Source organism: Etheostoma spectabile, unplaced genomic scaffold (genome assembly GCF_008692095.1).
Source record: "Etheostoma spectabile isolate EspeVRDwgs_2016 unplaced genomic scaffold, UIUC_Espe_1.0 scaffold00002862, whole genome shotgun sequence".
In the NCBI taxonomy this organism is placed as follows: Eukaryota; Metazoa; Chordata; class Actinopteri; order Perciformes; family Percidae; genus Etheostoma; species Etheostoma spectabile.
The window spans coordinates 4638-148816 of NW_022602959.1; the positions used below are offsets into that span (position 1 = coordinate 4638).

Here is a 144179-nt window from a genome sequence, read left to right on the forward strand (position 1 = left end):
ATATGACAGTGTCCGAAGTGTTCAGGCATGTCAAATCTATCAAATTTGATAGAAACTCATCTAGCAGAATGTGAAACTCTACGCCTGAACAGGGACTTGAACCCTGGACCTAAGAGTTCACAGTGACATAGCTTTGTCTGTAGATGCTGGGGATCCTACTGTGCTAGTGATGTTGGACTTGACCGCAGCTTTTGATACGGTGGACCATGTAGTCCTTCTTGCACGCCTTGAGCATTTTGTAGGCATTCAAGGAACTGCACTTAAATGGTTTAGCTCTTATTTGACAAGTAGGACTTTCTCTGTCACAATGGGTGATTTCTCCTCCTCATCTGCTCCTCTCTATTGTGGGGTGCCCCAGGGTTCAATTCTTGGCCCTATCTTGTTCTCTTATATATGTTGCCATTAGGAGCTATAATCGAAAAGCACAACCTGTCATTTCATTGTATGCAGATGACCTGCAAATTTATCTGCCTATACAACCCAATGACAGTGTTGCACTAAACTGCCTCCTAAATGGCATTAATGATATCAAGTTGTGGCTATCTCGCAATTTCCTGACCCTGAATGAGGACAAGACCGAATGTATTATCTTCAGTACTAAATACATGTCAAACAATCAAACTTTAAGTCTGGGAGCTCTGACTTCATGCGCCAAGCAAACTGTAAAAAATCTGGGTGTGACATTTGATTGTAGCATGAAATTTGACAAACAGATAAGCAATGTTGTCAAAACAAGCTTTTTCCAACTTCGTCTCCTGGCTAAAGTAAAGCCTTTTCTTAACAGGCACGATTTGGAAAAGGCTATTCATGCCTTTATTAGTTCACGTCTCGATTATTGCAACGCTCTTTATGGTGGCCTCAATCAAAAATCCATCGCACGTCTGCAGCTTGTGCAAAATGCCGCTGCTCGCTTTCTCACAAATACTTCTCGGAGTGCACACATCACTCCCGTTCTTTTACTCTACACTGGCTTCCGGTGCGTTTTAGAATTGATTTTAAAATTGCATTGTTTGTTTTTAAAGCCCTAAATGGCCTTGCCCCAAAGTATTTGTCCGAGCTTTTAACTTTGGGTGGGCAAAATCGGTTGTTGCGGTCTTCCAATCTGCGGACTCTAGAAGTCCCGAGGTCGAGGTACAAGCAGTGGGGCGATCGGGCTTTCGCTGTTGCTGGCCCAAAACTCTGGAACAAGCTCCCGCCAGACATTCGCATTATAACGGATGTTGTTCATTTTAAATCAAAACTTAAAACTTATTTATTTAGAATGGCTTTTAATACACAGTAGTGGTGTAACAATTCTTCTTCTGATGATTATAGGTTACTTAATCTGTCTGTTTTTATGCTTTGTCTGTTTGTTTGTTTGTTTGTTTTGTTTGTTTGTGTTTCACGTGGATGTTGTGTTTGTTTTCTTGATGATGTAAAGCACTTTGGACACCTGCTGGTGCTGTAAAGTGCTATATAAATAAATGTTGATTGATTGATTGATTGATTGATTGGACCCTCAGATTAAAAGTCTGATGCTCTACCGACTGAGCTACACAGGCTTCTAAAACTGAGGGCTGTGGAAAAAACAATCTCCTGAACTACAGATTGAAGCGCAATTAAATGAAAACCAAAAAGCTGTTGCCATGATCTCAGTCTTCTAGACCAGGGGTTCCCAAAACTTTCAGCCCGCGACCCCAAAGTAACGGTGCAAGTGACTCGCGACCCCCCCCCCCCCCTATAAACATTGCGCGCAACCGCGCACGCATTACAGGCGTATCCAAACATGAGCATATTGACAACACAAAAATAACACAACAGCCATGACATTATTCTACAGTAATTTACTCATTACTTTAATTTGAACTTAATCTCACCTAATGAGGTGGATGTGCAGTATGTTAGGAGCACAGCAAGTTAAAAACCTCTATATTTTAATTTAAAATAGTTTTTATATACATTACACTAGGCCAAAAAAAAGAAAATCCCTTTTACCTATTTCGGCCATACAGTATTCGGTATTTCGTGGTGTTGGGTTTAATCGGTCTGGAGTAACAACTGTGGCATCAGCGATGGGGCGAAGGTAAAGCCCGGGTTGGTAACGCTGCTACCACCATGAGTACGGCGTGGATGGACTCCGTTCTGGACCAGAAGGCAGCGCCGGCGCTCGCTCTGTGGAAGGAGCGGTACACGGAGCTAGATGGCCGGTGGCTGCCTGCGTGTTTATACAACTTTATACATCCTCAAACTGGCTGGAATCATCACATCCTCTCCAAGGAGGGCACCAGCAGGGACATTGTCTGGAGGAAGTTCAGGCAGCAACTGGCAGAGGAGCTGAGACACGAGTTTAGAAGAGGAAAGGGAGCGGGTGCGCGGTCCGAACCCCGGGGTGGGGGACGCGGTCCGAGGAGCAATGCGCACCACAGCAGACACCAACACGGAGGCAGTGACAGGTTAGGTTAGGTTATAAATGTTCAAAGAAAATACTTTTAGGTGTTTGCATGTTTACATACCATATTTTTCAGATGTGAATGGAATAATTACGTTTTACTACTACGCCATGATATGAGTTATTGAAGCACCTGGGCAACTCAAGTGTATAATTAAACACGTTAAATTGTACATTTTGGTGTTATTTCGTTTTTCTAAAGATATCATAACACAATACCTGCATTAAAATTGCAATTAGGTATTTATCATGACAGATAATAGAGTTTAGAATCTCGCGGTTCCAGTACTTTTGGAATCCCGGCAGTTGTAGTGTTAATGTTGGAGACCGCTACTCGGAAAGAAAGAAATCAAAACAGCTGTTCCCTTTTTATTTAGTTGCTTGGTTTTATTTTAAATTTAGCCACTAGTTTATCTTGTGTTAAAATCATGGCTAACATGCTATTTCTAATCGTTTTTAAATTTTTATTTTATTTCTGGAAATCAACTCGCGACCCCCCCTCTCTGGCTCGCGACCCCACTGGGGTCCCGACCCCCACTTTGGGAATCACTGGCCTATAGTTACTCCACATTTTACAAAGTTGTAGGCTACACTGTGTTTTAATTGCTTTAAATATGCTAGTTTCATGTTTCTGTTTTTATGTGATTAATGTTCTGGTTTTACTGTAAAGTGTCTTTGAGTAACCTACCATGTAAAGCAAAAATAAAATTGATTATTATTTAGCCTTTGCCTTAAAGTGAGCAGAGGGAATTAATGTAGCTCGGGAAATGTACCCTAATGACTCTAGGCTTAATTTCAAACCCTTATTCACAACATGAGAACATGTTTTACAATCATATGCACAAATCTCTATAAGCTATGTCCAATACTAAATATCTTTGTTCAATTAATGTTCATACAGAACTATCAGAAAGGGACAACAACTAGAAAAGGAAGTAAGTGACTTCAATACATGCTGTGAGCATATATGTGAAACAATATGTATGTTTTTTTTTATTCTTCTGACAAGTCACAGCATTAAATAAAAAGATTAAGAAGCATTGTGGTGTTCCGGTGTCATTAATGTAAACTACACTATATACAGTTTGTATACAGGCCACGTTATTGGTCCAGGGATGTGAGACTAATTGAGAAGGTTATGAAACCATAAGAAAGCTATATAAAAAAAACATTAAGCCTACAAACTCTGGAGTAACACAAACTGTCTTTTATTAGAGAAGGACAAGCAACAAGAAAATGAAATCATGAATGTATTGGTCTCTGACCAGTCTGCCATTAATATCATCTGAGAATATCACTACATTAATATCGTCACACTTAATCTCCGGAGCGCGTCCTGTAGAAACCTGAAGCTGAGACCACGGACGCTGCGCTGCTCATCTCTACTTTTACAGAGAGAGTGGACACTGACGCGACTCGCAGGTCTGCCGGCAGGCACCGGCCACCGGGCAGCCTTGAAACTGCCGTCCCACCGGCAAAAGTCCCACTCCCCGTCAGGGTGCCAGTGCAACCATTTCTAACATTAAACAGCTGTAGTAGGGTTTAAATCAAACTCGCGACAACAATAGTGATAAGTAGACTAATACATGTTAATAAAAATAAAGCAGAACACATGCAGAAGACAACGGAATAACTGCTAAACACGTTTATTTCGGATCAGACGGCAGCTGATTTGACACACGAGACTCCAGGATTAATCTTAGCCTGGCTGTTAGCCTGCTCTGGACCAGGCTAGCCACAAAGAATAAATCTCCATGGTTACTTGGCTGGGCTTAATTCAATCTAGTTTCGTGCAACCGAGTCCAAGCCAAATTCATTCAGGATAACTTGAATATCCGGCTTAATCCCTTATCCTAGTTTTGTGCAACAGGCCCCAGTTGTTTCTGGCCACAACAGTGTTTGATGGTTAGTGTTCGGGTGTAGTTGTGGTGTGCATGTTGTCTCATTTATAACTGGTCTTATGGTTGATTGTAGTATTTGTTAAACTTAAGTAAAAGTTACCATCTTACACTTAAAGTAATGTTACCAGCAGTAGTTCAGTAAGTTGAACATGAATATTTATTGTTCTGACATTCATTATAAAATGTAAGTGTCCTTCTGTGTAACAGTCTGTTTACAATGTTGCATATGTAGATTGTGATTTTGGACAGTAAAAACTAAAACAGGGACGCTACATAAAGGTAGTTATTACTTGCATTTAATCTTCAAATATGCGTCACATCGCCTGAAATCTTTGACCCTCAGGATTCAGATAAGACCACATTCAAAAAATACTATGATATAAGCAGGTAAATAACTGCAATCAAGTAATAATACTGAAAAGGAAAGCAGCAATCAAAGTGTGCTAACTTCCCTGCACATTCTTACATTTACCCGGTTCGGCGACATTGTGCCATTGAGTTTTTTTTTTTTTTTTTTTTTTTTTTATTCTGAAAGAAATTAAGTCTCTGGAAATATTATGACCTAAGCAATTAGACAAAATAGTGCAACGTAATTTTGAACCGTTCCTAGAAAGAAACCATAGGTAGCCATTGAATTTGAAACTTCTGAAGTTATTGTTGATCTCAGAAAGAATGATGAACGACACCATCCTATCACAACGCCCATGTTTGTGCCTTTGTTATGCAAATACTCTGGAAGTCTACTTATTAAGAGTATGCATTCCCATTTTTCCCAATTGATTGTAAAAAGCCTTCCTGAGATTGTTGATCTCAGAAATAACCATACAATCACAACTTCCATGTATGTGCTGTGTACCAGTGTTCAATCACCTGCCACTGTATTTCAGCATCAGATGTGTTTTTTTATTTTAAAACACCTGCCCCGTGTGAGGTCGAACTCACGACCTTTAGATTATGAGCCTGACGCGCTGCCTACTGCGCCAACGAGGCTACGAAAACAGTTGCAATGGTTGGGAAAGTTTCGTAAATACTAAGAATTTGGTCGTCAATCTTAATAAAAACAATGTATGTGGAGACCTACGTATTCACACAAAGGCTAAGATCATCCCTAGATGCTTTGTCATGACCAGAACATATTTGTCCACTTTCTCATCTTCTTTTCTCACCAATCAAACTGGTTGATATGTATGTGTAAGCACAGTGTGAGCAATGCTCCAAAGACAAATTCCTCGTATGTGTCCTCATACCTGGCGAATAAAGCTGATTCTGATTCTGATAAAGCTGATTCTGATTCAAAGCTCCCTTCCATTTTTTGCCAATTCTGAGAGACTTCATATCCATTTCTTGACAATCAAAAAGGCGCCTCCTCTTGGCAACGCCCATCTCCATTTCCTACCAATCCAAACGCATTTTCTGCTTAAGAGAGACTTTGCATTTATAATTTGGAACTAACGAAGGCAAGGAGGTCTTCTCTGATATTATCTCTGGAAACAATAATAATTCATGTGCTTTGTTTGCCACTGTCGATAGGTTAACAAACCCTCCAGTACCAGTAGCATCTGAACTTTTATCTACCAAGGCCTGCAATGACTTTGCCTCCTTCTTCATAGACAAAATCCAGAAGATTAGACAAACAATCAGTGCCTCCATATCCAGTACAGGATATGTGTTGTCACAGTGTTCAAGCAAAACTAGTTCCAATATGAAAGAATTTCATACAAATACCATAAAAACCTGTGAAGCATGCACGCTACCACTGAGCTACATCCCCTAAAGATTGTCAGATCCAGGGGGGCCCCGTGTTATCACATTCACATTCACAGAATGAGAAGTGCGTATGGCTATGGTAGCTCCCTTTGATAGCTCAGTTGGTAGAGCGGAGGACTGTAGAGATATAGAACTGAAATCCTTAGGTTGGGGTTCAAATCCGGCTTGAAGGAGCACTTTTTTTCCAGAGGCTACCTTCAAGGATCAATAAAGTGTTTTTGATTCTGATGTACAGATGGATGGTTGACCTAAAAGCACAATACTTCTTCCCGAGACATAACAAGAAACTAAAAAGAAATAGGTGTGGGAGACAGAGTTAAGCCCTGACAGAATAGAGAACTACAGACAAACCATGTGAAATAGTGCCAAGTGTGACCAGAAGAACTGAAAAAAAACTAGAACTATAAAGTACAAACCTTTCTTTAAGAAATCTTTATTGTGCTCACAAGGGCCCTTATTTATGAAATGTGCATACGACCTAAAACAGGCGTAGGACGGGGGTACGCCGATTCCTACGCAGAGTACGGCATTTATCAATTTGAACGTGAGCGTGGGCTGCGAAAAAAATCTCACGTCTGGTCCCACCTTCATGAGCTGTCTCTCTGCCTGCATATTTGAGTGGGATGCAGGAGACCTCTCTCTGTTACGAGCAACTGGGAGGGGCAAACGGAAGGGACCTCATGGTGGTGCCACTGCTGGACCAGGTGCGCATGGAGCACATCAAGAAGGGCCCTATCAAGAAGGGGGGTGTTGTCCTGACCAAGTATGGCTGTGCCAGAGGGTCCACGTCTCTGGGAATTCTTTCATTGCCACCTGACCAGGTTCATTCTGTCTAAGTAGTATGTGTTTCATGATTGTACTTTTGTTTTTGAATGGTAAATGAACCACTGTGCTGGAATTTGTAATCAAAAACATGACCTTTCCCATTTTGACAAACTGTTTTGAACACTTGAGGTATTTCAATGAAGTCTTTGGTCTTGGACAGTTACCTTCCAATCTAAAACTGTATATCCTATTGTCTCTGGAACAATAGTTGGTAGTTGGAGGAGTAATGGCTCTTTACAGTGAATATGCAAAAGAAGATGTTCATAAATTCAGCCCAGGTAAATGCTCAGCCCATATTAACACAGACCTAAACCTCCTCACTTAATGCTGGTTATAATATTCTAAACTCAACAATGCCAGAGAAAAATGACAAAGAGTGACAACATTTTCCAATAAAGTATTGGCTTTTTCCTTGCGAAAGTTTTATTCCAATGACATTGACAAATATACCGTTAGTTACGGTCCCTGTGTGTGTTACGATGTGGAGTACTGATACATGCCGGTAGTGTGGCCGAGCGGTCTAAGGTGCTGAATTTAGGCTCCAGTCTCTCTGGAGGTGTGGGTTCAAATCCCACCACTGTCATTTGCTGATGTTACATAGGTGGAAGACAAACCATATGTTGACTTGAATTTGTATCAGTTACATTATACTCTTATGGCATAGCTTGGTGAAGTGACTGAAGTCATTAGTGGCAACGTATTAGACTCCTTGCTGAATCTGTTGTTTTTATCTTTACTGGCAATTCCTGTTTTTAAATGAACACCCAATCTTAAGTGTTCAATGTGAAATACTCATTCATCAACAAAATTGTCGGTAACTATGACGGGGCGCATACGCTACCAATACCATCCAAAGACTGAGACTGCAGGTATATGTTATATGCCCGTATATGTTTAACGTGTTCATATGTTCTGTTAATTTTCACAATGTTTAAAATCTTCAGTTAACCTAGTCATTCTCCATTTCCCCACAGTAATCCCTCAGCTTTCTTGTGCGCACATTTTAACATCTAAAACTACGGCGCCATTCCTCGCCTAAAACAATCTGAGTCATTCCAGTAAGTGAAAAGGAAACTCACATCTACAAAGGCAAACTTGATATGTGTGACTCCCTGATGGTCTAGTGGCTAGGATTTGGCGCTCTCACCGCCGCGGCCCGGGTTCAATTCCCGGTCAGGGAATGGTCAGGACTTGACAGATACAGATGTAACATTTGAAAGAGAAACTTTTTGGTTAACTTAGATATGTCAAATTCTTCCTCATTAGTTTAACACTAGAACCCCAACACTTTTAAAGAGTATCATTTCCTTTAAATCAGACCCCCGACAACTGATGTATCCTTTTGTCGTCTTTGATGGCTCATAAATACTTCATCTGCAATTATGTCATAATTCATCTAACAATTATTTTCCTTTTTCAAACAGTAACTAAACCCCTGACCAACATTTTTTGCCTGATAATCAATGTATATGAGTGTCAAGTAAAGTTATTGTTGGATTCAGGTCCAAATGTGGACATTTTAGTGCAATGCAAAGGTGCATAACAGATTGCTTTCTACTTACCTGGAGCGATGCAAAGCAGGGGGGGCAACTAGTCAAGGAACAGCAAGAGACTTGGTATTTAAGACTACAAACTGACTACGTGACAGATGTGTAATCTGTCATGTCCTGCCTTCTGAAGCTCTAGCCAGGCGCCATTCCTCTTCACCATCTACACCACAGACTTCAACTACCACGCAGAGTCCTGCCATCTTCAGAAGTTTTCTGATGACTCTGCTGTGGTTGGATGTATCAGCGAGGGGGACGAGGCTGAGTACAGAGCTGTGGGGGGGGACTTTGTCACATGGAGTGAGCAGAACCATCTACAGCTCAACGTGGCAAAGACCAAGGAGCTGGTGGTGGATCTAAGGAGAGCCAAGGCAGCAGTGAGCCCTGTTTCCATCCAGGGGGTCAGTGTGGACATTGTGGAGGACTACAAATACCTGGGAGTGCACTTAGACAATAAACTGGACTGGGCCAAGAACACTCAAGCCCTCAACAGGAAGGGCCAAAGCCGTCTCTATTTTCTGAGAAGGCTGAGGTCCTTCAACATCTGCAGGACGATGCTGAGGATGTTTTATGAGTCTGTGGTGGCCAGTGCTATCCTGTTTGCAGTTGCATGCTGGGACAGCAGGCTGAGGTTAGCGGACGCCAACAGACTCAACAAACTGATCCGCAAGGCCAGTGACGTCGTGGGGGTGGATCTGGACTCTCTGTCGGGTGTGTCAGAGAGGAGGACGCTGTCCAAACTACATGCCATCTTGGACAATGTCTTGCACCCACTCCATGGCTTGCTGCTCATTCACAGGACACTTTCAGTGATAGACTCATTCTCCCACAATGCACCACAGAGCGCCACAAAGTCATTCCTGCCTGTGGCCATCAAACTTTATAACTCCTCGCTCTAAGACACTCAGAGAGGTTGAAACTGGACATATTATCTGTATTATCTGTTTTGTGCAATAACACTGGCTGACATGTGTGCAATACTCAACTGCTACAATTATTACTATTATTATTATTATTATTATTACTATTATATTTACTTTTTACCATTGCAATTCCTAAATAAATGCATCTAATTAATCTTCTTATTATATATATATATCTATCTTATATAAGCTTCTTATTAATACTTCAATAAAGTATTCTGAAATATTGTTAATTATGTAAATAATGTATAGTAACATTCTTTTAACTATGTAAATACCATACATGTCCACACTCTTATATTTCTTTGTTTGTATTTCTACTCTGATATTTATACTATTGTGCAACTGCAACACAGAGTTTCGCTTCGGGGATCCATAAAGTATTTCTGATTTTGAAGGCAATTAAAACTGTTAACATATGGTCTTCATTATCTTTGTAACGGCCTTTAAGCTCCCCCTGGCAAAATTGTATTGTATTATGTTTATTATGTTTGTATTATATACTTTTATATGTCATTAGTGTTCTGTTTCCTATTTTTGCAATAAAGATGACATGAAGAAAAAGAAAAAACTCACTGCTGAACAGCTTTGTTTTCATAAATCACATGTGTGAGGTTGCTGGCTCTGGGAGGCGGGGCTTAGGCTCCCATTGGATGTTCTTGTCACGGTATGAACTCTTGGAAAGGGAACGTGATTGGCTACAACTGGCATGATTGGCGTGTTGATAGCCAATGAGAGCTGTTTCTAAGATGGCCGCTCAGAGAGATGACGCAGCGTATTGGCGCTCCACGGTGGGAGCGCTTGCTGGACGTCGGGGGCTGTCCCGGGGTGAAAACTAAACCGGAAAAGGCGGGGATAGTTTGATTGTGTAGGCAGCAACATGAAGAATACAAACATACCCAGCAACACGGTGCAGGCAGAGGAGACGGAACGAGGTCGGCACGTGAAGTTAGCAGCTAGTTAGCACGGACTCTACAGGACAATACTCCCAACCTGGATGAATTCTCTACACCTGGGAACACTTCCGGACTACAGGAATATTAATAAGCCAGGAAAGGACGGGGGGGGGGGGGGTGAAGGTTTAGGAGCGCCTACAGGTAGGGAAGAGGCATCATTTTCTCATTTTCTCCTTCTTTTCTTCAGTATTATGAGCACTAAGATGATGAATAATGTTCCAGTAAAATGAATGGTTGAACTGAGAATGGACCAATCAGACTGGAGAGGCTGTTCCGTTTCATAATGATAGCCACTGGCCCAGCAGCACGAGGCTTTGAACGCACCTTTGTTCCTTTGATGTTGATCCGGTGTTATGTGCCTTCTGGTTTTTCCCCTCCAGGGGCCTGTTGCACGAAACCACGATAAGGGAATAAGCCGGGATATTCAAATTATCCTGGATGAATTTAGCTTTGACTCGGTTGCACGGAAACCAAATTGAATTAAGCCCAGCCAAGTAACCATGGAGATTTATTCTTTGCGGCTAGCCTGGTCCAGAGCCGGCCTACAGCCAGACTAGCTTCACCTCCTCCTTACTATCCGTATTATATATAGGGCTGCACGATTATGGCCAAAATTATTATCATGATTATTTTGATCAATATTGTGATCACGATTATTATCACGATTATTTGTTGATTTTAACTAAAACAAATTTTATTGTCACATTGGGTATTTATAACTCTTTTCACATCCATATTATGCTACACTGTTATGTTGAAGTTATATGTTGTACATATACAGCTGCAACACATGGAAATGAAAATCTGAAATAGCCTAAGATATATTAAAAAAAAAAAAAATGTATCAACTTCACTTGTTTTAAACAACTGATTAAAAGAGCTAGGAAAAGGGCGGGGTGCGATGGAAGCTACTCCCAGAGAGACGGCTGACTCATTAGGAATGAATGAATGGGGGGCGATGGACATACTCACAGAGAGATGGGGGCGAATGGGTCTCACACGCTGTTCCTCTACGAAGACAGGTTTGCCTCTCATGCTTAACAATATACAGCTGTGTTAATAACAATTAAAACTGTGGACAAATGTCAGAAGCGTGACACCGGTGCTGTCGCCGCTCTGTCTCTGTAGCTGGGGAGCCTGTGTTAGTGAATGGGGGGGCAGGGCTTTGCAGAGAGTAAGAGGAGAGAGCCAAACACAGGCACAGCTTTACAGAAGAAATGTTTCATGAAACGCAAAATTAAAATATATCAATATAAACAACATTGCTTCGTTAGTGGAGAGGCAGCGGATGCGACCTGGAGAAAAAATATTACTCACGCCCTAGAGCTCGGTACGCTAACAGACACTAACTAGCACCATAAAGTAGGGTGACCAGACGTCCTGGTTTCTGGGGACAGTCCCCAGTTTTGGTGACCTGTCCCCGGAAATGCCCCCGGTTTTCACTGTCACTGACAGACCCGAAATTGGATTGAAAGAAAGAAAGAAAACAGTGACCAAACGTAGCCGATAGTCGCACCCCCTCCCCTGCAGGCTCAAGACTAAAGATTACAACACTCTGAGGTAGGGCTGCACAATTAATCAAATTTTAATCGCGATCACGATTTTGACTTCCCACGATCAAATTTGCGTGATCGAGCGATTATTTTTTTTAAAGCGTCATTTCATAGAACGCTCCGGGTTTTGTGCAAAGCCAATCTCCCGCTCCATAAAGCCGTCTGCTCATGAGCCAGTCAGAGTAGTTTCCTGCACCGCGCAGCTTATTAACACAGCTGTATATTGTTAAGTATGAGGAGCAAACCTGTATTTGTAGCAGTGTTTCCATGGTAACTCTGCTATCGCGGCCGCCACGGCGAAGTACACAGAAGAAGTTATTGAATGCAACTAACTTCAGTTGGTAGAGTAACAGCGTGTTAGACGGAGCCGTGCTGGACCCGTTCATAATGAGTCAGCCGTCTCTCTGTGAGTAGCGTCATCACACTCCCTCTCGCAGTTATAAATAGCCTATGTGACAGTACAATTTGTTTTGGTTAAAATCAACAAATAATCATGAGAATAATCGCGATCAAAATTTTGATCAAAATAATCGTGATTATCATTTTGGCCATAATCGTGCAGCCCTACTCTGAGGTGTAAGAAGTAGCAGCAGGGCTGATTCTAGGATCAGACCTGACATGAAATGTTATCATGTTTACAGCTAGTCTCATTTTGTTTGAAAATACATTGAACGTCAACAAGAAGTAATGTCACCCAACATTGCTTGGAGCACCTTTTAAAATGGACAAAATGTTCTTACAGGGCGGCATGCCCATGGACCCTCCTGGGTGGGCTTGTGCCCCAATGCAGCTTTAGGTCTTGTGATGCCCCTGGGGCTGTGTCCCCGTTTAAACTTTTACAAAGATAAAAACATAACCTGTTTTGGAGGTATTTACGCTTCTGAGCTGAAAATGTCCCCGGATTTTGTCTCAGAAAATCTGGTCACCTTACCCTAGATCCCTGTGAGCTAACAGACACTAACTAGCACGACTGGCACTGGTCACTGCTGTTCTCTGAATAACAAAGACGGGACAAAATGTTGCGTTTACTGGTAAACTGGTAAACCTTGAGACCGACGTATGACCGACTAGTATCTGTGGAGTTTTCCTCCCGTTACTCTGTCCTCTGTGACTGTCTCCATCTAGAAACTAAGCTGCTCGGTGCAGGGAACAACTGACTGGCTCATGATCAGACAGTGGTTTACGGAGCGGTAGATGGGCTTTTGCCAAAAAACTCGGAGCGTTCTTTGAAAATGCCTTGTTGCACCATCAAAACGTCTTTCTGAACTTTCTATTTTTACACAGGAACATCTGGAGATGTTCTGCTAAATGAAGTGTGGTTGGTCCAGGCTACTGTGCATGTAGCTTGTAGCTCCAGTTAATGACTTTTGGGCCTTACATTTTAGTAGTTCTTCCAGTCTGAATGCAGGAGATACTTGACACTCTGGACTCCTATGGATTGGTCCCCTCATCAACCCTTGCATTTTCTCCATTCTAACAGAAGATTTTAATCTAGTAAAACATTAGACAACAACACTAGAATTAACTCACAACTCCCATTAGTTCTTCTAACCTTTGAATAATTTTCTCTGCATGTCCCCCCCCCCCCCCCCCCCTGAGCCTACCAAAAGCACCTTTAGCAGACGGCAAGATGGCAACCAGAGCAGGAAAGAAGTGCAAGAAAGAGGAGGAGGAGGAGGAGCAGCAGTCTGCAACAGCAGTGAAGGAGGAAGAGGAAGAGGAGGAGTATGTGGTGGAGAAGGTTTTGGACCGCAGAGTGGTGAAGGGAAGAGTAGAGTTTCTGCTGAAATGGAAGGGGTTCTCAGAGTAAGTATGAGTCTAGAATAATAATAGTTGGTGTTCTTGGTCCTGAGATATATAATATATTTACATATTGCAAATAAGTGTCAGCATGGTATCATGCCCTCAAAGTTGAAGGTTTGGTATTTTGACACTATGTTGCAGACCCACAAATAACCTTACAAGATGGCAATAGAAAAAAGGAATAATAGGAATGATAATTAGAGTGAGAATGGATTGTCTAAAAACAAAGTGTGAGGAGATGTTCTTCTGTCTGCACTCACCTTTCCAGTGAGGATAACACATGGGAGCCACAAGACAACCTGGACCTGGACCTTATCACCGAGTACCTGCAGAAACACAAGGAGATGGAGAGAGGAAGAAGGAGGGCAAGAGGAAAGGTGTCAGGGAGGAGGAGGTGAGTGAAGGAAAGAGGGTACTCCAGACTGAAAGTCACAAAAATCTAATCTCAATATTAATGAATGCACACAGAGGGCTTCACAATTGTCTTTTAGGATTTATATATTATACCGTAATTCCTCAAAGAAAAACTGGTAGTCAATTAAACTGCGGCCCTCTGATAGTGGCCGGGGGGCAACACGGATTAATAAAGGCCGGGAAAATCAGTGTGGATAATCTCCTCTGTGTCTTTCATATAATGTGCAATCATGTTTACCGTAACGTACATTTCTACCAATTTAACTCCACAGATTCCACAATATATACACACTTTGCTTTTCTGGATTATGGTTTTCATGTAAAGTATTTTTTGTGATCAAATTTTTATTTTTGATCTAATTAAGTAACAAAGAGTTCCAACCAATCCCCTGAGACGGAGAGGCTGATGACCCCTACAGAGACTAGATCAAGTTCAACTGGGAGTCAGACACTCCCACAAAGAAAAGTTTCCAGCACTACCAATCCCAGACCATCCCCCGGTTGTTACCGCCTGGCTCAAGGCCGGCAACAAAAAGGCCACGCAGATATTTCAACCCAAACTTTATTAACACACAAACACTCAGCGTAACCATGGCAATGCAGCAGTGGAACTAAGACACAGACATGCTGTGAACGATGCTTCTGGTTTTACTTAGCTTGCTCCACCATGGCGCCTTACTAGCTCACTCACTCACTCAGTCTGTTGATCTACAAACGCAGATCAATGGACATGCATGTATTGATGGGGGGTGTATGAGGCCACCCCCATTTCCACCAATCATTACACCTTTGTGTGCAAACCCTTTACATACAGTTGTGTTCAGAATAACCACAGTGTTTTTAAAGAAGTTTATAATGCTCCAAATCCTTAGAATAGCTTTTAATCCCATAATACCAATGCATTGGGAACACTGCCCATTCATTTCCAAATCAAAACATGACAAACATTGATCAAGTTTGTGTTCTACCTTTACAGGAAGTGAAGACAAAGGAATATTAGCAGTATTGGCATTTTTTTTTAAAAACTCAAATGTTTACTTTATAAACTGAAAATGGGTCAGGGTTTGAATCCCTGCACTGATATTTAGTTGCATAACCATTATTTCTGAGATCTGCTTCATATCTGTGTTGCATGGAGTCACCTGTGAACAGGTATTCCAGCCCAGGACCATTAAACTACATCCCATAATTCCTCTGCCTTACTGGGTTTGGCCTCAGAAACGGCATTTATGATGTCACCCTACAAGTGTTCTCTGGGATTGAGGTCCGGAGGTTGGGCTGGCCCCTCCATAACATCAATCTGGTTCTTCTGGAACCAAGACTTTGCACCTTCCTGTTGTCTTTGGGTTTTTGTCTTGTTGAAAGACCCGTTTCAAAGGCCTTTCCTCTTCAGCATAAGGCAACATGACCTCTTCAAGTATTCTGATGTATTGAAATTGATCCATGATCCCTGGTATGTGATAAACAGGCCCAACACCACAGTATGAGCAACATCCCATAACCACCGTGCTTTACTGTCTTCACAGTGGACTGGGGCTTGATTTCAGTGCAGGGGGATCGGAGGACAAACTGTCTGAGTTTTAGTGTGAAATGCACTATAACCAGCATGCACAACATATGCTTCCTTCCTTTCTTAAATATGTATATATACAGTATATAGATTAAATTTGGGCCATAACTGACACCTGTTTCTTCACAGAATCAATCAACTCACTAATTGAACACAACACTGCTATTATTTTGAACATGCCCCTTTCAATTACAGATTCAATTCCACAGAATGAGCAGCATGCATGTCATGACTATTGGTTTTCTAGGACTCTACAACACTTACTAGTAAATGACTTGCCATGTAGAAATATCACTTTTACCAAAAAATAATTTGAGTTTAGTGATGCTATTATTGTGAACACAACTGTACATCAAAGCTAGTTTTATTCCAGAGCACACAGAAAGCTCTGCTGAGCATCAGAAATGCTTGAGGAAATGTAGCTTGTGTGGACAATACCACATTACACTACCATATTACTTACTTACATAATACTGCTGGCTATACACGTTTGATTTAGCAAAACGACAACCTAAAACAAAAGGTCAAAGGTCAACTGGTGCCCCTCAATGGTTCCAATTTACTTTACTGGAGTAGAGCTGTTCCAGCAACATGAAGACAACACGGTAACACCTACAGATACCAGTGAGAGCTAAAAATCTGTGGGAAAATGTTACATTTACAACTTTCCCGGCACTAAAAATCCCAGATGATCCCCCAATTGTTACCGGCAGGCTAAAGGCTGGCAACAAAATGGAGGCCACACATAAATTGATTAAAAGTAGTTTATTTATCACAAACTAACCAACACTGGATGTTACATTTCCCATAATGCAACTCCATAATAGTGATGTAGGCAGATAATTAAGAAAGGTAATGTGTCAGTCAAATAATGTTCCATAGACATGCTCTAAATGTTGTTTCTAGTTTAAGATAGAGCTCTACAGCATGGCACCTCACTAACTCACTCTCTTGGTTTTTCTTTGTTGATAGAAACGGAGAGGAAGAGGAGTCAAACGTCACCGCTGTCAGCTCTGTGACAAATGTGGAGCAGCTTTTACATTACAGAGTGCCCTGAAAAGGCATCAACGCATTCACACTGGAGAGAAACTGTACAGCTGTGAACAGTGTGGGGAAACCTTTGCTCGTGGTGATGCCCTTAAATCTCACCAGCGCATTCACACTGGAGAGAAACCTCACAGCTGTGAACAATGTGGGGAAACTTTTGCTCGTGGTGATGCCCTTATATCTCACCAGCGTATTCACACTGGAGAGAAGCCGTACTGGTGTAAACAATGTGGGGAAACATTTTCTCATAGTGGTAACCTTAAATCTCACCAGCGCATTCACACTGGAGAGAAGCCGCACTGGTGTGAAGAATGTGGGAAAATGTTTTCTCGGCGTGATCACCTTAAAAAGCACCAGCTTATTCACACTGGAGAGAAGCCGCACTGGTGTGAACAATGTGGGAAAACGTTTTCTCGGTGTGATCACCTTAAGAAACACCAGCGGATTCACAACGGAGAGAAGCCGTACTGGTGTGAACAATGTGGGGAAACGTTTTCTCAGAGTAGTAACCTTAAAAGACACCAGCGCATTCACTCTGCCTTGTTGTGAACATGTTTCAGAGCCAAGCTGTTTCCTCCTCCTCATGCCCTGATAGCTGTGTTGTTATATTCTGATCTTCTCTCCACATTGAAGGCTGACCAGCAGTAACTTTCTCTTCTGAACAACATGCAGAGGTGGGTAGAGTAGCCAAAAATTGTACTCAAGTATAAGTACTGTTACTTCAGAATAATATGACTCAAGTAAAAGTAAAAGTAGTCATCCAAATAATTACTTGAGTAAGAGTAAAAAAGTGCTTAATGAAAAAACTACTCAAGTAGTGAGTAACTGTTGAGTAACGTCTGATTTATTTCTTAACACAAGCATCAATCAGACAAAGATTAAAAAATAATCATCTTTAGGCAAATTATAGTTCATCCAATCAATAAAATGAATTTAAATTAATTTATTAATTACAAAATAGCTTACTTGAGAGACTTGTCACATCAAATTTGGATGGATACTGCATGTGCAAAACATTCTGTATGTAACCTAAAAGACAAACATCCACCTCTCCACAGCAAAAACTAAAACTACCGCTACGTCTCCTCAGGTTAGATGTTGAGTTGTTGAACGCTAACATGTCCGTTTGTTTTGGTCGACACAGAAGACGCCGCATAACGTTTGATTCTGACGTCTTTGCTTTGCTACGAGTGTAAAGCTAACCTGTCCCGCTGCTGAAACGAGTACGGTCACGTGACTGCACAACGACGTGTGATTGGTTAAGCACAGTCACGTGGTAGCGCCTTCAGCGGAAGACTCTCTCTCTCTCTCTCTGTCAAAATAAAACATTAAAATGAGACGTACGCGGGGGTAAAAACAATGAAGCGTAGTAACGAGCTCATTGTAGCCTAATGTAGTGGAGTAAGAGTACAGTTTATTTTTCACTAATCTACTCAAGTAAAAGTATTGTGATTTAAAACTACTCCTAGAAGTACCATTTTTTTCAAAAACTTACTCAAGTAAATGTAACGGAGTAAATGTAACCGTTACTACCCACCTCTGACAACATTGTGTAGTTATTGTGGATCAGCTGGACTGTTTTCTGCCTGTCCTCAGAACCCTTTACCACTACTGGTACCCACCGTGGGAAGGAGAAGGCCCAAGGCGAATCATTAAGACGTTTAAAGATGTTTTGGTTGGAAAACGTAGACATGTCTGAAACTTTTTTTTTTTGTAAAAACTTTCTTCTCCTCTCTAGAAACATACACAACTTTTTTTGGCTGACAGGAAATCAGTATAATTTTCATTTTAGGAATACATTTTTGTCACCCTTGTACAATTCTAACCTCTCAAAAGTTGGCAAAAACTATAACCTTTGAGCATTGTCAGTTTAATAAGTGCAAATTTAATATTTGTGTAAACTGGTCCTCTTATTACCAACATATTGGTAATTGGACCTGTTTAATTGTACGCTCTCAAGTTATTGTTGTTTTGTAGTTTAACATCATGTTTTCCTACTTTGTGGAATTTCATTTAAAAATCTTTGTCTGACATTTCATATTTTCTGTGACTGAATGTGGTTTTAAATCTGTTGAGGTCTGTTCAGACTGAAAGTAAAGACACTGATGATGTCATACAAAATCAGAAAATAGAAAGCAAAAAGCTGATCTATTCATCTGACTTGTAAAATAACCAATGATTGAATTGTTTTAAATGTTTTGCAATGTGGAACAATAAAATACAAAATAAAAGAAATTAAACAAGGTCTATGGCTGACTTGATTTGGTGGATTTATCCTTCCTGCCGTTTCTGTGTTCTCCTTGATAAGAGAACGTTTCCATCCACTAAAAGTGCTGAAAGATTCAGATTATTATTCTAAGTGTGTGACATTATGGGATGGATCCCTACAGAGATAGAGCTTTTAGTTTAACCAGGCTTCCTGTTAATAATCACTACTTTTAGCGTGTATAGAGCACCATATCTCCATATCTCCATGATAATTAATCACTTCTAAATCACTCTTCTAAAACAAAAGACATTTACTAACTATTTGACATTGATATCTTTGGTCAATATATAATGCATCCCCCCACCCTTTGATTGTTTCCTATTGATGAGTGACAGTTCATATCCCTCATCTCCACCAACTCCTGTTGTTTATATAGGACAGCTGAAGACATGTAAGGGAAGAGAGATGGTGAATGACATGCAGCAAACGCCCTCTTCACCCACATATTCTGGGACTGCTCCGTGACACAGACACACTGGAAAGACATTAAAGAGGACATGGACAACATATTCCTCTGGACCGTTTATTTTCTTACTGGAGAAAACACCTGAAAACTTGCTGTTACATATTTTGTTAATGATTGCAAGAAACATGATCACAATAATGGGATAAAGTCTAGCCGCCCTATACATGAAATCAAACAGGTCCGTACAATGGAAAATGTTATTGCTTTTTACAGTTTAAAGTACCTTTGTACATAAGAAGATGGACCCCTGTCATTTGAGCCTTGATTTAGAATAATTTAAACATACTGTGATATGCAATGGTTTATTTACCCTGATTCCATGTAGTCAATACATATGTTGAATGACGTTCAACCACAAGATGACACTTATTTCTTTATTTTCTATTTTTTAATTAAAGGTCCTCTGAAATGCTGCTTTTTGATGCTTTTATATAGGCATTAGTGGTCCCCTGTCATTTGAGCCTTGATTTAGAATAATAATTAAACATACTGTGATATGCAATGGTTTATTTACCCTGCTTCTATGTAGTCAATATACACTCACCTAAAGGATTATTAGGAACACCTATTCAATTTCTCATTAATGCAATTATCTAATCAACCAATCACATGGCTGTTACTTCAATGCATTTTGGGGTGTGGTCCTGGTCAAGACAATCTCCTGAACTCCAAACTGAATGTCAGACTGGGAAGAAAGGTGATTTAAGCAATTTGGAGCGTGGCATGGTTGTTGGTGCCAGACGGGCCGGTCTGAGTATTTCACAATCTGCTCAGTTACTTGGGATTTTCACGCACAACCATTTCTAGGGTTTACAAAAATGGTGTAAAAAGGGAAAAACATCCAGTCTAAGGTAGTCCTGTGGGTGAAAATGCCTTGTTAATGCTAGAGGTCAGAGGAGAATGGGCCGACTGATTCCAGCTGATAGAAGAGCAACTTTGTCTAAAATAACCACTCCTTACAACCGAGGTATCCAGCAAAGTATTTGTGAAGCCACAACACGTACAACTTGATGCGGATGGGCTACAACAGCAGAAGACCCCACCGGGTACCACTCATCTCCACTACGAATAGGAAAAAGAGGCTACAATTTGCAAGAGCTCACCAAAATTGGACAGTTGAAGACTGGAAAAATGTTGCCTGGTCTTTCTGTTGAGACATTCAGATGGTAGAGTCAGATCCATCCTGCCTTGTTACCACTGTGCAGGCTGGTGGTGGTGGTGTAATGGTGTGGGGATGTTTTCTAGGCACACTTTAGGCCCCTTAGAGCCAATTTGGCATCGTTTAAATGCCGTGGCCTACCTGACCTGTTCAGGAGATTGTCTGACCAGGACCACACCCCTAAATGCATTGAAGCAACTGCCATGTGATTGATTGATTAGACAATTGCATTAATGAGAAATTGAACAGGTGTTCCTAATAATACTTTAGGTGAGCTGTGCATGTTGTGCATGGCTTTAAAACCTGTAAATGCAACTGCAGTGGCTGGAAATCAAACCTGGGCAAAATGATTGCACTGCTATGGTATAAATCATAGTCAAAAGTAACACACCTGTTGCCTTTCTGCTGGACAACACAACGTTCACTGCAAATCTTGTAACACAGACTGAAAGGAAATACATTGGTGGCTTCCAGTACCTGTGAGATATCACAATATTGTTCATGAAAGCACATCTGTAATTCGGTGAACTGTGATGTATCATTGGTTTGCTACCACTCTAAAAATGCCTCTCGTTGTCGGCAGGATTCGAACCTAGATTTCTAGTCCATCGCCTTAACCACTCGGCCACAACAACCTGAAAACCAAATATACCGGTTTGCACAAATGTTCATAAACTTTTCAATTGGGTACTAGCAGTAACCAGACATGGGCAAGTTGCAAATCGTAGTGCACTGCCTGTGTCTGTGGATCCTCATGGAGGCAGCTTGATTGATTGATATGCTCCCTTATTTGTACCATAACAGAGATCTAATATTTCATCAATCGGGTTGGGCGAGTAACCTTTCTGGTTACTTCTTGACAAATAAAGCAAGTAACCACACAATGAAAACTACTGCGATGGCTGGGAAATAAACCAGATCAACTGCTTGGAAGGCAGCCATGCTCACCACTATACCACCATCGCTGGACAGCGTAGTTGGTGTCCTTAAAGGTTGGATATTTCCTTCATGTTAAATTAAGGCATTAAGATCAATTTCCAAAAGAATTTTTTTGGTGTTGGTAGAGTGTTGCTGCTCACCAGTTACCAGTTCAATTTGTTAGTTTCGTTATTACAGCGGCTAACTGTCCGTTAAACACTTTTTCTTCAAGTATTTCTCCTAAGCACTCAGTTTTTTACATGTTCAGTGACTTGTTAAGAACACTTGGTAGCTAATGCTACCGTACTTTAGCGTCGCTGATAGCCATAAGCAACCTCTGACTAAATAATATTTAGTCATGTGTTTTAATCCCACAGAGTTGAAATTGAACCTTCCAACAGCAAAATATATACAAATGTGCATTTCTTGTGTGGGTAGTGGAATTTCTAAGATGCAGAGTCCCTAGAACTGTGGTTGCAGAGTGGAGGTGTAGTCTAGTCTCCATTTAGATTAGATTAGATTAGATTCAACTTTATTGTCATCACACATGTGCAGGTACAATGCAACGAAATACAGCTTAGAGAGTTTAGAGAGCCTCCGAGCCGCAGCTAGTGAAAGCGCCGCCACATGCACTCTGAAAAGGATATATGCAGACAGCAGGATAATACAGACATAACATAATGCACAAGACTACATACATGAAGGAATAATTGGTGTATGGTGTCTGTGGATGTGAGTGCGTGGGAGACACAAACTGTGTGGGTTGGCTCAGTTCAGTCCGGCCTTGACTATGAGTGTGTGTGCGTGTGTATGTGAAATGTGAGACAGACTTACTGCGCTGTGCAAAACAGCTCAGTTCAGCCCGGCCTTGACCATGGACGTGAGGTGAAACACAAGAAAGAAAGAGCGTGTGTGACACCAGCTGAGCTTTACAGTCCAGACAAGCTTCCTAATCACTCACTGGAATAATGTGAGACTCAACTCAGACGTGGCATATCTGTAAGCCAGTGACATGCCTGGTTTATAGTGGCCCATTTGAATAAATATTGGCACAGAAACCCAGTTCAATAAGTTTATTCACAACGTCAGTCAGAATCAGTGGTTGACTTTACATTCCTTTTGAAAAAGGACTCGTGAATCTTCCCAAGGGACTTCATTAACGATGAAGGTGCACTTAAGTTCCTGAAATATTAAAAACAATTGTGCATCTTGTTTAACATTTGACATTGATGCACTGGGGCAGACCAGTGTTAGGCTTTAAGGTGTGTTTTTCCCTGAGTTTCAAACACAATCTGAAGTCTGATTAGACCACACCCCAGGACTCTGTGGGTGTCTTTCTCTCTTTAGCTCAGATGCACCTGTTAGGTCAGGACTAATGAGACCTTTATCATTCTTATTGGTCAAAATATTCCTGACATAAGACATTCCCCTCAAAGCTCCGGCCCCTCTAAACCTTGATGCAAAACGGATACAATTTGTTTATAATTTATTTTTTTGATTGTAATTTAAATCACTGTTTAAATATGTGCTTGACCTACTGTTTAAAATGCCATATGATGTGAATTCTGCTGCACCATAATTTCCCCAAGGGGACAATAAACAAGAGCAAACAAACGAATGATGAAACAAGCAAGAATATTAAAAAAAAATAAAACTCACTGCAATAGAACTAAGGAAATTAAACCTGATATGCATTGAAAATAGGTTTTAAAATTCTTTTTCAGTGAGAAAGGTCAATATAAGGACTTTGTTACGGACTAAATTACTTGATGAGAAGGGGATGTTGTGCATTGAACAATGCTTCATATTTTGTGTGAAACATAACTTTAATTTTCAGATACAAAAAGTGTAATGAAATGTGTTTGAATACAGCAGATCAGTGGTTCTCAACCTGGGGGTCAGGAGTCCCAAGAGGGTCACAATTTCTAGGGGAATAGTCAAAGAGAAAAAAACTAAAACATTCTAGACTGGGTAAATGGTTTTTACATTACTAAGTGAGTTTGGTACCTCGAACACAAAAAGGGTTTGAAGGCGGGTCAGGGTAGAGACGTCAAACGGATAGAAAGGCCATGGAACTGAAGTTTTAAAATTAAGTATTAGCTGTCTGTACAAGCCTGCGTCAATGAAGAATCCTTCTGGGGACGGTGGTTGCAGTGTGGAGGTGTCTCGTCTCCATTTAGCGGCCATGTCTTTGACTCAAGCAGAGCTACAGCTCTGCTTGAGTCAAAGACATGGCCGCTAAATGGGGCGGCTGTGGCTCAGTGGTAGAGCGGTTGCCTGCCAATCGGAAGGTTGGTGGTTTGATCCCCGCCCCTGCAGTCATTGTCGAAGTGTCCTTGGGCAAGACACTGAACCCCGAGTTGCCCCCGGTGCTGCGCATCGGAGTGTGAATGTGTGTGAATGTTTATCTGATGAGCAGGTGGCACCTTGTACGGCAGCCCCGGCCACAGTGTATGAATGTGTGTGAATGGTGAATGTTTCCTGTAGATGTAAAAGCGCTTTGAGCAGTTGTTAAGACTGGAAAAGCGCTATATAAATACAGCACATTTACATTTACAGCAGACTTTCAAGTACCTGGCAGCAATTATAGCAGGAGCCACTGTTAGTGACAGCAAGACTCCAGCATGCACCTCTTGTTCCCCAATCATTAGGTGTGTTTGGATCACAGTATGCCCACCAGGTGGGGCAATAACAGCAAAATTAAAAAGTAAATGTAAAGTTGTTTATTTAAGCCCCTGGTTTGCAGGTTGTGCACTCTCCAGCAACCTAAAATGTGTAGTCATTTGTTTTAATTCCACTGTAAAAATTGAGTCTTACAACATGAAGTGGCTACAGCAAATTGTACACAAGTATGTAAAAAATATAGTATTTCTTGTCTGGGTCATTGAATCTTTCTGAATGCAGAGTCTTTAGGACTGTGGTTGCAGAGTGGAGAGGCGTAGTCTCGTCGCCATTTAGCAGCAATGTGTAACACAAGCAGAGCTTTACAGCAGACCTTCAGTTCAATTCCATATTATTTATATAGCGCTAAATCACAACAACAGTTATCTCATTGTGCTTTTCATTAAAGAGCAGGTCTAGACCGTACTCTGTTATGTTATTACAGAACATACTGCTTCCTGCTTCTTACAGTGCAGACGCTTTTGCTGCTTGCTCCTGCCTCTGCTTGCATATTTTTGCTGATAATCTTGCTTTTCCTCTGAGAGAAACTATGAGCAGCGGCTCTTGGATACTTATAAATAACTGGACTATACATTTTTTGTAGACACAGTAGGCTATTGCCATATTTTAACATTTTCCTGCGTGAGTGTGGCCTACCATAGCTCAAGCCTGTCCTACAGTGACTGTAGCTAAAGCTAATTAGCAGCAAGATGCCTCCTTTCTCCGTGGATGACTACTACAAACTCCTTCAGAAGATTGCACTTCTGGAAACCAAGGTTTACCTTCTAGAAGTGAACGTGGAAGTTAACGGATCTTGTGGAAATGACACCACTTTACCATGGACCCATAACAATGGACAAAAGCATGCTAACACACGCTAATTAGCACCAACAAAGCTACAAAGAAACAGGAGGGCTGTAGAACGGGTAACAAATCAACAAGTGGAAGTCCTCCCTGGAACTCTTGTGGTGCGAAGCCTAAGAGTAAATCATTCTCCTGGGAAATGGGAGGACGACTAACGGGCAGGGCACAGCGCCCTGAGATTTGTGATATGACCGGCTGGCCTGCATTATCTTCCGGGCAGAGCGCCTCTTCAACCCCTCTACCTAGTAGGACACAGCCGTGGACAGCTGCAAAAGGGAAAATAAGCAACAAAATGCCCCCCCAACAACCTGGTGTGCAACTGGATAACAGATTTGCTCCTCTGCTGCAAGACGCTGGACAGTCATCTGATGACCGGGACTGCGTTTCATCGCCACACAGCAGGGTAAGGACTGAGAGCAATTCAAAAGTAAAAAGCTAACAACTGGGCCTCAAACCCTGATTGTGGGTGACTCTGCTAAAAAAGATTTAAAAAACAGTAAAACACCAAAATACTCTGTTTTCCCAAAGACATGGTGTCTGACTTTACCCAAAAAATCCCAGCTATCATAGCAGAACCCCAACTGTGAAGAACATTATTCTGCATATAGGGTCAAATGATGTTGTAAAGCAACAGTCTGAATTGCTGAAACTGGACTTTAAGGAACTGCTGGACACCGTCAGCTCTCTAAACGCAAATGTGTTTATCAGTGGCCCTATACCGTCAGTCAGAAGAGGAGATGAGAGATTCAGCCGACTGTTGGCACTAAACAAATGGCTTTCAACTGAATGTACCGTCCACTCTCTGCAGTTCATTGACAATTTAAACATTTTCTGGGAGCGCAGACATCTTTTTAAAGCAGATAGACTTTCCCTTAACAAGCCAGGAGTAAAGCTGTTCACCTCTAATATGCTTTACTTTCTGCGCAACACATCTGCCAAGGACACGAGACAAGACGAATCAAAACAAAAGGAAGACACAACAAAGTGTGGCAGTGATCCACCACAGCCCCCACCTGAGCAAAGATTTGACCCTGGGACACCACAGAGCACAGATACAAAATCTCAACTCCTCTTTTCACCCATCCAGCACCCCTCTAACACTCTTACCAACCCCAAATCCTTTGAGGAGCCATCGCTGTCTCCACTCACCCTTTCCCCTCTTTCCCCTACCCCCATGTTGGAGTTCACTGACCACATGAATCACCTGGTAGATGCTGGAACCAAATTACACCCCTTCCTTCCCCCATCTCTCAACCCCTGGCAAAATAAAACGCCGGGTTCAACCCCGGTTAATAGTAAAACGCCGGGCTCCTCTGCCAGGAAGTAAACAAACTCTTTCCACTCAGACTGATAAGGACGCTTGTGTGCAAAATCCAGTAAGCATGACCTGATATGTGCCGGGCCTTGGCTCCAGGCCTAGAGACACTCATGACTTTTTCAAAGACAAGCCCGGGCCCTGTGGATTCAACTCTTCCTCAATTTATGTTGTGATAGGTAATAGGAAAAGAATGGTGAATAAGCACTTAACTGCAAACTTAGCAAATTTAGCATCCATTCCTCGTCAGCTACAGCCTGTCCCAAAAAATGAAAACACACTAACACTAGCCTTACTAAACGTCAGGTCTTTGGCAGGAAAGTCCTTTTTAATCAATGATTTTATTATCAAACACAATCTAGATTTTATGTTTTTAACTGAAACCTGGTTAGACCATAACAACAGCGCTGCTGTTCTCATCGAGTCAGCTCCCCCTAACTTCAGTTTTATGAGCGAGAATAGAGTGAATAAGAAAGGAGGTGGAGTCGCCATTTTGCTTAATGACTCATTCCACTGTACGCAAATATGTTATGGAAAGTTTGCTTCTTTTGAATATGTGGCTCTTCAATTAAGATCTTCCCCTCAAGCGATGTTTCTAAATATCTACAGGCCACCTAAATATTGTGCAACCTTCATTGATGACTTCACTGAACTGCTGTCTATAATCTGTATTAACTTTGATTGTGTAATCATTGCGGGTGATTTTAACATTCATGTTGACAACCCCCAGGACAGGGGGACCAAAGAGCTGTGTTGTGTTTTTGAGAACTATGGACTGACTCAGCATGTGACAAAGCCCACTCACAATAAGGGACACACTCTGGACTTGATTGTCTCAAAGGGTCTGAACATTTCCAAGGTTGTGGTGACTGACGTTGCTCTCTCAGATCATTCCTGTGTTTTCTTTAACGGCACTATCTCTGTGCCCAAAAGTGTCCAAACAAAGATAATCAGAAAACGGTATATCACTGAAAACACCAGTGAAACATTTATTCAGCTTTTCTCCTCCACACCCGCCCTCTCTGGGCTATCAGTCAGTGAGCTTGTAGACAATTTCAACTGTAAAATTACAAATGTTATTGATGCCATTGCTCCCACTAAGGTCAAAGTTGTCTCTGGTAAGAAAAGATCTCCATGGAGAAATGTCCTACTGGTGAGAACAGAAAAAAGAGAGTGTAGGAAAGCTGAACGAAGGTGGCGAAAAACAAATCTCCTGGTCCATTATAACACCTATAAAGAGAGACTTCGCATTTATAATTTGGAACTGAGGAATGCAAGAAGGTCCTTCTTCTCTGATATTATCTCTAGAAACAATAATAATTCACGTGCTTTGTTTGCTACTGTTGATAGGTTAACAAACCCTCCAGTACCAGTAGCATCTGAACTTTTATCTACCAAGGCCTGCAATGACTTTGCCTCCTTCTTCAAAGACAAAATTCAGAAGATTAGACAAACAGTCAGTGCCTCCATATCAAGTTCAGGACATGTGTTGTCACAGTGTTCAAGCAAAACTAGTTCCAATATGACAGAATTTCACACAATCAACCATACAAACCTGGAGGACATTATTCAACATCTGAAACCTCGACCTGTTGCCTTGATATTCTACCAACGGGACTTTTCAAAAATGTTTCCAATTGTTTGACTTCTGATCTTCTACAGATTGTGTACACATCTCTTCTTTCAGGTATCTTTCCACAGGCCCTGAAAACTGCAGTAATCAAGCCACTTTTAAAAAAGAACAACCTAGACAAGTCACTAATGAGCAACTATAGGCCAATATCAAACCTTCCGTTTTTAAGTAAATCATTGAAAAAGTAGTCTTTCAACAACTCAACCATTTCTTGTCACTAAGCAACAGTTTTGATACCTTTCAGTCGGGTTTCCGACCACACCACAGCACTGAAACGGCTCTTGTCAAAGTCTTTAATGACATCCACCTTAACACAGATAGTGGCAAAATTTCAATCTTAGTATACTTGATCTCAGTGCTGCATTTGACACGGTCGACCATGACATATTACTAGACCGATTGGAAAACTGGGTAGGACTTTCTGGCTTAGTACTAAACTGGTTTGAATCCTACCTAAAGAATAGGGATTACTTTGTGTCAATAGGTAATTATACATCTGAGCGTACAAATATGACGTGCGGAGTTCCGCAAGGCTCCATTCTGGGGCCTCTTCTGTTTAACATCTACATGCTTCCACTGGCTCAGATTATGGAGAAAAACAAAATAAGTTACCATAGTTATGCGGATGACACACAAATTTACATAACCTTATCGCCAGGGGACTATAGTCAAATACAAAAACTGACTAACTGCATCAAACAAATTAACGACTGGATGTGCCAGAACTTTCTGAAATTAAATGAAGGAAAAACTGAGGTAGTTGTTTTTGGAAAAAAAGAGGAACGATTAAAAGTCTGCGCTCAGCTTCAAACAACAATGTTAAAAACAACAGACAAAGCCAGAAATCTGGGTGTAGTCATGGACTCAGACCTGAACTTTAACAGCCACATTAAGACAATTACAAAGTCAGCCTAATATCACCTAAAGAACATATCAAGGGTTAAAGGACTTATGTGTCAACAGGACTTGGAAAAACTGGTCCATGCTTTCATCTTCAGTAGACTTGACTACTGTAACGGGGTCTTTACAGGTCTCCCTAAAAAATCAATCAGACAGCTGCAGCTGATTCAGAACGCTGCTGCTTGAGTCCTCACTAAGACCAAGAGACTGGATCACATCACTCCAGTTCTGAAGTCTTTACACTGGCTTCCTGTGTCTCAAAGAATTGATTTCAAAGTACTCTTGCTAGTTTATAAATCCCTTAACGGTTTAGGTCCAAAATACATTTCTGATCTGCTACTACACTATGACCCCCCCAGACCTCTCAGGTCATCTGGGACAGGTCTACTTTCTGTCCCCAGAGTCAGAACTAACAGGGTGAAGCAGCTTTCAGTTTCTATGCTCCTCATATCTGGAATAAACTCCCAGAAACCTGCAGATCCGCTGCTACTCTCAGTTCTTTTAAATCAAGGCTGAAGACCTTTCTTTTTGATGCTGCCTTTCTTTAAATTAATGCTCATTTCTTTCTTATGCTGCACTGTAACTTTTATTCTTGTGTTTTATGTGTCCTAATGTTTCTATTTTGTTTTTAACTGTCTATTCATGTGTCTTATTGATTTTTAATGCTTATGACTTTTAACTGTTTGTACTTGTGTTTTATCTGTTTTAATGATTTTGTGTAAAGCACTTTGAATTGCCCTGTTGCTGAAATGTGCTAGACAAATAAAGCTGCCTTGCCTTGCCTTGCCTTGCCAAGATTGGCAATAACTGTAGGTAACTAAATAGCTTAGCACATTTTGTCATGTTTATTCACGTTAATTTTCATCACATCTACTAATACCACTCTGATCATATTCCCTTCCTCAATATTCCATAAAGAAGCAAAGATCAATCATCAATGACAGAGAATAGATGAAGAGAATCATTACTTTCTGTCAGCTGCACGCTCAGAAAAGAATATCACGACTCATCATCGTGGTCAGCGAGACCAAACACTTTAGAAACACATTCCTCAAGTCAGAAACTCTAGAAATGATCCCTGAAAGTATAGTCTTGGTTAGACTGAGGGGGGGGGAAACTGCATCTCATTCACTGCAGAGTGATTGTCACTTAGGGTTCAGAGGGACAGAAGCTAATCGTTACGTGCTCCAGATGACTCTGAGGTGAGAAAATCTATTTAGATCTTTAAGAAGACCGATATGTAGATTGAATTAGATTTTCAGTCACTGTTGTCTCAATACTTCAGTGTCAGTCTACTTATTCTCTACAATAAATGCTCCAGTCCATTCTTTGCATTAATACTGGTTCTTAAAATGCTTCCACTGGCTCAGATTATGGAAAACAACAAAATAAGTTACCATAGTTATGCGGACGACACACAAATTTAGAGGAACGATTAAAAGTCTGCGCTCAGCTTCAAACAACAATGTTAAAAACAACAGACAAAGCCAGAAATCTTGGTGTAGTCATGGACTCAGACCTGAACTTTAACAGCCACATTAAGACAATTACAAAGTCAGCCTACTATCACCTTAAGAATATATCAAGGGTTAAAGGACTTATGTGTCAACAGGATTTGGAAAAACTTGTCCATGCTTTCATCTTCAGTAGACTTGACTACTGTAACGGGGTCTTTACAGGTCTCCCTAAAAAATCAACCAGACAGCTGCAGCTGATTCAGAACGCTGACCTTTCTTTTTGATGTTGCCTTTCTTTAGGAACTTTTGTTCTTGTGTTTTATCTAATTTTATTTTTTAACTGTTTATTCTTGTGTTTTATCTATTGTTATTTTATTATTTGTTTATTTTGTAACTGTTTTTGTTTAAAGCAATTTGAATTGCCCTGCCTTGAATAGGTTATAAATATTACTCCAAATCGGTAGCCTACTGCTTTACAGGTTGTTCTGGCCGAGTGGTTAAGGAGATGGACTTGAAATTTATTGGGGTCTCCCCTCGCAAGTCTGAATCCTGCTGACAATGAAAGCCATAATTTAATGGTGGTCACACATCCCTCTATGGCAGATGTACCTTCATGGACAATATTGTAATACCTCATAGGTACTGGAAGCCACTGTTGCATCTCTGAGCAATTATTTTCAGTCTCAATGACCAGATGTGTTGCAAGATTTGCAGTGAACGTTATATTGTCCAGCAATGGTGGTATAGTGGTGAGCACAGCTGCCTTCCAAGCAGTTGATATGGCTTTGATTCCAAGCAGGTATTATGGTAGAGTCTTTTAAAAGAGCTGCAAGAGATATTACCTCCTGTGGTAATCTGACTGGTAGGGTTATAGAACGTAGTGGTAGACTAAGACCTCCTGTCACACACTAAGCGGTATGCTCTCTCTTTTATACCTCAGACTATCAGATAGCACAACAAGCACTTTAAATGTACATATTTTACAGTATGTATGTAATTGTACTGTAGTATATTTATTTTTTTATGCTCCAGTATTTAGGTGGAAACACTTCCAGAAACTGTAAAGAGTAATGGATTGCAATTTGTAATCAGTTTTATTAGAAAATCATCCGAATTGTCATTTATTTAATGTTACATAGCAAAGAGATTTGTTGTAAAGTGGCATTTGATAATAAATATATATATTCAAAATGTAATATTGTGTCTTTTTATTGATTTTTCACACTGATGTGAAATGACAAGAGGCAATAATGACATGTTGAAAAGGGGGAAAAACACCCTAGTGTGATTCAGCCAAACTAAATGAGGCAGGTGTTAAAGCCTGAGTCCTTTTTTTGGTGGTCCACTTTTCAGTCCACTTGGATGACAGAAGCGTGCAGAAACCGACCTTATCATAGCAGCCTGTGCCACGCAACAATCATTGTTCAGCTACATCATCTGAAAACTTAAACTGCCCCAGTGATTACGCTCTGCTGACTCGCCAGAAGATGGAGCTGTTGACTTATTTTTCAGGATAGAAATGAAGTAAAGCAGTTGAGATGAGAAGATGAATCGTGGTGTAGTCAAGTCAACCTTTGTCAAGTCCAAGACCAGGACTAGTCAGGACCGAGTCCAAATGAAAGACCGAATAGAATCTTCTTCAAGACCACTTAGTTACCTGTTCATACTGTATGCGATGCAAGAGACGCTATGTCTTTTATTTTAAGATAATGACTTTGCATTATTTTTTGTAATGATCCACAAGCAAGTGCAACGTAACAACACTGTAGGATCAAATTAGGCCATAGAAAGGTGTCAAATGTGTCCCTAAAAAATACAAATGTTCCCATTCTGGAACTTTTCACGTGTCTTGAAGAATCCACAGGACAAAGTGCTCAGTGACATTGTGTCTGGGGCCAAAATCAAAAAAGCTTTGCTGCTCGGCTCCTAATTATCATCAAGGGATTTATTGGAAATTTCCTCGGGTACGTAGGGTATATCAAATGTGGCCAATCACTCATCCCAGAGCTGAGAAATATAGTACACCCAAAAGTAAATGAAAGAGCAAGACACTCTAATGGGGTTGGTTATTGACTGACAAAAACTACCATGGATACTTTTTTTTCACTTCATCAAAAGGACCAAAAATGTAGTCTATTTAGCAAAAGTTTGATAAGATATACAGCAATCTCTATTCCTCTCTTTCTGAGGAGGACTAGGTTCTTCTTCGAGTCACCTGCATGCCCCCAACTAACATTTGGTGTAGCTGTATTGTTGTCTAGATGGAAACAGTAGACGTTCAGTCGTAGGGCTTAAACTCGCTGTGAAGTGACAGAAACAGGTTGAGATGACAAAGAAAAAAAGGTGTGGCAATTTGAACTTTGATCAACTGGGAGAACTATTGGGGAGCTGGGACCCTGGGAGGAAACCGGGAGAGAGCAATGAAACTCAGGGGTCTCCTGGGAAAATGGGGAGGGTTGGAGAGTAGGAGTGCAGAAGTAGATGAAGTAGTGGGCACAAAAACTAGTGTTGTTATGATATGTATCAGCTTTGGAGCTCTCAATGTATCAGACTTTTAAGAAATCAATCCTGTGTTTATTTAACGTGACAATTGTGTTCTAAGGGTTCAAACCCTGAAGGGGGGTTGAGTTTGTCCCAGGTTAAAGATTGGGCATAAAAAACACTTCAGAACACTTTACAAAGGGCTTAGCAAGTAATTGTCCATAACTCTACCTCTTGCTGCTATACTTCCTCTTTCTTTATGCAGTAATTAAACAGAAATCTATCTTAAAAGAAATGGTAGTTCCAGTAGTCCAAGCCAAGTTCTCCATCCCAACTAAGGAAGTGTAGTCAGGTAGTGCCCCTCACCGTCCATTACGATCAGTGACGTGCAGTCAGGGTAGGCAGGGTAGGCAGTGCCTACCTTGCCAAAATTCAAGCATAAAAATGTTTATTAAATAAATGTATTATAAACTTGTATTTGTATTTTTACTGTTTATTCTTGTGATTTATATGTGTGTTGTTCCAATTATTTAGACGGTACAGTGACAAATGTAGCAGTTACGCATAATCAAATAGAAAAAATGGCAGAATAAGCAGTGCCTTTACTGCCCATTCAAGCGATTAGGCAATGTTGCGCACGCGCACTTCGATCCTGTATTCTTTAACATGTACGTCAAAAGGCACAACTCTGCCGTGCCTTTGTACGTAAATGTGTTATTCCAGTAATCGTCTCCGTTAGATATCAAACATGAACCAATTAAAATCCAGATATTACTGTCCCTTTGCGTAGCTGACGTCATTACACCAGCTACGTTTTAAGCGCAATCCCCGCGAAATTCAAAGTCAAAATGACAGCAGCGGTGTCCGCCGACATCACAGCGGTGAGGAACTTCTCTAAACTCGATTTTAATTCAAAAAAAGAACTAATAGCAAGATGGAGGTCTACGCCAGCCTTAAATGGACTACTGCAGCAAAAGGGACAAATACTCGTCGCATCGTTTCAAACTGACTGGTTTGGAAGAAGAGATGTGGCTATGTGGCCGTGCTAACAGTGAGCGGCGGGACCTCTACGGGGTCCTGGATCTGAACAGTCAGCGGCTGGACCTCTACGGGGTCCTGGATCTGAACAACCTGCCCGCAGCTTTAACCAAGCAGGAAAAACCGTCAGCTCATATAATACCGGCAACTACAGCTTCGCACATTTTCCACCCTGAAACGGATCAAAACATCCAGTCGGAACCGGACCGGGCCGGCACGTCTTCCAGCCCTCGCCGAGTCAGAGACGATGTAAACTAAAGCACGGTAAAGACGAGTTTTACAACGCTGGGATCGACGCCTTCACGAGAAAGCGTCGGATGGATTTTATGTACAAATCTACCGATTGGTGAGTCAGAAACTATTTTGGGTTTAGTGGGATTGAACTAATGCTGCTGCCATCTGCCTTCATATTCAGTTGAGCAGTGTCTGTTTTCATTGTTGCTGACTGGGACTGACAAACATGGCCGCTGTGCAATAATTAGAACTAAGATGGTTTCAGAACTTGCATTCTGATGCTGGACATTAACGTGTGTGTGTGTGTGTGTGAGTGTGTGAGTGTGTGAGTGTGTGAGTGAGTGAGTGAGTGAGAGAGAGAGAAAATATGTCACCCTGAGTATTTGTCTGAAATCTTAACTTTGCGGGAACACACTGTCATTGCGGTCTTCAAATCAGCTGGTTTTAGAAGTCCTAAGGTCCAGGTACAAACGGTGGAGGGGATCAGGCTTTTGCGGTTGCTCCCCCGAGACTCTGGAACAAGTTACCCCCCGATATTCGCACTGTTACAGATGTGGCTCTTTTTAGGTCCAAACTCAAGACATATCTGTTGAATCAGGCTTTTAATCCCTAGCAGTGGTGGGACAGTTTCATTCTTTTGTTTCTTTGAGACTTTTTCTGATTTTGCTGTTCGCTATGTGTTATAAGATATATTCAATGTACTATATTCAACTGCTTGGCTGTGTAGCGATATATGGGTGATTGTCACACTCTGCACTCATAAAAGCTTATGCAAGCATTTCACAGAATGTTCTTTTTGTTGAAACATGTATCTCACGTTCTCTTATTGAAACATGTATCTCACTAACCAAGGACGGAGGCCCAATCACACACACACACACACACACACACACACACACTATGCTGTTTGTATCAACCTATAACCCAACCACATGATGATTACACACTCACACACTATTATTGTTTGTATCAACCTATAAATAAAGAAGCAAGGAACTGCCTCGGCGCGACTCTCGTTTGGGTGTTAGCCTAGCAGGTTGCCCTTTGTACAAAGTAGCTTGGTTGTCCCGTGTCATCTCTTGAGCCATCTTAAAAGTGAAGAGAGAAATCTCTTCACACTATGTTCACTCTTTCTATTGGATGATGTCATTATACTCATTCTGTTAAGCACCGTAGCCTGCTGGTTGCTGTAAAGTGTTATATGATTACATTAGATTGATTTTGATTGATAGATTAATTGGAAATGTCTTGCTATCGACCGCACGTGTGTGCCGCGCTTGTGCGTAACGTTTTGATTTTTAGCCTAAACAATAAATTAGGTAATCTGGCTTTCATAACTCAGTGCCTACCCTCTTACTGACAACACCGCACGTCACTGCTGTTCCTGTATATCATCGTGGAAGTAGCCTGATTGATTGATATGCTCCCTTATTTGTACCATAACAGAGATCTAATGTTTAACAAATCAGGTTGGGCGAGTAACCTTTCTGGTTACTTCGTGACAAATAACTAAAGGTTGTGTTGTTTCTGCTGACAGACTCAGATTATTATTCTAAGTGTGTGACAACATTATGGGATGGATCCCTACAGAGATAGACCTTTAAGTTAAAGAAGAACATCCTTTTAGTTTAGATCCTTTAGTTTCCAACCAGACCAGAGTGGTGATTGTAGAAACAGTGGAAAGATGAACCAAGACAGCTTTTCATATATATATATATATTTCTTTTTCTATTGACTATAGTTGTTTGTTTTTAACAGAAATCAACCTGTCAACATTTCTATTCATCATAAAGTTCCAACGTTAAGTTTTTTACCGCCAGTTCAAAATGGAGCTGAACACGGAGGAGGATTCCTCCCTAACGGCCGCTCTGCTCTGCTCCGTGCCCCCGCTGTCCGGTAATAGTTAAAGCAGATAAAAACCTAAAGAACACTCAAAAGCTTCAAGATGAAACTTACTTAAGAAGCTTCTTCATTCACGTTCAAGAGAAGGCCAGTTTCCAGCCAGACTATGAATTGATTCATGAAATAATGTGGAAGCAGTCCCATATGGTCTAGCGGTTAGGATTCCTGGTTTTCACCCAGGTGGCCCGGGTTCAACTCCCGGTATGGGAATTGCTATATAGCAAATGAAGATCTGTAGTAAGATCTGGTTTAATGGTCCTGTATGCAACCTATGACCCTATATATATCTACATGATATATGTCTCTTAAATCAAATATTGGCCAATTATTTTTAATCTGCGTTGTGATTGTTGTTATTGATTGAAAGAAACTGCCTAGCAAACCCTTGCAACACTGTAAAAGGTTCCATGGTGTAATGGTTAGCACTCTGGACTCTGAATCCAGCAATCCGAGTTCAAATCTCAGTGAAACCTATTTTTAAGCCACAGCAAAGGGTAAAAAGATCATCCTATCAACTTTCCACATCTAGTTTAAAGTGAGGTTACAGGTTTAATGTCCTTGGCCATTTAGACTGCAAAGAGTACGTTGATGGGGGTATGTTGAGGAGTCACCTGGTAGTTCATGTAATTGGAAGGAGCTTCAAATTTGACAGTATTGACTGGAAGTGATAGGCTTTGAGTTACATGGGGGATACACACTTTGCATTCAGTCTCGTAATCACCATAAAAATTAGGTATCACAGAAATTTGAACTTGTGTTGCTGCAGTCAGAGTATACAGTGCTCATCCTGAATGGGTCAGTATAGTGCATCAGAATTGCTTGTTGAATGGTCTATTAGCTTTGGAACCCCCCTTTCCCCACAGCTCTCAATTGTCAGATATGGGTGGGGGAATGGGCACTGTGTCCAACCCTTTCTGTGTAAAAAAAAACAACTAAAGAGAGTCACAAAACTTCTGCGGAGGACCTTTTACCAAGTCCAGTTGCCCTTGGCCTAGTTTTGAACCTTTGGGGTAATAGAATGGATCAGGAACCAAAACGGACACATCTGGACTCAATGTGGGCATTGACACGTTTAGACCATGAAGACAGTTATCAGTTTATTTCCCATCTGGCAGGTGTATTTGTGGACTCAGTTGGACATTTTGAAGATAATTGCACAATGTTGACCCAATTGTCAGTCTATTTCCCATCTGGCACAGACATTTCTGAACGGACATTGTGGACAGAAACATTGGTGGATCTTGATTCCCAGCAAAGGATTTGGCCTGTATTGCACATTGCCTTCACATCCTACGTAATGTATTGCCATTGTCAAGCACATTTCTTCCTTTCTTCCATGTCTCCATGAACGCCCATATATTTGGGCTGACAGTTGAGAAACCTTCCCTTGTTAACTATGACATGGACGACAGAGAACCTACTATATCATGACATGTTTAATTCACTATATATTTTTTAAACAGGTCCTACTGAACATCTGTAGGATCAGTCAGGATGGCCGAGCGGTCCAAGGCGCTGCGTTCAGGTCGCAGTCTCCACTGGAGGCGTGGGTTCAAATCCCACTTCTGACAACTACTGTTTTCATCTGGAACTAATGTCTGAGATGTGATATTGGGAATAAAGAACTTAGCAGTTCTTTGTATTTAAGAGGACATGAATGTGTGCAAGAAATGCAAGTAAAGTGTTTTGTGAGCGTCTTTATTGTCAACAGATGTAAAGTTACCGTGTGTTAGAACCATAAAGTTCTGTCAAGAATAACCTTACCAGATGCCCGAACCACCTCAACTGGCTCCTTTCAACGCGAAGGAGCAGCAACTCTACTCCGAGCTCCTCTTGGATGACTGAGCTTCTCACCCTATCTCTAAGGGAGACGCCAGCCACCCTCCCGAGGAAACCCATTTCGGCCGCTTGTACCCTTGCCCAACCTGATTTGATAAAATATTAGATCTCTGTTATGGTAAGAATAAGGGAGCATATCAATCTATCAAGCTGCCACCATGAGGATATACAGGAACAGGCAGTGCACTACAATTTGCAATTTGCCAGTGTCCGGTAACTACTACTAACCATTGAAAAGTTTATGAACATTTGTGCAAACAGATATGAGTGTTGTTTTCAGGTTGCCGTGGCCAAGTGGTTAAGGCGATGGACTAGAAATCCATTGGGGTCTCCCCGCGCAGGTTCAAATCCTGCCCACAACGAGAGGCGTTCTTTTAGAGTGCTAGCAAACCAATGACACATCACAGTAACCCTAATTGCAGTTGTGCCTTTATGTACAGTGTTGTGTTACTTCATAGGTACTGGAAGCCAACTGTCTCCACCATTTATTATCTGTCTGTGTTACAAGATTTTCATTGAGCGTTGCATTGTCCAGCAGAAAGGCAACAAGTGTGTTACTTTTCCACTATGATTTATACCATAGCAGTGCAATCATTATGCCCAGGTTTGATTTCCAGCCACCGCAGTTGCATTTACAGGTTTTAAAGCCATACACAACATATTTCAATTTCCTTGCGAGAGTCATCCCAAAAGGATTAATAAAGATAAGTCTATCTCTTCAGGGGATGTAGCTCAGTGGTAGAGCGCATGCTTCGCATGTATGAGGACCTGGCATCTCCAGCAGGTATTATGGTAGAGTCTTTAAAAGAGCTGCAAAGATATTACCTCCTGTGGTAATCTGACTGGTAGGGTTATAGAACGTAGTGGTAGACTAAGACCTCCTGTTACACAAACTAAGCATTATGCTCTCTCGTTTATACCTCAGACTATCAGACAGCACAACAAGCACTTTAAATGTGCAAGTTTTACAGTTGTACGTACTTGTATTATATTTATTATGCTCCAGCTTTTTTCCATTTTCATGGGTGAATTGAATTTGACATGTCATTAAGTTTACTCTTCAGCAGGTGGAGACATTGCATTTCAGAAACAGAGGCTTTGAAACAGCCTTTCTGCTGATATAAAGCAAAGCAATTAGCAGAGGATGGTTTCGATCCATCGACCTCTGGGTTATGGGCCCAGCACGCTTCCGCTGCGCCACTCTGCTCTGCTACTTCTACCCAGGGGCTGGAGAATCGGTGATTCACATTTTGAGGGAAGGTTTGGGGAACCTGTGGCAACCAAGGTTCGAACATCTTACTTACGGGTTGTAAAGGGTTGTATCAGAAATGTGCTTGTGAAATTATTGTGTTTCAACATTTTCACCGTGTTAATCCAACGGGGGTGATTTCATGCCAAAGACCGTCTCTATTCAAAACATACTGACTAAACATATTGGCCCTCATTCATGAAAAGTGCCTACAACCTGAAATAGGCGTAGGACGCACGTACGCCAATTCCTCCGCAAAGCAAGGCATTTATCAATGTCCAACCCTTCTTACTCTCTGATTGGTGTCATACAAACGTTTCATTACTCCCACTTGAAGCCTGTATTAAGATGATTTCTGCGCTCATATCTGGCTGGTTTCTATGTTAGGTTGATAAATGAGGGCCAATGACTCAGTGCGAGAGTGGGGAAAACATTTATCCATGGTTCTGATTTCAAGACAGCAGTAAGACAATATGACGTAACGGAAAATAAAAGTGGGAAAGTAGTCTTCAGCATTTCTTCATTATTCTTTTTTAAATACAACAGAAAAAGATGACATAATAGAGAGGGATTGAAAAGGTGAACAATGTTTAAGATAACGTAGGTGTGAGTAATATGATAAGCTTTAGTCAATAACAGGCAAATATTGTTACAAATGAGACAGCTGCAAATGTTTTTGTTGCTGTTTTTATCATGAAAGAAATCTTAAAGCTAAGCTAGCTCCAGTGGTGGAATGTAACAAATTTACAAATACTTTGTTACTTTACACATATCTGTACTTTACTTTAGTCGAATCAGTAGTGTATACTTTTGATTTTTATATTGTTATATTTTGCAGCAATTGTGATACTTTCTACTCCACTACATTTCTACAACATTATATATATATACATATATATATATATATCTATGTAGACATTGAGAGAATAAATCGTTGTGCAAGTATTTGTAATACTTAATTTAAAATCAGGTAGCCTACTTTTTACTTTCTACTTAAGCAGGGTTGTCCTTGTTGTACTTATACTTTTACTGAAGTAAATATGTCTCTGGTTATTTGTACTTTTAAGAAGTTATTTTACTAAAGTTCAGTACTTCCTCCACCATTGGCTAGCTCCTACTTTCTTTATGGAATACAAATCTAAAAATGCTTTGCTTGTGTTTCATTTGGATTGAAAATGCACTCAATGTGTTGCAACATGTTTGTTTCCAGACTTTGGAATGCCCTTTCTGATCAGACATGTCGAAGCGGTGCTTCGTTTAAAATCACTCCTCAAAACACACTCATATTTCTTATACGTATGCACTCTCACCACGTCCTCGATCACTTTTCTTTTGAAGTAGCAAAGAAGCAGCACATCCTGCAGATCACTTTTCATGTATTATGTGAGTACCTTTCTGTTTAACACTATTTGGTGCTAGAATTAGTGTAATTTAAATTCTTATACAACAGCATACTTGGTGTTGCACTGAACACAGGCTGTAATAGAATTGTAATTTGCATTTTGGAAATTCAGTCTTTCTTCACCACATCTGTATATATTGCAATGAAAATCTCATCAGTTTTTCTGAAGTGTTACAACGAACAGAAGACTACTGGAGACACATCATTTGTGGTTGACATTATTTGCCAAAGATTGAGTTCTTAAATACCCACCTTTGATTTCATGTGACTGTTATAAGATATATTCAATGTACTATATTCAACTGCTTGGCTGTGTAGCGATATATGGGTGATTGTCACACTCTGCACTCATAAAAGCTTATGCAAGCATTTCACAGACTGTTCTTTTTGTTGAAACATGTATCTCACGTTCTCTTATTGAAACATGTATCTCACTAACCAAGGACGGAGGCCCAATCACACACACACACACACACACACACACTATGCTGTTTGTATCACCCTATAACCCAACCACATGATGATTACACACTCACACACTATTATTGTTTGTATCAACCTATAAATAAAGGAGCAAGGGACTGCCTCGGCGCAACTCTCTTTTGGGTGTTCAGCCTAGCAGGTTGCCCTTTGTACAAAGTAGCTTGGTTGTCCCGTGTCATCTCTTGAGCCATCTTAAAAGTGAAGAGAGAAATCTCTTCACATTTTTCTGGTCCTTCGAGCCGGATCTGGTAACTGTGTTGGCGGCGCCGGAAGAATCTACACCGAAGCCTGTCGACAGCCAGCCTCCAGTACAGAGGGGCTGAAAGCCCGGTGACGTAAATTCGTCCCGGCCGGTGAATAGAGGGTTCACCGGTGTCGCCACCACAGGACACCGGATCCGAAACCTGCGATTGGCAAGAAGGAGGTGAGATACGGAACACCATACGAATGAATGCGTAAGGTCACAAAAGTAAAACAGTCAGTCAGAACTGTTTTAGAGCAAAACAGTCAGTCAGAACTGTTTTAGAGCAATACAGTCAGTCAGAACTGTATTAGAGCAAAACAGTCAGTCAGAACTGTTTTAGAGCAAAACAGTCAGTCAGAACTGTTTTAGAGCAATACAGTCAGTCAGAACTGTATTAGAGCAAAACAGTCAGTCAGAACTGTTTTAGAGCAAAACAGTCAGTCAGAACTGTTTCATGAGGGTCAGTCAGAACCCAGATAAGAAATACAGTGACAAAGAAACGCATAACAGGCCTAGAAGGAACAGTGTATGAGTGTGAATGTGAATGTGAATGAATAATATCACTGAAGTCGATTTAAAGGGTCTATAGAGACTGACACAGTGATAGTTTGTTGTTTTGTCATTTACAAAAGAAGTACTGACGTCTAAAGACAAAAGGTCGGACACAGTCCATAAAAACAGCACCGCACCAGGTTAGATGGTGTAGAAGGGCGTGTTGTTGTCCTGTCTCAAGACTTGTGTGTCAGTGAATTTTGTGAATGATCCTTTTTGTACTAAAATACTTTTGTATTTTGTATTGGGGACGAAATAATTCAAGAGGTCCGATATAGTTTATCACCAGAACAATATACTGATGACACTCTTGATTGCATAGTAGATATCAGTATTTCACAAAGTCAAATACTGACTTATATAATACCTAGCAAACAGGATAGTCTCCAAGAAATATATCTCCTGTGTCAGGTAAATCACCCAGATAATGAATAATGGGTAAGACACAGAGCAAAGAAAATAAGTTAGAAGAAAGAGGAAAAGTCCTAGCAAGTTTGGAGGGAGATGAAAGGTATATGGAACAGCAATGTCCAGGAGCAGGCCAGATAACCAGAGACCGATGGAGAAAAAAGCATGGTTTTAAAGGGAAGTTACGGACCACAGATGTTCTAGAATTACAGATAGCCCTGAAGTTGGAAATTGTTAAATAAAAACCAAAAAAGAAGAATAAGAGACGTAAGGAATACAAGTTATCTGATAGATGGTTAACAGTAAGTCAAGAGAGGGAAAAAAGGAAAAGTGAAAAGGAAAAGGAGAAGCAACTCAGACAAGCAGTTATGGTGAGAGAGGAAGATGAGACACCAACAACATCTAAGGGTGTGGCCCCCAGGCCAGCTCCGAGAGGCGGAGCAGAAAGTTCAGGGACAGGGAGCATTAGCTCCACGACTGGAGGTGCAAAACCACCCAATCTCCAGCCTAGTGCACAAATAGTGTGGGTACGAAGTGCCTCAGGTCATAACACACAAAACCGTATGTCCAAACCCTTATGGGTGCAGGACCCGGAGACAAACAAAAGAGTAAAAATGTCCATTCTGGTAGACAGCTCCTGTCCAATAAACCTACTAGGACGAGACCTATTAAAAGCATTCAATTTGGCTATCGTTCCAACAAACAATGGTATGAAATGTGTGCCAATGGAAGATGAAAATGTAGTGTATGGGCCTGAAGAGCCTCACTACTATTGGACACTAGATTTGGGGAGCGGAGCTGCTATATAGCTATTAAAATTGATTACAGACAAAGGTGATAAATTACACCTTGAGGAACAAAAGCCAGACGGAGTCCATTGTACCCTCTGGTATAAGAGTTCGCCAGGATTAGATGTGCCATATCAGTTACAAATAAATAATCTAAAAGGCCGAGCATTACAAGTAACAAATTTGTACATGTCACCAGAAGGAGAGGTAGCAGCTGTAGTCATGCTGACAGAGGAACATAAAGAGCTGTTTAGAGGAAGATATGTACCACATATCTCACTGAGAAAGAGAACTGACCATACATGGTACAGCCTAGGGCGGATGGTAACAATAGCAGAGAGAGGGAGTTACACAGGAGGTGGTGACGATGGGTGGAGAACAGATACTAACACAGGATATAAGAAAAAGACAGTAGGATGGAGAGTTAGAGTGACGCCTACCACCCACTTGGACAGCCCCATGTGATTAAAAATCCTATCACTGCAGGCAGTGACTGAGGGCAAACAGAAAGACTTAGATGCACTCCCAGACTATTTATGGTCAACAGGGCCCACAGATGTGGGACTGGTCAAAGGTGTACAGCCTGTAGATGTAAAGGTCATATCAACCAGAACGCCAAAAGTACGCCAATATCCAATCTCAAAGGAAGCCACTGCTGGCATACAGCCAGTAATAGCTTCCATGTTAAAATCTGGAATATTACGAGAAACAACATTGTCAGAAGTCACGTGTTTAACTCCCATATTCCCAGTAAGGAAACAAGCAGCAGGAAAATGGCGAATGATTCAAGACCTGCGCTCTGTAAATGAAATAGTACAAAAAGAGGAAGTCACTGTGGCTAATCCACATACTATAATGAACAGCATATGACCAACTGCAAAATGGTTTTCAGTCATTGACCTATCTAACGCATTTTTCTCCATCCCACTAAGTAGAGAAGCACAGAGGCTATTTGGTTTTAGACTGAATGGAAAGGTCTATACATCCACCAGATTACCACAGAGATTTGTAAATAGTCCCATTATATACTCTAAAGTGCTAACTGACTCTATGTCTACCTGTCCTCAATTATAAAATGGACAATATCTCCTATACGTAGATTACATCTTAGTAACAGGAGATACTCAAGATTTATGCAGAAAGAACACTTTAACAGTTTTAAGGCACCTCGCACAGGAGGGGCACAAAGCATCAAAATCCAAGTTACAATTTGTGCAACAGAAAGTAGCATATCTAGGACACATGTTATCAGCGGAAGGGAAATAATTGTTACCCACTAGAAAGCAAGCAATTCAACAGACTCCAAAGCCTGAAACCAAACAACAAATGATGTCATTTTTAGGGCTATGTAACTTCTGCAGGGCATGGATCCCTGAATACTCCATAATGATCCAGCCCTTAATGAATTCTATACATGGGCTTAATATGGCCATGAGAGATAAAGTCACCTGGTCAACTGAGATGACCAATGTTTTTGAGAAACTAAAAGGGGAATTACAGACAAATGCTATTATGGCACTACCAGACTACCGTAAACCATTCAAGCTATTAGTGTCACACAAAGATATCTACATGACAGCAGTACTGACTCAAAAGTGGGGGGGAAAAGATAGACCCCTGGCATTCTACTCTAAACAACTTGATTCCATTGCAAGTGGGTTTCCAGATTGCGTACGTGGGTGTTGTGCAGCATATGAAGCAGTTTTGGCCTGTGCAGATGTAGTATTAGGACACAATGTTGCAGTATGTGTTCCACACACAATACAAGAAATTTTGCTGCACGCTCACTTACCGTTTGTTACACATGCCAGACATCTAAAACTAATAAGTGTACTGCTGTCACGAGATAACATCATTTGGCAGAAGTGTGTAGGCATAAATGTAGCAGAGGCCGTAGCTACATCCGCAGACGGGACACCACACAGCTGTGTCTCTGAGATAGAAAAGTACACTCGTCCACGTGCTGACATTTCACAACAGCCAATAATAGGAAACAAAGATATTTTTGTAGATGGTTCAGCATCCAAAGACGGCACTGGAACCAACCGTGTGGGTTACGCAGTAACCACACTGACAGAAGTATTAGAAGCAGGAACATTACCGCGCACAACCTCAGCACAAACAGCGGAGCTTGTGGCAGTAATACGTGCATGCCAAATGCATGAAGGACAGGACATTAATATTTACACAGACAGTCAGTACGTCTTTGGAGCAGTACACCATTTTGCAAAAATATGGAAACATAGAGGGTTTAAAACCTCTAGTAGAAAAATTTTAACACACGCAGGTGTCTTACAAGACCTATTAGATGCAGTGTGCCTCCCACACTCGTTAGCCCTATGCAAATGTGCGGCACACCAGACAGATGATTCATACATCACTAAAAGAAACAACTTTGCAGACAAAGCAGCGAAAGCCACTGCCATGCAGACACATGAAACCACAAGTATATACCACACAGATATAATCACCACAGACATATTGAAGGATCAGCAACTTGCAGCCCCAGCTAAAGAGATACAACAATGGATTCATAGGGGGCGCTACTTTAGTTAATGACGTCTATACCATCGACAACAAACCAGTTTTACCAAAATCCCTACACCAAACAGCAGCATTAGTGACCCATAGCTGATGTGTCAACAGGAGGGATATGGTAACATTAATAACTATTCCTATACAATAAATTTTGAAAGCTCAGCTAAAATGTTTGTAGCTCGATGTATGATATGCCTAAAAAACAACTCACAGGGCCAATTAAGACCAAAAAGAGGTCAATTCCCTACACCTCCTCATCCATTTCATACTGTACATATGGATTTTATTGAACTAAATCATGAGAAGGGTGTTAAATACGCTTTAGTAATTATTGATCAATTATCTAAATGGGTTGAGATATATCCAGCCAAGTCATTCCCATTACCTATTTATAATGGCTCTGTGGAAAAGGCAGATAAGGAGCACACTTTAGCTGACTGGATGAGACAAATGTTAGATCAGAAAGAAATAATTGAGAATAACCGTGTCCCAGATGGAGATGTGCCCTCTGTCCACAGGAAACCAGGAGTCGGAGATTGGGTCCTGATCAAGGTGATACACAGGTCCAACTGGAAAGCGCCCAGGTGGGAAGGCCCATACCAAGTTTTGCTGACAACACCAACAGCTATAAAAATAGCTGAACGGGCGACATGGATCCATGAGAGTCATTGTAAACTAGTACCAGTGGAAGCCCTCACTGATCCATCAAAAGACTAAGGTAACATATAGTGAGAAGACTAGATATTCCCTTGGACGGTCCACCTACCTGAAGAGACCACAAGGGTCTTCAGAGGGACGACGGGAGAAATCCTGGTAACAAGGCTAGCGAAGACAACCAACGTGGATAAGACCACCCTGTGTGTTACCTGCAGGTGAAATGATGGGGAGGGTAGTTCGGATATTATTGGTACTGTTAACAATTGCATGTGCTACATCAACTGATGCCACAATACAACAGGCGACTCCAACCGTTGGACACCACAGGGACCCCTGTCATGGCGGGTCCAAGGACACATGGGGACACACAGCTAACGTATTATGGTTCTGTTATAATGGCTCCATAGACGCCACATTTTTTGTACCTACTAGTGCCCTTACCAATAAACATGGTTCGTGGCCATATGCTGCCTCGACTTGGCAGGGGTATCCATGGTATATAGAAGCTAGACCCAGACCTGACTATGGGGGATCAACTTGGGGACATGTGGTGTCAACTACAGAAAAACACTGGTCAAAAGACTCATATGGTTTCTATAAAAGTAACGAGAAACAAATGTATTCCAATCTGACCTTAGCAAATGGTAAATTCTCTTTTCACATAAACACCACAGGAAAAATCCTCACCCCAAATCAGGGTCCAAATTGTACCATACACCAGCTCTGCGCTTTTGCAAATGGTTATGACCCATGTTGGCAATATGCACTTTGTTGCATAGCCCCTAAAACCATTGCATCCACCCCAATCCAGCCAGGGGTAGTCATTCCAGCTCCCGTGGACTCACAGGCAAAAGAAGTGCTGATCGTAGGAAAATTCCAGCCTATCTTCCACCATCCATTAGGATTAGATCCAGATGCAAATACATGGTATAAGTCGCTACTAGTTATACTTCAGGCAGGACAAATTAATGAATCTTGTTACGCGTGTACATTCTTTCCACAAAGTATAAGTGAATCAATGTTTGTCAGACCACAACCATTGTCAGAACGTGAAGTGCAATGTATGATGTGTAGCCTGAGAAACATTACTAAGCCACGAAGTAGCAATGACCAATTATATTCCAATTGGTGGAGAACAAACACCACACGGTGTGACAACTGCACTCAGTTTGACAACTTACCCATAAGGGCAAATTTGTCAACAGGGTATAAAAAAGATGAGGCCCTGACCAGGCCCCTTATGGTAATCCCTTCAGATCAAATTGAAACCACCTATCCCGTGTGTTTCACCCGAGCTAATGCCAGATCAGATAATCTGTATGTAGGGGAAACGTCAGGATGCACACTCAACATTAACGCTACTTGTGGTAAGGTCTTTAACATCTCAAAATGCAACGTGACAGGCACATCAGACGTTGTTACTTGGATTAGTGATGTATATGGCCCATCAGATGATGGTGGCTTATGCACCACCTCGGCTGTATGGTTGTGTGGAAGGAATATGTATCAGGCCCTTCCCCCACACTGGGCTGGCACCTGTACGTTAGTTTATTTGAGTCCCACTGTAACCATCCATGCTAGACTACACCATACAACACACCATTACGCACACTACAAGCCACGTAGCAGGCGTAGCGCCCTCCCTGCCCTAATGACATCTGAAGGAGAGAAACTCATGGCAGGAACATTCCCATGGTGGGGCACAGTAAAGAACGCACATAATATCGACAAGCTACATGTGCAATTGGAAAATCTAACATCCATAACGTCCTCGGGCTTCAGTGCATTAGGACCATTCGCTGCTGCAGTACGTAATACGTTAACACAACATCAATTGGCTCTTGATATCATTCTAGCATCTCAAGGAGGATTGTGTCATGTGATAGGAGACCAGTGCTGCACATACATCCCAGACGTAGCCGGCAACATTACTGAAACCGTCACACACCTTAACACCTCTTAGCCAAATGAAAAAAGATGATGTAGCTCCCTCTACAGGATGGAGTTTTTGGACTGGTTGATGTCAGGAAGCTGGAGAGAGAAGTTGTTAACCTTAGTAGGACCTGTGATTATGTTAGTAGTGTTATGTTGTCTATGCTCAACATGTATTATGCCATGTATATCAAGAATGATGAATAGAATGTTGGCTGCCCATGTGTACACCTACATGACACTCCAACAGAGAGACCCTGACAGCCCTGACGGAAATTACGATAGCACCAGAGAGATCCACAAGAGACCATGGGACGACAACAGCGACAGTGACGACACATCTGTGTAAAAGGGCAGAGTACTGAGAACTCTAGCCCCAGCTAGAGTCAAGTGCTGGTAACCTCTGACTCTACAACACTGTAAATAAGGAGTAAAAGCTCTCACATGATGACATAACTGAAAATCGAAAGAAGAGGTTATTGTCTGATGCCTACAGAGTATGACAAACAGGAGGGAATGTTATAAGATATATTCAATGTACTATATTCAACTGCTTGGCTGTGTAGCGATATATGGGTGATTGTCACACTCTGCACTCATAAAAGCTTATGCAAGCATTTCACAGACTGTTCTTTTTGTTGAAACATGTATCTCACGTTCTCTTATTGAAACATGTATCTCACTAACCAAGGACGGAGGCCCAATCACACACACACACACACACACACACACACTATGCTGTTTGTATCAACCTATAACCCAACCACATGATGATTACACACTCACACACTATTATTGTTTGTATCAACCTATAAATAAAGAAGCAAGGAACTGCCTCGGCGCAACTCTCTTTTGGGTGTTCAGCCTAGCAGGTTGCCCTTTGTACAAAGTAGCTTGGTTGTCCCGTGTCATCTCTTGAGCCATCTTAAAAGTGAAGAGAGAAATCTCTTCACAGTGACTGACTTTGAGCCATTGGTTGTAAACTATGATACAACAATATTCCTGATGTAGCCTGAAAAAGGGCAAAATCTTAACTATAATTCTAGTACTGTAGATTTCAAAGGACTTAAAGACATTTAGATTTCAGAATGTTTGATCCCAGTGACAAACAGGTTACCAGTAATGTTAAGGTAAAGTTTACCTCTTTGTACCAGAAATCTTGCCTGCTCTACTGATCTAATTTACTGAAAGAATAAAAAATTATTGCTCCAATAAATGTTATGATGCTCTGTATTCTGAAGATGAGGATGTTCCTACTGTTCTGCGTCCTCTGCCTGATGTCTTCTACTGGCTACAGTCAGCTTCCAGGACCTCCTGGTCCTAAAGGTGACCCAGGACATGTTGGGCCACCTGGGCCAGCTGGGCGATCTGGGCCACCTGGGCCACGTGGGCCACCTGGGTTACCTGGTGGGTAATATTGACTTCCACAATCACGCTCCTAAGAAAGAGATAAGATAAGATAATACTTTATTCATCCCACAGTGGGAAAATTCCCTTGTTACAGCCGCAGCATTTCCAGTAAAAGCAAAAAAACAAACAAGTAAACACACAAACAAACAGGCAAACAACAGACAATGAGCAGAAGGTATACAATCAATGTAAAGTGGCGTCAAATAAAAAGGTTTTGTAAAGTGCTAGGAACACTCGTTCTGACCAGACTCTAGTCATTATTAGTCTGAATTCTGGCACCCCTCTGTTGGCCAGGCAGATCAGTTTGTTTTTAACCACAAGCTTTATCCAATCTACCAAGAGCTTTATGAGGACACTTATATATTTTCTTCGTTTGACTTGCTGCGTCAGCTGCAACAAGTCCTCCGAACCATAATAAAAACATAGGTTGTTTATTCCTAACCGATAATACAACCCACACAAGCAATTTCTGTCCTCATATATGTAAACCAAAAAACCCAACTGTCACAGTTTTAAACACATTGTTTACACTGTGAAACACTTACAGTTTAGTTAGGTTTATGCACAAAAATGAACTTATTTGGTTATGTCTACGTAACCAAACTACTTAGTTAAGTTTAGAAAAAGATTGTGGTTTGGGTTACCGCACTGCTTGTAATGCGCTTGTTGCAGAAAGTGACATAGCTCCGTTTGTTCTGTAAAGTACAAAACAAATTCCCCAGTTACATTAATTTTCAAATGGGGACATGAACCCCAGTCTCCTGGGTGAAAAGCCTGTGTTTGTTTGACCAATCCATACCCCAACTTGTCTCCTTATGTAGTACTTGGCACTCTTGCATTGACTACTACAGCTACTATAAATGTAAATATGAGTTGTAATTGCTAAGTCACAAACGACTTATGTTGGCGTTTTCAGAAGACAGTCTGGTCAGCTGTCAGAAGCTTCATGAAACAATGACAGTGATGGGCCCAATGTATTTTAGCTGTAATGCTCACCAGAGAATGAACCTTGTGACTCAGACCTCTATGAGTAATTTAGCAAAAATCTGTCTGAACGTTCTATTCATGCAACATTTTGTTTTTCAAATAGACATCAAACATAACACACCACAAAGGTGGGGATGGCACAGTGGATATAACATATTTAATTTGATTCCCACTGTGTTACATCAACCAATGTGTCCTTGAGCAAGACACTTAAACCCCTAATTGCTCCAGAGGCGTGCTACCTCTGATATATAGCAATTTTAAGTTGCTTTGGATAAAATCATCAGCTAAATGGCATGTATTGTAATAACAGCCTCAATGAGCTTTAGATTGTTGATCATCTTGTATGTTTGTCTCTTTCCCTGCTCTTGTTCACATGATTTGTTGGACCAAAAGGAGCGTGGGGACCAGTTGGATCTGCTATATTCTGTGGACGAGGTTATATATTTTCTGGATTCTAAAGAGCATATTTCATGAAATTACTTTCACAGGTCGGAGTCCAACCAGCGGCAGCTGCTTTGAGTACCAAACCTCTATAAATGTGCGCCTGTTCTACCAACTGAGCTAACCCAGCCACATGCTGTTGCAATATTAACTGGCGTAATAAACATATATAGAAAGGCTGGGACATATCGCAAAAGATATTCAGAGAATTTGATTTGTTTTAATTCCAACAATAAATTTGTTGTATTTCTATAGAATACTGTAACCAGCAGAAATGCAGATCTGAGCACACTTCAGTATCTGTTTATCTATAGTAATATCGTAATATCGTTACCACGATAGTCAACAATGTTTTGAATACTGTATTGCATTTTTTCTCATATTATGCAACCCTACTTGAGACCCATCTTTTTGTTGGATGTATTCTGGTTTACTCATCATTCAGAGTGTTCAGAGATAGAAGAAGAGAAGATACACTTAACCAGTGTGGGCAAGTTACTTTTAAAAAGTTATTGGTTATAGTAACTAGTTCTTCCAAAAAGTAACTAAATTAGATTCTCAATTACAAAAACTAGTTACTTCAGAAGTAACTAATGCGTTAGTTTCAAGAACATTTTAAAATGCTCAAATATGACCACACCTCCCCCTTCTTTAATGGAACTTAAAATACATGTTATGCATGTTCAATTATTTATGGTAAATCTTAATATTATAATGAAATGGACCCTTAAAACAAACATACAACATATATACTCTATGTAGTGCAAATAACATGAGGGCCCTGATGTTTTTACTTGTGCAATTAGCTTCGGAACGAGCAGCCACTTTAGACTCCATGTTTCTGACCACGGTGGGAAATCTGTAGCAGGCAAAGTTACATTTTTTGAGAATGCATGTCTTACAAAATGTGGACTCAGGTCTAATTGGTAACTGAACTTGATCTGTTTGATCCAGGTGTCTCTGGTCAGGAACTTGAAACCTTAAAGAACAGCCTTGCTAAGTTAGAGCTGGGTAAGTATCCTGTAGGACCAAGATGACAATACATTTTGGAAGTTCTTGAACAGTCATTTTCACTTTATTCATTTCTGATTTGTTGCATGTTCTCTTTACATTTCAGTCGTGAACTATGACTTTGTCCGAAGAGTTGGCCAGAAATACTTTGTGTCCTACAAGAAGAGGGACTCTTTCTCCAGGGCCGTTGAGTTCTGCTCCCAACGAGGCTTAGAGCTGGCTTTGCCCCAGAACGAGGAGGAGAACAACATACTCTCTCAGGTGTTTGGGGATGATAACAAAACAGCCTGGATCAACGTCAACACCAACAAAGCTGAGGGGAATTTTGAGGCTGATATGAAAAACCGACCTCTGACCTTTACGAAATGGGGAGAAGGGCAGCCAGACAAATCCATCCAGGATACAGGCTGCACCATGCTGTCAGAAAACGCCTTCTGGAGAGTGACACACGACTGTTCTCTGAATGCTTACATCGTTTGTCAGATGTAGAAAGTTGTTGTTGCCTTGCAAGTCATGTTTTAAATGTTGCTTTAAACAAATGTACAGTCTCATAATATCCTGTGAATCAAAAATAATGAATTTATCTTTTTTCTCATTTTAATGAAGATATCATGGAAACTTCAAGGTCTGGGTTTAGGAATAACTCAATGTAATAGTTTCCCACCAACATCCTTGTGATATGTATCTTAATCCCTCAAAAAAAAACCATCTTGATTGCATTAGCAATGTGGCATTATTACTCTGTGCAAACATTCCTCTACTAAAAAGAATTTTAGCAAATTATTACACTAATACTTTTTATGGCTGTGTAAGAACTTTTCAAATGGGGTGTGTGACAAAAGGATACATCCGTTGTCGTGGGTCTGATTTAAAGGAAATGGTACTCTTTAAAAGTGTTGGGTTTCCAGTGTTAAACTAATGAGGAAGAATTTGACATATCTAAGTTTCTCTTTCAAACGTTATATCTGTATCTGTAAAGTCCTGACCATTCCCTGACCGGAAATGGAACCCGGACCGCAGCGGTGAGAGCGCCGAATCCTAGCCACTAGACCATCAGGGAGTCACATCTATCAAATTTATCTTTGTAGATGTGAGTTTCCTTTTCACTTACTGGAATGACTCATATTGTTTTAGGCGAGGAATGGCGCCTGGCTAGAGCTTCAGAAGGCAGGACATGACAGATTACACATCTGTCACATAGTCAGTTTGTAGTCTTAAAACAGAACGAGAAGACGCCGGTAAGACAAAGCTGATATGACTAATGTTAACCTGTGTTACACTTTGAAACTAAATACACAGACACATAGTTAACAGAGATCTGAGTGTTGCGTGGTTATTGTAAATAGGTTGTTTGTGAAGTATGGTAGGGTTTTACACAGAATGACGGATTGATGAATGCAGCAGTGGCATGTGGTGAAATGGAGAATGCTAGGTTAACTGAAGATTTTAAAACATTGTGAAAATGAACGAAACATATGAACACGTTAAACATATACGGGCATTTAACATATACCTACAGTCTCAGTCTTTGGATGGTATAGGTAGTGTATCGCTACCGTGCTAGCCAACATGCACCCCGTAACAGTTACCAACAATTTTGGCAATGAATGAGTATTCACATTGAACACCTATGATTGGGTGGTCATTATAGCCAGGGCCTTGCGAGTACAGATATAAACAATAGAGTCAGCAAGGAGTCTACCAAGTTGCCTCTTATGACTTTAGGTACTTCACCAAGCTAGTCATAAGATGACCTCATCTGATACAACTTCAGGTCATCACATTGGCTGTCCATGTAAAATTTGCAAATGGCAGTGGTGGGATTTGAACCCGCGCCTCCAGAGAGACTGGAGCCTAAATCCAGCACCTTAGAGCGCTCTGCCAGACTACCTCCATACATCTGTTCTCCACATCATGACACACCATGGACCTTAACTAACGGTATGCTTGTTTATGTTATTGGAAAAACACTTATTGCAAGGCAAAAGCCAATACTTTATTGAAAAATGCCAATACTTTATTAAATTTTTTATCACAATTTGTGAAAACCTCTTTGCATATTCACTGTAAAGAGCCATTACTCCTCCAACTGCCAACTATTGTTCCAGAGACAATAGGATATACAGTTTTAGATTGTAAGGTAATTGTCCAAAACCACAGACTTCATTGAAATACCACAAGTGATCAAAACAGTTTGTCAAATGGGAAAGGTCAGGTTTTTTATTGCAAATTACAGTTATAAAATATTCTTTAAAATATGTCAATTTAATATTAAAAAACAAAAGTACAATTATGAAACACATACTACTTAGACAGAACAAACCTGTTCAGGTAGCAATGAAATGATTCCAGAGACGTGGACCCTCGTCACAGCCAGGCCCTTGGTCAGGATAACACCCCCCTTCTTGATAGTGCCCATCTCTGTATGAAGCTGCACACCAGGCAGGTCCTGGATGCACTTGACGTGTTGTTGCTGCACACGCCAGATGTGCTCCATGCGCACCTGGTCCAGCAGTGGCACCCCCATGAGGTCCCTCCTGTTTGCCCCTCACACTTCCTGCAGATGGTGGCCTCCTCACCGCGTGTCCTCCTGAGACAGTACTAGCTCAGCTCCTTCTTTCTGATCTTTGCATCCACCGCGCTCGATCAGTCATGGCTTGCACACCCTCCTGCCTGAGCTGCTCTGTCTTTGCCTGCCGCAACAGAGAGAGGTCCCCTGCATCCCACTCAAATATGCAGCAGAGACAGCTCATGAAGGTGGGGTAGAGGGAATGAGCGTCAGTGGTACACCCGACCGCCAGCCTTCGCATGAAGTACCAGATGTCCAGCCGTATGTGGAGGTCTGGCCACTCCCCAAACCTTGTCTGCAGCTTGCTGGACCGCTCACTGATGCAGCAGCCACCGTACATACAGCAGCAGTCATTTTGCTGGTGGTTTCTTGGTCACAGCAACAAGCTGGATCATTGACATACAGTTAGACGCCATGTATCACAAAACTGTTGGGTGAGACCTTATGTATTTGCTTGTATTACATCAAGTGACCTGTATACCAATGACCGTAAAGATTAATATGTCCATGGTTTGCAGAACTGTACCTTCTGATAGACATAAAGCCACTTGGGTTATCTTTGGCTGCTCTATGGTCTTCTGCAGAAGGAAAAACCCAGAGTTGGCTCACTCCAGGTTATTTAAGCAAAAAACGTCCCTGGATGGACTTGAACCACCATCCTTTCGGTTAACAGCCGACTGCGCTGACCTATTGCACCACAGAGACTGCGCCCAACTGATGTTTCATGAGCAGCAACTCAATCTTTAAACCACAAGCATTTGCTTTTTAAGCTTCACATGTATGTTTATCAGGCTATTTTCCTTTTACTCAGAAATTGGGGAAGCTGACTCATGCGGAAATGTAGAAGCTGGACGTGCATTGTATTTTTCTTACATGTCAATTGGATTCTGACTTTAAATTCAAATATTTGGCATCTAAGAAAATTTAATTTTTTGCTGGTGGTTTCTTGGTCACAGCAACAAGCTTGATCATTGACATACAGTTGTATACAAAACTGTTGGGTGGGGCCTTATGTATTTGCTTTTATTACATCAAGTGACCTGCATACCAATGACCGTCAGAGATGGCAAAAGTGCTCGCTGCCCGTACTCAAGTAGAAGTACAGATAATTGTGTTAACAAATACTCTGGTAAAGTAGAAGTACTGATTTAACTTCTTTACTCAAGTAAAAGTAACAAGTACAGGCTTAGCAATTTACTTAAAAAGAGTAAGAAGACTCGCCCCAATGTTGCTATTAAAAACCTCCTTCACCATTCTAAATGTCTAAGGGACAGTTGGTAGGTTTCATATGTTGTACAACCTCAACACAGGCTTAATAAATAATAAATATTCATAAATCATAGTATAGTATGTCGTAATATTCCTAAAAAGTCATAGTATAGTATGTCAAAAAAGTCATAAAAAGTCATAGTATAATATGTCGAAAATTCATACAAGTCATAGTATAGTATGTTGAAATTCATAAAATGTCATAAAAAGTCATAGTATAGTATGTCAAAAATTCATAAAGGTGTAGTACAACATGTCAAAATATTATAAAAAGTCGTAGTTTAGTATGACAAAAAAATAATGAAAGTCACAGTATAGTATCTCAAAAATGTCATAAAAGTCATAGGATAGTATGTCGACAAAAACATAAAAAGTCATAGTATAATAGTCTAAATATTCCTAAAATGTAGTGTAGTATGTCATAAAAAGTCAAAATGTATAGTTCTTGTTGTAAAGCAAGAAGAATCTAAAGTCCTCTGAAATGCGGGCATTGATCCTGCTACCTCTCGCATGCTAAGCAAGCGCTCTTTTGATCTAATTCCCATTTCAAACGAAGTTATAGTATAGTATGTCAAAAATTCATAAAAGTCATAGGATAGTATGTCAAAAAAGTCATAAAAAGTCATAAAACGTCATAAAACGTCATAATAAACATGTTTAAAATTCGTAAAGTCATTGTTAAGTATGACAAAAAATCATAAAATCATTCTATAGTATGTTGAAATTCATAAAAAGTCATAGTATAGTACGTCAAAAATTCATAAAAAGTCATGGTATAGTATGTAAAAAATTCATAAAAAGTCATAGTATACTATGTCGACAACAACGTAAAAAGTCATAGTATAGTATGTTGAAATATTCCTAAAAAGTCACTGTATAGTATTTCAAAAAATTCATAAATGTCATAGGATAGTATGTCAACAAAAGCGAAAAAGTCATAGTATAATATGTCGAAATATTCCTAAAAGTCGTAGTGTAGTATGTCGTAACAAGGCCAGATTTATAGTTCTTGTTGTAAAACAAGAAGAATCTAAAGTCCTCTGGAGAATGCGGGCATTGATCCCGCTACCTCTCACATGCTAAGCAAGCACTCTACCATTTGAGCTAATTCCCCCTTTTCAAAAAAAGTCACAGTATGTTGAAAAAATTCAAAAGTCACAGTATAGTATGATAAAGATTCATAAAATGTCATGAAAAGTCATAGTATAGTATGTCGAAAAATTCATAAAAAGTCATACTATAGTATGTCAAAATTTTTATAAAAAGTCATAGTGTAGTATGACAAAAAATTCATAAAAGTCATAGTATAATATGTCAAAATATTCATAAAAAGTCATAAAAGTCATAGCATAGTATGTCAAATTTTATTTTTTTAAAGTCATAGTATAATGTGTCAAAAATTCATAAAAGTCATAGTATAGTATGACAAAATATTCATAAAAAGCCGTAGTGTAGTATGTCGTAAAAAGTCCAAATTTATAGTTCTTGTTGTAAAACAAGAAGAATCTAAAGTCCTCTGGAGAATGCGTGCATTGATCCCGCTACCTCTCTCATGCTAAGCAAGCGCTCTACCATTTGAGCTAATTCCCCTTTTCAAAAAGAGTCATAGTATGTCAAAAAATTCATAAAAGTCATAAAAAGTCAGAGTTTAGTATAACAAAAAAATCATAAAAAGTCATAGTATAGTATGTTGAAATATTTATAAAAAGTATATTTATAAAAAGTTCTTGTTGTAAAACAAGAAGAATCTAAAGTCCTCTGGAGAATGCATAGTATAGTATGACAAAATATTCATAAAATGTCATAAAAAGTCATAGTGTAGTATGTCTAAATATTCCTAAAAAGTCGTAGTGTAGTATGTCATAACAAGTCCAGATTTATAGTTCTTGTTGTAAAACAAGAAGAATCTAAAGTCCTCTGGAGAATGTGGGCATTGATCCCGCTACCTCTCTCATGCTAAGCAAGCACTCTACCATTTGAGCTAATTCCCCGTTTTGAAAAGAGTCATAGTATGCTGAAAAAATTCATAGTAGAGTATGTCAAAAATTCATAAAAAGTCATGTAAAGTCATAGTATAGTATGTCAAAAACTCATAAAAAGTCATAGTAAAGTATGTCGAAAAATTTCATAAAAATTCATAGGATAGTATGTCAACAAAAACATAAAAAGTCATAGTCACTTCTTTAAAAGTATGTTGAAATATTCCTAAAAAGTTGGAAAGCAAGAAAAATAAATGGTTATGCCGATTGTCTCTTAAACAATGCCTTTCGTTGTCAGCAGGATTCAAACCTGCGCAGGGAGACCTCAATGGATTTCTAGTCCATCACCTTAACCACTCGGCCACAACAACCTGAAAAGCTTTTAAAAGTTTTACCTCTTTGAACAAATGTTCATAAACTTTTCAACTGGTTCGTAGTAGTTTCCAGACACGGGCAAAGTGCAAATCATAGTGCACTGCCTGTGTCTGTGGATCCTCTTGGAGGCAGCGTGATTGATTGATATGCTCCCTTAATAGTATCATAACAGATATCTAATGTTTTATCAAATCGGTTTTGGCAAGTAACCTTTCTGGTTACTTCTTGACAAATAAAGCAAGCAACCACACAAAGAAAACTACCGCGATGGCTGGGAATCAAACCCAGGTCAATTGCATGGAAGACAGCTATGCTCACCACTGTACCAGCATCACTGGGCAATACAGCTTGTGTCCATTTTTACAGTTGACTGTCCGTCTGGATTTGTTTTATAAAAAAGCTTGTAAAACATCAACCATGTTGTCTATAGTCAAGATGTGAACATCCTTTTTTAAGGACAAACGGGGTTATTAGAAGATGTGGGCTGCAGTGAGGTCACTTGAATGTTAAAAATGGTTATAGGGGGCATCCAGATAGCGCAGTGGTCTGTGCGGATGCCCATATATTTTGCCCATTTATATTATTTACGAGAGATGACTAAGTCCTCACAGAAGGTGATGTATGCAGAAACAGTCTCTGTGAGCTCATCAATGTCCTTACATTTGTTTTTGAATAGATCCCAGTCAGTGCAGCAGTAGCATTCCTGAAGACACTGGATTGATTCCTCTGACCAACCGGAACTAACTTTTGTTTCGACTTGTTTCTCTTCAGTGCTGGTTTGTAAGACGGGACCAAATAAACAGAGTTGTGGTCAGACATGCCGAGTGGAGCTCTGCTGTAGGATTTATTGACGGATCCATAACAGATTGCCACCCTGGTGACTTTCTTCCATGTCCCATGAACGCCCTATATTTGGACTGACAGTTGAGAAACCTTCCCTTGTTAACTATGACATGGATGACTGAGAACCTACTATATAATGACATGTTTAATTTATCATATTATAATTTTTGAGACAGGTCCTACTAATCATCTGTTGGATCAGTCAGGATGGCCGAGCGGTCCAAGACGCTGCGTTCAGGTCGCAGTCTCCACTGGAGGCGTAGGTTCAAATCCCACTTCTGACAACTAGTATTTTCATCTGGAACAAATGTCTGAGACATGATATTGGGAATAAAGAACTTAGAAATTATTTTTATTTAAGAAGACATGAATGTGTGCAAGAAACGCAATTGCAAATTAAGCTTTGGGTTAGCATCTTTATTGTCATCAGATGTAAAGTTACCATGTGTTTGTACAACAGTAGACATATCTACTGCTGTATTCACTGTCTGTAGCAAGTCCTTTAAAACCTGTTCTTCACTTGCTTTTTCCCACATCCTCTGAACGCTTAGCTAACTAAATGACTTAAGTTGGCTAATAATTGTTGCTTTTTCATCTTTGTTGGGATTGTTGTGTGCCTTCAATAGCACACATGTGGATATTATGAAAGAAACTGCCTAGCAAACCCTTGCAACACTTTCAAAGGTTCCATGGTGTAATGGTTAGCACTCTGGACTCTGAATCCAGTGATCTGAGTTCAAATCTCAGTGGAACCTTTTTTAAGTTGTATGTCTGCATTAGCTTAAGTTATTGTAATGTCTTGTTTGTGTTGTAGTATGGAATCATATATTAAAAATATATTTCATAATATATATTATGAAACTTTATTCCCTGGAAGAAGAGTTACTGTAGCTCAATGAGATTGTTCCTGGTTAAATAAGGTTAAATAAAAATAAGTGGAGTCGGCCATGTTTAATTGGATGCTCTCCAGTTATTGTTGTTTGGTAGATTAACATTATATGTTCCTACTTTGGGGACTTTTCATTTCATATTCTTTGTCTGACCTTTCTATTCCTGTTGTATTTTCTGTGACTGCATGTGGTTTTAAATCTGTGGAGTTTCTTCAGACTAAAGCAAGACACTGATGATGTCATCCAAAGAAACGTAAAGGACAGCAACTGTTTCCAGAGGACACTAAGAATGACGGAGCAGCAGGCAACATAGCAAACAGCGATTTATTCATCTGACTCGTAGAATAACGCCAATGACTGACTTGTTTTAATGTCTGGGAATGTGGAACAGCTCCATGCTGACTACCTGAAATAAAACAACATCGAACGGTGTGACAGTTACTGAGGTGTCGTATCGCTCTCGTTTGGTTGAGGGCTAACTCCTTTTATACCTTCCCCTCAGTAACCCCGTCCCTACTATGCCCGCTTCTGCCGTATAATAACACCCGTTACTATCAGCGGGGCGGATGGTTAGGCCTATATTAAAAGGAGTTACTTTGATACTTCCCTGATTGTATAAATGCTAGATTTTCGATCCACACACAGTGATTCGCTAATTTAACACTTTTTTTTTAAATGAATTAGTAATTATTACTTTTAGTTATAATTAGTTTTAGTTCTTTTTACTTAGAGACACACACACCCTTGCTAAGTTTAAAGGGCCCCCGCCCGGATCAGGGAAACCGGAGGCGAGGCAAGAGGCCTTTTCAGATTTTTACCCCAGACGTCCCCCACTAACGGGCTCTTGTCCCCCTGTATATTTTAAGCACTGCCCGAGGGATCTTTACAACCAATGATTTTTCTTTAGTACTCACGGTTAGGAACCGTTCCTCCCAGGGTCACCGGAGGTCCCCTCCTTCTCAAGGACGCCCGCTAGCCTTCGTTGGTCGCCGGTCCGAGAGAGGCTAAGTGCTCGGTGGCTCTGACCGGCAGAGCGGATGGGGAATGCACTCCCACTAGGAGATAACAGGAGGTCTGACTGTCAATGTCGATCCCCGCCGGGCTGCAACTCGCCCAGGTGGTTAAAGAGGAGTCTTAACTGCCCTCATGAGAGGGAAACTTCTACCCTCGGAAAGCTGAGGTGTGAGAGAGAGAAATTAAATGACTAAAATCAAGGAATACAAGTCTTTTGGTCCCCTAGCTCACAACAAGCTCAGGTGGTTTTATTATTTAGTGAATAATCAAAAAACAAGTACAAAAAACAGAAATATTCCCTTCCCTTTCTGCCCTAAAAGCAAAGAGTATCAAAATCAGAGACTAGATAAAACCCGATAAGTGGGTATGCTTTCGCTGAAGAAAGTGGCCACATCAACTCATATTTATACTAAAAGTCAAGGCTAAAAACCCCCTCCCTTCTGTAAAACAGGGTAATTCCACCACTACGTTATCACACAGGTGGCCACAGCAGATGACCAGTTCAGACCAGTTCCACTGTTACAGTAAGTGACCCTTAGCACACTTAAAAGTGTGACAAAGGTCACACCTAACGAATATAAGTTTTTTAGTTTTAGCTGTTTCTAATATGTAGTTCATACTTTCATCAAAACAATTCATTAATGGGTTACATGGCACACTTTAAGCAGTATATATATTTCAACTGTGAATTATATTAAAAAAAACACATATATTTTAGGTGAGAGTTATACATCAAGCAAACACATATATTTTAGCTGTGAGTTGTATTTCAAGCAGTACATATATTTTTAGCTTTAGCTTTGTGTTTCTTGGGTTTTCAACTGAACCTCCGTTCAACATCCTCCCTTGAAAATTCAATAATACACAAAGCATCAGATCTTATTCTGGTCCAAGAGTATGACCACTGGATCCTGGTAACAGTCTGTAAGAAGCAGCAACTGGTCGCCCGTTTCGGTAAACACATACCAGTGCTTGCTGACAGGAATACAGATCCCATTATCATCAAGGAAGTCAGACTCAACGGACCTCAGATAAGTGGACTTTGGAATGAAGTAGTCCATATTTTCTTTAGTGGGGGGCACCATCCAGCGGTGCTGGAAGCGGCCACGCCTCACATGCGTGAAGTATTTCCACATTCCTGGATCTCCGGTGGCACGTGGGTGAATCTTGGTGTTCTTCCACACACCCTGAACATGACCGTGTTGGTAAATCTTGAAGGCCGGTTCTTCCACCTCCTTGGATGTCTGAGGGGTGGGATCCAGAACTGGTGCAGGATCGGGGGTCTTATCTGACTCCACTGGTTCAGTCTGGGTGCCTCTGGTCACTTTGGCAGGGGTTGCGGAAGATGCATCAGTACTTCTCTTCTTTTTCCGTTTGATGGCAGCTTGACTGACTCTGGTACAGCGGGGGTGGCAGGCAAGGCAAGGGAGGCAGCACAGCAGAGGTGGTGTCTTCGAGTGTGGCAGGCAGGGGCAGGGGTGTCAGCATAGCAGAGGAGGCACCAGGCTCCAAGGTTGGGTCACCCTTCTCTGGCGCCGCTACTGGTTTCTGCCATGGGCCTCCTTCTCAGGTCCATGATCCGCTCCGCCCGGCCTGGATTGCAGTGACTCTTCAGCCGCCTTAGCATGCTTCTTCCTCTTCTTGTTTTTCCTTTGCCCATCTGCCCCGCAGGGTGGTTTCTCAGAGCAGTTTTGCCCACACTCATCTTCATCCCCAAAGGTGGGGGAGGAAATAGGCTCGGTGAATGTGACAGCTGCACTATCTCAAAGCTCATTAAAAACTAAACTTTAACAGTTCTAACACTACTTTAGATAGTTTTTTTTGGAAATCTTTTATTAACCCTTCTGGAGGGAAGAATATAAGGAAGAATTAAGGAACAATTCCCTAAACTCATTTGAGTGCAGTATGGAGCCCCATACTGATTGTTGTATTTTCATCACATTTTCCAGAGGGTTGCTCCCTCTGGTACTAAAAAGTGTCCACCTAAAGTGGGTTTGTTTAATATCCGGCCTGTCTGGAAAACAGTACAGACACTTAGCCGGGATCTTTTGGTCTGATCTAGTACTCCTTCTACTCCTTGACCGCCCAAGTACCTGTTCTTTAAAACTCTCTTCCTCTATTTCCTGACTCACAGGGTTGGAAGAGGTATGCACCGTACTCTGAACTTTCAAAGCATTAGTCAATTGTGGGTACTTCATGCCCCCTTTTCTGGTTAAATAATAGTTACCGTTTCTGTACAATCAGAGAGGGTAATATTATTGGTACTTTCAGTGACCCAAAACCACTTACGGAGAAACCCTGTCACTGTGGTACAATTTTGGGTTTCAACTGTGGTGTTACAAGAGCAATTCGGTGCAACCTTGACCCGAAAGGTTTCTTCTGTGAATTTATACATTATAGTATAACACCCACATTTTTCTCTTTCAGGGGTAGATCTATTTTATATGGTTGCGGGTAAGTCATCCCCATTTTCTCCCATTAGAAGTTGTCTTTTGAAACTCTATAATTCTCCCTATGACCAATTAAGGTACAAAAGGCCTTCTTCAACTCATTTCCCCAAACAGATTCATTGTCCCATATACTATTTACTAAGGGCCCATTGGGTAACAGGATATCCGTCTCTATCAGAGTTTCCCATGGCCCATAGCACATCTGGGTTTTGGTTTCAGTAACTTTCCACAGCACAGCCTGCATTCCATGCTTAAATCCCGGGTCTTGACTTCACTCACCTTGGGTAGGCTATCAAACAGGTCTGAGGCCCTGTAGCATCTGTAAGTTGCGTAAGGGTCACATGTGGCAAAACCTGTGTCAGAGCCTTTGTAACACCTGTTAGGCATAACATGGTGGTCACACCTCCCTACTGGTGCTCTACAGGCCACTGTATCTACACATTGATTGCAGAAAGTAAACCTGGCGCGACCACTACATTCTATCCCTGTTTTGGCCACTTTTGGTTTCCTTGCTGTGGGTCTGGTTGCTCTAACGCCTTCCCAGACTATCTCATAACATTGGACTCCGCAGTGGACACAATATCCAGGTATGTATGCTTCCCATTTTAAAATACCATCCTCTCTCTCATCGTCATTTTTACCAACTTATTGGACTCCCCTATGGTCGACTGACAGCAGAAATCGGTATCTGGGCTTTATCATTGCCATCTTGGGTGTGTCTCTTTTTAACATTTTTCAACTAACATTTCCTGTTACAGATGCATTTTTGCCGTTGCTGTTCTGAGCATTGGGCTGCCCGGATTGCGCATGCGGGTTCTGCGCCTTGGCCTTTGGGTGGGCCTGGCTTTCAGTTCTCTCTGATTTTTTTGTTTTTGTCATGAGGGCCCTACGATCATACATAATTAAATTTTGTACTTTCTGCTCTGCTGTCCATAAGGCCCATCCTGTGCAAAGGCTAACTCCCCCAGGGATTTTTCCTAATAACTTTTCCTCATAGTACGTGCTGTTACCAGGTACTCCACTCAGAGATCGCATTGCGACACTTAGAGTCATTTCCCCTTTCCACACGGACTGACTGAGTGATTCTACTTCCTCCTCCACAGGAGATACCCCTGGGGTGGATACCATGTGCCTCAAAATATCACTTGTTTTGCACCCAACGGGCACTTTAACCCCATTTTTCTTAAGTACAAGAGTCATTTGGGGGGAGTCTATCTGATCCATTGTGAACCCACTTTTCCTGCACTGCAGCAGGTATGCTGTATCACTTTGCCCTGCTTTTCTCGCTGGTATAATATCTAATAAGCTAACTTGTCCCAGAGGAAAGGTAACCGCCTCTTCCTCTGGTTCTAATCCTCCTGTCAGCAGCGTGTCCCACTGGCTTCTAGGGCTCCCCCTTTCTGATCCACTGGATCGGCTGGGGGGCCACTGTTCTGCCCTTTTGAGTGCTTGCTGCTGGTAGAAATAATCTGCTCCCTCAGGATCTTCATCCCTGGGACTGTTTTCCCTGCTGTTCCTATCTCGGGGCTGTCTAGGAGGCTCCCATCCACCTGAACCCCGGTTAGGGTTTGGTTCTGGGTCGTCTCCTTCTCCACCACCCGAGTCAACCGCTAATCTATCTTGTGGGTAATGCTCCCCAAACTGCCCTTCAACAGACCTATCTCTTCTCATACAACCTTCTCTATAAAATCATATCCCTGTCTGAGATATGACGTTTTCCAGGGTTTTCCTATACCCTGTAAAGCCAGCACCTTGGGGCCTGGAGGGGCTTTATCTATACACCTTCTCTCTCCCAGGGACACTGGGTACCAGCACGCTTCCTCGCACATAGGCTCCTGCTCCCAGTCTGAGTCGTACTCCCCCTCCTCATAGAGTCTGGGGTTGTACCAATCACCCTCAGTCCGGTATGTAGGTGCACTGCACGGGTACTTGTCTGGATTATACTTTGTGTTTAACACTGGCTTAGTATTTCTTCCTATTTTGCCCCTAGCTGTTTTCTTGGGTATTGGTGGGTCACAAATGGTAACCCTCCTCATCAGGTGCCGGCCTGGGGGAACCATGGTCTGGGGTCCCCTGGCTCGGTCCCTAACAGGAGTGAGAATGCTCCTCGGTTGAGGTGTAGTCACCTGGGCCCTGGGCCTCGGTGTACTTTCATGTATAGGCCTAGGGTAAATTTCTTCCCTACTACGCCTTTCACTTCTCTCCCTCAGTTGGGTGAGTAATGGGAGGTCATCCTCCTCGTCAGATTCTATTACAGGTCTATTAGTTTTTCTTTTGTGCTTTCTATGAGCACCAATAGGTGGCGAGGTGCTATTTGCATCAGGAGAGCCCTCCCTATGACCCAGGTCTAGCGCGCTTATGGTCCTAGTGAGGCCTATCACGCCTGTCTGTGGGTTTTTTAGCCTAGCTGGCAGGAGCAAGGACCGTGCCTCGCTCCTTTTTGGTCTAGGGGTGCTTGGTGTACTGCTTTGCGGGTTAAGGGGGCTAAATCTTTGAACTGTTTCTTGGATGCCCTCTTTGGGGTCTATTACTCCCGTATCCCTATGACCCCAAGGTGGGAAGGGTGTGTACACGGGTGACTGCGTAGACTGGTCCCTAAAGCTGACTGTTGGAGGATTTCTCATAAAATCAGTAATAGGGGGAAGCACAGGGGGCAGATTCCTCTGACCATCCCCGCCCTCCTCCTCCTCTGATTCTTCTTCCACATCTGTGTGGTAATCATCCTCCTGTGAATCTCCCTCATCTTTTTCTGACTCTGAGTTTTCATCATCTTCATCTATATTTTCAGGTGCGGTTAATTCATCACCTTCCTGATCAGCGGGTAGTAGAATGTTAAATGTCATTCCCCCGAACAACGGGAGTATATCTTTAATCCATGTGAGGAGGACCTGGGGGGGGTCCCCCTGTCCCTTCCTCTTAGGTTTATTGTCATTACTTCTCCAGCCCGCGCTGAATTGACCAGGGGTGTATTGCCCTAATAAATTCTCCCCTATTTGCAGGTTTATACACCGCGCGATATCCTATGCCTTGTGCTTCACTTAAGCATTCCAATCTCTGGTAGTTCCCATATCTACATGGGGGTAGAGAGAGTACCTCCTGGAGATACCCTCCCCCAATCCAGTCTACTACTTCTTGTTCATAGTCTGGTAGTGGAGATTTCCTCATGTGTGTTTTAAGACATTCTGAGGTGTGCACAAAGGTACCAACACAGTCGGGGTATCTCCCCTCACTATCCGCACCACTGAATCCTGCCTGATGCCCTCATCTGGGTTAGCAGGTATTACTCTCTCTTGGTTTTCTAAACCCGAGGATCCCCTCGGTGAATCTGGACTGCTCCTGAGGTAGCGGGGCTGCTCTGTTCCATCTGTTCTCCACACTGAATCCCTAGAGTACTGTTTCTCAGTCCTTCTCCTAAGTAGCCAGAGACGCCTTGCTCTCTGGTACAGTGTGGTATGTATACTATTACTCCTGACCTTGGCATGTGGACTTTGTGGTCCGGAGACATAAACAGATCGGGGTACAGGTTCTCTGATTGCAACAGAGCCCTTTCTATTTCTCCCATTGCCTGTTTTGAACAACAGACCACCCATTCACAGCTTCGGTGCATTTTTAATATCTTAGCAAGTGCTGCTACACTGTCTCGTGTTGAGTACTTGAAAATCCCATCACCAAACAGGGTAATCACCCTGTATGGATGTTTGGCTTTTATTACTCCCTCTTGTAATATTCTAAAGAGGTACAATTCATCATTCTTATCATAGAAAGTGGACACTAACCTGCTTGCGTCATTTTTTCCACTATAACAGCAGTGTATCACTTCTCCATAGACTCCGTGGTCTTTATGAGTTTGTTGAACTATTGTTCCATCTGGCAGTGGCGCAGAGGGTTCCCAGTCACATGACTTAGGGAATTTCTTTTTTAACGCCGCTGCTACTCCTCCTGCATGGTCCAGTAACCTATTCGCTGGGTTGAACCATGAAATCATTTTTAATTTTCCTGGGTATGGGTCACACTTTCTAATATCACCATGAAAGTATCTTATTGTTCCACTACCTAGGTTTATTAAACTTTCTGACATGCCTAAGGCTGGGTTGGATCTCAGATTATGGTCTATTTGTGTTCCATTTTCCTCATGATCCGTGTCCTCAAATACAGAAGCGGCGTAGGCGTCTGCAGCTGCCATACTCGGGGGGCTTATTCGGTACTTTGCTCTTTTGGATTTCCCTTTCAACAAAATTCCCCTACCGTCTATTTGAGTCCTACTTTATTACTATCGATTGTTCACGTTGTTTTCGTCTTGGTTTAACTACTTCACCTAACCCTGTCGTAATTAGTAGGGCTTACCCCGTGATCGATCTATTTAAGCCGGTACGTAGAAAGCCTCGGTGTGCCTATTGTTCCTAGGGGCTGTAGCTTCTATACCTATGGCGCTTTGCCAAGTTATTCAGTATAGTTGCGCGGCGCGCTACTTCAATCTCAAGTTCTAAAGCGTTTTGAACGCACCATCTATGGCAGTGTGTTCGAGCCTCTGGGCAGTATTGACCTGTTTTGCCACTTCTAGTTAATCACTTTAACTTTGCGTTACAGTTCCCAACACTGCCCCACGTTGGGCGCCATGTCGAACGGTGTGACAGTTACTGAGGTGTCGTATCGCTCTCGTTTGGTTGAGGGCTAACTCCTTTTATACCTTCCCCTCAGTAACCCCCGTCCCTACTATGCCCGCTTCTGCCGTATAATAACACCCGTTACTATCAGCGGGGCGGATGGTTAGGCCTATATTAAAAGGAGTTACTTTGATACTTCCCTGATTGTATAAATGCTAGATTTTCGATCCACACACAGTGATTCGCTAATTTAACACTTTTTAAAATGAATTAGTAATTATTACTTTTAGTTATAATTAGTTTTAGTTCTTTTTACTTAGAGACACACACACCCTTGCTAAGTTTAAAGGGCCCCCGCCCGGATCAGGGAAACCGGAGGCGAGGCAAGAGGCCTTTTCAGATTTTTACCCCAGACGTCCCCCACTAACGGGCTCTTGTCCCCCTGTATATTTTAAGCACTGCCCGAGGGGATCTTTACAACCAATGATTTTTCTTTAGTACTCACGGTTAGGAACCGTTCCTCCCAGGGTCACCGGAGGTCCCCTCCTTCTCAAGGACGCCCGCTAGCCTTCGTTGGTCGCCGGTCCGAGAGAGGCTAAGCGCTCGGTGGCTCTGACCGGCAGAGCGGATGGGGAATGCACTCCCACTAGGAGATAACAGGAGGTCTGACTGTCAATGTCGATCCCCGCCGGGCTGCAACTCGCCCAGGTGGTTAAAGAGGAGTCTTAACTGCCCTCATGAGAGGGAAACTTCTACCCTCGGAAAGCCGAGGTGTGAGAGAGAGAAATTAAATGACTAAAATCAAGCAATACAAGTCTTTTGGTCCCCTAGCTCACAACAAGCTCAGGTGGTTTTATTATTTAGTGAATAATCAAAAAACAAGTACAAAAAAAAGGAAATATTCCCTTCCCTTTCTGCCCTAAAAGCAAAGAGTATCAAAATCAGAGACTAGATAAAACCGGATAAGTGGGTATGCTTTCGCTGAAGAAAGTGGCCACATCAACTCATATTTATACTAAAAGTCAAGGCTAAAAACCCCCTCCCTTCTGTAAAACAGGGTAATTCCACCACTACGTTATCACACAGGTGGCCACAGCAGATGACCAGTTCAGACCAGTTCCACTGTTACAGTAAGTGACCCTTAGCACACTTAAAAGTGTGACAAAGGTCACACCTAACGAATATAAGTTTTTAGTTTTAGCTGTTTCTAATATGTAGTTCATACTTTCATCAAAACAATTCATTAATGGGTCACATGGCACACTTTAAGCAGTATATATATTTGACTGTGAATTATATTTAAAAAAAACATATATTTTAGGTGAGAGTTATACATCAAGCAAACACATATATTTTAGCTGTGAGTTATATTTCAAGCAGTACATATATTTTTAGCTTTTAGCTTTGTGTTTCTTGGGTTTTCAACTGAACCTCCGTTCAACACAAAAGAAATATCTCAACACAATATGCATTTATGATCATTAAATTAAGAAATCAGAGCCTGTGTTGCCTAGTCTAAGTGTAGGACTAACTACCTGTTTTTAAAACTGCAGAGGACGTTATATATTATCCTTTATCACTGACTCATTTAGCACTGTATCAGCCTTTTCTAATGATCTCAGCAACTGTCATACTATACTCACCAGACTTCTAACAACAATATGACCAGCAGTTTGTTAGTAATCATAGAGGCCACGTAACAGCACAGATGACTGTCACATGGATATTTATTTAAATAATGATCACAATGTTAAAAAAATATAAGGACTTAACTGAACAGCAGAATGCTCCTGTTGTATATTAATGCAGGCTAATTATAACAATTAGAAGGTAAAAGCACCGCTGAGTGAACAAAGACTGCAGGATTTATAAATCCTGGCTGTTAGCCTGGTCAGGAGCAGGCTAGCTGTTAGCCTGGCTGTTAGCCTGGTCAGGAGCAGGCTAGCTGTTAGCCTTGTTTATACATCCAGAAACCCTGGAAAACCCCCGCCTAATCCACTATCTAGGTCTTGTGAAACGGCTTCTTAGTTTAGACTGGTTGTTGTGTCCTGAACACTGACCTGAACATGGCTGGTACCAGAGACTGGGCCTGCTGCTGGTCCTCTGGGGACCTGGTTGGTCCACTGCTCCGGGTCCTGGTCCTCCTCCATTCCTCTATGGTACAAAAATCCAGCAGATCTCCACTGTGGCAGCTGTACTCAACTCTGTTGAGTGGTATAAGAGTTACACCGCTAGCAGCCGATAAGCAAATACCGACTAGCCGGCAGAAAAAGACAGTTCACCGTGACGCGGACACTGTTTTAACTGTGTAATTACAGGTGAAAACTTCAATCGAAGTACTTACTCAGCAAATCCAGACTGAGTCGGGAAACTGCGTTCGGCGACGTGGTCCTTAACGGTCCGTCTGTGAACTGTTTAGCAGATAACCAACCAAACTAGCCCAGAAGCGCTGAGGGAGCTTAGTATAGTTTCTTCACGGGAAGAAAGCAAGAATGATTTGTAAGGAGCCGGTCGACTGTGATTATGTGAGGGGGCGTGGCCCCAGCACAGTTTGACCTGTCTGTCACGGACAGACGTGGTGTCATTGGAGCTTCCATAGTTGGTCGATTCCCATAGTGAAACACCGAACGAAGTTAGAAAAAGAACAAGAAACAACAAAAAGAGGTGTGGGAGGTAGAGTTAAAGAACTTTTTTTCAGGACACCCACATTTTGTCGCTCAATATGGCAGGCATTCTATGCATCCAGGGCCAAATGTTTTACCATTTCATCCACTACGGGCCCCCAAGGAAACGTGTGACTGTGAACTCTTGTTACCCATAGCAACACAGGTAACTTCTCTCTTTTTGTATAATTGTTGCTATACAGCCCAATTTAATCTCGGTAAACTTTGCGGAAATCCTGCTGCTATGACTGTTTATCTGTGATATATGTTTTCTCTGAAAATCCTGATAAACAGCTATGATGACTGTTTATCTGTGTGGATTTTAAAATCTATCTATCAACCCCGACTTGCCCGTATTGGATGGAATGTCAATTTGCGCTTTTTATCTGTTATACATAACAGACTGGATGCAACAAAGAACCTAACCTTTATTTCCGTTTTGTACAACCCCAGGATTTAAAAACAGAAATATTTTTTCACCAAATTCCCAGCCAATCACAGTCAGTACTTGTCTCACGAAGCAAAACGTCTCAATGTCCAAATTAAATCATCTATTCAGTAGAATTGAAATTTGAACTTACCCCGCTGTTAGAAATTGCTTCTTCTTTTTTTTTGGATTTCAGAGTGGAATCAGCAGAGCCCTCTGTGGTTTCTGTCCCTCTGTCTCTCAAAGATGTTTGGCGAGGTTTAGAGGCAGGTGATCATCAGATCCCTGGATGCATGCCCTCATCAGTCACCAGCAAGTCCTGATCTGATCCCTCCTTGAAATCCTGCCGACAACGCCAAGTTTGTTGTGGAAGTTTCTCGTACAGCGAAGGAGGAATTTGGTTTGAAGTGAGACTTCTATTGAAACTGAATAAAGACAGTCTGCAAACTGAATTACAGGTTTTGGTATTCGGTGAAAAGGTTTAATTGTTTTCTCAAGAAAACAATTTGATGACAAGAACAGCTTTCACAATGAACAGAGTTACAGAGTGACCACAGTTCTGTGTGAATACAATCAGTAATAAACTACTTTATATCTAGTGCCCCCAGAGGAAAAAAACATCCCTTGTTTGGAAAACGGTTTAATCTGAAAGTGGACCTCAGGCAGACAGTTGGAGCTCTTACATTTTTCTGAATCTGCCACTTTCAAGTTTCTTGACCGGTCATTCTATCTTAGCTGAAAAAGGACATCTTGTCTCTTGGATAGGCTATGGTCTCGAACTAGGATCAACTATGATAAACACAGCTTTAGACAACTGTTTCTGTCAGTTTCCACGTCATCTGTTCTTCAAGGAAATGGTGTGGAGTCATAACAAACCCAGTTGCCTCCTACAAGGAGAAACACACAGATGACAGATACAGAAGTCATATACTCTGAGGAACATTTGAAATCCTATTATGAATAATTGATATGAAAATCATTGGTTAAATGTAATTTTCCATTACAAGTTACTGTTTGAAAAAAAGAAAAGAATTGTTATTGAGATAGAGGCAGATGAAGTGTTTATGACACATCAATGATGACAAAAAGACACATCCGCTGTCGGGGGTCTGCTTTAAAGGAAATGGTCATCTTTAAAAGTGTTGGGGTTCTAATGAGGAAGAATTTGACAAATCTAAATGAACCAAAAACAAGTACAGGAACTTATTCTTTCAAGCATCACACCTGAATCTTTCAAGTCCTGACCATTCCCTGACCGAGAACTGAACCCGGGCAGTGGCAGTGAGAGCGCCAAATCCTAGCCACTAGACCATCAGGGAGTCACATCCATCAAATTTATCTTTGTAGATGTGAGTTTTCTTTTCACTTACTGGAATGACTCATATTGTTTTAGGCGAGGAATGGCGCCTGGCTAGAGCTTCAGAAGGCAGGACATGACAGATTACACATCTGTCACATAGTCAGTTTATACTCTTAAATACCAAGTCTCTTGCTGTTCCTTAACTAGTTGGCCCCCCCTGCTTTGCAGTTTCTATCAATGTAAAATAAAGCAGAGGATGGAACAATTTGGAGGCATAACAGAGAACTAGCTTTACAAAGTTGCCGTGACCAGGATTGGAACCGGGGTTGCTGCAGCCACAACACAGAGTACTAACCACTATACGATCATGGCCACTTAGTAGCAGTAGGGCCTTGTTATTGTGAAAGCATAGTGGGAACTCTGAATATCAACTCTACTGATATTTTCCCGCTTTCCCTGATTGTTGACTAAGAAATGAAAATTTTATGGATGGTTTATCTAGCACGGCTGATTCTGTCTTCAGGGACACATTTATTTTCAAGGAAAAATGATTAGCAAGCAAAAACAGAAAACCATCAACAAGAGCTTTATTATTGCTGTAGTTGACTGACACTTAGTGGCTTAGATGAATTTACACACATTTTGAAACAATAATTACTCATCAATTGGCTATTTAAAGATGTACATTTTCTTTGTAGAGTTTGTCCGGGGGGGGGGGGGTAAAGTTGGAAATGACGAAGAAGGGATTTAGTCGCTAAAGAGCACTACGAGCTAACCAGGAGTCAAACCTATAATCTTCTGATCTGTAATCAGACATGTTATCCATTGCGCCAAAGCTGGGGAGCAATAGTCTCATGGGGGGGGAAGAAGATGAAAAAGGGGAAGAGGGAGGGAAGAAGGAAAAAGAGGAAAAGGAAGAGGAAAAAGGAGGAAAAAAGAGGAAATGAGAGAAAAGATGAGAAAGATGCTAAATTAAACACAAAGGAAAATCACATCTACAAAAATAAATCTGGTGGATGTGACTCCTTGATGGTCTAGTGGCTAGGATTAGGCGATCTCAGCGCCGTGGCCCGGGTTCAATTCCCGGTCAGGGAATGGTCAGGACTTGAGAGACTCAGGTGTAACATTTGAAAGAGTGAGTTCCTGGACTTGTTTTTGGTTGATTTAGATTAGTCAGATTCTTCCTCATTAGTTTAACGCTAGAACCCCAACACTTTTAAAGAGTTCCATTCCCTTTAAATCAAACCCCCGACAGTGGATGTATGACATCATTGATGGGTCATAAACACTTCATCTGCCTCCATCTCAATAACAATTCTTTTCATTTTTTCAAGCAGTAACTAAACCCCTAACCAACATTTTTAACTGAAAACCAATGTATGTGAGTGTCAAATAATGTCATTTTGGATTCAGGTCAAAATTTTGACATTTTAGTGCAATGCAAAGGTGCATAACAGATTGCTTTCTACTTACGTGGAGCGATGCAAAGCAGGGGTGGCCAACTAGTCAAGGAACAGCAAGAGACTTGGTATTTAAGAATACAAACTGACTATGTGACAGATGTGTAATCTGTCATGTCCTGCCATCTGAAGCTCTAGCCAGGAGTCATTCCTCTCATAAAACAATATGTGTCATTCCAGTACGTGAAAACGAAACTCACATCTCCAAAGATAAACTTGATACATGTGACTCCCTGATGGTCAAGTGGTTAGGATTCAGCGTTCTCACCGCTGTGGCCCAGGTTAAATTCACGGTCAGGGAATGGTCAGGACTTTACACACCTTAAAAATTCCATCTTAATGCCACTGTTTTGGTTATTTAGTGCAGACATAAGGTTATGTTATAGCCCTGCATGTTTTTACAGTTTTTATGAAACATCTGTATTTGCCATAGACAGTTAAAGGTATTTACTGCATGATACCGCCGCTGTAAAAAAAGTAAAACAAACCGCAAAAGTGCTCTTTGAAAACAGTGTAAATACCTAGTTTGCTAGCTAGAAAATGTGGTAATTTGTAAGCTGGTGTGCTTTCCCTGCAGGGCAAGCTAATTATAATGTTGCTATTTCTTTCTGACTAATTATTTCTTCCTGTGAAGGCTGCAATCATAATGTGTGAGCCGTTTGAGCTCAACAATCTTGGACCACAAATTGAGATCGATTTGATAAATAAGACTTAAACCAGCTTAGGGCAGTTCCTTTAATGCCAATTAAGTGTTCCAATCTCTATAATAAGATAAGATGGTCGATGGTATCAAATGCAGCACTAAGATCTAATAACACCAAAACAGAGTTAAGTCCTGTGTCTGATGCAATTAGGAGGTCATTAGTAATTTTCACAAGTGCTGTCTCTGTGCTATGATTAACTCTAAATCCTGACTGAAAATCCTCAAATAAGCTGTAGAAAGTCACACAGCTGTTTGGCGACTGCTTTCTCTAGAATCTTAGAGAGAAATGGAAGGTTGGATATAGGTCTATAGTTGGCTAAAACATCTGGATCAAGGTTGGGCTTTTTCAGAAGAGGTTTAATTACTGCTACTTTAAAGTGCTGTGGTACATAGCCTGTTAATAAAGACAGATTGGTTATATCTAGTAGAGAAGTGTTGACTAATGGTCAAACTTCTTTAAGTAGCCTAGTCGGGATGGGATCTAAGAGGCAGGTTGATGGTTTAGATGAAGAAATAAATGAATTAAATTGATAAAGATCAAGCAAAGCAGTCAAAACACGTATCTGGTTTTACTGATGTTTCTAAGGTTCCTGACTTTAGAGATAAGTCAGTGCCAGTTAAAGGCAGGTCTTGGTGAATTTTGCTCCTAATAGTTGTAATTTTATCATTGACGAATCTCATAAAGTCGTTACTACTAAGAGCTATGGGAATACTTGGCTCAATAGAGCTGTGACCATCTGTCAGCCTGGCTACAGTGCTGAAAAGAAACCTCACTTCACTTCGTTCACCATTGCATTGTTTTCACTTTTCAGAACCGGAGCTACAGTACAGCTAATTCTACAGTCTATGGTTCAGGTCACATTTATATGCAGGTTATGTAAAGAAAAGCCAGATCACAGAGGTTCCGTAGTGTAGTAGTTATCACATCTGCTTTACACGCAGAAGGTCCTGGGTTCAATCCCCAGTGGAACCAAATTTAAGGTTTAAAGTAAGAACTATGTCCTGTTATCACCTGGCAGGCGTCCCTGGAAAAGTCTTAAAAATTGGAGTGAACTATACTCGACAATCAAAAAAAACATGCTCCAAAGACATATTGTCTATCTGAAAGACTTCTTCAGTGCTCTTGCATTGGTTTCACTTCTTAGAACCTGACCTCCATCCATTTTATTTACAGTATGGTTCTGATTATGTTAAAAATAACAGTATTACAGAGGTTCCATAGTGTAGTAGTTACCATGTCTGCTTTACACGCAGAAGGTCCTGGGTTCAATCCCCAGTGGAACCAGACTTATGCTTTAAAGTAAGAACTATGTATTTGGTACCACCTGGCAATTGTCATTTAAAAAGTCTTTAGAAAGAATTCAATGCAAATAATAAATATAAGCCCATGTCTTTTCAGAACCTCGCCTCCAGCCATTATTTTTACTGTATTGTTCCGATTATGTTAAAGATGACAGTACGTCGGAGGTTCCATAGTGTAGTAGTTGTCACGTCTGCTTTACACGCAGAAGGTCCTGAGTTCAATCCCCAGTGGAATCAGGCTTATGGTTTGAAATGAGAACTATGTCCTGTTACCGTTTGAAAAGGGTTGAACAACAATTGAATAAAAACCCACAGCAATGCCTTCTCTTCTCAGTCAATTAGGGCATAGTTATACATAGAATTGTAAAAATGAATGGAAAATGGACTTTCTTAAAGGTTCTTCAAATATGTTTTGTCTCTCATTCTTGGCAGTGTACCCATGAATGAAAAATATTACTGTATTATGGACTGTCTTTGTTGTTTGTCTAGTGATATATGTCAAAGGAGTGAGACAGGTCGTGCCTTTTACAGAGGTTTCATAGTGTAGTAGTTATCACGTCTGCTTTACAAGCAGAAGGCCCTGGTTTTCAATCCCCAGTAGAACTGCCTCCTCTACCACTCCACCAACCCCCTACACCCCCTCATTGCCTCCTCCCCCCCTCTCTTTGTTCCCACACCTCCCTTCTCACTCCCCTGTAGTCAGCCCTCCTCCCATTTCCATTCACACCTGGCCAGGTGAAGAGACAGCTGGAAAGGCTTCACCAGTGCAAGGCTGCTGGCCCGGACGGCATCAGCCCCAGGGTCCTGAAGACCTGCGCCAGTCAGCTGTCTGGTGTTCTCCATCACCTCTTCAACCTGAGCCTGAGCCTGAAGAGGGTGGAAGACGTCCTGCCTTGTCCCGGTCCCCAAGAAGTCGACTCCATCTGGCCTTAAGGACTACCGCCCAGTGGCTCTCACATTCCATGTGATGAAGGTGCGGGAGAGGCTGGTCTTGGCCTACCTGAGGCCGCAGGTGAGTTCTTCTCTGGACCCTCTACAGTTTGCCTACCAGCCTTGTCTGGGAGTGGACGACGCTGTCATCTATCTTCTGCAGCGAGCTCATTTGCACCTGGATGGTGAGAATCACATTTTTTGATTTCTCCAGTGCATTCAACACCATCCAGCCTCTGCTACTTGGTGAGAAGCTGCGGGTGATGGGTGTCGGTGCGTCCACAGTCTCCTGGATCACTGACAACCTGACAGACAGACCACAGTTTGTCGGTCTGGACCGTGTTCCGTCTGATGTTGAGTTGATGGTGAGTGGCACGGGGGCCCCACAGGGGACTGTGTTGTCTCCTTTTCTGTTCACCTTGTACACCACAGACTTCCAGTACAACTCAGAGTCATGTCACCTACAGAAGTTTTCTGATGACTCTGCAGTTGTTGGGTGTATAAGGGATGGACAGGAGGGAGAGTACAGGGCACTGGTGGGTGACTTTGTGGAGTGGTCTGGTAAGAATCACCTGCTTCTGAACGTGGATAAGACCAGAGAGATGGTGATCGACTTCAGGAGGAAGGGAACGGCTCCGCAGCCCCTTTGCATCCTGGGAAGTGACGTGGAGATGGTGGAGGAGTACAGATACCTGGGTGTCAACATTGACAGCAGGCTGAACTGGAAGGTCAACAGTACTGCTGTTTACAAGAAGGGGATGAGCAAACTCTATCTCCTGAGGAAGCTGAGATCCCTTCAACGTGTGCAGCAGGATGTTGGAGATCTTCTACCAGTCTGTTCTGGCCAGCGCTCTGTTTCCTCCGCCATCTGCTGGGGGGGGGGGGGCAGCAGCATCGGAGCCAGCGATACAAACAGACTGAACAAACTGATCAGGAAGGCTGGCTCCGTGATCGGCTGCAAACAGGACACTTTTGAAGCTGTGGTGGAGAGGAGGTCACTGATCAAACTGTTATCTATCATGGATAACCCTGACCACCCTCTCCACCCCCCACTGGTCCTACAGAGGAGCTCCTTCTCAAAGAGGCTTCGACAGTTTAAATGCAGCACGGACCGCTACAGGAAATCATTCCTACCACAGGCAATAAACTCTTCAACGCGTCATCCCTGGGGGCTAGATGAGACTCTGAGACACCACAATATTGCAATAAGGGCAACCGGCACGATTGGTTCATTTACATTTAGCATACTTAAACAGTTGCAGATTTTGTTTTTCCCATCTTGTACATATTTAAATATTTGTTCTTATATTCTTATATTTTGTCATTATTATTATTTTATTTCATGTATATTGTATGTATGTATATTTTGTGTGCTGCTGTAACACTGTAATTTCCATTTTTTTGGGATCAATGAATATCTATCTATCTAAAGAATCACTACTTCTAGTGTATAGAGCAGCATATCTCCACCAGACTCCATGTAAATAATCACTACTTTTAGCGTGTATAGAACAGCATTTCTCCACCAGACTCCATGTAAATAATCACTACTTTTATAGAGCACTATCACCAAACCCACCATAATCCATATAATCTGGGGTTTTATTTATAAAACTGCATGTAGGATCCTTACGGAAAGTGTACGTACACCCAAAAGCCAAAAATAAATCAGATCGATAAAACCATGTGCATGCACATCTGTATGTAATATTCTGTTTATAAATCACATATTACCTACAAGTGTGCATATGTGAATCAGCCTCTTATCCCTCCCTGTACACGCCCACTTTTCATTTTAATAATCTGTTAATATTTAAAGTATAACTTGTGTATATTTCAACCTGGACTCCATCCCCCCGTGGTTCTGTGTATGCAGTAGCATTTTGAAATACATTCTTTGAGGGGCAGGAAAAAAGTGTAAAGACCTCCAAACTGGAGTGATGTGAACATTGAGTTAATATATACATTTATCATAATTTAAACCATAATTTCATACAATAATAACTCAAGAAATGTACTCACAATATTAACACATACACACACACACACACACACACACACACACACATACTTTCTACATTTTCAGGATTTTAAATATTAATATATGTTTATGAAAGAAAAGTTCAGTTATTGTTATTACTACACACATGTCAGGTTGATTTAATTATGTATACTCTATATTACATATTATTTTGTAGTTTTTCCGTTGTTTTTTGTAACCGTTAAATAATTTATTTTGAATGTGTTCAGTGTTACAGTAAAAATACAGTGTTTTAAAATCTGTTGACCTACTTCAATTCTATTGGTTGCTGTTAACTTCCCGTCCAATCAGCTGTCGATGTGAGGGCAGAGGGGCGGGCCTTCGGCGACCGTTATCCGTGATATGAAGAGAATCAGTTATCTTTACCGGGCTGATTAGCTGCACTTACTGAACCAGACAGAAGGTAAACATTCATACATTCATTCATTTCCATATGTAACATATGGAAAACATACATATGTGTTGTGTGTGTGTGTGTGTTAATATTGTTTTACATCCATACAGTTTGTTAAAGTTATGATACCAACGGCTGTTAGCATCGTTAGCCCGTTAGCATCGTTAGCAGTTAGTGTAGCACAAGCTAAAGTCCTTGTGGAGGGTGACCAGACGTCCCCGGTTTCCGGGAACAGTCCCCGGTTTTGGTGACCTGTCCCCGGAAATGTCCCCGGTTTTCACTGTGACTGACAGACCTGAAATTGGAATGAAAGAAAGAAAACACTGACCCAACTGACCTAACTGGCTCTATTAGCCTACAAGCTAGCACTAGCTTGTAGTCTAATAGAGCCAGTTAGTAGTTGTTTTAAGTGAGTGAGTGAAACCATAGACAGTTAAAGAAGTGGACCAACAGGTCCCGTTGTTTCCATGGAGACCAGTGAAGTCTATTAGAAGCGCTTTTCCGGTGATGCTGAGAGTTACTGCGCAGCCTCCAACTGACGACGTAAATGTGACGTGAGCAACCTGTCTGAAAGTTGTAACCGTAAGTAATTACTGCTAACTAACATGCTAGTTAATATTAACATAGGCACAGGCTAATTACTGCTAACTAACATGCTAGTTAACATTAACATAGGCACAGGCTAATTACTGCTAACTAACATGCTAGTAATATTAACATAGGCACAGGCTAATTACTGCTAACAGCATGCTAGTTAACACTACATAAAAGAGACACAAAAATACAGTTAATCCGCATTGTACGTCTTATAGTCTAAGACAGCGGGGGGGGGGGGCAGAAGGTTACTTCCTGGTGTGAAGCAAAAGGTTTCTTTCTATATGTGAGATGCCAGACTTGACCTAATCATTTCTTTAGAGTGGGGGGGGGGGGGGGGGGACAATAGGGCGTCCTGATCTACTCGTCACGGAGACAACAGATGATAATTAAACAGCTTGATATGGAGCATTCACACTGAATTAAATCAAATCTTCTCAACCGACTGCAGCATACTTTAGGTTAAATACAGTGTTTTTACTTTTCATGACTCAACACTGTCAACGGGTTTATTGCTAACGTTAGCTACCAACAGTTACCTTGGAACATTCCAGCAAATAGACCAAGCTTTAATGCGTTGCCTGAAATATATCTTCAAACAAACAAACAATTGCAGATTTTTATGTTTTGAAATGTGATCATTTGAAGCTTTTCCGTGTCGTACGTTAGGGAAAGAGATATGAATCCAATTACTTTGGTTTCTATTGAAATCAGGATTATTTAACAGGATTCCTCGTTGTTTCTTTGAAAGATGTTTTCATTTATTAAAGTTAAAAACAGCTTTAACTGGGATTTTTTGCTTGTTCTTTTACTGTGGATGAAACACTCTGGCTGTGTTGTTTTCTTTAAACCAATCAGAATAGTCGTGGGTGGGGCTAATCTCTGGATGCAACGACTTTGGCTCTGCTACATAGTCTCAGGAAGGAACTGTTCACCCTGATAGAAGAAACACATGTGCATGTTGACAGAGAGCAGAAACACACACACACACACACACACACACACACACACACACACACACACACTATTTCGATGTGCTGCATCCATGGCTTATCAGTCTTTGTAACATTACTTTGTCTCAGCAATCCTGCCTCCAATCACTCCTAAAACATCCCAGTAGATATAAGATGGCTAATGTTAACATATCTTTGGAATCTTTACAGTTATTCCCTTAAAGAAGCGGCCAGGCCTGCCTTGTTGCACCATCAAAACGTCTTTCTGAACTTTCCATTTTAACACAGAACATCTGGAGATGTTCTGCTAAATGAAGTGTGGTTGGTCCAGGCTACTGTGCATGTAGCTTGTAGCTCCAGTTAATGACTTTTGGGCCTTACATTTTAGTTGTTCTTCCAGTCTGAATGCAGGAGATACTGACACTCTTTATTCCACACCTCCATTAGTTCTTCTAACCCTTGTATTATTATCTCTGCATGTACCTGTCCCCCCCCCCCCCCCCCCTTGGGTCTACCAAAAGCACCTTCAGAGACGGCAAGCTGGCGACCAGAGCAGGAAAGGAATGCAAGAAGGAGGAGGAAGAGGAGTATGAGGTGGAGAAGGTTTTGGACCGCAGAGTGGTGAAGGGAGAGTAGAGTTTCTGCTGAAATGGAAGGGGTTCTCAGAGTAAGTATGAGTCTATAATATTAATCTTGGTGTTCTGGTCCTGATATATTGTGTGTATTATATAGCATTATCATATAACTCAATGCATTTCCTTTATTTTCATGACTATTACATTGTAGATTATCACTGAAGGCATCAAAACTATGAATGAACACATGTGGAATTATGAAAAGTGTGAAATAACTGAAAACATGTCTATATAGTCTAGCTTCCTCAAAGTACCCCCCCTTACTGTGATTACTGCTTTGCACACTCTTTGCATTCTCTTGAATGGTAGTCACCTGAAAGGGTTTCCCAACAGTCTTGAGGAGTTCCCAGAATGCTCAGCACTTGTTGGCCCTTTTCCCTTCACTCTGCGGTCCAGCTCTCCCCAAACAATCTGGATTGGGTTCAGGTCGGTGACTGTGGAGGCAAAGCACTCCATCACTCTCCTTCTTGGTTAAATAGCCCCTACACAGCCTGGAGGAGTGTTTGGAGTCATTGTCCTGTTGAAAAATAAATGATGGTCCAACTAAACGCAAACCGGATGGGATGGAATGTCGCTGCAGGATGCTGTGGTAGCCATGCTGGTTCAGTATGCCTTCAATTTTGAATAAATCCCAACAGTCTCACCAGCAAAGCACCCCCACACCTCCTCCTCCATGCTTCACGGTGGGAACCAGGCATGTAGAACCCATCCGGTCACCTTTTTCTCCGTCGCACAAAGACACAGCGGTTGGAACCAACGATCTCAAACTTGGACTCATCAGACCAAGCCCAGATTTCCACTGGTCTAATGTCCATTCCTTGTGTTTCTTGGCCCAAACAAATCTATTCTGCTTGTTGCCTCTCCTTGGCAGTGGTTTCCTAGCTACTATTTGACCATGAAGGCCTGATTCAGTCTCCTCTTAACAGTTGTTCTAGAGATGTGCCTGCTGCTAGAACTCTGTGTGGTATTCAGGGTCTCTAATCTGAGCTGCTGTTAACTTGTGATTTCTGAGGCTGGTGACTCAGATGAACTTATCCTCAGCAGCAAAGGTGACTCTTGGTCTTCCTTTCCTGGGGCAGTCCTCATGTGTGCCAGTTTCGTTGTAGCGCTTGATGGTTTTAGCGGCTTCACTTGGGGACCATTCAAATTTTCCGGACCGACTGACCTTCATTTCTTAAAGTAATGATGGCCACTCGTTTCTCTTCACTTAGCTGATTGGTTCTTGCCATAATATGAATTGTAACAGTAGGGCTGTCGGCTGTGTATCAACCTGACTTCTGCACAACACAACTGATGGTCCCAACTCCTTAATAAGGCAAGAAAGTCCACTAATTAACTCTGAAAATGCCACCTGTGAAGTGGAAACCATTTCAGGTGACTACCTCATGAAGCTCATTGAGAGAACACCAAGGATTTGCAGCACTATCAAAAAAGCAAAGGGGGGCTACTTTGAAGAAACTAGAATATAAGACATGTTTTCAGTCACAGTTTTTTGTTAAGTACATAATTCCACATGTGTTCATTCATAGTTGTGAGGCCTTCAGTGATAATCTACAATGTAAATAGTCATGAAAATAAAGGAAACGCATTGAATGAGAAGGTGTGTTCAAACTTTTGGCCTGCACTGTATATATGTGTGTATGCAAATAATCTACAGCATAGATTGCAGCATTGTATCATGCCCTCAAAGGATCAATGGATTGTCTAAAAACAAAGTGTGAGGATGTTCTTCTGTCTGCACTCACCTTTCCAGTGAAGATAACACATGGGAGCCGCAAGACAACCTGGACCTGGACCTTATCGCCGAGTACATGCAGAAACACAAGGAGACGGAGGAGAAGAAGGAGGAGGGCAAGAGGAAAGGTGTCAGGGAGGAGGAGGTGAGTGAAGGAAAGAGGGTACTCCAGACTGAAGAGTCCCAGAAATCTAATCTCAATATTAATGAATCAGGGTGTCCGCGGGGTTTTTAAAAGTATTAAAAAGTGATATAAAAATGTCAAATTTAAGGCCATTAAAAGTTTTAAATGTAGTCTCAGAGGTATTATTTTTTTTAAATTAGGTATATTTTTTTCACACTATCAGGTGACCTATTCTGATTGAAATTATATCCTGCGTTCGAGTTAGTCCGTTTAAATATGGGCTTTGGCATGTCTGGGCACATAATCAAAGATCTTTCGTCTCCGTCTATGTTTGATGCTGACGTCATATTTAGTGGTCGTTCGACATCATCTCAGAACACTGCGTGCTCAACAGAAGTGGCCGGCTTACGTTTTATTTTAGACTTGCTTCAAGCCTTATCTTCAACAACTGGACAACCATCGTCGTCCTTTAATTAGGGTGACCAGACGTCCCCGATTTCGGGGTAAGGCCCCGATTTTGGCGACCTGTCCCCGGCTGGATTGGTCCCCGGAAATGTCCCCGGTTTTCACTGTGACTGACAGACCCGAAATTGTAATGAAAGAAAGAAAATACTGACAAGACGTAGCGATAGTCGCACACCCTACATACGCAGACTCCAGACAGCCAGAGCCAGCGGTGCTCAGAGATGTTTTAGAAAGCCGTATTTTACGATGCTAAAATCACTGATTATTTACATGGAGTCTGGTGGGTTTAGCGAACGCAATTTCACAGACTTTTATGTTTTAAAAAGGATCTTAGTCTTCTGCATCATTATCTCTGCATGTCCCCCCCCCCCTCCTTGGGTCTACTAAAGGCACCTTCAGAAGATGGCAAGCTGGCGACCGGAGCAGGAAAGAAGGGCAAGAAAGAGGAGGAGGAGTCTGCAGCAGTGAAAGAGGAAGAGGAGGATGAGGCTGCAGCAGTGAAAGAGGAAGAGGAGTATGTGGTGGAGAAGGTTTTGGACCGCAGAGTGGTGAAGGGAAGAGTAGAGTTTCTGCTGAAATGGAAGGGGTTCTCAGAGTAAGTATGAGTCTATAATACTAATGCTGGGTGGTCTTGGTCCTGAGATATATAATATATTTACATATTGCAAATAGGTGTCAGCATGTTTTTGCACGTATTAGCACGTATTTTGACACTACTTTGCCGACCCACAAATAACCTAAATAACCTTACAAGATGGCAATAGAAAAAAAGGAATAATAGGAATGATAATTAGAGTTAGAATGGATTGTCTAAAAACAAAGTGTGAGGAGATGTTCTTCTGTCTGCACTCACCTTTCCAGTGAGGATAAACATGGGAGCCACAAGACAACCTGGACCTTGACCTTATCACCGAGTACCTGCAGAAACACAAGGAGACGGAGGAGGAGGAGAAGAAGAAGGAGGGCTTGAGGAAAGGTGTCAGGGAGGAGGAGGTGAGTGAAGGAAAGAGGTTACTCCAGACTGAAGAGTCCCAGAAATCTAATCTCAATATTGATGAATGCACACAGAGGGTTTCACAAATGTCTTTTAGGATTTATATATTATACCGTAATTCCTCAAAGAAAAACCGGTAGTCAATTAAACTGCGGCCCTTTGATAGTGCTGCATAACCATGGTTACCATAGTTATGCAGCAGTGGAACTTAGACACAGACATGCTGTGAACGAAGCTTCTGGTTTTACTTAGCTCGCTCCACCATGGCCCTTTACTAACTCACTCTGTCTGTTGATATACAAACGCAGATCAATGGACATGCATGTATTTTTTGGGGGGGGGGTATTAGGCCACCCCCCTTTCGACCAATTATTACATCTTTGTATGCAAAACCTTCTATCCCAGCCCAGGACCATTGAACTACATCCCATAATTCCTCTGCATTACTGGGTTTGGCCTCAGAAACAGCATTTATGATGTCACCCTACAAGTGTTCTCTGGGATTGAGGTCCGGGGATCGGGCTGGCTGCTCCATAACATCAATCTGGTTCATCTGGAACCAAGACTTTGCTCCTTCCTGGTGTGTTTGGGTCCTTGTCTTGTTGAAAGACCCGTTTCAAAGGATTTCTTCTTCAGCATAAGGCAACCTCTTCAAGTATTCTGATGTATTAAAACTGATCCACGATCCCTGGTACGTGATAAACAGGCCCAACACCACAGTATGAGAAACATCCCATAACCACCATGCTTTACTGTCTTCACAGTGGACTGGGGCTTGATTTCAGAGCAGGGGGGTCGGAGGACAAACTGTCTGCGGCTCCTAGACCCAAAAAGAACAGTTTCCCTCTCATCAGTCCCCAGAATGTTGCTCCATTTCTCCGTAGGCCAGTCAATGTGTCCTTAGGTTTTTTCCCACGTCGATCAGGTTTTGGATGCCATATCAAGGCATTTGAAATGATTTTGGCAGAGTTGCTTATAATCTTCTGCACTTCTTTAAACGTTTCTTTCCCTCTCATATCAACTTTTAATGAAAGTCCTCTGTTCCTCAGAGCAATGTTTGGACCGAGCCATTTTGCTGAACATTTCAGTGTGAAATGCACTTTAACCAGCATACACAACATGTTCTTCCTTCCTTAAATATGTATATATACAGTAAATAGATTAAATATGGGCCATAACTGACACCTGTTTCTTCACAGAATCAATCAGCTCACTAATTGAACACAACACTGTTATTATTTTGAACATGCTCCTTTCAATTACAGATTCAATTCCACAGAATGAGCAGCATGCGTGTCATAACTGTTGGTTTTCTAGGACTTTTATTATTATTTGCCATGTAGAAATATCACTTTTACCAAAAAATATGATTTATGAGTTTAGTGATGCTATTATTTTGAACACAACTGTACATCAAAGCTATTTTTTAAACATCCATGACCACGACATATGCACCTGTGTTTTTCAGAGGAGTCAGTGATGCTCAGCAGTTTTAATCCAGAGCACAGCAGAAAGCTCTGCTGAGCTTCAGAAATGCTTGATGAAATGTAGCTTGTGTGGACAATACCACATTACACTACCATATTACTTTCTTACACAATACTGCTGGCTATACAAGTTTGATTTAGCAAAAACAACAACCTAAAACAAAAGGTCAAAGGTCAACTGGTGCCCCTCATTGCTAATGCCTATCAGGGACAATGGTTCCAATTTACTTAACTGGAGTAGAGCTGTTCCAGCAACATGAAGACAACACAGTAACCCCTACAGATACCAGTGAAAGCTCAAAATCTCTGGGAAAATGTTACATTTACAACTTTCCCGGCACAAAAATTCCCGGATGATCCCCCATTTGTTAACAGCTGGCTAAAGGCTGGCAACAAAATGGAGGCCACACATAAATTGATCAAAAGTAGTTTATTTATCACTAACTAACCAACACTGAATGTTACATTTCCCATAATGCAACTCCATAATAGTGATGTTGGCAGATAATTAACCCTCATGTCGTCCTCGGGTCAAAATGACCCATTGTCCTACATCAGTGTTCTTTTTAATTACACAAAATAACATGATTGATTCCACCCAACGCTCTTTTTCAAGTACAAATCTCTACTTTCATTAATTTTGGGGTGTCTTATTCAATTTTATAGCATTTGAGAAAACGTTGAAGTGTTTTGAAATAGTATTGAGTAAAAGTTGACATATTCCAGTCTGTGATTATCGTCAACATCCATACCTTTAATTTTATTCTAAATAATTCCTAATTTCTGCTTTTCTCACTCAAACATTAGGTATAATTTCCTATAAATGAGGTTTATTGACCATAAATTCCAAAAATAACTGTAAAAAAGTAAAAGTGAATAAGTTGGTGTAATGTATTGTTAAACGTCAAAAAAGTGACAAAAACTGAAGAAAATTTTAAACATTCATACAAAGCCTCAACAAAAGTGTTGATTTTCAATTTTGACGGGAAGACAACTCAAGGGTTAAGAAAAGTATTGCGTCAGTCAAACAATGTTCCATAGACATGCTCTAAGTCAGGGGTTCTTAACCTGGGTTGGATCAAACCCCAGGGGTTCGGTGAGTCAGTCTCAGGGGTTCGGCGGAGGTCAAGACACACACCCGACTCATATGATTCGTGATGACACGCCCCGCTTGGCCATCATCAGAAGGGTTCGGTGAACGCGCATATGAAACTGGTGGGGGTCAGTACCTCCAACAAGGTTAAGAACCACTGCTCTAAGTGTTGTTTCTAGTTTAAGATAGAGCTCTACAGCATGGCACCTCACTAACTCACTCTCTTGGTTTTTCTGTCTGTTAATAGAAACGGAGAGGAAGAGGAGTCAAACGTCACCGCTGTCAGCACTGTGACAAATCCTTCACAACATCAGGATATTTAAAGATTCATCAGAGAGTTCACACTGGAGAGAAGCCTTACAGCTGTGATCAATGTGGGGCGGCTTTCACACAACAGGGTGCCCTGAAAAGACATCAACGCATTCACACTGGAGAGAAACCTTACAGCTGTGATCAATGTGGGGCGGCTTTTTCTCAGAGTTGTGACCTTAAAACTCACCAGCGCATTCATACTGGAGAGAAGCCGTACTGGTGTGAAGAATGTGGGGAAACCTTTTCTCAGAGTAGTAGCCTTAAAGCTCACCAACGCATTCACACTGGAGAGAAGCCGTACTGGTGTGAACAATGTGGGGAAACCTTTTCTCTGAGTGGTCACCTTAAAACTCACCTGCGCGTTCATACTGGAGAGAAGCCGTACTGGTGTGAAGAATGTGGGAAAACCTTTTCTCATAGTGGTCACCTTAAAAGACACCAGCGCATTCACACTGGAGAGAAGCCGTACAGCTGTGAACAATGTGGGAAAACCTTTTCTCAGAGTAGTAGCCTTAAAAGACACCAGCGCATTCACACTACCTCGTTGTGAACATGTTTCAGAGCCAAGCTGTTTCCTCCTCCTCCTCCTCATGCCCTGATAGCTGTGTTGTTATATTCTGATCTTCTCTCCACATTGAAGGCTGACCAGCAGTAACTCTATCTTCTGACCAACATGTATGTTATTGTGGATCAGCTGGACTGTTTTCTGCCTTTCCTCTGAACCCTTCACCATTTAGGCACCAGAATCGGTGCCTGAACCCGTTCTTTTAAAAATATATTTTTTAAATGTATATGTTTAAATAAAAAAAAGGGAGCACAACAAGACAGCCAGCAACATTTAAGAACAGCTTGTTTATTTCTATATGGTCCAAATTAAATGTAAGAAAAAATATGTGATAACATATTTCTCTAGTAAATTGCTGCTGAATGACAAAAACAACCACTAGATGGAAAAAGGCAGCGCTGGTGTTTCAGTAGCACCGAAATGAGGCCCCAAAATCCCCGTTACTGTTCGGTCTGATAGATACCGGGTGTTAAGGCACCGGTGCCGTACTAGCACCGGGTTTTGGTACCCAACCCTAACCACAATGTACCCGCCGTGGGAAGGAGAAGGCCCAAAGGAGAAACATTAAGACGTTTAAAGATGTTTTGGTTGGAAAACTTAGACATGTTTGAAACTTTTTGATTTTGTAAAAACTTTCTTCTCATCTCTAGAAACATACTGTTTTTTGGCTGACAGAAAGTCATTGTAATTTTTATTTATATAGTGGGTTTGGGATGAAACTATGAAAAGTTGGGAGTTTAGAAAAAGCGCAAATTAAATATTTGTGTAAATTGGTCCTCTCATCATTACCAGCACACTAGAAGTTGGCCATTTTTAATTGTACGCTCTCAAGTTATTGTTGTTTTGTAGTTAAAATAAAATAAATTAAACGAGGCCTCGTGCGTGAGACTTGATATGGTGGATTTATCCTTCCTGCCCTTTCTGTGTTTAAACTCCTTGACAAGAGAACGTTTCCATCCACTAAAAGTGTTGAAAGACTCAGATTATTATGCTAAGTGTGTGACAACATTATGAGGGGGGGATCCCTACAGAGATAGAGCTTTTAGTTAGAGTAAGATCCTTTTAGTTTTGTAAAATTCATAGTATAGTATGTCAAAAAATCATAAAATGTCATAAAAAGTCAGTCTAGTATGTCGAAAAATTTCATAAAAAGTAAAAAAAAATCATAAACAGTCACAGTATAGTATTTCAAAAAAAATCATAAAAAGTCATAGTATAACATGTCAAAAATTCATAAAAGTCATAGTTTAGTATGACAAAAAAAGGTATAGTATAGTATGTCAAAGAATCATTAAAGTCATGGTATACTATGTCAAAAATCATAAAAAGTCATAGTATACTATGTCAAAAATTCATAAAAAGTAAAAAAAAATCATAAACAGTCACAGTATAGTATTTAAAAAATTCATAAAAAGTCATAGTTTAGTATGACAAAAAAATCATAAAAGGTCTACTATAGTTTGTCAAAAAATTCATAAAACTCATAGTACACTATGTCAAAAATTCATAAAAACTCATAGTATAGTGTGTCAAAAATTAAAAAAGTCATAGTATAAAATGTCAAAAATTCATAAAAAATCATAAAAAGTCATATGTCAAAATATTCATAAAAGTCATTGTTAGTATGTTGATAAAAACATAAAAAAATCATACTGTAGTATGTTGAAATATTTATAAATATTCATAGTATTGTTGTCAAAAAATTCAAAAAAGTCATAATATAGTATGCCAAAATATTCCTATAAAGGTGTAGTATAGTATGTCGTAACAAGTCCAAATTTATAGTTCTTGTTGTAAAACAAGAATACGGGCATTGATCCCGCTGCCTCTCGCATGCTAAGCAAGCGCTCTACCATTTGAGCTAATTCCCCTTTTCAAAAAGTTCATAGTATAGTATGACAAAAAAATTATAAAAATTCATAGTATAATATGTCAAAAAATTAATAAAAGTCATAGTATAGTATGACAAAAATTCATAAAAAGTCATAGTATAGTATGTCAAAAAATCGTAAAAAGTCATAGTATACTATGTCAAAAATTCATAAAATGTCAAAAAAAATCAGTCATAGTATAGTAAGTCAAAATATTCATAAAAAGTCACAGTATACTCTTTACGGTCATCAGAGATAGGAATTAACGAAGTACAAATACTTCATTACTGTACTCAAGTTCATTTTTCAGATATTTTTTACTTTACTATTTATTTTTGTGGCAACTTTTTACTTTTACTCCTTACATTTTAACATAAACATAGGTACTTTCTTCTCCTTAAATTTTACAAAACTGGCTTGTTACTTTAGTTTTGTACTAAAGGTTGTATATCAGGAGTGATTGTGAGAAGAATAGCGCTGACACGCGCCTCACACCACGAGCGGGCGCATATGCCACACAAAGATAAAAGTGAGAGAATAAAAAAAGAGACAAGCTGTCCGGAGGATAATCAGCTGAGATCGTGTGCGTCCTTGAGAACTATAAGTAACTTTAGCAAAAATAAATAACAAATATATAAACTTTGTAGTGCAGATAACATAAATTTTAACTGATAATGAGACATTGCTGGGATTTGGACCCAGGATCTTCATTAAGTGATAACTAGGCACTGCTGGGAACTGGACCCAGGATCTCCTGTTTACAAGACAGGCGCTTTAACCACTAAGCTACAGCGCCTTCTACAGAGAGCCTGTCTTGCAAGAATACAATGAGCTAATGAACAGGGTTGATTCCATCCATCCATCATTGTCCAGCAGCTCCAGCAGGGGACCCTTACGAACTCCGGCAAATGAAAACAGCTGGACGTGTCCTTGAGCGACGCCTCAGGACTCACTGTTCATAGGCAGGCGTACCGAGAACAACAGAAGTCTTATGCAAGGACCTTGAGAGATGAGAGACCCTTTCCCATCATGCCATTTCTCATGGAAAGCCATGGAAAGCTTAAAACACAGTCCTAATTTAGTCCTCCTCAACAGTCAACATAGCGTTTGCTGTGTGGCGTGTCTGTTTTTATTTCTCCCATGTTAACAGTATTGACCAATACGGTAGGCATTCTAACCTCAGCTGACACGCTCACGCCATGCAGGCAGTGTGCAGGAGCCCTAAGCTTCCAAGGTAAGACTAAAGGAATTCATGATAATAAAACCTTTATAATCTTCACACTAAAGTTGCAAAAACACCTCCAACAAAAGGCTTTTATTCGCTTTACATGGACACATGTAATGTTAGGGTACAATACAACATCACATGTCACTTTAGTGATCTAAAAAAAATCAGGCAATAACTGGATTGCACACGTTAAGTATCGGCAACCATGTGGTAACACTTCATACCGTGATGACCAGGCACTGCTGGGATTTGGACCCAGTATCTCCTATTTACGAGACAGGCGCTTTAACCACTAAGCTACAGCACCTCCTGCAGCAAAGTCCGTCTTGCAAGAATACAATGAGCTAGTGAAAAGGGTTCCCTCCTTCCATCCATCTTTGTCCAGCAGCTCCAGCAGGGGACCTCAAACTGCCCTTTGCCGAGCCACATAAACCAGCTCCGACTGGGGGATCCCGAGGCGTTCCCAGGCCAGGTTGGAGATGTACTTTCTCCACCTAGTCCTGGGTCTTCCCCGAGGCCTCCTCCCAGCTGGACGTGCCTGGACCAGTTCTCTACGGAGAACCCCAGGAGGCATCCTTACCAGATGACCCAACCACCTCAGTTGTTTACACCGAGTACCTCCATAATGGCCATGCATCCGTGGTCATCCCCAGAGGTGCTGTGGCTTAGTTGGTTAAAGTGCCTGTCTAGTCAGCAGAAGTGCCTGGGTTCAAATCCCAGCAACACCTTGTTGTTGCAGAGATGACCTGTACTTGTTTTTAAGTTGCCTGCTAATCAGATGTTGTTGTGGGCGGGGCATTAAGTCTGACACAGTGGTGAGTGAGATGGAGCAGTTGACTGACACAGAACTGTAGTGGAGCCAAAGTAGCGCATTTATTAATTAATTTCATTAGTTATCAGGCAAATAGAACACCTTGTGGGCATGTTATTGGTGTTTCTGTGTAAATGTAACAGGCAATTTTCATTTGCTACCAGGGTACTTTCACAGGGATTGGGTTGATGATGACACGCCAAAAGAGGTAATCTCTCCAAAAACAAGATGCTGCTGGGATTGGAACCCAGGATCTCCTGTTTGCTAGACAGGCACTTTAACCAACTAAGCCACAGCACCTCCATAAGTAGCTACCCTGTTAAGTCTTAATTTGTCTATTACCTTGTATAAGCTAAACGTACAGTATACTGACTGGCAGATTTGGGAGTAATGGCTTAGCTCGCCTAGGCTTGGCGAATCAATCCTATCCATTCAGTCTGCAGAAGAGGTAGAAGTACCTGGCAGGTCTCTCCCTTCAGCAGTTTGAGAACGCCAGCCCACTCCTTCCCATTGGTGCTGATCATCCACATCTCACCCCCATAGAGCCAGTGAAGCTCGGTCCACCAGATGGAACACTCACCATTCGAACCAGACTGGGGGGGAACGTTTCAGAGCCCAGCACGGATCGTAGAGCAACAGCTACGGCCGCAACAGTACCTTCTGACGTCCACTGTTCCTTCCAACATGGAGCTCTTCCAGATTGTTGAAAATGTCTTGCAGCTGGATGTGCTGCCACACAAAAATGAGAAAGTGGTAACCAGGTCAAGACAAGACCAGGAGGCAGTAAGTCTGCTTGAAGAGAAGACTACGCGTGTGGAGGTGGACAGAAAACTCTGCTATGCTGTAACAGCTTCCCTAACTCACCCGGCAAGGGAAAAGTACAACGCATATAAATTAAAGGTAATGGGTGGATCTCTCTCTATCGGCTATAATTTAAACATATAACATTTTTTTTTTTTTTTAAGATTATTTTTTGGGCATTTTAGGCCTTTAATTGAGAGGACAGTTGAAGATATGAAAGGGGAGAGAGAGGGGGAGTGACATGCAGCAAAGGGCCTCAGGCTGGATTCAAACCCGGATATCCAACGCCATCACCCAGACATGCCAATCACTGGAACGAGACAAAAGAAACTGTCCAGCGTCTCCTCCCTACAGTGGTTAACCAGCCTTTAGACACAAATACAAATAGGGCCAAAAAATCACTGAATCAATCAGGATTTCCACATCACCTTCAATGCCCCGTATCCACTCGTAGAGTAACCTGGCTTCAAGTATTTGCTGTATGTACTCAAACCTCATTCCAACACGCCATCCCGTCCACCGGGACTTCAGTGAACCGTTCCACCCCTTTAATACATGTCAATCAAGCTGAGCCTGTAAAGGCTACACAGTCTGATTAGTTAAGTGGAAACACCTGTGAGAGTGGAACATGGATGTGTAGAGATGGGCTTTCAAACAATGCACATTTTTGACATGTCAAAGTAGGAAAAGCAAAGGTAGAAGTAAAGAGGAGTTATGGCTTAACTCAATTTACATTTTTACACTGGACATAAGACATTAAAGTCAAGAAGATAGGTGTTAACCCTTTAAAGGAACCTTGTCCACCATGGACTAAATATACTTCAAGACTGACTATAACTTAGCATATTTGGTTACCTTCACACATTTAATTTCTACATATCTGCTACTACCACTCTGATCATATTCCCTTCCTCAATGCTCCATAAAGAAGCAAAGAACGATCATCAATGACAGAGAGTACATGAAGTGAATCATTACTCTCTGTCAGCTTCACGCTCAGAAAGGAATATCACGACTCATCATCGTGGTCAGCGAGACCAAACACTTTAGAAACACATTCCTCAAGTCAGAAACTCTAGAAATGATCCCTGAAAGTACAGTCTTGGTTAGACTGGGGGGAACTGCATCTCATTCACTGCAGAGTGATTGTCACTCAGGGTTCAGAGGGACAGAAGCTAATCGTTACGTGCTCCAGATGACTCTGAGGTGAGAAAATCTATTTAGATCTTTAAGAAGACCGATATGTAGATTGAATTAGATTCTCAGTCACTGATGTCTCAATACTTCAGTGTCAGCCTACTTATTCTCTCCAATAAATGCTCCAGTCCTTTCTTTGCATTAATTGGTCTCAGAATGTTGCGGGTTAACCACCACTGTTGATTATTGGGTACAAAAAGCAATCAAGATATGTATATATATCACTTTTTTAAATGTCTCCAAATAATGTTAAAAGTTAGTTTTTGGTCATTTTTAGTATTCGCTGGTTTATTAAGTCAATTTGGCGATGACGTCACACTGGGGAGCGAAGTCTCAGCCTGGCACTAGAACTACGGCGACTGACTGGGATGAGGAAGAGGAGGAAAAGCCAGCAGCCAAATAATTATGAACCTGCCAGATCTGAGAGGTGTAATGGGAAAATTACATTTAACCAATGAGTTTCATATTAATTATTCATAATAAGATCTCCAATGCCTCTTAGAGTATATGACTTCTGTATCTGCCATCTGTGTGTTTCTCCTTGATGGGAGACAACTGGGTTTGTTATGACTCCACACCATTTCCTTGAAGAATAGATGACGTGGAGCCTGACAGAAGCAGTTACCTAGAACGGTGTTTATTAGGGATGAGCGAGTACAGCATTATCTGTATCTGTATCTGTTTACCACATGAATTATCTGTATCCGGATCCGTACTCGGACTGGGCGGGGCCTAAACCGGAAGGGGTCAGATTTAACCTGGAAGTGGGTCGTGTTCTCTTGAAATGTGCGGGCTTTAACCGGTATGTTATTTAAGCATGCAATTGATATGGGTTGATCAAAAATTGTTATATTTATTGCTGATTAGAAAACTATTTACATGACAGCATCGAGCTTCAGATTAATGGTGTTGTCATGGTAAATGTAAATGTGCTGTATTTATGTATGTATTTAGCTGTAAGATACCACGTTGGTTAGCTTCCAGCTATGTAATATATGTAAATGGCAGTGGTGGGATTTGAACCCACGCCTCTAGAGAGACTGGAGCCTTAATCCAGCGCCTTTGACCACTCAGCGACCCTACCTGCAAATATCAGATCGCCACATAGTGACAAACACAGGCCCCCTAACTAATGGTATGCTTGTTAATGTCATTGGAAAAAAAAACTTAAAAAAAGCCAAATGTTTTTTAAAAACTGCCAATATTGCTATTAAAAAATGTTATCACACTTTATCATTTTTCAGCAGATTGTTTTTTCTACAACAAATTGCTTTAGAAGCCTGGGTAGCTCAGACGGTAGAGCATCAGGCTTTTAATCTGAGGGTCCAGGGTTCAAGTCCCTGTTCAGGCGTGCACATTCTGCTAGATGAGTTGTCCATTTGACATGCCTGAACACTTCAGACACTGCCATATCATGTGTTGTCCATGCACAAGTCTTTAAAAAGAACTGTGGCTGTTTTTCAAGCAGGTTTCTGGTATGTCTAAATGAACAATGGGCAACCTACATCCATCTTGCTAGCACCCAAATCTCTGTACTCATCTCCCTGCTTGGATAGTATGTCCAAGGACATACCACATACAGTATAATATGTTCTATAACCCTTTTCACTGGTTAGCTACCATTCTTTTTATTGTATCAATCTCAGAAATGAACAAAGCATGATAAATTCCATTCATGTGCTAGTGTTCAACCACTTGAATGTCACTGTATTTTCAGCATCAGTTGTGTTTTTTTGTTTTTTTAAAACACCTGCCACATGTGAGGTTTGAACTCATGACCTTCAGATTATGAGACTGACGCGCTGCCTACTGCGCCAACGAGGCTTTGAAAACATTTGCAATGGTTGAAAAGAAAACTAAACAATTTGGTCTTTGATCTCAATACAATCAATGTTGGGGAACAATAGTCTGTAAGGAGGGGAGAAGGAAAAAGAGGAAAAAGGAGGAAAAAAGGAAAACATGAGAGAAAAGAGGAGAAAGATGCTAAATTACCCACAAAGTGAAAGAGTTTTAGGGTTTCTATTAAGTCAGATTTTAATTTAATTGCTGAAATTGGAATGTTTCTGAGAAATAAGGGAAGCTTAATGTAGATCCAAAGGTCACAGGCTCGATCCCCACCTAGTGTCAGAAGACTATATTACACTGTCCATAAATATATTTGGTCAATATTAAAAGTTAGTCTATATAATAAATATTGTTTATTTAGAAATAAATATTAAACCGAGCATTTTTTAGTTCTCTTTTCTCTAAAAGCTAGTATGTCTTGCAGTAATCATTGAATGGAAGTAGGGTGGATAAAGGCAAGTCATATGCTCAGCAGTGTGTACACTATGATTTGGAATAATATTGAAATGAAGCCAATTAATATAATACATGCCAACTTTATTACATTATTGATCTCAACAAAACAATATGTCTTTAGGTAACAAATAATATTGTTTTTAATATTAATTCATTAAGAAATGACTGACTATACAAAGGTTTTTACGCCATTTAGACAAATAAGAGAACCAACAAACTAATTCTGTACAAAGATTAAAACACACATAACTTATAAATCACAATACATAATAGTATTGTATACTATTATAAAATCTAACTATTCACATTTTCTATTTACATTATACATTTACATTTTTGATTTTTTAATCTGATCTAACCACAACTCTTTTGACAGTGTTTCTGTATTTGGGCAGTAGATAGTGCCTTGATATTGGCTGTGCCCAGTTTCTGCGGTCCTGAATTGTCCACACTTCCTGCAAGTGTTGTACTCCACCTTCCTCTTATTAAACCTTGCCTTAGAGGCAGGGCGACCACTGGCAGGTGGAGGTGCGGATGGAGCAAGAGGGGCAACTGGTATATGGGGGGCACGGTATGCTAGTGTTGGAACAGCAAACAAAGTTCCTGGGGCTTGAGGATAGACAGAGGTTGCTTGAGGGAAGAACAAGGACCAGAAGCAGGAGGCTGTGGAAAAATCTGATTCTGGGCTGATGGCTTTGGCATGATAGCCTGTGGGGCAGTGGTGACGGGGGCTACTCCCTGCCACCACTTTGTCTTTGCCAACCCCACAGTGCTTGGGGGCAGGTTGTAAACATGTTCAGTGCAGTGTGTTTGAGGAGGAGCAGCAGCGTGGATGTTGGCAGGTGGAAGGGCCTCCGAGGCCACAGCAATTCGGGCAGGTAGATTTATTCCCTGCAGGATCAGTGTAACATCCTGGCGCTTCACCCGTTTATTATGCCACTGCATGAGGGTTGTTTGATTGATCTCAACCAGCTGCAGTGTAGTGCTCTGCATGATGGATCCATTACCCAGAATAAGCTGACGGATTTTGCCGTAATCCTGCAGGACACAAGTCCATCTTGTAGTATAGTCCTGTACTTTACCCTTACTTTCCTTTTTGGATTCTTGTCTAAATCACAGAGTCTGATACAAATGGCTTCCACCAAGCGGCAGCAGTCTGGCCACTGGGCAGGGAGGCAATGGATCCCAGCACACACCGCTTCAGGCTCTCCACACCAGGAGTAAACTCTGCCCGTAGTTTTGGAGACCTGAACTTTCCTACTATGAGCCTGTCTTGGTGTCTGGCAGCAAACACCACCCGTTGCTGGTCATATGGCAGCAGGCTCTGCCAGAGGTCAATGATGGTGCTGGCCTGTTGGTTGCTCAAGGTCAAACCAGTATGGTTCTTCAGACCCACCAGATACTCTGCTAGACTGTCCACAAGATCCATTCCGGGCATGTTGTGTTCATCCACAGCCTGAAAAACAACATCAGACCAACGATTAAAAGTTATCACTAATATTACGCACACAATACTATGGAATAATTGCCCATTTAGGTATTCTTTTTCTTAGCTATTCTTTAATCCCCCTTACTAGTTGTTCTTCAGGCATGAAGACGGCTGCAGGCTGGGTAGCTGGGGTGGACACAGAGGCAAACTAATAAAAGGCATTATTAACTAAATGCATTATAATTAAACAATATGTGGCATCATACCTGAGAAGGTTTCCTGGCCATACTGAGGTTGGGCTTCAGTGTTGCAGTGTGTGAGCCACCAAACCGTGGTTTGAATAACTGGGGAAGGATGAAATGTCACAAGTTACAGTAAATGATCATAGAGTTGTACAGGTCAAAGCAATATACATGTAATTAAAGCTACTGTTTGCATTGATTCTGTTTATATGTTTTATTAAATAGTAATGCCCTTTACCATTTCAAGGGAGAATTTGGGTTGCATTCGACCAGCAGAGGGTCCAGCAGCAGTTGGAGCAGCAGGGTCAGCAGCAGTTGACGGAGCTGGGCCAGCTGCAGCAGCAGGTGTGGCTGTCTGCACATTAGTTTTCTAATACAAATATCAAAGAAATCAACAGCCACAAATATAAGTCAATTTTAACAACATACATTATGATTGCATCTTTAGTATACTTCTATCATTTAAATATCCCAATGAACTTTACCTTCTTAGTGTGAAATCCACACGTGCAGACCTGTGCTCCACCAAAAAGAGACATCTGCCCCCGCTGCTGGAGTGGACACTTCTCTATCTGTAATTATCCAAAATTAAAATGCACCAGAATGTTACATGATATTAATTAATTGTTGATAGTTGTTAAAAAAAACATGTAAAAAGCTGTACCTTAAGATAGAGCTCATGCCATCTCTTTTGCCTAGGGGCCGGTCTATTCCCAGCATCAGTAGGCCAGACCCCTGTAGCGGCAAACGTCCTCAGCCGGGACAGCCATTCATCGTCCCCCATGGCACGATGCTTCTTAGCCTTAGAAGCCATCTGAGATTAAAACTCAGTAGGACAATAGAGCAATAATGTCAATAGTTAGGCACTTAATAAGGTCCCTTATTGTATCCAAAAAGACAAAACTATAGTATAAGATTTAATCAAATAATGATATATTACAGGCATGACCATGGAATAGCTAATTTCTCTCATCTAAATCTATCTACCTTCATCTTATAGTAAAGCATGTTGTAACATTGCTAGTACAGGGGCTTGAGTCATAATTGAGGCTTATTATAATCATTATCAACATTAATATTATTATATTACATTAATTTTATTGTCAACAAATACTACAGTGGACTGAAGTTGGGGTAAACGTTTGAATGCTAATCTTAAAGTAATATAAATTATAAGGGACTGATGTCAATTCAATCAATTTATCAGTTCTCTCTCTCTCTCTCTCTCTCTCTCTAACGCTACTAAAAACTATAAAATATATTATAATAATAATATTTTAAAATAAAAATTAAATTACAGCAAACGTTAACTTAAGATCCTGACGTTACTTAACATATTGATGTTACTTTATACATAAAGTGATACACATAACGTAGCCTATCCTGTTGACTAACGTTATACTCTTCTCAACTAGAAAAGTGCACCGCAACATGACTTCGCAGGCAAATAAACACATAGCTACATACATTACATGAACATGTAACAGGTTTAATGCACAACATGTCACGGTGACGTTTGGCCTAACGTTACCGTAGCGTTAATACACTAGCTACTACTGCTTACAGCAGCATAACGTTATAAGCTGTTCTTAACTAGCAAAGTGCACAACAATATGACATTGCGGTCAAACAAATACATCAATTACATGAACTTTTGACAAGTTTAATTCATGAGATGTGGTGCCAGTAATAACTTACTTTATTTTCCGTGGAAAAATACCGAGATGAGTCGTCTTCTCTTGCGATTGCAGCAAAGCTGCCATCGAAGCAGAAAATGCGTTTGGATTGGTAGGAAATGGAGATGGGCGTTGCCAAGAGGAGGCGCTTTTTTGATTGGCAAGAAATGGATATGAAGTCTCTCGTGATTGGCAAAAAATGGAAGGGAGCTTTGGGTTTGATTGGTAAAAAAGGAGATGAGAAAGTGGACAAATACGTTCTGGGTAGCGCCAACGAGGCTATGAAAGGCATTGTAATGGTTTGCAAAATTTCAGAAAACTAACAATTTGGTCGTCACTCTTCACAAAAACAATGTATCTGGAAACCTATGTACTCACACAAAGGCTAAAATTGACCCTAGATGCTTTGTCATGACCCCATGAAAAGGCCAGGACAAAAGACCGTGTGCAAAGGTTGAAGGAAATGCGAGAATATGACCACAACAAAAGAAATGATAATTCAATGATGGTGGTAGTCAGTTTAGTCAGTGGTGAGTGTATGCATGGATGAGTGTGAGGTATGGTGTCAGCGATTTATGCTGGACAGTGTAAAACTAACAAAGATGAGCGGGAGAGGTGCTGGACTGAGAGACCTCTAGGCAATCACAGATGCACAACCAATAATAAACACTACTGAGTGAATGTGTTCAGAAAATGAAGAACATTGTTCAGAAAGCTTAATGAAGCTTCATTTGACCATAACTATTAACCACCTGAACCTGGTAAAAGATATGAGGTACTCATGCATAGCTAGCCAGTGATTTACCTACTGTAGATGGTGGTCGGCATGCCAACGAGGCTTGAAAATTTGCAGATGGTAATTCAGAGGAGATGTAACAGTTTAAAGTGTAAAGTAACTTAATTTTCTAAATTGTCCGCCTACAGTGCCAACGAGAGCTCTTCTCTAATATTACCGGGTACGCAATAGCTATTCAACTTTAGAAGGTATTGTTGATCTCAGAAACAACGATAGACAGCACCATCTTATCACAATGCCCATGTATGTGTTTCTTCATAGTTTCCAAAAACATTCACATGAACTCGCAAATCAATTGATGAGATTTTGGAGGTCAAAGGTTCAATGTCAAGGTGACTGTGTCCTCATGTCTGTCCATACGATTCTTGTGAATGCAATATCTCTGAACGCCTAGAGGGAAGCACTTTAAATTTGGCATACATAACGACTAGGAGTCGCGGATGAACTGATTTCACTTTTGGAGGTCAAAGGTCAAGGTTACTGTTTCATTACGTCTCCAGTAGGGATGAGCCGAGTACTCGGCTGAAACGAGTATCCGGTACGGATAAAGCACTTTTGCCGAGTACAAGTATTATCCGAGTAATGCGAGTCAATATCTGTACTCGGATTCAATGAAATTCTCCATTGACTGCGTCTCCGTTCTGTGATAGGCTAGTCACAGTGCCAGTCACAACGCCTCTCCCTTACACTATTCTATGATAGGCTAGTCCCAGCGCCCCTCCCCTACACTATTCTGTGATTGGCTAGTCCCAGCGCCCCTCCCTACACAGACAGACTCCTGTTGCTGTGTGCCGCTCACTCGCACACGGGACACGGAGAAGTGAGCAGCTCTCTCCCCTCCAGGTCCGCGGGCTTTTTCCGTTAACATTTAGGGTTTCTTCAGCTTCAGGTTTGTTTTATACTTCAGTTTGAACTAGTACCTAGTAACCAGGAGACTTCTGGTAACCGTGGAGTTTGTTCAGACATAGTGCTCGGTAGAATGCTACTCGTGTTACATCTCTGTCGTCGGAGTTTTTTTTTTTTTTTTTTTTAAACTGCCTGCTGGCTCTAACCAGTTTGTGTCAGTGTCTGAAACTTTCTTGCTGTGTTTTATAAAAAAAATAAAAGGCAGTTGCGGTATAAATGAATAATATTACAAATTAAGTTACACACACAAACACATTCCAACCCCAGCCCCTCCTCTCTCTCTCTCTCTCTCTCTCTCTCTCTCTCTCTCTCTCTCTCTCTCTCTCTAATATATATATATATATACAGCTCTGGAAAAAAATAAGAGACCACTCCTTTATTTGTCTTAAATCAGTATCTCTACATGTATGGCAGCCATTCCACTCCAGTGGCTGGTAAATTCCAACACTGGCACACCTCATTCTACTTAATGAGGTGCTGATTAAGTGATCACCTGAGCCAAATCTTATTTAACGAGGAAAAGTATAAAACCCACTGCTGTGGTCATCACTAGCCTCTTGCAATAGGGCCTGCTGGATGGCGAAAACAGGGCTACTAGTACCACACAGGTAATCTAAACAAAGAAAGGAACAATTGATCATGCCAAAAGAGTTTAAAAGAAAAGTTTTGAGTGAGGAAAAGAACGGTTCAATTCTGGCTTTACTGGCAGAAGGGTACAGAGAGTATGAAGTTGCTTCCATCCTTAACATTTCAATGACGGCAGTTCATAAGAACAAGATCAAGCAACAGACATTGGGGACAACAAAGCTACAGACTGGAAGAGGGCGGAAACCATTGTCCACAGACCAGGATGACAGCCAACTCATTCGCTTGTCACTCAAAACCCGTACGATGACATCAAGTGATTTACAAAAAGAATGTCTAACAGCAACTGGGCTGAAGTGCACAGCAAAGACTGTGCAAAACCGGCTCCTAGAAGCAGGGCTGAAGTCGTGCAAAGCCAGAAAAAAGCCCTTCATCAATGAGAAGCAAAGACAAGCCAGGCTAAAGTTTGCAAAAGACCATAAGGATTGGACCCTAGAGGACTGGAGTAAGGTCATCTTCTCTGATGAGTCAAATTTTCAGCTTTGCCCAACACCTGGTTGTCTAATGGTTAGATGGAGACCTGGAGAGGCCTACAAGCCACAGTGTCCGGCACCCACTTTTAAATTTGGTGGAGGATCAGTGATGATCTGGCGGTACTTCAGTAAGGCTGGAATTGGGCAGATTTGTCTTTGTGAAAGACGAATGAATCAAGCATTGTACAAGGTTATCCTGGAAGAAAACCTGATTCCCTCTGCTCTGACAATGTTCCCCAGCTCTGAGGATTGGTTTTTCCAGCAGGACAACGCTCCATGCCACACAGCCAGGTCAATCAAGGTGTGGATTGAGGACCACCAGATAAAGACCCTGTCATGGCCAGCCCAATCTCCAGACCTGAACCCCATTGAAAACCTCTGGAATTTGATCAAGAGGAAGATGGATGGTCCCAAGCCATCCAATAAAGCTGAGCTGCTTGGATTTTTGTGCCAGGAGTGGCGTAACATCACCCAACAGCAATGTGATGACTGGTGGAGAGCATGCCAAGACGCATGAAAGCTGTAATTAAAAATCAAGGTTATTCCACCAAGTGTTGATTTCTGAACTCTTCCTAAGTAAAAATATTAGTATTGTGTTGTTTAAGAATGAATGTGAACTGGTTTTCTTAGGATTTTTTTAGGTCTGAAAACAATGCATCTTTTTTGTTATTTTGATGAGTTGTCATTTTCTTAAAAGAAATAATCTGAATAACAACATTTTTATTTGGAATTTAGAAGAAATGTTGTCAAAACATTTGTAGAATAAAACAAACGTGTTTATTGTAATCAAACAAATGCCTATAAATAGTAAAACCAGAAAAACTGATAATAATGCAGTGGTCTCTTAATTTTTTCCAGAGCTGTATATATCCTACTCACTCACAGGCACAGACACTCCCACATACCTGGTGGGAAAATAAAAAAGAACCAATAAAAAAAAGAATTGATCACACTGATAATAGAAAAATTAAAAGTTAAAAAAATAAAGTTAAATTATTGAGTATGAAAACTATTGTTCATTACATTTTACTTAATAATTGCAACCACATTGCTGTATTTATTGTTGCAAAATGTGTTATATACTGTAGGCCTATATAGTTTGTTACCATGACAACACCATTGATCTGAAGCTTGATGCTGTCATGTAAATAGTTTTCTAATCAGCAATAAATATAACAATTTCTGATCAATTCATATCAATTGCATGCTTAAAATAACATAACGATTAAAGCCCCGCACATTTCAAGAGAACCTGACACACTTCCGGGTTAAATCTGACCACTTCCGGTTTAGGCCCCGCCCACTCCGAGTACGGATCCGGATACAGATAATTCTGTACTTGCTCATCCCTAGTCTCCAGAACCACACACACATTCATAGCAGAGCTGCCCCCCCATGTTTATACTGATGATTGATTGTAATAAATCAACAGAGAGAAGTTGTCTCCATCTGTGTTTTAACAGACACACCTGGGCCGAAGTTGGAAACCACAATCAGCTTTAAATCCAGTTCTAATCTAGTCCTCACTAAATTTCAAATAATTTCCCTGGAGTTACCATTACAAAATTTAATCTAATTAAATTGGAACATACACAGATTTGTCACAAAATCACACTTGAATTCATATCTTGCTACTCGGTCAGAATCTTATTAACCTGGAGTCCCAGTCTCTGTCAATATAAATAGGCTATATGTTTATATATGTTTTAGGCCTATTGGCAGACAGCCATTTAAAATGTAGGCAATGGCATATAAAGAATAAAGAATAAAGAGTCTTTTCTCCATGTCCACTGTAGTTTCTCAGTGTGCTCTCTAGTAACATCTGTCTGGTCCAGGGAGCTTTGTCATTCATAAGGCTACTTTTACTTTTATATTTTAAGTATATTGCCAAGCCTGTACAGATGGAGGAGAGATGAAATGTGTCAGTAATATAGGAGATTGTGGCTGGAAGTATGGAGATACTAATATGCATTACTTAAAAGGAGAAAACTAACAACATTCTATGGTCATGTAAGTATGTGTTTTCCAATAAAAAGATTGACTTGAGAATAATTACTTGGTCTATAAGTGATGTTCAGAGGCCCGACATGGCCCTTCTATGTTCATGTTAGTATGTGTTTTCCAATCAAATTTGACTCGAGAATAATTAATTAGTCTATAAATGATGCTCAGAGGCCCCATGGCCCTCACCTTGTTCGCAATAGGTCAGCGCAGTCGGCTGTTAACCGAAAGGATGGTGGTTCAAGTCCACCCAGGGACGTTTGTTGCTTAAATAACCTGGAGTAAGCCAACTCTAGGGTTTATCATTCTGCAGGTGAATATAGAGCAGCCCAAAGATAACCCAAGTGGCCTTACCTATATCTGAAGGTACAGTTCTGAAAACCATGTACAGTACATATTAATCTTTACGGTCATTGGTATGCAGGTCACTTAATGTAATACAAGCAAATACATAAGGCCAGACAGAGACAAAAAGTGAGAGAAAAGAAAAAGAGATTAGCTGTCAATAGGATAACCAGTTGAGATTGTGTGCGTCTTTGAGAACTGTAAGTCATATAACTGATGTTGTCAATTCATTTAAACTAATGAGGAAGAATTTGACAAATCAAAATCAAGTCCAGGAACTTATTCTTTCAAACATCACACCTGAGTCTCTCAAGTCCTGACCATTCCCTGACCGGGAATCGAACCCGGGCCGCGGCGGTGAGAGCGCCGAATCCTAGCCACTAGACCATCAGGGAGTCACATCTTTCAAATTTATCTTTGCAGATGTGAGTTTTCTTTTCATTTACTGGAATGACTCATATTGTTTTAGGCGAGGAATGGCGCCTGGCTAGAGCTTCAGAAGGAAGGCCATGACAGATTACACATCTGTCACATAGTCAGTTTGTAGTCTTAAATACCAAGTCTCTTGCTGTTCCTTGACTAGTTGGCCACCCCTGCTTTGCATCGCTCCAGGTATGTAGAATAAAAATCTGTTATGCACCTTTGCGTTGCGCTAAAATGTCAAAATTTGGACCTGAATCCAACAATAACATTACTGGACTCTCACATACATTGGTTTTCAGTTAAAAATGTTGGTTAGGGGTTTAGTAACTGCTTGAAAAAATGAAAAGAATTGTTATTGAGATAGAGGCAGATGAAGTGTTTATGACCCATCAATGAGGACAAAAGGATACATCCACTGTCGGGGTCTGATTTAAAGGAAATGGTACTCTTTAAAACGTTAAACTAATGAGGAAGAATTTGACAAATCAACCAAAAACTTGCTCTTTTAAATCTGTATCTGTCAAGTCCTGACCATTCCCTGACCGGGAATTGAACCCCGGCTGCGGCGGTGAGGGCACCAAATCCTAGCCATTAGACCATCAGGGAGTTACATCTATCAAATTTAATTTAACATATTGTTGGTTATATTGTTTTAGGCAAGAAATGGCGCATGGTTAGAGATTTAGAAGGCAGTGGTGCAAAATGCAAAACTGCCTGTTTCGATTTAATTACATGGTAATAATACCAAAACAGAGGTGTAGTGATTACTTGGAAATGCTTCCGGTAGTTTCTGAAATAAAAACCATGAATCAGTGGTGGAAAATGCAAAACTGCCTGTTTCAATTTTATTACATGGTAATATTAGAATAACAGAGGTGCAGAGATTAGAGGTGCAGAGATTACCTGGAAATACTTACCATGAAATATGTCTTGTCCTTCTAGTACGTAACGCTGTGCAATCTGACCAGCAGCTAAACACCTTCCACCATCAAGCACTGGCGACCGGGATCCTTGTAACACGTTTATTTGAGTAACAAAGGGTGAAACTGGGAGAAAACACAATGACCAGTTACTTAGATAGTAATGAGTCACATATATTAAACAAAGATAATTGTAAAAACAATATAACTACACAACAGGCTAGCAAAAATGTAAGATGAAATAAAGAAACACGTAATGTATTGTTATACAGTGTACGTAGTATAACCTATGTTGGGATTCTAAATAAACTAAGATATACTTACATGTGGCATTACCCAAGATAAAAGTGGTAAACTAGCTTACTGAAGTATACCGTCAGTTAGGGCTGAACAATATTGTGTTTTAGCATCGACATCGCGATGTGCGCATGCGCGAAAGTCACATTGCAGGACGTTACGATGTTGACGTTAATACTTTTTTGCTGCTTGATAGAAAAGTAACCTTTCACCGTTTCTCCTTTACATGATTATTACCATCCGACCATTCCCCTTTAAGACAGGTAGCCATGTGGGCAACGTGTGTATGTGACGTTAGTCCGACAGGGTTTGGTATGGGAAGTGAGGCTCTCCGTGTGTAGAAAAGTAGCCTACCGTTGGCAACAGCTGGCTCTGACACAGTGATGTCATAGTATTTGATGGGTAGTGAGTGACGCTACAGTAGTTGGGGTTTTATGTTTTCCTCAAATACAAACTAAACCCCCTGATTAATGCAACATAATCACAACGTCTCCCGGCCATTTCCCACTTCAGAAAGCTGCTATCAGCCAAGCTAAAGCTAATATAGTTAGCTTAAAGAAACAAGCAGAAAGGCACTACCAGCCGGTCTAAAGCTAATATATTTAGCTTAAAGAAACAAGCAGAAAGCTGCTACCAGCCAGGCTAAAGCTAAAATAGTTAGCTTAAAGAAACAAGCAGAAAGGCGCTACCAGCCAGGCTAAAGCTAAAATAGTTAGCTTAAAGAAACAAGCAGAAAGCTGCTACCAGCCAGGCTAAAGCTAAAATAGTTAGCTTAAAGAAACAAGCAGAAAGGCACTACCAGCCAGGCTAAAGCTAATACAACTAGCCCAAAGAAACAAGAGGCATGCAGGTCTGGTCAGTTTATCAAACTGACGAGCTGGCCTCGCTAGTCAACCACAACCTGAAATTTAGAGGAAGCAACATGAAGTCACTGTCATTCACGTTAACCTGGATTGATTATTATATGAATACAATGGTGTCATGCTAGTCAACCAGAGTATTTCTACCTAATTTCCCTCTCCAAAATCACTTCAGAAGAGTAATGTTAGTCACAGCGCTTACTTGCTTTGGTGTTTGTAAAGCAATAAAGTTCAACAAAGAATATGAAGGTAAATATGGTGCAAATGTGAGAGCGCGTAGATGTGATGTGAGCACTTAGAGAATATGATTTGAGAGCTTGTAGAAAAAAATTCTGTACTTGTACTTTATTTCATTTTTTTTTTTCACTTCAGTCACTTTTCCACAGCGGCGAGTCTGCACCCTCGACTTTTGCAACACTTACATTTGGTGCAAAACTAAGTTGTACCTGTGGACTTAGTCTGTGGAGCTCTGAGCCAACAGGATGGGGGGGAGGGGGCAGCAGGGTTTTTATCCCCAGATGAGCAGTGACGTGCAGGCAGGGTAGGCAGTGCCTACCTTGCCAAAATTCAAGCATAAAAATGTTTATTAAATAAATGTATTATAAACTTGTATTTGTATTTTTACTGATTATTCTTGTGATTTATATGTGTGTTGTTCCAATTATTTAGACGGTACGATGATAAATGTAGCAGTTACGCATAATCAAATAGAAAAAAAGGCAGAATAAGCAGTGCCTTTACTGCCCATTCAAGCGATTAGCCAATGTTGCGCATGCGCACTTCGATCCTGTATTCTTTAACATGTACGTCAAAAGGCACAACTCTGCCGTGCCTTTGTACGTAAATTTTTTTTATTTTATTTTATTTAACCTTTATTTAACCAGTTAAATGTGTTATGCCAGTAATCGTCTCCGTTAGATATCAAACATGAACCAATTAAAATTGAGATATTACTGTCCCTTTGCGTAGCTGATGTCATTACACCAGCTACGTTGTAAGCGCAAACCCCGCGAAATTCAAAGTCAAAATGACAGCAGCGGTGTCCGCCGATATCACAGCGGTGAGGAATTTCTCTAAACTCGATTTTAATTCAAAAAAAGGAACTAATAGCAAGATGGAGGTCTACGCCAGCCTTAAATGGACTACTGCAGCAAAAGGGACAAATACTCGTCGCATCGTTTCAAACTGACTGGTATGGGAGAAGAGATGTGGCTATGTGGCCGTGCTAACAGTGAGCGGCGGGACCTCTACGGGGTCCTGGATCTGAACAACCTGCCCGCAGCTTTAACCAAGCAGGAAAAACCGTCAGCTCATATAATACCGGCAACTACAGCTTCGCACATTTTCCACCCTGAAACGGATCAAAACATCCAGTCGGAACCGGACCGGGCCAGCACGTCTTTCAGCCCTCGCCGAGTCAGAGACGATGCAAACTAAAGCACCGTAAAGACGAGTTTTACAACGCTGTGATCGATGCCTTCACGAGAAAGCGTCGGATGGATTTTATGTACAAATCTACCGATTGGTGAGTCAGAAACTATTTTGGGCTTAGTGTGATTGAACTAATGCTGCTAGCCATTTGCCTTCATATTCAGTTGAGCAGTGTGTGTTTTCATTGTTTCTGGCTGGGACTGACAAACATAGCCGCTGTGCAATAATTAGAACAAAGATGGTTTCATAACTTGCATTCTGATGCTGGACATTAGCGTGTCTGTGTGTGAGAGAAAGAAAAAATATGTCACCCAGAGTATTTGTCTGAAATCTTAACTTTGCGGGAACACACTGTCATTGCGGTCTTCAAATCAGCTGGCTTCAGAAGTCCTAAGGTCCAGGTGTAAACGGTGGGGGGGGGTCAGGCTTTTGCGGTTGCTCCCCCGAGACTCTGGAACAAGTTACCCCCCGATATTCGCACTGTTACAGATGTGGCTCTTTTTAGGTCCAAACTCAAGACATATGTTGAATCAGGCTTTTAATACGTTGCTGTGGTGGGACAGTTTCATTCTTTGGTTTCTTTGAGACCTTTTCTGATTTTACTGTTCGCTATGTTCACTCTTTCTATTGGATGATGTCATTATACTCATTCTGTTAAGCACCGTAGCCTGCTGGTTGCTGTAAAGTGTCATATAATTACATTAGATTGATTTTGATTGATAGATTAATTGGAAATGTCTTGCTATCCAACGCGCTTGTGTGCCGCGCTTGTGCGTAACAATTTGATTAGCCTAAACAATAAATTAGGTAATCTGCATTTCACAACTCAGTACCTACCCTCTTACTGACATCACCGCACGTCACTGGTGTGCAGGTGTTTTAGTGGGTCTTTACATGTGCTCATCTGCTGTAAAGCACAATAGGGTTCCATTGGACCAACAGGTCAAAAATTGACCTAGGAAAACCAAACACTATATTTTAAAACCCTAAAATTCATAAATTTCATCATAACATTTTTAAACCCGTGTTATTTTGGTTAATAGAAACTCATTTCTGATAAAGAAACTTAACATGTAAAATTAACATGCAATTGTTTTAGTTTGGAGGCATGCATAAAGTAATGGCAAAAACAAACAGTTGTGCTTCCTGGCAGATTAAATCATTCATAGCTTAGAAATAAGTATGGTAAAATCAGTTCAGTTTAATATCACCACAGATATAAGTAGGTACATGCAGAAACATGTCAAAGGCACATCAGGTTGACAAGGTAACAAGCGTCAGGTTGGCGGCCTGGTCGCCCAGCGTCAGGTTGGCGGCCTGGTCGCCCAGCGTCAGGTTGGCGGCCTGGTCGCCCAGCGTCAGGTTGGCGGCCTGGTCGCCCAGCGTCAGGTTGGCAGCCTGGTCGCCCAGCGTCAGGTTGGCAGCCTGGTCGCCCAGCGTCAGGTTGGCAGCCTGGTCGCCCAGCGTCTGGTTGGCAGCCTGGTCGCCCAGCGTCTGGTTGGCAGCCTGGTCGCCCAGCGTCTGGTTGGCAGCCTGGTCGCCCAGCGTCTGGTTGGCAGCCTGGTCGCCCAGCGTCTGGTTGGCAGCCTGGTCGCCCAGCGTCTGGTTGGCAGCCTGGTCGCCCAGCGTCTGGTTGGCAGCCTGGTCGCCCAGCGTCTGGTTGGCAGCCTGGTCGCCCAGCGTCTGGTTGGCAGCCTGGTCGCCCAGCGTCTGGTTGGCAGCCTGGTCGCCCAGCGTCTGGTTGGCAGCCTGGTCGCCCAGCGTCTGGTTGGCAGCCTGGTCGCCCAGCGTCTGGTTGGCAGCCTGGTCGCCCAGCGTCTGGTTGGCAGCCTGGTCGCCAGCGTCTGGTTGGCAGCCTGGTCGCCCAGCGTCTGGTTGGCAGCCTGGTCGCCCAGCGTCTGGTTGGCAGCCTGGTCGCCCAGCGTCTGGTTGGCAGCCTGGTCGCCCAGCGTCTGGTTGGCAGCCTGGTCGCCCAGCGTCTGGTTGGCAGCCTGGTCGCCCAGCGTCTGGTTGGCAGCCTGGTCGCCCAGCGTCTGGTTGGCAGCCTGGTCGCCCAGCGTCTGGTTGGCAGCCTGGTCGCCCAGCGTCTGGTTGGCAGCCTGGTCGCCCAGCGTCTGGTTGGCAGCCTGGTCGCCCAGCGTCTGGTTGGCAGCCTGGTCGCCCAGCGTCTGGTTGGCAGCCTGGTCGCCCAGCGTCTGGTTGGCAGCCTGGTCGCCCAGCGTCTGGTTGGCAGCCTGGTCGCCCAGCGTCTGGTTGGCAGCCTGGTCGCCCAGCGTCTGGTTGGCAGCCTGGTCGCCCAGCGTCTGGTTGGCAGCCTGGTCGCCCAGCGTCTGGTTGGCAGCCTGGTCGCCCAGCGTCTGGTTGGCAGCCTGGTCGCCCAGCGTCTGGTTGGCAGCCTGGTCGCCCAGCGTCTGGTTGGCAGCCTGGTCGCCCAGCGTCTGGTTGGCAGCCTGGTCGCCCAGCGTCTGGTTGGCAGCCTGGTCGCCCAGCGTCTGGTTGGCAGCCTGGTCGCCCAGCGTCTGGTTGGCAGCCTGGTCGCCCAGCGTCTGGTTGGCAGCCTGGTCGCCCAGCGTCTGGTTGGCAGCCTGGTCGCCCAGCGTCTGGTTGGCAGCCTGGTCGCCCAGCGTCTGGTTGGCAGCCTGGTCGCCCAGCGTCTGGTTGGCAGCCTGGTCGCCCAGCGTCTGGTTGGCAGCCTGGTCGCCCAGCGTCTGGTTGGCAGCCTGGTCGCCCAGCGTCTGGTTGGCAGCCTGGTCGCCCAGCGTCTGGTTGGCAGCCTGGTCGCCCAGCGTCTGGTTGGCAGCCTGGTCGCCCAGCGTCTGGTTGGCAGCCTGGTCGCCCAGCGTCTGGTTGGCAGCCTGGTCGCCCAGCGTCTGGTTGGCAGCCTGGTCGCCCAGCGTCTGGTTGGCAGCCTGGTCGCCCAGCGTCTGGTTGGCAGCCTGGTCGCCCAGCGTCTGGTTGGCAGCCTGGTCGCCCAGCGTCTGGTTGGCAGCCTGGTCGCCCAGCGTCTGGTTGGCAGCCTGGTCGCCCAGCGTCTGGTTGGCAGCCTGGTCGCCCAGCGTCTGGTTGGCAGCCTGGTCGCCCAGCGTCTGGTTGGCAGCCTGGTCGCCCAGCGTCTGGTTGGCAGCCTGGTCGCCCAGCGTCTGGTTGGCAGCCTGGTCGCCCAGCGTCTGGTTGGCAGCCTGGTCGCCCAGCGTCTGGTTGGCAGCCTGGTCGCCCAGCGTCTGGTTGGCAGCCTGGTCGCCCAGCGTCTGGTTGGCAGCCTGGTCGCCCAGCGTCTGGTTGGCAGCCTGGTCGCCCAGCGTCTGGTTGGCAGCCTGGTCGCCCAGCGTCTGGTTGGCAGCCTGGTCGCCCAGCGTCTGGTTGGCAGCCTGGTCGCCCAGCGTCTGGTTGGCAGCCTGGTCGCCCAGCGTCTGGTTGGCAGCCTGGTCGCCCAGCGTCTGGTTGGCAGCCTGGTCGCCCAGCGTCTGGTTGGCAGCCTGGTCGCCCAGCGTCTGGTTGGCAGCCTGGTCGCCCAGCGTCTGGTTGGCAGCCTGGTCGCCCAGCGTCTGGTTGGCAGCCTGGTCGCCCAGCGTCTGGTTGGCAGCCTGGTCGCCCAGCGTCTGGTTGGCAGCCTGGTCGCCCAGCGTCTGGTTGGCAGCCTGGTCGCCCAGCGTCTGGTTGGCAGCCTGGTCGCCCAGCGTCTGGTTGGCAGCCTGGTCGCCCAGCGTCTGGTTGGCAGCCTGGTCGCCCAGCGTCTGGTTGGCAGCCTGGTCGCCCAGCGTCTGGTTGGCAGCCTGGTCGCCCAGCGTCTGGTTGGCAGCCTGGTCGCCCAGCGTCTGGTTGGCAGCCTGGTCGCCCAGCGTCTGGTTGGCAGCCTGGTCGCCCAGCGTCTGGTTGGCAGCCTGGTCGCCCAGCGTCTGGTTGGCAGCCTGGTCGCCCAGCGTCTGGTTGGCAGCCTGGTCGCCCAGCGTCTGGTTGGCAGCCTGGTCGCCCAGCGTCTGGTTGGCAGCCTGGTCGCCCAGCGTCTGGTTGGCAGCCTGGTCGCCCAGCGTCTGGTTGGCAGCCTGGTCGCCCAGCGTCTGGTTGGCAGCCTGGTCGCCCAGCGTCTGGTTGGCAGCCTGGTCGCCCAGCGTCTGGTTGGCAGCTGGTCGCCCAGCGTCTGGTTGGCAGCCTGGTCGCCCAGCGTCTGGTTGGCAGCCTGGTCGCCCAGCGTCTGGTTGGCAGCCTGGTCGCCCAGCGTCTGGTTGGCAGCCTGGTCGCCCAGCGTCTGGTTGGCAGCCTGGTCGCCCAGCGTCTGGTTGGCAGCCTGGTCGCCCAGCGTCTGGTTGGCAGCCTGGTCGCCCAGCGTCTGGTTGGCAGCCTGGTCGCCCAGCGTCTGGTTGGCAGCCTGGTCGCCCAGCGTCTGGTGGGCAGCCTGGTCGCCCAGCGTCTGGTGGGCAGCCTGGTCGCCCAGCGTCTGGTGGGCAGCCTGGTCGCCCAGCGTCTGGTGGGCAGCCTGGTCGCCCAGCGTCTGGTTGGCAGCCTGGTCGCCCAGCGTCTGGTTGGCAGCCTGGTCGCCCAGCGTCTGGTTGGCAGCCTGGTCGCCCAGCGTCTGGTTGGCAGCCTGGTCGCCCAGCGTCTGGTTGGCAGCCTGGTCGCCCAGCGTCTGGTTGGCAGCCTGGTCGCCCAGCGTCTGGTTGGCAGCCTGGTCGCCCAGCGTCTGGTTGGCAGCCTGGTCGCCCAGCGTCTGGTTGGCAGCCTGGTCGCCCAGCGTCTGGTTGGCAGCCTGGTCGCCCAGCGTCTGGTTGCAGCCTGGTCGCCCAGCGTCTGGTTGGCAGCCTGGTCGCCCAGCGTCTGGTTGGCAGCCTGGTCGCCCAGCGTCTGGTTGGCAGCCTGGTCGCCCAGCGTCTGGTTGGCAGCCTGGTCGCCCAGCGTCTGGTTGGCAGCCTGGTCGCCCAGCGTCTGGTTGGCAGCCTGGTCGCCCAGCGTCTGGTTGGCAGCCTGGTCGCCCAGCGTCTGGTTGGCAGCCTGGTCGCCCAGCGTCTGGTTGGCAGCCTGGTCGCCCAGCGTCTGGTTGGCAGCCTGGTCGCCCAGCGTCTGGTTGGCAGCCTGGTCGCCCAGCGTCTGGTTGGCAGCCTGGTCGCCCAGCGTCTGGTTGGCAGCCTGGTCGAGCGGTTTGGGTCCGTTCAGGGGCAATTGAACATCTGCAAGTTTTTGAATAGCTGCCTCAGCTTCTACTTCATTGGTTTCCAGTTGCGCTGAAAAATACGTAGAAATCGTTAATTCCCAACTACCCTTGACATTAATACTGTAAATAATTTACCATTAAGGCTTCTTTGTTTTTGATTAAAAAGTAAAGTATTAAGTAGGGATGAGCCGAGTGTTCGGCTGAAACGAGTATCCGGTACGGATAAAGCACTTTTGCCGAGTACAAGTATCATACGAGTAATGCGAGTCAATATCCGTGCTTGGATTGAATGAAAGTCTCCACTGACTGTGTCTCCGTTCTGTGATAGGCTAGTCACAACGCCTCTCCCTTACACTTTCTGTGATTGGCTAGTCCCAGCGTCCCTTCCCACACACACACAAATTCTTTCTGTTGCTGTGTGCAGCTCCGCTCACTCAGACACAGGACACGGAGAAGCGAACAGCTCTCTCCCCTTCAGGTCTGCGGGGATTTTCCGTTAACATTTAGGGTTTCTTCAGCTTCAGTTTTATACTTCAGTTTGAACTAGTACCTATCAACCAGGAGACTTCTGGTAACATGGGGATTTTTCAGACATAGTGATGGTAGAATGGGACTCCTGTTGCATCTCTGCCGTCTGTGTGGTTTTTTTATTAAACTGCCTGCTGGCTCTAACCAGTTTTTTTTGAGTGTCTGAAACTTTCTTGCCACCCCCCCCCCCCCACCCACACAATTAAGTTAAAAAAGAAAGTTATATTATTGAGTATGAAAACTATTGTTCATTGCATTTTACTAAATTGCACCCACATTGCTGTATTTATTGTTGCAAAACTTGTTCTGTATACAGTTTGTTTGTTACCATGACAACACCATTAATCTGAAGCTCGATGCTGTCATGTAAATAGTTTTCAAATCAGCAATAAATGTAATTGTTGTATTCATAGAAATTCCCTTCAACAAATATACTGTAGGCTTAAATAGCTTGTTTTGTTACCATGACAACACCACTGATCTGAAGCTGAATGCTGATGCTGTCATGGAAATAGTTTTTCTAATCAGCAATAATAATACATTTCTGATCAACCCCTATCAATTGCATGCTAAAAAAATACCATACCGGTTAAAGCCCCGCCCATTTCAAGACAACCAGACCCACTTCCGAGTTAAATCTGACCATATCCGGTTTAGGCCCCGCCCAGTCCGAGTACGGATCCGGATACAGATAATGTGGTAAACAGATACAGATAATGCTATACTCGCTCATCCTTAGTATTAAGACTTCCTTTTAAGACTTGATACTGTGGGAATATTATATTCAGGTATTGTGATTAAGCTTATGCACTAGCAAATGAAACAAAGACCATGTCAGATATTGAGTAAAAGAGAAGTATGCTGTAACTTGGTGGCATCCTGTTGTTCAACTTAGCCACAGCTGGCAGGAAACCAACATGATAGTAAGGCCTGAGGCCATGCTGACCGCACAATCAGCAGAAGGTAGCATTCTCTCACCACGCACACGCACGCACTTTTAACCAATAGGGCTCCCCTAAGGAGAACGCATTTAACCTCTGCGCACCTCTGTTTAAGCGCCTTTTTGGGGACCTCTGAACTAGTCAAGTTCCATTAGGACCGTGCACGTTTAACTGCCCGGAATGCATTGCTCTGTTTTCTGAATAAATCATTTTAATCCATAATCAAATCTAGAGTGATTTCTTAACTAATTGTGTCCAGATGTGAGACACTCCACGTGGGGTTCACGACAATACCTCCAAAACATTTAATTGGTAATTAGGCCAGTGGCGTTTGTTTAAATCATTACAGAATCTGTATTGAGATTAAGCTAGCACAGCAGTTGTGTTCATGTGCTGCATTTACTTGGTTTGGGAAATTCCACAATCTCTACAGAGCTACCTTAGCTAAAGTTGGCTGACTGACTATAAATGCCTGAATAATTTGAGAAACCAGCTTTATACCCACATTGTATGGTCAAATAGCTTAAATTAAACATGGGTTGGAATCCCCATTCCAAAAGCCAGACAACTTAACCTTAATTTACTACATTGTGCCACAAAGAACCTCAGCTGTTAATACAATTGCAGTATTTTCCCAATATGGTTTCATAGAACCTGCTCACCTTTTTTAGCGCCTTGGATCAACTTGGACTCCATTGACTGGAGAAGTGCAAAGGCCCTCTTCATGGAGATATCATTTGGAGACATATCTGCAGTACAAAATAAATTCCGTTAGTGTCCGTAAGTAGCTCTATAAAGATTCTGTCAGTAACGTTCTTACCTCTAATCATTCTCCTCTGCAGCGCATCATCATGTCTTTCATTTGTGCCGCCAACTGGCAAACTCAAGCCTGAGGACAATGCAACTGCGGTTAATCAAATGTTTCTGCTGTTTGACACCACATATCATGAACTTGCTAAATTTCATTTCAGTAATTGTGTAATTTACCCTACTCTTTACATTCGCTATACTCCACTACATATTTGAATACAAGCTTCAAACAGAAGAAACGTAACAACCTTTGTTAATCCAAACAGTCAGCGCACAAACAACAAAGACCCAAACAGCTGCCATCACTCCAGTCACCAAGAGAAACTGGTTCCTGTGCTACATGCCAGGTAAAAACCATCATGCAGGTAGCACAGCTGTTGCTGATCAGCTCTGATTGGCTCTCTCTGCAGAGTCAGTGCTAGTTGAGATTCAGCCCATGAAAAATGGGAATTTGAAGCAAGGGACACGTACAGACTATATTGTAAAGAAAGTCCAGGAAGTTGTGTTTTTTACAAGAAAGAAAGTCAATGATGTTTGTCTGAACACTGTTAGACTTTTTTTTGTAAATTTGCGTTAACTTACTGGCAACGTGCTGTAACTTCCTGATTACAGTATCATAACTGTACATGTTTTTTACAGTATAATACCCTTACTGTAACTTAGTTTTACAGTAGTAAAAATACCCTTAGTTTTACTGTTTAAAGAACTCCACAGTGGGAAAGCCCCAGGGATTGATTAAATTCGTTAAGAAATATTGAAAGGAGAGGCTGTCTTGGTTGACATACCTCTTTAACATTGCGTGGAGGTCTGTGGCAGTGCCTAAGGAGTGGCAGACCAGGGTGGTTGCTCCCCTCTTCAAGAAGAATGGCATCTGCCCATTACAGGAGTATCTCTATGCTCAGGCTCCTTGGTAAACTCTACTCCAAGGTCCATTACACCATGGAACCTTTAGAAGTGTTACAGGGGTATGCTAGGCAGTTTCTTTCATGATATCCACATGTGTGCTATTGAAGGCACACAACAATCACAACAAGGATGAAAAAGCAACAATTATTGGCCAACTTAAGTCATTTAGTTAGCTAAGCATCCAGAGGATGTGGAAAAAAAAGCAAGTCAAGAACAGGTTTGAAGGACTTGCCACAGACAGTGAATACAGCAGTAGATATGTCTGCTATGTACAAACACATGGTAACTTTACATCTGTTGACAATAAAGATGCTCACAAAATGCTGCACTTACAATTGCGTTTCTTGTGCACATTCATGTCCTCTTAATTACAAAGAACTGCTAAGTTCTTTATTCCGAATATCATTGGAAATATCATGTCTCAGAAAAACAGTAGCTGTCAGAAGTGGGATTTGAATCCACGCCTCCAGTGGAGACAGCGACCTGAACGCAGCGCCTTGGACCGCTCGGCCATCCTGACTGATCCAACAAATGCAGTAGGACCTGTCTCAAAAATTATAATTTAATATAGTAAATTAAAGATGTCATGATATAGTAGGTTCTCAGTCATCCATGTCATAGTTAACAAGGGAAGGTTTCTCAACTGTCAGTCCAAATATATGGGCGTTCATGGAGACATGGAAGAAAGTCACCAGGGTGGCAATGTGCTTGACAAAGGCAATACAGTGCGCGGGATGTGAAGGCAATGTGCAATACAAGTCAAATCCTATGGTGGGAATCAATATCCACTAATGTTTCTGTCAACAATGTCCACCTGAATCCAGAAATGTCCCTGCCACATGGGAAATAGACTGACAATTGGATCAACATTGTGCAATTATCTTCAAAATGTCCAACTGAGTCCACAGATATACCTGCCAGATGGGAAATAAACTGATAACTGTCTTTGTGGTCTAAATGTCCACATTGAGTCCAGATGTGTCCGTTTTGGTTCCTGATCCATGCTATTACCCCAAAAGTTCACAACTAGGCCAAGGGCAACTGGACTTGGTGAAAGGTTCTCCGCAGAAGTTTTGTCTCTCATCCAAGAGACTTCTTTAGTTGTTTTTTTACACAGAAAGGGTTGGACACAGTGCCCACTCCCCACCCATATCTGACAATTGAAATCTGTGGGGAAAGAGGGGTTCCAAAGCTAATAGACCATCAAAAAGCAGTTCTGATGCACTATACTGGCCCATTCAGGATGAGCACTGTATACTCTGACTCTATTGCCCCTTATCAGATTAAAGCTGTTAAACCTAAGGCAGACCCCTGGCTAAATGACACCACAAGGGCCCTTAGGCAACACTGCAGACAAGCTGAACAAAGATGGAAAGACAATCTACATGTGACACTAAGGGACAGTCTATCACATACCAGAATGCTGTGAAGGTGGTGAAGATGCAGCATCTCTCTTCTGTCATAGCTAGCAAATGCCACGAACCTAGATTGTTATTTAATACTATTAACTCCGTCATAAATCCATGCACCTCTGCTCCAACAGATGTGTCAATTAGTACATGTGAGAAATGTCTTGGTTATTTTATTGACAAAGTAGCATCTATCTGGGAAATTACCAGTGCTAATTTTAAGGTATTTTATCTGCTTCTCCTACACACTCAGCTGTGTTTGAGGAATTTAAGCCTGTGTTGAGGTTGTACAACACATGAAACCTGCCAACTGTCCCTTAGACGTTGTCCCCGCCAGAATCGTGAAGGAGGTTTTTAATAGCACCATTGGGGCGAGTCTTCTCACTCTTTTTAAGTAAATTGCTAAGCCTGTACTTTGTTACTTTTACTTGAGTAAAGAAGTTAAATCAGTACTTCTACTTTTACCAGAGTATTTGTTAACACAATTATCTGGACTTCTACTTGAGTATGGGCAGTGAGTACTTTTGCCATCTCTGATGGTGGTTGGTATGCAGGTCACTTGATGTAATACAAGCAAATACATAAGGCCCCACCCAACAGTTTTGTGATACGGGGCGTGCAACTGTATGTCAATGATCAAGCTTGTTGCTGTGACCAAGAAACCACCAGCAAAATGACTGATACATCATCAGTTCCAGAATTTTCTTGGATGCCAAATGTTTGAATTCAAAGTCAGAATCCAATTGACATGTAAGAACAGTACAATGCACGTCCAGCTTCTACATTTCCGCATTAGTCAGCTTCCCCAATTTCTGGGGAACAGGAAAATAGCCTGATAAGCATAAATGTGCAGCTCAACCTCAAAAAGCCATAAAGCAAATGCTTGTGGCTTAAAGATCGAGCTCCTGCTCAGAAAACATCAGACAGGCGTAGTCTCTGTGGCGCAATAGGTCAGCGTAGTCGGCTGTTAACCGAAGGGATGGTGGTTCAAGTCCACCCAGGGACTTTTGTAGCTAACAAAGAAGCCAAAGGAGTAAGGAGTGCCAGACCTGTTATTGTTTTTAGGGAGCAGATTTACAGCTATACACTTTGTGGCTCACACAGTGGCTAAGCTTTGTTAACAACAAAGATGCCATTTGAACCTCCAGAAACTTGCTGGTAAGAAAGCCCATGCAGACCCCCCCCCCCCGTGCCTGTGATCAGGATGGCTGCAGTATCTAAGTAGTATGTGTTTTATGATTGTACTTTTGTTTTTGAATGGTACATGAACATATCCCCACAGTTCGGTTGACTGCAAGATGGCTGCAGGTGGAAGAGGGGTTGTCACAGTGCTCCTAGTCTATTGTTTGCTCGTAAAGATTTCAAAGCCTACTCATGTTGATCTAGCTCGGATGGTTGGTAACATCTTTCCACTGCTTCATTTAAATGACAATCCATCAAAATATGAAGACCTAAGAGACCTAAGATACAAACAAACAAACAATGATTTGGCGATGGCAAGCATCGGCTATGGAACCTACACACTGGCTATAACTTTGGTCTACCCACCTCTTTATAGTAAGTTTACCAAGAAGACGAACGTTAAGTCAACAGCACCGACTCAATCATCCCTGACAACTGGACTTATTGTCGCCATATGTTTGATGTTATCCGGAGACATCCACCCGTGCCCAGGCCCGCAGCACTTCAAGATGCTGGGAGAGGCTAATCCACGAGCAGAGGACAAACGCGTCACTCATACCTTACAGGTATGTTCAGGTACATCTCCGTTTCCCTCTGCACAATATCCTGATCCTCTCCTTCCTCTGTACCCATTGGCAATTGTGGCCGAGCTGTCTGTCCAGGGAGATGAGGGTGATGATGAGGATGGCGCGGTACCGGGACGGTCTGTCGGGGCCCTGCACGGGGAAACTCCGGGTCCGGGGGTGTGTGTCGGTGCGTCGGACAGAAGCTTCAGTCACGAGTCCGTGGGACAGCGTTATACAGTCTTGGCCTCGCATGGGAGCGGGAGGCATCATCCAGACTCACAACAACAAACTTTCCTGAATGGCCGCTCCGTCACCATGGTAACAACCGTAAACAGGAAACGGCTCAATCCAGGAGTAGCCAAACACCGGAAATGGGCGTTTTTTCAAACTGTCAATCAATCTAAAATAGTTTGGGACCCTAAGGCAAAACCCAGAGGTCTGCTGGGTGGGCACTTAAATATAAGAAGCTTCATGTCAAAAACAGAACAAGTTAATCACCTGTTACTTAACTCAAATCTGGATTATCTCTGTCTATCTGAGACCTGGCTCTACAAAAGTGCCCCCTCTTCAGCGCTTAACATCCCTGGCTATAATTGCTTCAGGAGAGACAGAGAAGGAGCAAAAGGTGGGGGTGTTATGATATACATAAAAAACAATATTCAGTGTCAGGAAATTCAATGGCTGAATGATCATGAGCTGGAGTGCTTGGGTTTAAATGTCGTACTTTCACCACAAATGTCTTTTGCAGTCATTGTGGTATATCGCCCTCCCTCTTCAGATGCCACTTTTTATGATAAATTTGAAAAATTACTGAAGGAATCTAACTTAAACAAAGAGACCATTATTTTGGGGGATATCAACATAAACTGGGAGGACACATCATGTAGAAAAAGGCTTAAAAAAATAACTGACAAATACGATCTAGTCCAAATGATCAAAGGGCCCACAAGAATCACCAGAACAAGCAGCACCCAGATTGATTTGGCATTTACCAACCGACCTGAGAGAATATTTAAATCTTACAATTGTTGGCTGGTGTTTCTGATCACAATTTAATCCTTGTGGCCAGAAAGCTCTCTAAAAAGAGATTTGGTTATTCTGTTAGAGAGCGTGAGTTTGTTGGAATCCCCAAAAAAATCAGGAAGGATTTAATAGTGCCGTCCACCAGATTGACTGGGATCAAATATTGTTGGGGAAAAATTGTGAAGTGGATTGTGAATCTTTTGTGGCAAAAATTGAGAGAACAATTAAGGATTTTAGCTGTAAAATTAAACACAAATACAATAAAAACATACTTCCCTGGATGAACTCGGATATTCTCGAACTAATGAAGGAGAGGGATCTTGCGTTAAAAAATGCAATTAAAACCAAGTCAGCTACTGCTAAATATCTGTTTACAACATTGAGGAATAAAACTGTTAAAGCGATACGCAAGGCCAAAGCAGATTTTTCTTGACTATAATAGAAAATGCGAAAGGGGATTCTAAAAGAATTTGGAATCAACTGAAAAAACTTGCAGGACAGGATACAAAAAGTAAACGACTTTTAGAAATTAAGATAAATGGACAAATTACGAATAACTCAAACAAAGTTGCAGATGCCTTCAATACTTTCTTTATTGAATCTGTATCCTCTATTGCCCACAGCCTCCCATCTATTAATCTAAATAGTTGTCCAATAAATAATTCAGAGCCAATTTTTAATCTGGGCACAGTCACAGAATCCGAAGTTTTACAAACAATAAGAACACTAAAAGCTTCCAGAACTAGAGACATATTTGGCATAGATATGTGCATGCTCAAAGAACTCAGTTCCACATTGTTAACTCCAGTAACCAAAATTACCAATCTCTCCATTATTGAGGCAGTATTTCCAAGTGTGTGGAAATCAGCTGCTGTTATTCCAATTTTCAAAAATGGAGATCCATTTTCTGTGGACAATTACAGACCAATTAGCATCATACCTACTGTGTCAAAAGTCGTAGAGAAACTAATTTCCCAACAAATAATAACACATTTGAATACCACTAAATTTTCCCTTCATTCAATGCAATTTGGTTTCAGAATTCAACACTCCACAGAAACTGCTAATTGTTTTTTTATAGAAAATATCAAACATTTATTGGATAAAGGTGGCGTGGTTGGAGCTGTGTTTCTCGATCTAAAAAAAGCCTTTGACACTGTAAACCATAAAATATTGTTAAACAAACTAAGACAATTTAACTTTTCCTCAGATGCATTAAAATGGATAGAATCATATTTATGGAATCGTTCACAGTCCGTCAGGATTAGTGATTACCACTCGCCGCCCCTTGCCATATGCACAGGGGTACCTCAAGGTTCTATTTTAGGGCCTCTGCTGTTTTCACTTTATATAAACGACCTTCCTTCAGTTTGTCCTGACGTCTATATTCAGATGTATGCAGATGATAGTTATTTATACCCATGGTAAAAACACAAAACAAGTGGCTGATAAACTTACACAGTCTATGGACCATGTCTCTGATTGGCTAAATCAATCCTGCTTAAAACTTAATGTAAATAAAACAGTGTCAATGTACTTTTCTAAATCAAACATTGAAAATAATCAGGCAGATATTTATGTGACTGGGGAAAAAATAAAAGCTGTGTCAGAATTCAAATACCTAGGCATTTTATTAGACTCTAAACTAACTTTTAAATCACAGATAAAAAAGGTGTGCAATCGGGTCAAATTTAATATTGCAAATTTCCGGTTCATAAGATCACACTTGTCACCCTAACCAAGATGGCGCCTTTGTTTGGCATGGCCGTTGCTGCGTCCCATTTATGTCGTTTTTATTTGTTTGTGTATGTCTCTTTTATAGTCACATTAACCCTGCCTTTAGGCAAGGCAAGGCAAGGCAGCTTTATTTGTATAGCACATTTCAGCAACAAGGCAATTCAAAGTGCTTTACACAAATCAGTTAAACAGATAAAACACAAGTAAAACAGTTAAAAATCACAAGCATTAAAAACCGGTAAAACACATGAATAAAACAAGAATAAAATTACAGTGCAGCATAAGAAATTTAAAGAAATGATTAGTCATTTAAGAAAGGCAGCATCAAATAGAAAGGTCTTCAGCCTTGATTTAAAAGAACTGAGAGTAGCAGCGGATCTACAGGTTTCTGGGAGTTTATTCCAGATATGAGGAGCATAGAAACTGAAAGCTGCTTCACCCTGTTTAGTTCTGACTCTGGGGACAGAAAGCAGACCTGTCCCAGATGACCTGAGAGGTCTGGGTGGTTCATAGTGTAGTAGCAGATCAGCAATATATTTTGGACCTAAACCGTTAAGTGATTTATAAACTAGCAAGAGTACTTTGAAATCAATTCTTTGAGACACAGGAAGCCAGTGTAAAGACTTCAGAACTGGAGTGATGTGATCCAGTCTCTTGGTCTTAGTGAGGACTCGAGCAGCAGCGTTCTGAATCAGCTGCAGCTGTCTGATTGATTTTTTAGGGAGACCTGTAAAGACCCCGTTACAGTAGTCAAGTCTCCTGAAGATAAAGGCATGGACAAGTTTTTCCAAATCCTGTTGACACATAAGTCCTTTAACCCTTGATATATTCTTAAGGTGATAGTAGGCTGACTTTGTAATTGTCTTAATGTGGCTGTTAAAGTTCAGGTCTGAGTCCATGACTACACCAAGATTTCTGGCTTTGTCTGTTGTTTTTAACATTGTTGTTTGAAGCTGAGCGCAGACTTTTAATCGTTCCTCTCTTGCTCCAAAAACAACCACCTCAGTTTTTCCTTCATTTAATTTCTTTAAACCATTGCGTTACTGCTGTTTTAACATACGATCGTGTCACCCTGATGAACATTGGAGTGTATATGGAAGGACTCAGTAACAGCTGGGAGAGTTACAGTCAAACTTTTCCACCCCCGCTGGTGTGTGTACCCAGCCTATTTGATTGCCGATTTTTGCTTCGGGATCGTGGAAATCCAAAGAAGAGACGAAGGAAAAGGGGTTGCAGAGCTGGCGTTCGGGTCGCGATGAGGCTGTCTTCGGCGATGGGGGTGCCCGGGCTTCTCTGCGGGCGGCGGCCGCGGTGGCTGCTGCCGGTTTTTCCTCGGGATATAAGTGGCGGGGGCGCTCTGTCGCAGGGTGGCCTTCAGCTCGCTCTGCCCGCTGGACGGGATCCCCTTTGGTCACCGTGGGGCGGCGGTGGACTTGCAGTTGGGAAACTGCAGTTTGTGTCTGACCTGCCTGGTCAGCGATTGGCCCCACGACACCGCTGGAAATCACGTGTCTGCACTAGGTGTTTGCGGCCACTTCAACCTGCTACTAAGGAGACCGGTCTGCCATCAGCGCTCCGTTTAGCGCTGCTAAATGCTCGTTCCATCACAAACAAGGCGCATGCCATCAACGATCTTATCTTCACGGAAAAGATGGATTTTATGTTCCTCACAGAAACATGGCAAAAGGATAAGGAAGCCGCACATTTAAATGAGCTCTGCCCAGCAGGTTGCTCAGTGATTGGGACACCTCGAACGGTTCGCCGAGGTGGAGGCCTTGCTGTTGTGTATCGAGACAGTTTTTTATGCAGAGGAATCCACTGTGAAACATTTTCCTCTTTTGAGTCACAGATGATTAAGGTCGGTTCTGTTAACATATTTATTGTGTGTTAATTTACCGTCCTCCTGGCCCTGCAGGTATCTTCCTTACTGATTTTACTGATTTGCTAACCTCTATAATCAAGCTGGAGAAAGTTTTAATTATTGGAGATTTTAATCTTCATATTGATGATAGGTCATGTATTGCAGCTACAGACCTCATATCTATCACTGACTCTTTTAACTTTACACAATATGTCTCAGGTCCTACTCACTTAAAGGGGCACACCCTGGACCTTGTTTTCTCATTAGGTCTTGAGATAGTAAATGTGAGTGTGAAGGATGTCCATGTGAGTGACCATAGTTGTGTTTTCTTTAACTTAAACCTACCACGGGACCCCCCGCCCCTGAGAATTAAGGCTCAGAGGAGAGTTTTTAACCAGGATGTTGCTGGGAAGTTTTCTATCTTGTTTGATCCATGCCAGCTAAGAGGTTGTAGTGATGTAAATGTGTTTGTGGAGTCTTTTAACAGCCAATGTTTAACAATTCTAGATGAAGTGGCTCCTATGAAATCAAACATTGTGTCTGTTAAAAAGCCCTGCCCGTGGATTAATTCATCTATTCAGAACCTTAGAAGTAAACGTCGGAAAATAGAGCGCTTATGGAAAACAACTAAACTCGAAGTCCACAGGCTCTATCTTAGGGAACTAACTGCTTCTCTAAATGAACTCCTGAAGAATGCTAGAACTAACTACTTCTCTCAGCTAATATCATCTAACAAGAAAAACCCCAAATTCTTATTTGATTCTATTAACTCTATCGTTTCTCCATCTGTTTCTCAAATTGCGGTGCTCTCTCTGTTGAATAGTAATGTATTCCTTAACTTCTTTGTTGGAAAAATTAAGGATATCAGAGCTAGCATTTCACCACCCCCTGAGTACAAGGCCTGTACATTGGCTCTTTCCTATCCGTGTTTCTCTTTTAAACTTGTGTCATTATTCGATGTTACCACTCTACTAGATAAGCTGAAGCCCTCTTATGGCCAGAGTGATGTTCTCCCGACTATGCTGTTCAAGCAGGTTTTTGATAGTATTGGCCCGTGTGTTGTAGAAATGATTAATACTTCTCTTTTAACTGGGGTGGTTCCTGACTTTTTCAAACATGCTATTGTCGAACCTGTTCTTAAAAAGCCTAGTTTAGACCCATTGCAACCCTCGAATTATAGACCTATATCTAAACTCCCATTCATGGCAAAGATTCTAGAGAAAGTGGTAGCAGAGCAGCTTACTTCTTTCTTAGAGATAAATGATATTTTTGATAAATATCAATCAGGTTTCCGTAAAAAACATTCTACGGAAACTGCACTGGTGAAAGTTTCAAGCGATATTTTGATGTCTGCTGATTCTGGGAAGCATACAGTGTTAGTTTTGTTGGACCTTACATCTGCCTTTGACACTATTGATCACAATATTATGCTTAATAAACTTCAGGCTCTATTAGGGATATCTGGATCAGCTTTGAAATGGTTTTCATCCTACCTTACTGGTAGGAGTTTTAGTGTCTATATCAATCAGAACATGTCAGATACTGCAGGTTTATCGAGTGGTGTTCCTCAAGGTTCTGTCCTGGGACCAATTCTTTTCCTTCTGTATATATTCCCTCTAGGACAGATAATAAGCCAGTTTCAGGATGTTTCTTATCACTTGTATGCAGATGACATTCAGTTATACTGTTCCTTTAAGCCTACTGAGTTATTTAAACTGTCATCTTTAATGAATTGTCTGAGTAGGATCAAGCAGTGGCTAAATGACAACTTTTTAATGTTGAACTCAGCCAAGACTGAAACTTTAATCATTGCTCCGGAGCAGAGCATCCCTCAGATTAAGAAACACATTGGTGACTTAGGCTCGTCTGTTCAGCCCAGCCTCAGGAGCTTAGGTGTTGTTTTCGATGCGGCCATGTCTCTGGAGAAACACTCGAAACAACTTATTAAAAACTGTTTCTTTCAATTAAGGAACATTTCAAAGATAAGAGCCGTGGTGTCAAAAGCCGAGTTGGAGATGATTATTCATGCTTTTATCTCGTCTCGCTTAGACTATTGTAACAGTCTTTTTATTTGCCTTAATAAGAAGGATCTTTGTCGTCTCCAGAGCGTCCAAAATTCTGCTGCTAGGCTTTTAACCCACACGAGTAAGAGGGCACATATTACTCCAGTTTTAGCTTCACTTCATTGGTTACCAGTGATTTTTAGAATGCACTTCAAAATTTTGGTCTTAACTTTTAGAGCCCTACAAGGACAGGCCCCCCCATACATCTCAGACCTGATACAGCTGCGTACATCCTCACGCAGTCTGAGATCAACAGGTCAGAGACTATTAGTTGCCCCCCTTACACATTTTAAAACTAGGGGGGACCGTTCTTTTCAGGTTGTTGCACCGAGGTTGTGGAACGCTTTGCCTCCTTCCATGCGCTGCTTAGATTGTGTGGAAAATTTTAAAACTCAGTTGAAAACTCTGCTTTTTAAAGAGGCTTTTAACTAGATTGTAGGGTGGTTAGGCTGGTCTTATGTGTACGTGTTATTCTTTTGTTTTTTGTAATGCATTGTATTTATGAGAGTTGTTAATGCTTCCTTTTGTTGTGAAGCACTTTGTGATCTTTATCTGAGAAAAGTGCTATACAAATAAATTTTACTTACTTACTTACTTACTTCAGGCAGCGAAAATGTTTATGTATAGTATGGTTCTGTCTCACATCACTTACTGTCTAACAACCTGGTCACAGGCAAACAAAACAACACTAAAATCCTTAGAGTCACTTTACAAACAGACAATCAAAATTCTGGATAAAAAACCATTAAGATATCACCATTGTGCCATTTTACAAAAGCATAAACTTTTAAGTTGGGAAAATGTCATTAAGTATTCAAACCTCTGTCTGTTATACAAAATCATCCATGGTCTGTCATCTCCTCCACTCAGTCAGTTTGTGACCATTAGGAACACGACACAGAGAGTAACACGAGGGTCGGCCCGAGGAGACTGTGTTGTTCCTCTGCGGAGAAGTGCATTTAGTCAGAGTGCCTTTTCAGTCACAGCAGCACGGGAGTGGAACTCTGTCCCTCAGAACATCAGAGACCTCACCACTTACACTCTGTTCAAAAAACATCTAAAAAGCTGGTTCATAACACATCAGACATGTCGCCATTAATAAGAAAATGTATTTTCACTCTACCCAACCGTGCTGCAACTTGTGTCTCTATTGTGTAGTATCTTTTTTATTTTTTTTTATTTTCCCTAATGTCTGTATTACATTTGTAGACTGTATTTATCAACGTGTTGTAAAGAGTTTTATCTGTTTTACTACTTTTTTATTTGTATTGTTGACTGTAATTTTCTTATTGTTGTTGTTTTTTAGGGAGACAATTTTAAGATCTGTCCAGGGACAACGGATGAAAAATAGCCTTTTGGCTAATTCTGGTGCATTTACAGCAATGTTGATTAATGTACACTGTCCCTGTCAAATAAATTATTATTATTATTATTATTATTATTATATTTTAAAGAGTGGTTTTATATGCTGCGAATTTTGGTAAACTGTTTTGATCACCTGAGGTATTTCAGTGAAGTCTTTGGTCTTTGACAGTTACCTTGCAATCTAAAACTGTAAATCCTATTGTCTCTAGAACAATAGTTGGCAGTTGGAGGAGTAATGGCTCTTTACAGTGAATATGCAAAAGAAGATGTTCACAAATTCAGCCCAGGTAAATGCTCAGCCCATATTCACACAGACCCAAACCTACTCACTTAATGCTGGTTACAATGTTCTAAAATCAACAATGCCCGAGAAAAATGACAAAGTGTGATAATTTTTTAAAATAAAGTATTAGTAGTTTTTAATAAAGTATTGGCTTTTTACTTGCAAAGTTTTTTTTTCCATAACATTAACAAGAATACCGTTAGTTACAGTCCCTGTGTCTTTCAGGACTTGCTGGTAGTGTGGCCGAGTGGTCTAAGGCGCTGGATTAAGGCTCCACTCTCCACTCTCCAGAGGCGTGGGTTCAAATCCCACCACTGCCATTTGCATATATTACATAGCTGGAAGGCAACCAATGTGATGTCTTACAGCTGTGTCATTTGGCCTGAACTGGGTGAAGTAACTAGAATCATCCGTTAATCACCTTGCTGAGATTGTTCCTTGTTAACCTGAGGTTCAACGATTGGTGAAACCTTTCTTTGCAGCACTTTGGAGTAGAAAATCAACAAATGATTGTGATAATTAATCGTGATCTCCATATTGATCAAAGTAATTGTCGTTATCATTTTGTCCATAATAATGCAGCTCAAAGAGATTTTATCAAACCAGGTTGGGCAAGTAACCTTTCTGTTGACTTCTTGTAAAAAAAAAGCAATTAACACAACTCAAAGAAAGCTACTGCGATGGCTGGGAATCGAACCCAGGTCAACTGCTTGGAAGGCAGCTATGCTCACCACTATACCACCATCACTGGGCAATGCATTGTTCCCTTCAAATCTTGTAATACATCTGGGCATTGAGACTGAAAGTGTGCTCTATCACTGAGCTACAGCCCCTGATGAGTCAGAAATTCCCTCCAGGGGGTCCTGTGTTTCCACATTCACAAGAATGGGAAGTGCTTGAGTATGTGCTAGCTCCCTTCGATAGCTCAGTTGGTAGAGCGGAAGACTGTAGACGCATAAAGCTGAAATCCTTAGGTCGCTGGTTCAAATCTGGCTCGAAGGATCTGTTTTTTCCAAAGTTTCCTTTAGGGGATCAATAAAGTATTTCTGATTCTGATGTAGAGATGGACAGACGACCCAAAAGAAAAATATTTCTTGCCGGGACATAACAAGAAACAAAAAAAAGAGTTGCGGTAGACAGAGTTAAGCCCTGACAAAATAGAGAACTACAGACAAAAGTTGTGGAATAGTGCCAAGTGTGACCAGAAGAATTGAAAAAAACAACCATTTACTTTAAGGTTTGTACTATAAAGTACAAAAGTGGATGTGGCCTAAATGCTGGAATAGCGCCATCTATCGAATGATGTGCCAAATTTTAAACTTGGCCATTCCTCGTTAGTATAATGGACAGTATCTCCGCCTGTCACAATACTACAAGGACTCAAGGAAGTCCCGGAGAACGCATTGGACTACTCATGAGGGGAAAGTGGCCCTTGGCTCAGCCTGTGTTCAGCGTGGGAGAAGAACTCTTGATCCTAAAAGGGAATATTGTCAAGCGATGGAAAGAGCACAACTCCTGGACATGACCAACACATCTCAAGGCGCAGCAGTGTGTCAAGTCTGGGCACCTTAGAATTCCTTTTATGGTCTTCGCAGATAATGTGGTTCTGTTGGCTTTATCAGGCAGTGATCTACAGCGCCCACTTGGGTGACTTATGAGGGGAAAGCGGGCCTTGGCTCAGGCTGTGTTCAGCATGGGAGGAGAACACCTGACCCTAAATGGGAAGGCTAAGACCCTAAATCAGGCTTTCAGTACCTATGGGATAATACAATATTGTTCACGAAGGCACAACTGAGATTTTTTATAATGTGATGTGTCATTGGTTTGCTACCAACGTTAAGGATGCCTTTCATTGTCGGCGGGATTTGGACCTTCGTGGGGAGACCCCAATGGATTTCTAGTCCAGTGCCTTAAACACTCGACCACGACGATTCAAAAAGTGGTGATAAACCAACTGCTTGGAAGGTAGCTATGCTCACTACTACGCCACCATCACTAGACAATGTGATATTCACTGCAAATCTGGCAACCCATCTGGAAATTGAGACTGGTTTTTGCATTAATTAACATAAATGCAAGGAGGTCACGACATCCCACAACACTGTGCTATACAAATTTGCACAATCCTTTTCAACTGCTGAGTAAAGCAGGACATGGGTAAAGTGCACAGAGTTGTTAGACACTAGAGATGAGCCGGATACTCGGCAGAAACGAGTATCCGGTACGGATAAAGCACTTTTGCCAAATACAAGAATAATACGAGTAATACGAGTCCATATCTGTGCTCGGATTGTTAAAAAATCTGACTGACGTGTAGCTGACTGTGTCTGCGTTCTGTGATAGGCTAGTCACAGCACCCCTCCCCTACACTATTCTGTGATAGGCTAGTCACAGTACCCCTCCCCTACACACAAAAAGTGTGTTGTCATGGAAATACTTTTCTAATCAGCAATAAATACAACAATTTGTGTTCAACCCGTATCTATTGCATGCTTAAAATAACATACTGGTTAAAGCCCCGCCGATTTCCAGACAACCCAACCCACTTCCGGGTTAAACCCTGTCCACTTCCGGGTTAGGCCCCAGTCCGAGTACAAATACAGATACAGATAATGCTGTACTCGCTCATCCCTACCAGGTACTTTAAGATCAAAGGGTAAGATCTGTAAATGTCTCTGATAAATTGCAATTCTATTCTCCTACACAGTATTATATTTTTTATGTTAACAATACATTGCAGTTCTAGTGTTATTTGTGGTCGGTTCTGCTTTTATTTTGAAAAGCGCCATTTTCTTCTTCTTGTATTTTGTTTGACGCTACACTTCCGGTCATACTCTCTTTACAATGTGTTGCTCACGCATCGTCAGAGCGGTAAAAACTTGTAAGTTATTAATCATTCATCCGTTTGAATTTTGTAAAGAAAAGGTTCGCATTGTGATTTACTTTATTATTCTTGTTGTTCGCACATGGTATTTCTAAGAGCTCCAACTGTGAGAATGTGTCAAGCTAGAGAGCATGCAAGTTAATGGAGGGAAACTCGTTGATTAGCGCCCTCGGAGAGCGGAATAAGGTACGATTAATATGTGAATATGATTAATATTTCAATTGTTTGTGAATCAACATTGAAACATTTTGTACTTGTGATGTCAATTATATTTCATCCACGAATATGCAAACTACAGTGCTAATACCTGCTGTAACACCCATAAAAACGGGAGCGTAATACAATAAATAAACTACGTTTAAAGTGCTTGTAGTGCTATCTGATAGTCTGAGGTATAAAAGGGACACCGCTTAGTTTGTGACAAATGCGCTCTACCACTGAACTACATCCCCGGAAGATTTTCAGATTTTTTTTACTTTTTTCCAAGATAGACTAAGACTTATCTTTATTAATCCTTTTGGGATGACTCACCGCGAAGAAATTGAAATATTACGGAATAAAAGAAGAAACCTGGGTAAAACATGTAATGTTATTGTTGTATATGGCTTCAAAACCTGTAAATGCAACTGCAGTGGCTGGAAATCAAACCTGGTCAAAATACTTGCACTGCTACGATATAAATCATAGTTGAAAAGTAACACACCTGTTGCCTTTCTGCTGCTTTCTGCTCTGTTGATAAACTTTTCAATTGGTTAGTAGTAGTAACCAGACACGGGCAAAGTGCAAACCGTAGTGCGCTCCCTGTGTCTGTGGATCCTCGTGGAGGCAGCTTGATTGATTGATAAAGTCCCTTATTTGTACCATATAAGAGATCTAATATTTTATCAAATCAGAGGGGCAAGTAACCTTTCTGGCTAATCTTGACAAATAAAGCAAGTAACCACACAATGAAAACAAGTGCGATGGCTGGGAATCAAACCAAGGTTAACTACTTGAAAGGCAGCTTTGCTCACCACTATACCATCACTAGACAATGCACTGCTCACTGCAAATCTTGGTCATTGAGACTGATTTTTGCATTAATTACCATGAACACAAGGAGATTGCCTTTTAATACTTTTCTCTTTCAGAATAAGAGCTTTTTGCAGCTCTTTCACAGACTGGACACTTGTTGGAGATGCCGGGGATTGAACCCAGGGCCTCATACATGCAAAGCATGCGCTCTACCACTGAGCTACATCCCCTGCATGTTTTTGGCTTTTAAACTTTTTGTGAGATCATTGAATAAGAGAAGACACCTGGGTGAAATATGTAATATTTATGTTGTGTATGGTTTCAAAACATGGCGGTGGCTGGAAAGTGAGCCTTGGCAAAATGCTTGCACTGCTATGGTGTAAATCTAGTCGAAAAGTAACACATCTGTTGCCTTTCTGCTGGACAACACAACACTCACTGCAAATCTTGTAACACATCTGGGCATTGAGAAATGCACTGGTGGAGACGGGTGGCTTCCAGTAGCTATGAGATAACACAATATTGTTTATGAAGCCACAAGCTATGTAGGGTGTTGTTTTAATGCCCCGGATCCCTAACAGGGAGTCTACCTCCTTCAATGTTCAGTTAGTTTTCTGATCGGTTAAGATTTCTGTGGGGACCCCTACCCGGGAAAAATGTTGAAGTAAACTATTGGCCACTTGTCTAGCCTTGGTGTTTCTGAGGGAGAAAGCTTCTGGGTAACGTGTTGCATAATCACAAATCACTACGATGTAGTGGTGACCTGCCCTACTCCTACTGTTAAGGAGTTTAGATCGGTGGTCGGAGTCACCTGCTGCCTCCATGTCCCTGCTCGACACCCTCTGCTACAATTCTCCATGTCTCTTCTCTCTGTCTGTCTGTCTCTTTCTCTCTATCCCCAACCAGTTGAGGCAGACGCCACCCCACCCTCTTAAAGAATGCCTTTCCTTGTCTCAATCTCAGAAATAACCACAGAATCACAACTTCCATTCATGTGCTTGTGCCAGTATTCAACCACCTGAAAGTCGCTGCATTTCCAGTATCAGTTGTGTTTTTTTGTTTTTAAAACACCTGCCCCGTGTGAGGGTTGAACTCACGACCTTCAGATTATGAGACTGACGCGCTGCCTACTGCGCCAACGAGGCTACGAAAGCACTCTCGATGGTTGGGAAAATTTCGTAAAATTTGGTCTTCAATCTTAATAAAAACAATGTATGTGGAGACCTATGTACTCCACATACTTTGCCAAACTTGATTGGTTGCCACTGTCCCTCAAAATGTAAATCCCAGAATTTTCCTTCCCCTGATTATAGACAGCAGAGCAGAGTGGCGCAGCGGAGGCATGCTTGGCTCATAACCCAGAGGTTGATGGATCAAAACCATCCTCTGCTGATACATGTCCCTGGATGTTATACAGGCAAATACTTAAGACCCTAACAGATTGTAGCTGAATTTCCTTGATGGGAAATTGCTACAACTCTGTGTTTCATGGCTTGTTTGTCTGTGGGTATGACTCTCGCGTTGGGTCCAATAGGTCGCTGATGAGACCACTTTGCATGGATTAAATAATCTGGTTTATTTATTGAGTGTGATGGAAAAGAGTGTCATTGGCGTGGCAAATTCATCACGATTTTACTATCACTTTTTACTGACAAAATCAAGTCTGTGTTTTGGTAAAAATATTTTGTATCAAATGAGATCAGGAAACTGACTCATTCAGTGGAGACGTGAAAAGACCCCATGACAATCTACCTGACCATAGTCTTTCAAGTCAGTGACAAATCCAAGCTGCATTTCCTTTTTCCCAAAATTCAAGTTCCAATGTTGGTAAAATGTTTTGCTTCAAAAGTAGTCTTTCGTCCAATATAATCAGAAAGCTCAATCTGGCAGTGGAGCCATAAAAACACTACATGCCAAACAAACTACTTAACAATTGCCTTTCTAGTCACTGACTGGTCACACGTACTTGATGGAAAATTGGTAATTGCTAATTGCTGAAAGTGGTTTTACGTGGCTCGTTGGTCTAGGGCAGGGGTCGGCAACCTTTACCACTCAAAGAGCCATTTGGACACGTTTCACACAGAAAAGAAAGCACTGGGAGCCACAAAACCCTTTTGAAATTTTAAATTAAATAACACTGTATATAACTTTTTTTTGCCTTTGTGCTATGTATAAACAAACTATACTGTGTTACAATTATGAAATCAATGAACAACTGCAGGGAAAATGAATTTCTGCATACAACAAAACATTTTTAACTCCAAAAAAAAGACGTTGTGTTGAACGTTAAATAAAACACTCAATGTCTATTTGAGTCCTTGTAGTAATGAAACAAAACACCGAACTTAAATTATCCACTGGCAGTAAACAAAAATGCCGTCCTCTCTCTGCGTGCCGTCATCCTTTTACCGGCGCCGTGCAGTCAGCCGTCAACCTGAATAATAAAATGTCTATTTCACTGAACAATGAAAAAATGTGAATATTTGCAAAATAATAGGCAATTAAAATACTGATCATACTTGGTCAATGTGATTTCTCCTCCTGAACCTCAGCGCTCAGCGTCTGCACATCGGGGCTGTACGCGGTCACCTTCATCTTCACACAGGACTGTAAGCTGTCATCTGTGAGGCGTGGGCGGTGTTTGTTTTTAATAAAGTTCATGTTGGAGAACACCTGCTCGCATACATATGTGGATCCAAAGATCGACAGGACTCCAAGTGCATACTTTTTCATGTTGACATAAATGTCGGGGATTGCATTCCAGGTTTCAAACACAAGTTGGTCTGGCAAGCACCGTCAACTTGCGCTCGAATGCCAAAACCTCCTCCAACATGTGCCGGGCTGTGCGTCCTTTACCCTGAAGAGCTGTGTTCAGGTGCGATGTCATGTCTACCAAGAAGTGAAGCTTTTCGAGCCACACTGGCTGTTCTAGCTCAGGAAATGTGAGCCCTTTGCTGCCCAGGAAGGTTTTCACTTCCTCCAGACATGCCACAAAGCGTTTCAGCGCCTCGCCTGTGGGCAGCCACCGGACTTTGTTGTGCAGCAGAAGATCAGAATACGTGCTTTCCAGCTCGTCCAGTAACGAACGGAACTGACGGGGATTTACACCTTTCGCCATTATTTTGCTCACAATCTGAATGACAACATTCATGACTTCTGTGCATTCCGGAAGAAATGTTTGAGCACACAGTGCTTCTTGGTGCAGGAGGCAATGAAAAGTCAGCAACTTTCTGTCCAGCGACCTCTGCAGGAAAGCCACAAAGCCGTCATGCGCTCCAGTCATACTCTGTGCTCCGTCTGCACCACTGACACCAGGTGGGTGGTATTGATTCCTTTTGATCTTAAACAATTCAAGACAGCCTCACAAACGTCCTCCCCCCCGTGTTCGGCCTTTTAGTGGTATCAAGTTTACATACCGGCAGAACAGCGCTATATCACCTTCGTCTTTAGATTCATCACAAGCAATTGATTGAATTGAAATTGAATTGAAATTGAGTAGGCCACAGCTGAATTGATGTCTTTAATTTGCTGTCTGGTGATGTCTTCTGCCATTTTTATGGTTCTGTCTTTGACAGTCTTTGCAGAGAGGGACATATCCCTGATTTTCTGCACAATTTCACTCTTGTTTTTAAAGTCCTTGAATAGTACATTCTGAAATCTTAATGAAAGATTCTTTTCTATATTCTCCATCTGTAAACGGCTTCCCGTGCCTCACTAGTTCCTGAGCGGCAACAAAACTAGCAGATGTACTTGAACTTCATCCACTTCTTGAAGTGATTTTTGCTCTGATCAGTCCTCTGTGTCAGTTCCAAAACAGCTTTTTTCTCTCATCTCCAACCGGATATTTCTGAGCAAGGCTGCGTGTTTATTCTGGAAATGTCTTGTGACATTTGACTTTTTGTTGTTAGCTAGTTTGTCATTACATTTTAGGCACATTGGTAAACCAGTCTCTTCAGCAGTGAAAGCAAATGAATCTGCCCACGTAGCATTGAACGTCCTGTTTGCATCACATACTTTTCTTTTCTTTGAATTCTCCATAGTTGGCCTACCTGGGGTCAAAAAGTTTAAAAAAAAAAAAACACTCACTGGCGGGTGTCGCACATTGTGACGTGTATTAAGAGCGACAACAACGACAAAAAAATAAATAATATTACAATATTTAAATATTTTAGAAGTTACAAGATCGCCATAATCTTCCTAGAATTACATTTTGAACATGAACAAACTAAAATAAAATACATTTTAATTAAATACTCATTAATTATTTTCAAAAGCTGAGGAGGAGCATCAAAGAGACGCATGCGGTTCCTGAGCCGCGGGTTGCCGACCCTTGGTCTATGGGTATGATTCTCCCTTAGGGTGCGATAGGTCCTGGATGAGACCACTTTGCATAGTGGAAGCATGGATTGAATAATCTGGTTTATTTATTGAGTGTGATGGAAAAGAGTGTCATTGCCCCCGCAAATTCATCACGATTTTACTATCACTTTTTACTGACAAAATCAAGTCTGTGTTTTGGTAAAAAAAATTGTATCAAATGTTTCCTGTTGTCAAATGATATTGGAAAGCTGAATCGGGCCGTGGAGCCATGAAAAGACCCCATGCCAATCTACCTTTCAAGTCAGTGACAAATCCAAGCTGCATTTCCTTTTTCAAGCTGCATTTCCTTTTTACCAATATTCAATTTCCAATTATGGCAAAAGTAGTCTGTCGTCCAATAGATGGTGGAAACTAGGCTTTTCTGCTGTCACTTCTGACCGAAAAATTCAAGTTCAAATGTTGGTAAAATGTTTTGCTTCTAAAGTAGTCTTTCAATCTGGCAGTGGAGCCATAAAAACACCACATGCCAAACAGACTACTTAACAATTGCCTTTTGAGTCACTGACTGGTCACATTTACTTGATGGAAAATTGCTGATAGAATAGTTTTATGTGGCTCGTTGGTCTAGGGGTGTGATTCTTGCTTTGGGTGCGAGTGGTCCCGGGTTCAACTCCCGGACAGCCCTGAAGCAGGGCGGTGTTCCAACCCTAATCTGTACTTTAAAATCCAGTTTATGTTAAATTAACCCAGATTAGGAGCCAGCACAATTGTAGTACAGCATGTTGGCAATTTTTCATATCCTGCTTCAACTACATGCTACAAGAGAAAAAATATATGGAACAAACAAGCAGGACATGACTCTCCTTGTTCATTGGTCTAGGTTTATGATTCTCGCTTATGGTGTGATAGGTCCTGGATGAGACTACTTTGCATAGAAGGGGAGGCATGGATTGAATAATCTTGTTTATTTATTGAATGTGATGGAAAAGAGAGTGTCATACGTGACGCAAATTCATCAAAATACTACTATCACTTCTTAGCTTTCCAGCCGCTGCATTTATCAATGTACGATCATTCTTACGCTCTGATTGGCGTGATACGAACGTTTCATTAATATCACGTAAATCCTGTCGTAAGAGGATTTCTGCGCTCATATCTAGCCAACCTCTTTTTTTTGTTTCATGTTATGTCTTGGCAAGAAGTATTATGCTTTTGGTTCGTCCGTCCAGCTCTACATCAGAATCAGAAATTCTTGATTGATCCCTAAAGGGAAACTCTGGAGAAAACCTTCTCCTTCGAGCCAGATTTGAACCATCGACCTAAGGATTTCAGCTACATGCCTCTACAGTCCTCCGCTCTACCAACTGAGCTATCGAAGGGAGCTGGTACATATACACACACTTCCTATTCTTGTGAATGTGATAACACAGGACCCCCTGGAGGGACTTTCAGTGATAGAGAGCGTTTTCAGTCTCAATGCCCAGATGTATTACAAGATTTGAAGTAAACATTGTATTGCCAAGCGATGGTGGTATAGTGGTGAGCATAGCTACCTTCCAAGCAGTTGACCTGGGTTTCATTCCCAGCCATCGCAGTAGCTTTATTTGAGTTGAGTTACTTTTTTTACAAGAAGTCAGCTGAAAGGTTACTTGCCCAACCTGGTTTGATAAAATCTCTTTTAGTAGCATGGTTATGGCCAAAATGATAATGACAAATACTTTGATCAATATGGAGATCACAATTACTTGTGGATTTTCTTCTCCAAAGTGCTGGAAAGGAAGTTTTTACCAATTGTTGAACCTCAGGTTAAAAAGGAACAATCCCAGCAAGGTATTTGTCATACTAAACTATGACTGTCATGAATTTTTGTCATACTATACTATAACTTTTATGAATTTGTTTACATACTATACTATGACTTTTTTCAACATACTACGATATTTTTTGAAAAAGGGGAATTAGCTCAAATGGTAGAGCGCTTGCTTAGCATGCGAGAGGTAGCGGGATCAACGCCCGCATTCTCCAGAAGACTTTAGATTCTTCTTGTTTTACAACAAGAACTATAAATCTGGACTTTTTATGACATACTACACTACGACTTTTTATGAATATTTAGACATACTATACTATGACTTTTTATGACATTTTATGAATATTTTGTCATACTATACTATGGCTTATATGAATTTTTGACATATACTATAACTTTTTATGAATATTTCGACATCCTATACTATGAATTTTTCAACATACTATGCTATGAATTTTTTGACATACTATACTATGAATTTTTATGATTTTTTATGAATTTTTGACATACTATACTATGACTTTTTATGACTTTTTACGAATTTTCGACATACTATTCTATAACTTTTTATGACTTTTTATGAATTTTTGACATACTATGGCTTTTTTGAAAAGCGGAATTAGCTCCAATGGTAGAGCGCTTGCTTCGCATGCGAGAGGTAGCGGGATCAACGCCCGCATTCTCCAGAGGACTTTAGATTCTTCTTGTTTTACAACAACAACTATAAATTGGACTTTACGACATACTACACTTTACGACATACTACACTACGACTTTTTAGGAATATTTTCGACATACTATACTATAACTTTTTATGACTTTATGAATTTTTGACATACTATGGCTTTTTTTTAAAGGGGAATTAGCTCAAATGGTCGAGTGCTTGCTTAGCATGCGAGAGGTAGCGGGATCAACGCCCGCATTCTCCAGAGGACTTTAAATTCTTCTTGTTTCACAACATGAACCATAAATTTGGACTTTACGACATACTACACTTTACGACATACTACACTACAACTTTTTAGGAATATTTTGACATACTATACAAAGACTTTTTATGACTTTCTATGAATTTTTTGACAACTATACTATACATCTAAAAAAAATATTTTGACATACTACAGTATGACATTTTATGTTTTTTTCGACATACTAAACAATGACTTTATGAATATTTCAACATACTATGACTTTTTAAGACTTTTTAAGAATTCTTTGACATAGTATGACTTTTTATGAATTTTTGACAAAGTATACTATGACTTTTCTGATTTTTTTGACATATTATACTATGACTTTTTATGACATTTCATGAATTTTTGTCATACTATACTATGACTTTTATGAATTTTATGACATACCATACTAAGAATTTTTTTGACATGATCTACCATGACTTTTCAAGAATTTTCAACATACTATACCATGACTTTTTTCGAGAAGGGGAATTAGCTCAAGTGGTAGAGCGCTTGCTTAGCATGCGAGAGGTAGCGGGATCAATGCCTGCATTCTCCAGAGGAGGTTAGCTTCTTCTTGTTTTACAACAAGAACTACAAATTTGGACTTTTATGACATACTACACTATGACTTTCTATGAATATTTAGACATACTATACTATGACTTTTTATGACATTTATGAATATTTTGTCATACTATACTATGGCTTATATGAATTTTTGACATATTATACTATAACTTTTTATGACTATTTCGACATCCTATACTATAAATTTTTTCAACATACTATGCTATGAATTTTTTGACATACTATAATATGACTTTTTATGAATTTTTATGAATTTTTGACATACTATACTATGACTTTTTATGAATTTTTACGAATTTTCGACATACTATACTATAACTTTTTATGACTTTATGAATTTTTGACATACTATGGCTTTTTTTAAAAGGGGAATTAGCTCAAATGGTCGAGCGCTTGCTTAGCATGCGAGAGGTAGCGGGATCAACGCCCGCATTCTCCAGAGGACTTTAAATTCTTCTTGTTTCACAACAAGAACCATAAATTTGGACTTTACGACATACTACACTTTACGACATACTACACTACAACTTTTTAGGAATATTTTGACATACTATACAAAGACTTTTTATGACTTTCTATGAATTTTTTGACAACTATACTATACATTTAAAAAAAATATTTTGACATACTACAGTATGACATTTTATGTTTTTTTCGACATACTAAACAATGACTTTATGAATATTTCAACATACTATGACTTTTTAAGACTTTTTATGAATTTTTGACAAAGTATACTATGACTTTTATGATTTTTTTGACATATTATACTATGACTTTTATGAACTTTCATGAATTTTTGTCATACTATACTATGACTTTTATGAATTTTTTGACATACCATACTAAGAATTTTTTTGACATGCTATACCATGACTTTTCAAGAATTTTTGACATACTATACCATGACTCTTTCTGAAAAGGGGAATTAGCTCAAATGGTAGAGCGCTTGCTTAGCATGCGAGAGGTAGCATGTATGAGCGAGTACAGCATTATCTGTATCTGTATCTGTATCTGTTTACCACATGAATTATCTGTATCAGTATACGTACTCGGACTGGGCGGGGCCTAACCCGGAAGTGGTCAGATTTAACCCGGAAGTGGGTCGGGTTGGCTTTAACTGGTATGTTATTTTAAGCATGCAATTGATATGGGTGATCACAAATTGTTATATTTATTGCTGATTAGAAAACTATTTCCATGACAGCATCAGCATTGAGCTTCAGATCAGTGGTGTTGTCATGGTAACAAACAAACTATATAGGCCTACAGTATATAACAAGTTTTGCAACATAAATACAACAATGTGGTTGCAATTATTAAGTAAAATGTAATGAACAAGAGTTTTCATACTCAAAAATATAACTTTCTTTTTCTAACTTTTAATCTTTTTCTTTTCACACCAGGTTTGTGTGAGTGTGTGTGTGTCTGTGAGTGAGTAAGAGATACAGAGAGAGAGAGAGACAGGGGGACGGGGGGGGTGGAATGTGTTTTGAGTGTGTATCTTAATTTGTAATATTATTTATTTATACCGCAACTGCCTTTTATTTTTTTTATAAAACACAGTAAGAAAGTTTCAGACACTCAAAAACACTGGTTAGAGCCAGCAGGCGGTATAAAAAAAAAAAAAAAAAAAGACTGCAGAGATGCAACGCGAGTCCCATTCTACCAAGCACTGTGTCTGAACAATCCCCACGGTCAGGGCCGGCCTGTGGGTTAGGCAGTATAGGCAAATGCTAAGGGCGCAAACCACCAGGGGGCGCCCGGCCTGTGCTGTACCTGTAACGTAGGGTGACCAGACGTCCCCGGTTTCCGGGACAGTCCCTTATTTTGGCTACCTGTCCCGGCTGGATCTGTCCCCGGAAATGTCCCCGGTTTTCACTGTGACTGAAAGACCCGAAATTGGAATGAAAGAAAAAACGTAGCCGATAATCGCACACCCAACACAGGCTCCAGACAGCCAGAGCCAGCGGTGCTCAGAGATGTTTTAGAAGCCGTATTTTACGATGTTAAAAATCACTGGTTATTTACATGGAGTCTGGTGCGTTTAGCGAACGCAATTTCGCGGACTTTTATGTTTTAAAAAGATCTTAATCTTTAACAGAAAGGTCGACCTCCTTAGAAATCCTTCCATAATGTTGTCAGACACTTAGAATATTAATCTGAGTCTGTTAGCAGCAAAACAAGCACTTTTATGAACGTAAATACAAGCTGGACAATTATCCCATTAACTTAACTAGCGATCTCGTTTAATACTGCATCAATGTCAAAGGAAAATATGTCCTCAGTAGTTTTTATTGTATCTGATTCTCAATGAGCTGTTCCAGAACAAGCCTTGAGCAGTAAAGCAAACGCTGTCAGTAGTTCAGTAAACATTACAACATTATGAAATATTGAGACTTTCTATCTGAAATATTAGGACTTTCTATCTTGAATATTAGGACTTTCTATCTTGAAATATTAGGACTTTCTATCTTAAAATATTAGGACTATAGGACTTTATATTTTGAAATATTAGACTTTCTATCTTTGAATATTATGACTTTTATCTTGAATATTAGGACTTTTTATCTTGAAGTATAGGATGGATTTTTTATCTTGAAATATAAGGACTTTCTAGCTTGAAATATTAGGACTTTTTATCTTGAAATATTAGGACTTTTTATCTTGAAATATAAGGATGGATTTTTATCTTGAAATATTAGGACTTTCTATCTTGAGGTGTAGTGGAGTGGAGTAGGAACTAGCAGCAGGGGTGGGTCTAGGATGATACCTTGGGGGGGGGGGGGGCTCAGCCCCTAATGAGAACAGCTCTAGGTCTAGTGTCCCCGTTTTAAGTTTTACAAAAATAAAAACATTACTTGTTTTGGAGGTAAATACGCTTCTGAGCTGAAAATGTCCCCGGATTTTGTCTGAGAAATCTGGTCACCTTAATATAACGTCACCTTAATTAAAAAAACAAGCCCGACTTCTTTTACCTGCATCTAAATCTCATAATGTCAAAGCGTCCTAAACTGTCTGGTGCCCAGGGGAGGAAAAAAAGAAAAGTAGAGGAGGAAAAACGTGACAAAGACAGAGGTAATGTTACAGTAAAGGTGATGATGATAATGATAATATTTTGCTGTTGCAGAACAATGATTGATAATAGCATCAGCCGTTAGCATGACATAGTTGGCTAATCAATAAATAGCGAGCGCTATCTGTTAGTTTTAACATCAGTTAACTGTACAGTGATGCAAGGGGCGCCACCTAAAATCTTGCCTAGGGCACCAAATTGTTTAGGGCTGGGCCTGCCCACGGTTACCAGAAATCTCCTGGTTACTAGGTACTAGTTTGAACCGAAGTATAAAACAAACCTGAAGCTAAAGAAACCCTAAATGTTAACAGAAAAAGCCCCGCGGACCAGGAGGGGAGAGACGTTCACTTCTCCGTGTCCTGAGCGTGTTTGAGCAGGGCCGGGGGGACACAACAACAGGAGGAATCTTTGTGTGTAGGGAGGGGTGCTGGGACTAGCCTATCACAGAATAGTGTAGGGGAGGGGCGCTGGGACTAGCCTATCACAGAATAGTGTAGGGGAGGGACGCTGGGACTAGCCTATCACAGAATAGTGTAGGGGAGGGACGCTGGGACTAGCCTATCACAGAATAGTGTAGGGAGAGGCGCTGTGACTAGCACTTTGACTAGCCTATCACAGAACGGAGACACAGTCAGTGGAGACTTATTCAATCCAAGTACGGATATTGACTTGTATTACTCGTATTATACTTGTACCGGCAAAAGGTTTATCCGTACCGGATACTCGTTTCAGCGAGTATTCGGCTCATCCCTACCAACAAGTAGCACTTACTGAATTCAACAGTCAAGTCAATACTAAAGTTAGGGTAATAGTACTAACTAGGGATGAGCGAGTACAGCATTATCTGTATCTGTATCTGTATCTGTTTACCACATGTATATCTGTATCCGTATACGTACTCGGACTGGGC

General features: G+C 41.7%; 2 protein-coding genes, 2 long non-coding RNA genes and 19 other non-coding genes across 23 annotated transcripts; 12 read left to right on the forward strand and 11 right to left on the reverse strand.

Annotated features, from left to right (window-relative positions):
* Positions 1 to 6719: 6719 nt before the first annotated feature.
* LOC116676196 (zinc finger protein 239-like) lies at positions 6720 to 17420 on the forward strand. Its single transcript, XM_032507481.1, has 3 exons — positions 6720 to 6800; positions 14056 to 14097; positions 16660 to 17420. The coding sequence occupies exons 1-3, from the start codon at positions 6720 to 6722 to the stop codon at positions 17281 to 17283; spliced, it is 747 nt and encodes a 248-aa protein (XP_032363372.1). The 3' UTR covers positions 17284 to 17420.
* On the forward strand, positions 7423 to 7504 carry trnal-uag (transfer RNA leucine (anticodon UAG)). The gene has a single exon. It is a non-coding gene; the product is annotated as a tRNA-Leu (tRNA).
* Positions 8031 to 8102, forward strand: trnae-cuc (transfer RNA glutamic acid (anticodon CUC)). Its single transcript has one exon. It is a non-coding gene; the product is annotated as a tRNA-Glu (tRNA).
* Positions 17421 to 29797: 12377 nt separating the features above from the next.
* LOC116676202 (small nucleolar RNA U3) lies at positions 29798 to 30013 on the reverse strand. Its single transcript, XR_004328614.1, has one exon. It is a non-coding gene; the product is annotated as a small nucleolar RNA U3 (small nucleolar RNA).
* Positions 30014 to 36169: 6156 nt separating this feature from the next.
* Positions 36170 to 36241, forward strand: trnae-uuc (transfer RNA glutamic acid (anticodon UUC)). The gene has a single exon. It is a non-coding gene; the product is annotated as a tRNA-Glu (tRNA).
* Positions 36242 to 37519: 1278 nt separating this feature from the next.
* Positions 37520 to 37602, forward strand: trnal-cag (transfer RNA leucine (anticodon CAG)). The gene has a single exon. It is a non-coding gene; the product is annotated as a tRNA-Leu (tRNA).
* Positions 37603 to 39005: 1403 nt separating this feature from the next.
* trnam-cau (transfer RNA methionine (anticodon CAU)) lies at positions 39006 to 39077 on the reverse strand. The gene has a single exon. It is a non-coding gene; the product is annotated as a tRNA-Met (tRNA).
* A 10284-nt stretch (positions 39078 to 49361) lies between these two features.
* LOC116676197 (mannose-binding protein C) lies at positions 49362 to 52733 on the forward strand. Its single transcript, XM_032507482.1, has 4 exons — positions 49362 to 49530; positions 50917 to 50958; positions 51919 to 51975; positions 52082 to 52733. The coding sequence occupies exons 1-4, from the start codon at positions 49365 to 49367 to the stop codon at positions 52462 to 52464; spliced, it is 648 nt and encodes a 215-aa protein (XP_032363373.1). The 5' UTR covers positions 49362 to 49364; the 3' UTR covers positions 52465 to 52733.
* LOC116676200 (uncharacterized) lies at positions 52591 to 61636 on the reverse strand. Its single transcript, XR_004328612.1, has 3 exons — positions 60825 to 61636; positions 53730 to 53734; positions 52591 to 52602 (listed from the first exon to the last, which is right to left on the reverse strand). It is a non-coding gene; the product is annotated as an uncharacterized LOC116676200 (long non-coding RNA).
* On the forward strand, positions 59694 to 59765 carry trnaq-cug (transfer RNA glutamine (anticodon CUG)). Its single transcript has one exon. It is a non-coding gene; the product is annotated as a tRNA-Gln (tRNA).
* Positions 61637 to 68353: 6717 nt separating the features above from the next.
* Positions 68354 to 76537, forward strand: LOC116676198 (uncharacterized). Its single transcript, XR_004328611.1, has 3 exons — positions 68354 to 68474; positions 76339 to 76341; positions 76523 to 76537. It is a non-coding gene; the product is annotated as an uncharacterized LOC116676198 (long non-coding RNA).
* On the forward strand, positions 75422 to 75494 carry trnav-uac (transfer RNA valine (anticodon UAC)). Its single transcript has one exon. It is a non-coding gene; the product is annotated as a tRNA-Val (tRNA).
* trnav-uac (transfer RNA valine (anticodon UAC)) lies at positions 75734 to 75806 on the forward strand. The gene has a single exon. It is a non-coding gene; the product is annotated as a tRNA-Val (tRNA).
* trnav-uac (transfer RNA valine (anticodon UAC)) lies at positions 75988 to 76060 on the forward strand. Its single transcript has one exon. It is a non-coding gene; the product is annotated as a tRNA-Val (tRNA).
* A 14202-nt stretch (positions 76538 to 90739) lies between the features above and the next one.
* trnat-ugu (transfer RNA threonine (anticodon UGU)) lies at positions 90740 to 90812 on the reverse strand. Its single transcript has one exon. It is a non-coding gene; the product is annotated as a tRNA-Thr (tRNA).
* Positions 90813 to 91478: 666 nt separating this feature from the next.
* On the reverse strand, positions 91479 to 91551 carry trnat-cgu (transfer RNA threonine (anticodon CGU)). The gene has a single exon. It is a non-coding gene; the product is annotated as a tRNA-Thr (tRNA).
* Positions 91552 to 92281: 730 nt separating this feature from the next.
* Positions 92282 to 92355, reverse strand: trnaa-agc (transfer RNA alanine (anticodon AGC)). The gene has a single exon. It is a non-coding gene; the product is annotated as a tRNA-Ala (tRNA).
* A 1389-nt stretch (positions 92356 to 93744) lies between these two features.
* Positions 93745 to 93960, reverse strand: LOC116676201 (small nucleolar RNA U3). Its single transcript, XR_004328613.1, has one exon. It is a non-coding gene; the product is annotated as a small nucleolar RNA U3 (small nucleolar RNA).
* Positions 93961 to 105190: 11230 nt separating this feature from the next.
* trnae-cuc (transfer RNA glutamic acid (anticodon CUC)) lies at positions 105191 to 105262 on the reverse strand. The gene has a single exon. It is a non-coding gene; the product is annotated as a tRNA-Glu (tRNA).
* A 23589-nt stretch (positions 105263 to 128851) lies between these two features.
* trnal-aag (transfer RNA leucine (anticodon AAG)) lies at positions 128852 to 128938 on the forward strand. The gene is given in 2 exon segments: positions 128852 to 128889; positions 128904 to 128938. It is a non-coding gene; the product is annotated as a tRNA-Leu (tRNA).
* A 356-nt stretch (positions 128939 to 129294) lies between these two features.
* Positions 129295 to 129366, reverse strand: trnag-ucc (transfer RNA glycine (anticodon UCC)). The gene has a single exon. It is a non-coding gene; the product is annotated as a tRNA-Gly (tRNA).
* Positions 129367 to 132674: 3308 nt separating this feature from the next.
* trnaa-ugc (transfer RNA alanine (anticodon UGC)) lies at positions 132675 to 132746 on the reverse strand. Its single transcript has one exon. It is a non-coding gene; the product is annotated as a tRNA-Ala (tRNA).
* An 842-nt stretch (positions 132747 to 133588) lies between these two features.
* Positions 133589 to 133661, reverse strand: trnam-cau (transfer RNA methionine (anticodon CAU)). Its single transcript has one exon. It is a non-coding gene; the product is annotated as a tRNA-Met (tRNA).
* Between the last annotated feature and the right edge of the window lie 10518 nt (positions 133662 to 144179).

What these genes read in the sequence shown, in the direction of transcription:
- LOC116676196 (XM_032507481.1), top strand. Translation starts at nt 6,720, where the DNA reads ATGCAGGAGACCTCTCTCTGTTACGAGCAACTGGGAGGGGCAAACGGA. An exon ending in TGGTGCCACTGCTGGACCAG is followed by an intron (nt 6,801 to 14,055) that starts GTGCGCATGGAG and finishes GGAGATGGAGAG; the next exon opens with AGGAAGAAGGAGGGCAAGAG. An exon ending in AAGGTGTCAGGGAGGAGGAG is followed by an intron (nt 14,098 to 16,659) that starts GTGAGTGAAGGA and finishes CTTTGTTGATAG; the next exon opens with AAACGGAGAGGAAGAGGAGT.
- LOC116676197 (XM_032507482.1), top strand. Translation starts at nt 49,365, where the DNA reads ATGAGGATGTTCCTACTGTTCTGCGTCCTCTGCCTGATGTCTTCTACT. An exon ending in TGGGCCACCTGGGTTACCTG is followed by an intron (nt 49,531 to 50,916) that starts GTGGGTAATATT and finishes TTGGACCAAAAG; the next exon opens with GAGCGTGGGGACCAGTTGGA. An exon ending in CCTTGCTAAGTTAGAGCTGG is followed by an intron (nt 51,976 to 52,081) that starts GTAAGTATCCTG and finishes TTTACATTTCAG; the next exon opens with TCGTGAACTATGACTTTGTC.